Source organism: Cervus canadensis, chromosome 3 (genome assembly GCF_019320065.1).
Source record: "Cervus canadensis isolate Bull #8, Minnesota chromosome 3, ASM1932006v1, whole genome shotgun sequence".
Lineage (NCBI taxonomy): Eukaryota > Metazoa > Chordata > Mammalia > Artiodactyla > Cervidae > Cervus > Cervus canadensis.
In genome coordinates, this window is record NC_057388.1 from 58379773 (window position 1) to 58490674 (window position 110902).

The window sequence follows — 110902 nt, forward strand, 5'->3', positions numbered from 1 at the left end:
AACAGAGGTTTAATGAAGTTTGTAGTCCTTCAGCTGTAGATATAATGCACTCTAGATACAGGATTTAACCTGTCTTCTTCACAAAGCTCCCCAATACTCTTTTTTTTTAATGTAATATCCATTCTACTTTGTTCTAACTATGAAAGTACTGAATCTGTTCGAAGAGATGGGAAATCTTGCTGCTGAGAGTAGAGGTGTATTTGGAAGTAAAATGTAATATATTTATCATGTCAAACTCAAGTGGGGTTTTATTTGGTTGTTTTAATGTTAGGCTTTTCCATATCAAATGCCTTTCTTGGGCATTTCCAGCCTATGAAACAAGGTATAATTGGCACAGCCTGTCTAACTGATGCTATTGTTGGACCTTGCAATTGCCTTTCTCCACTGTATCCCAAGGTTTATTTATGAAGCTGCATTAACTAAACATCTCAAAGTCCTATGGCCGACACCGTAAGCTTGTTTCTAACTTCTTGCATGTTATGCTCTAGTATCCACAGGTAGTTTGCTTTCAAACATAGCTCAGATGTGCATTTCTTTAAAAAGTTAGTTATGCATAATGTTTAAAGTAAATATCCACAGAGCTTAGGATAAGGATTTACTATTTAATAGTTGGCCTGTTTGTCAGTGCTTTTAATATAGAGTACTACTACTTAAAGCAGGAATAACAAAAGTAAATACTATTTTATATGATGCTACTTAATACTCTAATAAATGACTGGTCTACTAAAGTGAACCCATATCTGAATTTTCTTTTCAAGGAGAATGAAAGGATCATTTTAATACTATTTTGACATTTTTGCCCAATTGGTGTGTCTCAAAGTAGGTTTGTATATTTTTGTTAAATATTGTTTTATGATAGTAAGTCCTGAATTCATACTTTATTTTGTAATTAATCAATATAAGACTAAAAATAAGTAGCATACTTAGAAAAAAGCAGAGACAAAGACACCAAAGCATGCTCTTGGAAAATCACACCTGAAATTCTAAATCAGATACTTTTTTAAAAAGTACTTAGCATTGTTTGAACAAGAAAGTAAAAGCACAAGTGAAATGTAGCTTAACCTGATCAGTCACTAGTCATGGGAACTAGAGATAGATGTTTGCCCCACAAGGGTCCTTCTGAGCTATTCTATTTGTTTATTATTTAACTCTTTGGGTATTTAACATTTAAAACTCTATAAAGTCTGTTTTATCAAAAGCAATTGCAAGAACTAGATAATTAGTGAGAAGGGCAATTGAATGATAAAGAGCATGATTTACGGTGTATTTGGAATAAATTCAGGGTTCCCCCAGCTATATTACAGTATCAAAAAGCTTGGGTAATGTGTAGCGCTGCTAAAGAGCAGCTCTGCCTGCATGGCTTTATCTAACCCAAAAGAATTAATTCATAACTTAGTAGATTCTACATATGTAATATGTTTTTAAAACATTTATCAATAATTCTGAGTAAGCTCTTTATTTCTTTTACTTAGTAAATCTACCCCCCGCCCCTTGCCCACCCTTGGCAGTATAAAGGTAAGCCTATCCAGCTTGTGTCTAACATATCGCAAGTTATTAGGTAACAAGGTCTACATTAATGAATTTGTATTACACTGCGGATTTATAGGGATGGTATATTGTCTGAGAGGTCACCCGTCATTTCTAGTAGGCGGGCACAGAGTAGGAGATATTAAGCTTCCTGATGATGATGCATCATCTAGTAAATACCCTGGGCAGGAGTCACACTGACTTGCGAGATATTCCAAAACCGTCTCCCTCCACTATTATCCGTATCTTTGTCATTGCACTTCTCAAGTCACAGTGCCCATCCTGGGGGGTAAAATGGAAACCTCAAAAGCCCAAGAATAAGTATCCTTAGCAGCAAAGCATCTGCCTATTCATACAGACTAAAAATTTTTCACAGAGATATTAGGATATTTATCCCAGTTCTGAATTTCACATTAGCTTTTCAGGCTGTCTGCTTATATTTAAGCTGAATAATATTGAGAAAAATGAACTTCAAATAAAATAAACATTGACTTGACCACCCCATTGAAAACATGGTCAAACTCAAACCGTGACTTAGTAAGTAAAGTTCAAAATGTCAGTTGCATAATGCGCAGAATCAAATATGACAAGAAAAGCAACGTTTTCACTCAATTTTGCATTGACTAAGGAAAACTTTTCATTATTAAATGTGTATGGAATTAATAATTACTACAAACAAAACAATGTCATACTCTACATCTAGACTGGACAGAAATAAAGCACTGGACAGAAAAGAGTTTCTGCTACCTCCCTTAGAGAGCTGGGCTTGGGTGGAGGATGCATTTTTATAAATTTTTATATTATTTTGGAATAAGGATTTTTATGTAAACAAGCAAAGGGAAGGTTAAAACATTTAAAATTTTAGGAAATCATAAGATCCTTTTGTCACTACTATCTCATGTCAGTTATAAAATATTCCAGTACTTAGCTTTCTTCATCATGCTTAAATATGCAAAGGTTCATTTATTAATATTTGATAGACCATTAAGTATTTTTTGGTCTTTATTTCTCTGTCTCTCCCTTAGATAATTCTAATCCCCCCCTCCCCATAATAAGAAAATAAAAACATTTTGGTGAATAGTACATCTGGACAAAAAATACAACTTGTATTTTACTTCTGGTACTTTAAAATACTATATTTAGTTGTTGCTTTTCTTAGTTTCAGAAACCTAAATCTTTCATTTCCTAAAGGATAAAATTTGATCTAGCCTCTTTAGTAGACTCTATCATAGTTCTATTGTTTGCTGTGTTTATTTGCTTAATGAATTGCGTGAGAACAGTCACTGTAATGAAGTGTGTGTGTTGGGGGTGGGGGGAAGGGCATGGGAAATGTTTTATGAAAAAAGAAGTTATAAGCCTAATACTATGAAGTAACATCTAATGAAGTTCTTTTTAAGTGCAATATATTTATTTCTGCTAGAAATGTATTATCAACATTATGTAATATTTGAAGCATTACATGCTATTTGTAAACAGCTTAAAATTATATATTACTCAAAATTGTACAGAAGTACAAATGTGTGAATATTAATTTCTTTCATTAAATGTGTGTTTTTGATATATATGCACACACTTACACCTTTCATTATCTCACACACTTTGCTCTGTGACTTTTGGTACCCTTTCCTCACCTGGAATAAAAAGAGGAAGATTAGGTAAGATTAGGGGTCCCCACTAGTCACTCCCAGAACAGACACAAGGGTTTTTTGGTTTTGTCTTTTTGTACTTGAAAGTCTTTAGAGAAGACACTGCTCTCAAGTTGCCACCAGTTCCCATTTTTCTACACCCAGTTCTTTTCATTCATTCATTCACTCTACCCGATGAGCCACTCTTTGCACTTCTCTGCACTGAATGATACTGAAGACTCCATAAAACTCAAAGAACTCCTACCTCTCATTCCAGTCATGAGCCCTTGGATGTGCTATAATGATATTACACAAAGCATACTGACACAAAATGAGATTAGCCAAATTCAGAGTCTTAATACTTCTTCCATGTAACAGTCCCACAAAATGCCTGACGTTATCAAACCCTGTGCTTTCAGAAGTCTGTTCTATTAACCTTAATATCCTGTGCCTGTCAAACACCAGCCTTTAAAAACAAAATCTTCTATTTGGAATAATTCCAAACCTGCATAAAAGTTACAAGAATAGTACAAAGAAACTCTGTATCCTCTCTACCCAGATTCACCAGTTGTTAGCTTTTTGCTCCATTTATCATTTGCATTCATACTGAGTAGTCAGTGCATATACACATACATACAAGTTGGTTTTCTGGACATCTGACGGTAAGCTTCATGTATCATGCCCCATTATCCTTATAGTAAGCTCATATATCATGCCCCATTATCTCCTAAGTAACCCAAAGTATACTTCCTAAAACTGAGATGATTCCATTAAATATCAATAGCAGAATTAGCAACTTCAGGAGTTTTGACCATGGTATGATACTGTGATCTACCATATTATTCCCGTTTTGTCAAATGACACCAGTGATGTCCTCTGTAGCATATTTTTTCTTTCAGTAAGGATCAGCTGGTTCAGAATCACATTTTGCATTTAGCTATTATCTTTCTTTAGTCTCCTTTAATCTGGTAGCAATAGTTTCTCAGTCTTTAACAGAAAAATAATTCCTATTTTTCGGTGGCTTATAGTTTATTACTACCCTTAGTTATTTTGATGCTCAAAACATCCCAGATTTGGTCATTGGGAGCCCCTCAAATTGGCTCCTGTGTCCTCTTGACCTGTCCTAATTTGCTTTTTTTTAAAGTACTTCTTCAGTTTCTGGCATAACACATTGTTCCAGGTTCATCTTGTATCTTTCCTGCCTTAGGCTTGGAATTAACAATTCCTACTGGAGCCTAGATTCCTTTGTTAGTTGGGGAACTGTATTAGGAACCAATTATCTGGGTGCCAGATGTACTCACTCTGGTATATTTCTAGGCCTTTTCAGCTGACAAAGTTAGGAATACACAAGTGTATGTAAGCATACACATTCAAATATATGTAGTGTGTGAATGTGTGTATTAGAAATGTATTAGAAGTCATGAGTTTATGCTGTTATCGCCAACTCCAATGTACTGCCATAGGGTATTTTTTTCCAGGCTTTGCCCCATTTCACGTCTATATCTGCCTTCTTCCACAGTGAGAATCCTGGCTCTCAACAACACTGTCATATTTATTCACTCAATTCTACTATACACTCCAAATAATTTCATATTACTTATTTCTTACAACTACAATAAATCTTCTAAAAAGTTTAGGATTTGTTTGTAGACATTCCCTCCTCACTCAACTAAGGGTATTCATTCAGTCAAATGACATGTTTAGTAGTTAATTAGATTAGTTTTTCTTCCTATATGGTTATGCTATTTATTTGCAATACAACTGGGTTCATTTTTTCAGTTTGCTTACAGTTTTAAGAATGTTTTTCTCTCATTCTTACTCAATATATATATAATATTAACATGCTACCAACAAAAAACTTAAAGAACAAAGAATAAGCAATTATAACAAGGTCACAGGATGCAAAGTCAATAAAAATAATCAAATACTTTCTAATCTACCAGCAATGAACAATTGTAATTTGAAATTAAAAATACAACACCGTTTATATCAGCAGCAAAATGTAAGAGAAGAAATACTTAGGTATAAATATAATAAAATATGTACAAGATCTATATGAAGAAAATGATGAAACTCTGATGAAAGAAATCAAAGAAAATCTAAATAAATGGAGATATATTCTATGTGTGCATACAGATACTCAAGAGTGAAAACCAGTTGGATTTATAGACTCAACACAATTCCAGTCAAAATTCCAGCAAGTTTTGTGCCCATCACCAGACTGATTCTAAAGTTTATATGCAAAAGACCCAGAACAGCCAACCAAAATATTGAAAAAGAACAAAGCTGGAGGACTGACAGTACTCAACTTAAAAATTTACTATAAAGCTACATGAATAAAGACAGTATGGTATTGGTAAAAGAAGGGACAAGTAGATCCACAAAACACAATGGAGAGCCCAGAAAATAAACCCATATGAATACAGTCAACTGATCCCTGACAATGAAGCAAAGGCAATTCAGTGGAGAAACTATAACTTTAAAAAAAAAATTATGCCATAACAACTGAATATCCACATGTAAAATAATGAACCTAGACAAAGACTTTTCACCCTTAACAAAAATTAACCCCAGATGGATCACAGATCTCAATGTAAAATGCAAAACTATAAAACTCCTAGAACATAACAGGAGAGAATCTAGGTGATCTTGGATTTTTGGATACAACATCAAAAGCATGATCCGTTGAAGACAAAGTTAATATAGTGGACTATATTAAAATTTTAAAAAAATTTGTTCTGTGAAAGACATTACTAGGAGAATGAAAAGATTGGCCACAACTGGGAGAATATATTTGCAAAACATGTATCTGATAATGGGCTTGTATTAATATACAAAGACCTATTCAAACTCACCAATCAGAAAACAATCCATATTTTTAATAGGCAAGAGATCTATCTGAATAGACAACATACCAAGAAAATATATAAGGGTGGCAAATAAACATTAAAATATGCTCAATATCACATGTCACTTGGGAAATACAAATTCAAACAACAATGAGATACCATTACACACCTGTTAGAATGGCTAAAATCCAAAACACCAACAATGCCAAATGCTGACAAGGACAAATAACAGTTATTGCTGGTGAGAATGCAAAACGGTACAACCACTGTGTATGACATTCTGGAAAACGCAAAACTATGGGGATAGTGGACTGCCCTAGTGGCTCAGATGGTAAAGAAACTGCCTGCAATGTGGGAGACCTGGGTTTGATCCCTGGGTTGGGAAGATCCCCTGGAGAAGGGCATAGCAACCCCCTCCAGTATTCTTGTCTGGAGAATTCCCCATGGACAAAGGAGCCTGGCAGACTACAGTCCATGGGGTCTCAAACAGTCGGACATGACTGAGTGACTTAAGCACATGGAGATAGTAAAAAGATCAGTGACTTGCAGAGGTTTGAGAAGAGAGAGGGATGAAAAGGTGAAACATATAGACTTTTTAGGGTGATGAAACAATTCTAATGATATTACAATGGTGGATACATGACATGATGCATTTGTTAAAGCCCAAAGAACCATACAGCTCAAAGAATGAGCCATAATACAAACTATAATTACAAAAGTTAATAAAAATGTATCATTATTAGTTTATCAATTGTAACAAATGTACCAAACTACTGCAAAATGTAATAACAGGAAAAACTGTGTGCAACAGGAAAAACTGTGTGAAGGGCATATGGGGATATATAGGAATTCTGTACTTTCTGCTCAGTTTTTATGTAATTCTAAAACTATTTTAAGAAATAAAGTATATTAATTAAAAAAAATTAGCCCTTTACCACTGAGCTGGTAGCTCAGTGGTAAAGAACCCAGCTGCCAATGCAAGAGATGCAGGTTCAATCCCTGGGTCAGAAAGATCGCCTGGAGAAGGAAACGGCAACCCAAGTTTTCTTGCTGGAAAATCCCATGGACAGGAGGAGCCTGGTAGGCTATAGTTCACAGGGTTGCAAAAGAGTGGAACAGGACTTAATGACTAAACAACAACAATTTAAAAAAGCCAATGAGCTACCACTTCACACCCACTATGATGGCTATAATCAAAAGATTGAGAGTAACCAGTGTTGGCAAGGATGCAAACCAACTGGATCCCTTGTACATTGGTGTTGAGAATATAAAACGATATGGCCACTTTGGAAAACAGTCTGGTGGTTCATTAAAATGTTAAAGGTAAAATTACCACATGACCTAGGAATTCTATGCCTGGTATGTATCTAGGAGAAATGAAAACATATGTTCACATAAAAACTTGTACATGTATATTCATAGTAGTATTATTCATACTATCCATAAAAGTAGAAACAACCCAAATGTCCATCAACCGGTAAACAGATAAATTAAATTTGTTATATTTATGTAACTAAATATTATTTAGCTATAAGAAGAAATGAAGTACTGATAATGTGCTACAACATGGAGGAAACTTGAAAACATTATACTAGGTGAATGAAGCCAGACACAAAAGACAACATACTGTGTGATTCCATTTATATGAATGCCCAGTAGAAAGATATTCAGAGAGACAGAAAGCAGACTGCTAGGGGATAGAAGGAAGGAGAAATGGGAATGACAGCTAACTAGTATGATATATTTTGGGGGTGGGGGGTAGTAAAAATGTGGAATTAGCAGTGATTGTTCCACAACACTGGGAATATACTAAAGTCACTGAATCCTACACATTAAAAGAATATATTTCATGGTATGTGAATTATATATCACTAAAGCTGTTACTTTAAAACATAAAAAAAGCTATCCAGAAAATATTTCATTTCCATTTTTTAGGGCCCAACTTGTCAACTTTGAGGACTTCCAGGGGAGTAAATCATGTGTACTTGTGAGTTAGGAGTGAGCAGTCTAAAATCTTCTCCCTGACTCAAAATTCCTTTTTATCTGTAAAAAGAAGATAATTCTGCCTATTAGATAGCATTGTATGGTTTTAGGCTCTCAATTTAAATTGGGTTATTTTTATCTCCTCTTTATTTTTTTCTTAGGAATAACTGTAGCTGTTTCTTTGGACTCCCTGGAAAAGAAAAAGATATAAATAATTCCATTTTCCATCATAATTCCATTTTCCATCTTAAGCCTTGATATGGTAATAATTATTTCCTTTTATAAAACATTTACTATATCTATATACTTTATATACATTATCTTACTTAATCTTTGCAACAACTCTTTGAGGTATGAGCTATTATTACTCCCCATTTGAGGTATGAGAAAATTGAGGCTTAGAGAAATTAAATGCTCAGAGACCTACAAAGTAAGTGAGATAGCCAGGTTTCAAACCCTGTCTATATTCATAACTAAGACTCTATGCTAAACCCTATAACAAATATTTCTAGATTTTAGAAAGAAAAATTAAGGCCTACATTGCCTTTACTTTCTGTTTCTCTGAATATCCTTCTGCTGGGCATTTCATATACATGGAATTATACAATACATTGTCTTCTGTGTCTCCAGGTACGTAATCTTAATTAGGAAACATAAACACATAACTCAGCAATTTTTCTCTTACCGAATTTTACACTGTTACTGATGAGTCTCAAGAAGAGTTGTCAGACTGTAGCAATGACAAGAAGGAAATTTTAAACTTCCACATTTACCTTTTAAGGACAGGTCAATATTTATGTGAAAGCAGGATATGTCCAAAGCAAGAGCTTGGTAGTCTTCATAAAAATACCTATTATTTAGGGACATTTCCTCTTCCCTTTATACACTAGTTGCCATTTAGGCTTCTAAAGGATGGACGTAATTAGAGAATAGGAACAATGAAGTCAACTGTATTTAAGAGACGGGACAGCATATAGAATCAGGAAAGAACCAGAACAGAGATTAGGGATGCAGTGGAGGCCAGGTTGGGGCTGGGCTGAATAGGTAGAGTGAGATAGGCTTAGTTCTTCTGAGTTGGCAGTGAGAGGTGTAGCAACTGAAGGACAGGATAGGGAACAAATTGTGGGGAAGATTGCAGAGAGTAAGACCATCAAGGTGGAATCTGAACACATAGCTAGAGGCAGGTAAGGAGAGAAGAGAAGCACGGTTGACAAGGGAGTTTGGTACTACGTAACTCACTACAGGGCACTATATAACTCACCATGTATATTTTTCCAGCTACCTAAACATATGGTCAAATACTAACTGGAATCAAGCTTAAAAGACTTAAATAAGGCTGTGTGTGCATGCTAAGTGGCTTCAGTCATATCTGACTCTTTGCAACCCCATGAACTCTAGCCTGCCAGGCTTCTTTGTCCATGGGATTCTCCAGGCAAGAATACTGGAGTGGGTTGCCATGCCCTCTTCCAGGGGATCTTCCCAACCCAGGGATTGAACCTGTGTCTCTTAATGTCTCCTGCATTGGCAGGTGGGTTCTTTACCACTCGGGCCACCTAGGAAGTCCTTTAATAAGGCTATGTAGTCCAAAGTCTTTATTTCATAGTTGAAGAAACCAGAGCTGGTGAAGTAAATTGCCAAGACATTCTGGCTAATATCCTACTGTGATATTTCTTTACCACTATGTCATAATCAAAGTTAAATCTTCAGTTCAGGTCAGTCACTCAGTCGTGTCTGACTCTTTGCGACCCCATGAATCGCAGCACCCGAGGCCTCCCTGTCCATCACCAAATCCCGGAGTCTACCCAAACCCAAGTCTACTGAGTCGGTGATGCCGTCCAGCCATCTCATCCTCTGTCGTCCCCTTCTCCTCCTGCCCTCAATCTTTCCCAGCATCAGGGTCTTTTCCAATGAGTCAACTCTTCCCATCAGGTGGCCAAAGTATTGGAGTTTCAGCTTCAGCATCAGTCCTTCCAATGAACACTCAGGACTGATCTCCTTTAGGATAGACTGGTTGCATCTCCTTGCAGTCCAAGGGACTCTCAAGAGTCTTCTGCAACACCATAGTTCAAAAGCATCAATTCTTTGGCGCTCAGCTTTCTTCACAGTCCAACTCTCATCCATGCATGACCACTGGAAAAACCATAGCCTTGACTAGACAGACCTTTGTTGGCAAAGTAATGTCTCTGCTTTTTAATATGCTATCTAGGTTGGTCATCACTTTCCTTCCAAGGAGTAAGCATCTTTTAATTTCATGGCTGCAGTCACCATCTGCAGTGATTTTGGAGTTCAAAAAATAAAGTCTGGCGCTGTTTCCACTGTTTCCCCATCTATTTCCCATGAAGTGATGGGACCAGATGCCATAATCTTAGTTTTCTAAATATTGAGCTTTAAGCCAACTTTTTCACTCTCCTCTTTCACTTTCATCAAGAGGCTTTTTAGTTCCCCTTCACTTTCTCCCATAAGGGTGGTGTCACCTGCATATCTGAGCTTATTGATATTTCTCCCAGCAATCTTGATTCCAGCTTGTGCTTCATCTAGCCCAGTGTTTCTCATTATGTACTCTGCATATAAGTTAAATAAGCAGGGTGACAATATACAGCCTTGACGTACTCCTTTTCCTATTTGGAACCAGTTTTGTTCCATGTCCAGTTTTAACTGTTGCTTCCTGACCTGCATACAGGTTTCTCAAGAGGCAGGTCAGATGGTCTGGTATGCCCATCTCTTTCAGAATTTTCCACAGTTTATTGTGATCCACACAGTCAACTCTTAAGTCAATCTAAAATGAGATATAAAACACAGCACACGTGCGTCTTATGTTTCACTTCTTTTTTTGCTGTATTTTGCATCTAACCTGCTCGTACATAAACAACAGTCCATTCTTTAATGTGGTCTCAGACTTTTTCTTATTTGTAGTAGTTCCTGTATTAGTCACTTTGGTTGTAAATTTTTTTAAATCCATCTGTTGGAAATTATTCAAGGAACTATCACCATTGGGTTCATGGACTTTGGACTTTGGGGGTATGACATAAATACATGCCCGTGGTTGTGTATGTTATGGTTAAGTCATTTAAAAATGATTACCGAGTATCCTTCTGCTCAAATCAGTGTGCACATATTATGCGATCAGGTGGTCTCTCTGTGGGGGAGGTGAAGGAATTCTCCCAGTTAATTAATGGATTATCTTCCTTCCTCTGAATGAAATATTTCTATGTAAGACTGTTTAAGGTCAAGCAGATCTCATTTCATCTGATATAGGCCTGGGGAACTAACCAGTATGGGTGGTTGAGAGAAACAGTTTTAAAAGGAGAATAGGACCCTCATAGACACAGAAGGACTAGAACTTCCAGAAATTTCAACTTATTACAAGATACCTTTTCTCCTGTGGATGAAAAGGCAGTGTTTACACCAAGTGTCACATACAGATGTATTTACATTCAAGCTGTATGCTTCACTGCAATTTGATGACTTTCCATTTTCTTCTATGAACAAGCACCTGCATAAAACTAGAATTAAACAGGCTCTATAAAGTAATTCATAGCAGCAAATGCACTATGTAAAAATGAATCAATGCAAGATATGTAACGTTTTTAGACTGAAGCAGTTGTTTTATAAAACATACATGTGCAAAGACATTTCTTTTAGTGGAAGTAACTTGCTGCAGATGAATTTGAAAGGACCTTTTAACATATATAAAACAGACCAATCAGAAAATAAACAGCCACCAAGAAAACTGAGTCTATGGTTATTCTATTTTTGAAACAAATACAGAGATACATGAATAAACAGAAATTTTTTCATCTTTGTGAATTTATAGGAAGTCTTGCAAAAGTATAGAAAATGACTCCCATTAGTTTATCTTTTAAAAACTTAATTGAAATGAATAAAATCACTAAATCAAAATGCTCTGAAAAAATCTTGGATATGTGGCTCAATAATAGCATAATCATGAGATCCTAAGAATTTTGCTGTCATCTTTGGGACTAGTTAATGATGACAGGCTAGAGGTAAACACTTTGATGCCAATTGCAACTACAATATTATAAAGTAATTAGCCTCCAACTAATAAAAATAAATGAAAAAAAAAAAGAGGAAAAAAGTAATGTATATATAAGAAACTGACATAGCACAAACAAAACCCTATTTTGTATGCATATTATTAAAGTGAAATTAGTATTTTAAATTATCAACTTGTATATGGAAAATTTAACATTTTCAAAACAATATTCACTTAATTATCTCAATCTTTCCAGATCCATATAACTAAGCTAGATATAGATGTAACTCATCTATCCACTTAAATTTATATCTATGTATCTGTGCAAAGTTAAAACACTTAAACTTGATTAAAAATATCTGACTCATTGAAAGCAAAATCATTATCATTGTGAAAACTGAACACTGGCCATGATGAATATCTTAATTATTTTGATATATGAAATATACAATGTAATATTTTTATGCTGGATTAATTTTGAAGTTCCCTACATTTCCTATTTAGTTAACTGATGTATTACAATAACAGTGATTTTTTCATATTAAAAAAAAAATGAACTTAAAAACTTGTTAATTTTTAAAATCCTGATTTACAAGTCATTACTGCCATCTGCTGGTTTTACAGTTTCACTGCATTTTGGCATAAAGAGAAGCAATTGCTTTTCTAAAAGAAAACTGAGACAAGTTTTAGACACAGATGATTTTCCCATCTGTGAGGGAATCTGTTTCCTATGTGAGGGAAACAATTTGCTAAATGACGTATTATCTTCATTTCAAAGAGGAAAAAATAATTTAAGAATATATTGCATTATATAAAATTATAATGCACTATCAGTTCAGCAGAAAATAAGTATCAGGAATTCTGATTTAAGTCATTGTCATTAACAAGCATGTAGCTAAAATATGACTGCAACAACTGTATCCAAAATAACTAGCTCAAAATAAATGAACACTGTTAGAGAAGTTATACAAGATGAAAACATGCCAAGATTCTGTTCAACATAATAAAACTGAGTGTCATGTTTCCCCTCACAGACACAGTCTATCCCTCCCCTTACTGAGAGAATGCAAAATCATTTAGGCAACTGTCTCTCAGTTTTCTCAGTTAAGTAGTGAACACAGAACTCTTATTACTGTTTAACAATAGAACTAACATAAAGCTAATGACAAAAACATACATGAGCAAAACATTAATTGGAGGTAATACTCTAAATATGGAGGTATGGAGGTATTACTCTAAATATGGTCACTCTAGAGTAAGATACAGTAATAACTTTATCTTATTTTTTGGTCATAATGTACAACATGTATGATCTTAGTTCCCTGACCAAGAATCAAAGCCCTGCCCCTTGCAGTGGCAGCTTGGAGTCTTAACCACTGGACTACCAGGTAAGTCTCCAAGATATAGTAACAATTTTAAAAGTAAGCATGTACTCTTTTAGACGCTTTACTATGTTTTAGGTGCTTCAGCATTTTTCAGATCAGGAGATAAATATTAGAGTGACTAAGTTACTAACTAAAGGTCACACACTGGTAATTTTCCATATATGAGTCTTCTATGTAAAAGATTTAGAGCAGAGTATGGGAAGTCACTAATGTCTGACTCTGCAACCCCATGGACTATAGTCTATGGGGTTACTCCTATGTATGGGGTTACTCCTATGTTAAACCTATGTAGGCTCCTCCGTCCATGGGATTTTCCAGGCAAGAGCACTGGAGTGGATTGCCATTTCCTTCTCCAGGGGATCTTCCCCACTCAGGGATCAAAGCCAGGTCTCCTGCATTGCAGGCAGACGCCTTACCATCCGAGCCACCAGGGAAGTCCATGCTGCTGCTGCTAAATCGCTTCAGTCGTGTCCGACCCTGTGCGACCCCATAGATGGCGGCCCACTAGGCTCCTCTGTCCCCTGGGATTCTGCAGGCAAGAGTACTGGAGTGGGTTGCCATTGCCTTCTCTGGGAAGTCCATGGGACACAGTTAATTCTATGTGTTTACTATACACTGAATCATATATACACTGCTTATTTTACCTTTAACACTATAAGCATGCTAAATCACTTCAATTCATCCAACTCTTTATGACCTTATGGACAGTAGTCTGCCAGGCTTCTCTGTCCATGGGATTTTCTAGGTAAGAATACTGGAGTAGTAGCCATGCCCTCCTTCAGAGGATCTTTCTGACTCAGGGATCGACCCACGTCTCCAGCATCTCCTGAACTGGCAGGCAGGTTCTTTACCATTAGCTCCACCCGGTAAGCCCACCTTTAACACTATAAGTATTTTCCTATACTGTTAAATATTCATTTAAAATTACTTTATTCAATTTAGTAATGCTTCACCATCATTGGTATTCTGTAATTCACTGTTTGACATGGGAGTTCTTCTAATTTTCACTTATGTAAATAATAGTACAATGAACATCATAAAAATTATTTTTTAAATGGAGAACATGATCAGATTTGAACCTTTGAGGACTAGACCAAGGGTAAGCATATGCTTTATTCTGTTTGCACAAGGAGTGATCCAAAAGACAACAGGAAACTGGAAGAAACAAATTTGCAAAGAGAGAAACATAAGAAACAGACAAAATAGACTGAAGAGAAGACCAAAATCAGAAATTTCAGTTCAGAGTTATACAAGAAAATGTCACTGAAAATGACATTTGGCCAACATCCCAGTAGCAGCCACTCTTTGCTCCCAGAAAACTACCCACTCCTCACAAAAAACAAAGATGTAAAACATAAAATCACTTTAGATAATCTATCAACAGGGACCCTGAAATTACCTTTGAAAATATTCAACAAGATGTAACTTAAACACATCTAGGAAAAAATCACAGAGTTGACGAATAAACAGATTAATTGGGAAAACACTGATTTTTAGAAAAGGCACAGGTCACCATATTGATTTCAGGTAAAAGAGTGTATAATTCAGTTGACCTGAAATGTCTGTTGGAAAATATAAATTTCCCAAACTGATACCAGAAGTAGTAGCCTGTAAGTACACCAATAATAATGATAGATTAAAGAGAAATAAAAAGGCTCCAGAACCAGATGCTCTAATACATACATAAAGGTGCAAATACACCCCATTCATGTCTTACATAATTCTATAATTTCCTTCTCATTAAATGAAAACATAATCATAGTACTCCAAAATCAATATTAGAATATTCATATGAAAAAATAAGGTATTTTTTGAATTTGCATATTTTTTCAATAATATGTTTTTATCAACCACCCATAAGTGCCTTGTATTTTAAACTCAGAATTGGACGATTTTTCAGTTGTTAAAACTTGGGTAAATCACTAAATCCTTAGTCCACGGTTTCCTAATTCATACAGTTACTGTGTGAATTAAATATGATTAAATACGAAAACATTTGGTTAATTTTTTTAGCCTCGCAGGGGTGGCGGGGTGGGGGGGGTGGAGGTCGGGGTGAGGATTGAATCTGAGCCCTCAGCAGTTAAAGAGTGGGGTCCTAACCACTGGATTGTCAGTGAATTCCCTAAATGCGTGAACATTTTAAGCAGCAAACACAGTGCCAGGAATATAGAAAGGCTCCTTGGGGGGAAAAAAAAATCTTACAAACCAGCAAATTAACAAGAACATTTACTGAATTTAAGTGACAAGATGAATAATGCTGTCAGTAACTGGTTTAGACCTGCAAAATAGGGAAATTAACCTGGGCTGGAGAACCGTGTGGGGCTTGGAACGTAACGGAATTTAAAGAGGCTGGCAAAAACGGATGAAAACGCTACAAGAGGGCTTTAGGGTATGAGTAAAGGGGTAGTTACTAATCATATTGAAGACCTCACTTGGAATGACTGGAGAGGAAGATCTGTGTTCGGGGACGTGGGAAATTGAAGTTGAAAAGGTAGATGAGGCAGGCTACTAAAGGTGCCAATAAACAAGCCAAGGAGTTTAACTTTTATTTATGGGCTAATGGGAGTCCTGAGCATTTCTGAGCGGTGTGGCATCCGGGAAATTAACCGAGCCACAGGGCGTCTAGACCAGATCCGGGGAAAGGGGTTTAGGGAGTTGGATCCGTCGGGAAACAGATGGGACGTGAGGCGGTGTGGGCTCCGGCCTCAGGGCCGGGAGCAGAGGACATGACAAGCGCCAAGGTCCCTGTGCATCTTTGCCAGTCGCTGTGGCGTCGTGTATGGCTCTGCAGAGACTTTGGGTTTCTCCTTTTTAAGTGGCCCCGGGTGGTTTCTGGTTCAGAAAGGTGAGAGTGCTGAGCACAGCTCCGCGCTCACCTGCTGAGGAATTCTGAGCAACCTGGTTTGGGACACAATTTCACTTCAGAATAGATGGATAAACTCTGTCCTCAAAGGGGACAACGCGGAATTCGCATTCAACCTGAGGCTGTGCGGTTAGACTCACCTGGCTCACGCCAGCTCTGCCACCTGCTGCCTGCAGCCTCGGGCCACTGCTTCGGTGTAGGAGATGGACTCTAGGTGTCCCATACCAGCCAAGGGTTCCAAGGAGGCGAGGAGAGACGCTCCTAGTAAGTGCCAGGCGCGTCACAGACTCTGGCTTCCTTCCCTCGCTTCCCCCCCCCCCACCCCCCCACAGTTACTCTTTAACATTGGATCTTTCTTGTTAATAACCTTGAAACAGACAACCTTTTGGCAAAAACAAAGCTAAGGCTAAACTCGAAGAAAGGAATTAAAACGAAGAAAGTTCTTCAGTCTTGTCCGCTAGCAAGATATGACAGCTGAGCCGCGCACGTGAGAGAATGCGCGGGGAAACGCGCGTGGAGACGTGCGTGGGGCGCTGAGCAGCCCGCTCACCACAGAATGGACACGTGGGGGCGCACGTGGGAGGGCCCGCGAGGGGCGGTGCTAAGGACCTGCGCACGTGGGGCTGCACGCGTGGTAGCGCACGCGGGAGGTTGCGCGTGGTGCTCTGGATAAGCGCGCCTGGGACTGAACGCGTGGGCGGCGCACGTGGCAGGGTGCTCGGGATAAGCGCACGTGGGGCTGTTCGCACGAGCCGCGCACGAGCGGCGCCAGGCAGCCTGGGTTTTGTTTCGCGGTCGCCTTGACGACCGGGCAGCCTGCAACGGCGCTGCGGCGAGTCGTTGAGGCTGTGAGCCGAGCCAGGCCCTCTTGCGGACCTCCCTGACTTGGCCGGGCCGGCGCCGGAGAGAGTACCAGCCCCATCCGAACGGGGACTATGAGAAAATGGTCGGGCAAACGAGGAATAAGCTCAGAGGTGCGGCTTCAGAGCCGTCGCACTCTCTCCGCTCCACGCAGTCTAGGCGGCGGCGCCGCGCCACAGGAGCTGGGGAGCCGGAGTTGGAGGAGGAGCCGAAGGAGGAGGTGAAAAGGCCGGAGCCGCCTTTGCCCACACGCAGGGGGAACCTGCCAGGGGGCGCCCGGGAGTATTCGCCGCGGAGGATCCGAAACCTGAAAACCCAGAATTGCGTGCCAGTGGAGATGGTCACAAGGACCGATCTTCTGAATGGCCGCTTTCAGTTTCTCCGCGCTTTTCTGGAACAGCTCTGGGACAAGGCGCAACTATTGCAAAGACGTCAGGTCTCGGGCAAGGGGGCCTTCGGCATAGGTGAGCGGAACCGACCGAGGAAAGCCCCTTGCAGGAGCGCTGACAGCTCCGGGACCAGCACTCCCGCGCGGCCAGCCTCACAATGGAGAGAGCCGTGGACCCTCTTGAGCCTAGGGTTGGAAGTTGTTTCCGTGAATCTTGAATATCAGTTTAACAAGCAAGTCTGGCAGCAATAATGGCGAGTTCCAATATCCGGAAAATCGCTGACAAGAATTCCGAGCCCCCTTAGTTCTTATTTTATTTTATTTTTCTTAGTTCTTATTTTAAAACATTTTCAAGGGTTTGCAGGCACAGTGATAACTTCATGTGTCACCAACAAAATGTCATCTTAAGGCAGCCATTTATCCCTAGTGAAAATGATAGGGTAGCTTAAGGGGAGGGGGATGTCAGACTTTATATTTTTCTGCACCTTGAATGAAGCAAAATAATGTGTTGGTTTTAATGAGTTGAGAATCTTTCACAGGAGAAATAGGATCAAATTAGGCAATACATTTCCCCATGTTGGTATCTATTTACTTTCCTACTGCTGAGGAGCTTGGTGCCTAAATTGCCTTCTTATTTAAGCCCTTGGAAGATTTTTCTTTATTTGCATTTCTAATTTTTGAAGATGTAAATTTTGCTGTTTCATTAAGATCAGTTTTGAGCCTAGTCCTTGCTCAGACTGGCCGCTGTTATACGTTGAAACACAGATAGATGTCTCCTAATGTAAGCTGTGATTTCTTTTCCATCATAAGTTGATTGCTGATATTAAAGTAGAATGGATCTCCACATTTGGAGCATGTAGACAATACTTGAGAAATAATAGATAGGGGTTCATATTTAGATTTTGTCAGATGTCTAGTTACAGAAAGTGTAGGATTTTAATTGTGACCAAAAAAGGGTAATATTTGGATGTGTGGAGCAGAGAACAAGTATTAGAGGCCTATAGAACAGCATAATCAGAGCTATAGAAGTAAGTACATATGAAATAAAAGTAAGGTTACAAAAAGAGAACGTAGAGTGTTCAAAAGATTGGTTGGGACCAGCCGTGGGGAGTCTAATTCAAGTTTACATTTAAGGCATTTGAACTTCATTCAGCAGGGTGGCACTGATGGATTCATTTTTTTAGGAATATAATTTTTTTTTTAACGAGGTGAAATACATATAACATAAAATTAACCATTTTTAAAGTGAACAATTTTGTGATTTAGTACGTTCTTGATGTTGACATTGACATAAATAGAGTGACATGATCAGAAGTGTGCTTCAGAGAGATTAATTTGACAGCAGTGTGTAAAATGGACTGGATGTGGACTGAGGTAGAAAAAAACAGTTGAATGCTAAAATCCAGACAATAGCGGTCTTTTTAATATTTATTTTATTTTTTGGTGGTAATAAGTCTTTGTTGTTGCATGTGGACTTTCTCTAGTTGGGGTGCACTGGCTTCTCTTGTTGGGGATCACAGGCTTTAGGCACCCGGGCTTCGGTAGTTGGTACATGTTGGCTCAGTAGTTACAGCTTCCAAGCTCTAGAGCACAGGCTCAATAGTTATGGTGCTCAGGCTTAGTTGCTCTGCAGTGGCATGTGGGATCCTCTGGGACCAGGGATCAAACTGGTGTCCCTGCATTGCAGAGTGGACTCTTAACCACTGGACCAGGGAAGCCCCAGACAGTAGTGGTCTTAATGAAGGGAAGCGAAAGTAGGAATGGAGAAGAGAAGTCAGAGGTGAAAGTTGATGGAAACATGTTGAGAGCAACTGGGTAGGAGATGAGGCAGAAGAGGAAAGGAATGTGATGAGAGGAAGGGAACATTTGGTCAGGCATGAGGATTGTAGATTTGGGAATTATTCATGTAGAAGTGAGTCGAAACATTAATATTGAGTGAGATTTCCAAGATAGAAAAGAGAGCAAAGTAAAGATACTTGGGAAAACCCCTGCATACTTTAAGAGAGAAGAGAAAAGAGAAAAACCAGATAGAGAAGCATATAAAAACAAAATGGTCAGAAAATGGAAGAACTGGCAGAGTTGGTATGATGGGACTTGATAGAGAAAGAAATCTAAGGATCTGGTGAAATGCTACAGAGAGATTGAAAAGCAGGAGAATTGAAAGAGACTGTTGACGTTGATAACTGAAGGGTCATTAGTCATTTAGAAGAGTTACAGGAACTTTAAAGATGTTGGCTGATTATCTTGTCAGACATGGCAGGGGATGGAGAAGAGAATATTTCGTAGTTGGAAGGTCTACTATATCAAGAGAAGTATTTTAAGGCCTGGGAATATTAAAGGCTGAAGGGGAAGGACCAAGGAGAGAGGGTGAGATTGAGGTTCGAAGAGAGTGAATGCTTGATGGTGCAGTCTTGGAATAATTGGGAAGGATGGAGCTAAAGGCATGAATTTGAGAAGCTATCAGTAGAAAAGAGAAGAGATGCTTCCTCTTCTGAGATGGTAGAGAACAGAGAAGCAAAGATCACTATATAGAGAAATGTTGAAATGAATATAAGAGATGTTGAGAGTGCTTGTGTCAAATGGTCTTTGTGCCAGTAAGGTATAAGGTTGGGTCACTTTCAGAGGTGAAATTGACAGAGGCAGGATACAGGACACAAGCTTTTAATCACAACTTTAGAAGGAGCTGTGATAAGCCCTTCTTTGCATTTACAGTATTGACAAATTACACCTTACAGTTTTGTTGGGTATGGAACGCGGGTTAAGGGGAGGGAGTGGGAGACACTAATATTTTGAAGATTTTGGAAAGCTAGATGGACTTAGTAGGATATTTGATTTTTTTCTTGAATATTATTTTTAAGAGTAATTGCCTTGAGAATAAGAAAGAGGATACAAATATAGTTGAGTAGGACATTGTCTATCTTAGAGTTAATGAAACCTTATCAGAGTTGAGAGGAAAGGTATAGGTTTAATTTTAAAGTGGTTCATAGTATTATGTATGTATTAGATGAAAAGTTAACATATGTAGTGAGTATATACTTTTTCTGTAAAGACCCAAGTAGTAAAAATTTTAAACTTCAGGCCACATATAGTCTGTGTTATTTATTCTTCCTTCCTATTTTTTTTTACAACCCTTAAAAAAATTAACAACCATTTTTAGCTTGCAGACAAAACAGACCAGACAGACCATAGACCATAGTTTGCTGATTGTGACATAAATCTAGACATCTGAGAAATATTGAAGAGTGGTAGGACTGAGCTCAGGATGGTGAGAATATGGAAAAAGAGCTGGAGAAGCATGATTGGGAGCTTCCAACATTGCAGCGTTTGTTTTAAAAGTTATTAAGTAGTCATTTTAAAGGCATATTATAATAAAGCAACTTTTAATGACTTTTTCCTTTTTTTCTTTTTCCAGCTGCCTTTGTGGCAATTTTGCACTGGTAAGATTAGTTTCAATTTGATATAAATAAAAACATTTGGATAATAAAAATTAGTATTACTGTTTGTATATATAAAATAATAACTGCTTGCTATGTGTATAGAATATCTATATGTTTACCAGTTAACATATATGTGTGTGTGTGTGTGTATAAAACTTTTTAAAAACCTCATGTGTGAAATATTTATAAATGAATGCATTATGGGAATAGTAATTTATGAATTAAAATAGTTTTGCTTTACCAAAAAGTTCACCACTGTATTTCCTAAATATCTAGCTTTTGTAGTGTAATTTTCATGTTTATTTCATGTGAAAAATGTCCTCATTTTATAGTAATTGAGAGTTGTTAGTGACATAAGGGAGCAGGAAATGGCAACCCACTCCAGTATTCTTGCCTGGAGAATCCCGTGGACAGAGGAGCCTGGTGGGCTGCTGTCCATGGGGTCGAACAGAGTCAGACACGACTGAAGCGACTTAGCATGTATGCATGCATTGGAGAAGGAAATGGCAACCCACTCCAGTATTCTTGCCTGGAGAATCCCAGGGACAGAGGAGCCTGGTGGGCTGCTGTCCATGGGGTCGAACAGAGTCGAAGCGACTTAGCAGCAGCAGCAGTGGCAGTGACAGAAACTGAGGGTTTCTGTAAAGTTTTAGTAGCACCCGTCAATTGTAAATCAGGTAGAAATGAAGATAAACACCTGTAATGGTAATACAGAATTAAATGAGCCTTTCAGTGTGCATACACATACACATTATTTTACATAAATGATATATTTGTAAAAAATGTATGTAAAATAATTTTCCTCTGACATATCTTCATTCCTACCTGAGCGCAAGGATTTCTGCTCTTGGAAAGAAGGGGATATGCCCCGCATCCTGTTGGGACAGTGCTTTTCTGACCATTATTCTGCACGGAGATCTTGATGTTGTTAATAGAACTAAGACTGTAATGGTAAGAAATATTTTCTACAGCTTGTGATACCCTGGTATATGTCCTAGGTGTAAATGAAGGTGAGTGGAAGACAGGGTTGCTATATGGAATTTTGTTTTATTTTCTACTTCACTGGAAAGCATCTACTATATAATTGAAGGATAGTGAATTGCTGACTACAATTTTACTTGTCACATATGCTCCTATTTCAGTACCTACAGCTGGGTTTTGTTTTTTTTTTTAAGTTGTACTGATGAAACATATTTAGTACAATCCTGTTTTCTTTGGCACTTTATGTAGTGTTCTACTTATTTAAAAACTGATTTAACTTAAAATAATTTTATTTAAAATTATATTCTAAATCTTTTCAGCAGTTAGAGACATTTCCCAAACCTGATACATTAGAAACACTTGTAAAACATAACAGATAAACAGTTCTGATTTAGATACCTGGAGTGGGAAGAATGATGGAGAAATCTACAAGAGTTTTAGATCTACAATTGTTCAGTCTCCCAGTCATGTCCGACTCTTTGCGACCCCATGGACTGCAACTTGCCAGGCCTCCCTGCTCCAGTGGATCATGTTTTGTCAGAACTCTCCACTATGATCCATCCATCTTGGGTGACCGTACACGGCATGGCTTATAGCTTCATTGAGTTATGCAAGCCCTTTCACCATGACAAGGCAGTGATCCATGAAGGGGAGATATACAATTATCTGTGTTATAGTGCTGGATTATAAATGCCTAAAAATATACAAATTGGCAAATTATAAAGTTATCTCAATATTTATTGTAAAAATTTATTCTTTGTTCTTCTTATGGTTTTTATACTTTGTTTATAATAGTTTAGCCCTGTTTTTGAAACATGTTGTTTTTCTTCTAGGGTACATTTGATAACACTTTTTGAAAATGATCGTCATTTTTCTCACCTCTCAGCCTTAGAACGGGAGATGACTTTTCGCACTGAAATGGTTAGGTTCTTTCTTCTAATGAATTCATTTGTAGTTTAAGAATAGTAAGGTGCAAATTTATTAGAATCTGAAATGAATTTTGGTGAATTTCACTGTTTCTCACATTATTGTAGGTTTATTTTATTTTTGCTGTTTTTAAAAAGAATTTTATTGGGATATAGTTGACTTACAATGTTGTGTTAGTTTCAGGTGTATAGCACACTGATTCAGTTATACATATACATATTTTCATTCTTTTTCAGATTCTTTACTTCTGTAGATTATTATAGAATATTGAATAGAGTTCTCTGTGCTGTATAATAGGTCCTTGTTGGTTATCTATTTTATGTACAGTAATGTGTGTATGTTAATCCCAAGCTCCTAATTTATCTCTCCCTGTCCTTCACCCACATTTCCCTTTTGGTAACCGTAGGTTTGTTTTTGAAATCTGGCCTATAAGTTTATTATTTAAATAAAAAATGTTTTAGTCCTCACTTTGTAAGCAATAGTACAATCAAAATGGATTAAAGACCTAAATGTAAGACCTGAAACCGTAAATCTCCCAGAAGAGAACATAGGCAGAACACGGTTTGACATAAATTGTAGCAGTGTTTTTTTGGATCTGTCTCCTAAGGCAAAATAAATGAAAGCAGAAATAAATAAATAGAGCCTAATTAAACCTGAAAGCTTTTGGGGAGCTGAAGAAACCATTCTCAAAACTAAAAGACAACCTACTGAATGGGAGAAAATACTTGTAAATGCTATGACTGATAAGTGGTTAATATCCAAAATACATAAACAGCTCATACAACTCAATATAAAAAAAATTTTGAAAAATTGACAGAAGATGTGAATAAACTTTTTCCAAAGAAGACATACAGATGGCAAACAGGCACATAAAAAGATGCTCAACATCACAAATTGTTAGAGAAGTGCAAGTCAAAACCTCAATGAGATATCACCTCACACTGGTCAGAATGGCTACCATTGCAATGTCTACAAATAACAAATGTTGATGAAATTTTGGAAGAAAGGAAACTCTCCTACCCTGTTGATGGGAATGTAAATCGGTACAGCCACTGTGGAAAACAGTGTACAGGCTTCTCTAAAAACTAAAAATAGAACTACCATATGATCCGACAATTCCCTTCTATTTTGCTACTCATTTTGATATATGGAATCTAAAAAATATATACAACAGAAAAGTGTTTCAGGATTCTATTGTCACATTCTCTTCCTTTTCTAAAGGCAGACTTCTTTATAAGATAGTAAAGATCAATTATAATAGCAGTGAAAAGGAAAACAAAGACAGAGTTTTAAGAAGTGTTACAGACCTATCAGAATTATTGGAAATTGCTTTCTTCTCAGGTTGAGTTGGCCAGTTTTAGCTGGCTCTTTAAATTTTGTTTTTAAGCTCTCTTGATTTCCAGATAATCTCTTTTAGAGAACTTTTGATATCACTTCTTTAATACTTTTTCTGTTCTTTTGACACCGAATCTGTAAAATGGATAATGTAATCTACTGTATTTTACATAATTGTTGTGGGGATTAAATGGGATAAAGAATGCCAGAATTGCAGAAATTTACAATTAAGAGAAGCCAGGACTGTCCAGATGAGCTAATTAGGGGCCAAGAAAAGAGCTGAAATTGGCTCTTTTATTTGCCTTTAATTGTGACTAAATTAGAAATTTTAATTAAAGAATAAAAATTAGCAAAATTTACCATTTCAATTATTTCTAAGTATATCGTTCTGTGGCATTAAACACACTTAATGTTGTGCAACCATTAACCCTCATCCATCTCCAGAACTTTATTATCCCAAACAGACTGTACCTGTTAAGCAGGTAACTCCCCCTCCCACTGCTTTCTCACCTAGCTCCTTAGTCACCTCTATTCTACTCCTGTCTATAAATGTGCCTCGTCTAGGTATCTTAGCCATTGCTTTATAAATCTCTCACCATATGGCCACTTAAAAGCTTTGAAGAGTTGGACATGTTAGCATTTGTATGGCATTTGAATTTTTAATATCTTATAGGTGTTATTTCCAAAGAGAGGATATAAAATATTATTTAATAAAGAGTTGGTGATGGACAGGGAGGCCTGGCGTGCTGCACTTCATGGGGTCGCAAAGAGTCGGACACGACTGAGCGACTGAACTGAACTGACCTGTAGCTCTGTCGGCGTCTGGGCTTCAATGACAGATCACTAGATTCAGATAGCAGTTCTATGCTTTGTTGTATAATGATGAGTAAGGTGTCTGATTCTCAGTCTCATCTGTTAATTAGAAATAATGCCAGCCTTCCAGGATTTTATTGAAAATGAAGAAAGAGGAAGTGAATGAAACACACAGCACAGTACCATACACAAAAATAATAAGTTAATAATAAAAGTGTGTATGTTTTCTGTTAGTACAGACATGCATATTAAACATCTTCTTGTTGTATTGGCTTGTTTCTCTCATAAGCAAAAAGGAAAGATCCTTATATGAACTTGCTCTATTGATACTAATTAAAATTATGAAGAAGTGCCATTTCAGATATTAGCTAAAACAAATCTTTAATTTTAATAGTCACTACTGTTGCTTAATCTGTAAAAAAATAAAGTACCTTATAGTTGTATGAAGCCAGAATGAGTATAGAGTTGAAGGTTACTTTTAATGATTTTGAGAGGAACCTATATTACAAACTATGTGGCCCTTTATTTTTTTAGGGAAGAAAGCAGGAAATTGACGAGCAAGTAATATGAAACAGCATACTTTTGTTAATCTTTGAATTTTAAATAGCAATTTTACTAGCCTAATAAAATAATTTCACATGCTGTACTAATGCACTAGAATAACCCCTCTTTCAGGACACATTTCTGTCACGAACAGTAGCTTACATTTAGTTAGCTTTCACTTTGTGCAGAGCCAGTCAATGGAACCGGAAAGGAAAAGGAAAGCATGAAGTGCCATCTGATGCTCTTGTGACCATCATACATTATTTCTAAAGAGTTGGAGAAATATAAGTAATTATGCAAAGTTGTACACGTACAATGACACAAAGTCATACCTATGCCAGAATTATCAGATCTCAGCCTCTAGGTGTCTCACAATACGGGGGTAAAATCAGGCTTGGTAGAATTAAAAATGTGTTGGTTTCTTATTATAAGGTGCTATTAGAAAAATTCCTTAAAACGTTGAATCATCCCTTTAACTCTTTTTCAAACCTATGGAAAATATGAAAGAATAGTATAGTGATGACCTGAAAAGGTATGCATTTGTTTGCATTCAAGAATGCAATAGTAAGTAGAAATTAGGAAGTATTATTATCGATCTTTTTTTCCTTTTCAGAATCAATTGTCTAAAAAGAGTTAGAAAAATAAGTATTTTAAAAATTAACTTACGTTGACAATTTATACTTTTTAAAAGGGACTTTATTATTCCTACTTCAAGACCATTGTTGAAGCACCTTCATTTTTGCAAGGACTATGGATGATTATGAATGACAGGCTCACTGAATATCCCCTTGTAATTAATACAGTGAAACGCTTCCATCTTTATCCAGAGGTAAGCAATGTTTTGGGACAAATGTTTGTAGTGGGATTTCTTCTTTTATCAGATAGAACTTATAAGCACAATGATGATGTTATAGGAAGGAAGGGATCTATAAAGTTTACTGATTGTTGTGTGTGTCCTTATAGTTGAGCACCGCATCAAAAGTTCCTTTCCTCAATCAAAAAGCCCAGAAATTATTCTCACATGAACTTAAAGAATAGAACCTTCAGTTAAGTTCAGTTCAGTCACTCAGTCGTGCCTGACTCTTTGTGACCCCATGAATTGCTGCATGCCAGGCCTCCCTGTCCATCACAAACTCCCGGAGTTTACTCAAACACATGTCCATCGAGTTGGTGATGCCATCCAGCCATCTCATCCTCTGTCGTCCCCTTCTCCTCCTGCCCCCAATCCTTCCCAGCATCAGGGTCTTTTCCAAAGAGTCAACTCTTCCCATCAGGTGGCCAAAGTATTGGAGTTTCAGCTTCAGCATCAGTCCTTCCAATGAACACCCAGGACTGATCTCCTTTAGGATAGACTGGTTGGATCTCCTTGCAGTCCAAGGGACTCTCAAGAGTCTTCTCCAACACCACAGTTCAAAAGCATCAATTCTTCGGCGCTCAGCTTTCTTCACAGTCCAGCTCTCACATCCATACATGACCACTGGAAAAACCATAGCCTTGACTAGACGGACTTTTGTTGGCAAAGCAATGTCTCTGCTTTTTAATATGCTATCTAGGTTGGTCATCACTTTCCTTCCAAGGAGTAAGCGTCTTTTAATTTCATGGCTGCAGTCACCATCTGCAGTGATTTTGGAGTTCAAAAAAATAAAGTCTGACACTGTTTCCACTGTTTCCCCATCTATTTCCCATGAAGTGATGGGACCAGATGCCATGATCTTAGTTTTCTGAATGTTGAGCTTTAAGTCAACTTTTTCACTCTCCTCTTTCACTTTCATCAAGAGGCTTTTTAGTTCCCCTTCACTTTCTGCCATAAGGGTGGTGTCATCTGCATATCTGAGGTTATTGATATTTCTCCCAGCAATCTTGATTCCAGCTTGTGCTTCATCTAGCCCAGCGTTTCTCATGATGTACTCTGCATATAAGTTAAATAAGCAGGGTGACAATATACAGCCTTGACGTACTCCTTTTCCTATTTGGAACCAGTCTGTTGTTCCATGTCCAGTTCTAACTGTTGGTTCCTGACCTGCATATAGGTTTCTCAAGAGGCAGGTCAGGTGGTCTGGTATTCCCATCTATTTCAGAATTTTCCACAGTTTATTAGTATGGCAATAATAGCCAGTGTAATAGACAAGCCAGATGGGAAGGAGCCACAGATTCACCAATGGAGATGGTTCATAGGTTATCACATTTGTGGGTATAGGGTTGTTCATTATTCCTTTTGTTGTGTTGGTTGTTTAGTTGCTCAGTCAGGTCCAACTCTTTTGAAACCCTGTGGACTATAGCCCGCCAGACTCCTCTGTCCATGAGATTTTCCAGGCCAGAATACCTAAATGGGTTGGCATTTCCTTCTCCAGGGAATCTTCCTGACCCAGGGATCAAACCCATGTCTCCTGTATTGGCAGGTGGATTCTTTACCACTGAGCTACCAGGGAAGCCCCATTATTCCTTTACTATCCTTTTTAATGTCTGAGATCTATAAGGATGACCCCTCTTCCATTTCTGATATTAGTAATTTGTGTTCGTTCTCTTTTTTCTTAGCCTGGCTGTAGGCTTATTGATTTTATTAATGCCCTGTTGTTAGACGCAGGCACATTGAGGATTGCCATGTCTCCTTTTAGAACTGACCCCTTTATCATTATGTAATACCACTTTTTAAGCCCTGATAACTTTTCATGAAGTTTTGTTCTGTCTGAAATTAGTACAGCTACTCTGACTTTCTTTTAATTAGTTTTTGCATAGTATATCTTACTTTATTCATTTGCTCTTTTTAAAACGTATTTATTTTTGGCTGCGCTGGATCTTGTTGCTGTGCAAGGGCTTTCTCCAGTTGGGGCAAGTGGGGCTACTCTTGTTTGTGGTACACAGGCTTCTCATTACGGTGGCTTCTCTTGTTGCCGAGGATGGGCTCTAGGGTGCATGGGCTTTGGTAGTTTTGGCTCACAGGCTTAGTTGCTCCGTAGCACATGGAATCTTACCCAGCCAGGGATGGAACCCATGTTCCCTGCGTTGGCAGGCGGATTCTTCACTACTGGACCACCAGGGAAGTCCTCTTCATTTACTCTTAATCTATATGTGTCTTTATATTTAAAGTTAGTTTAGACAAAGTATGTTTGAGTCTTGATTTTCTGATTTACTCTGATAATCTGTCTCTTGATTGGTGCATTTAGATCATTGATGTTCTAAGTAATTATTGACATAGATTGATATCAACTATGTTTGTTGCTACAATATTTTATATTTGTTGCCCTTGTTTTTTGTTCCTGTTTTGAGTCCACTCTGTTCATGCCTTTTGTGGTTCTAACTGAGCATTTTATATTATTTCATTTTCTCTTTCTTACTATATTAGTTATAATTCTGTTTTTTTAAACTTTTCTTTGTGGTTGACCTAGAGATTGCAGTATACATTTAAAATGAATCCAAGATCACTTTCAGATAACACTAAACCACTTTCAGGGCAGTGTGTGTGTGTGTGTGTGTGTGTGTGTGTGTGTGTGTGTGTGTGTGTGTGTGTGTGTGTGTGTGTGTACCTTATAATAACAAAATAATTCTAATTCCTCCCTTCCAACCCTGAATCATTGCTGTCATTTATGTTTATTATACATAAGTTTAAGTACATGCACAACCATGCATAAATGAATACACTGTTGCTATTATAATTTTGAACAAAGTTATACTTTAGATCAATTAAGAGTAAGAAAAAGAAAAGTTTTTTTTATCTTCACTTATTCTTTCTTTGATGCTTTTTCTGTGGATCCAAGTTTTCTAATCCGTATCTTTCTTATCTCTCTCAAAGATATACAGAGTCTTTCAATTTTTGTTTGTTTGAGAAAGTATTTCTCCTTCACTTTTAAAGGATAATTTCACATGATACAAAATTCTAAGTTGGTTTTTATCCTCTCAACTCTTTAAATATTTCATTTTCTTCTTAAATTGAATAGTTTCTGAGAAGTCAGATGTACTTCCTAACCTTTATTCCTTCTTAAGTAAGGCATGTTTTTCTTCTGACTTCTGTAAGAATTTTTCTTTATCTTTAATTTTTTATAGTTTGAATGTTATATGCATATTCAATATATATGATTTATGAATAGGTATAGTTTTTTGGCATTTATCATGGTTGATGTTCTCTAAGCTTTCTGTACCTATAGTTTGATGTGAGGAAATTCCCAGTCATTGTTTCTATTCATAATATTTCTTCTGTTTCTTTATCTTTTCTCCTATGGCATTCCCATTACATGTATGGTGTACCTTCTGTGGTTGTCCCACAGTTCTTGGATATTCTGTTCTCTTATTTTTATCTTTTATATTTTTGATTTTCAGTTTTGGAGGTTTCTTATTGAAATATACTGAAGCTCAGAGATTCCTCAGCCAGGTCCAGCATACTAATAAGTACATCAAAGGCATTCCTGATTTCTGTTGTGTATTCTGTTATAGTGTATAGAGAATCTCTCTGCTAACCTTGCCAGTCTGTTCTTGCATGCTCTTTTCTTTATCTGTTAGAGCCTTTAGCACATTAATTATTGTTGTCCTGAATTCCTAGTCTTAAAATTTCAACATGCCTGCCATATCTAAGTCTAGTTCTGATGCTTGCTGTTTCTTCAAACTATGTTTTGGTTTTTAGTATGCCTTATGATGCCTTTCTTAATAGCTATCTTGAGGTAGTGGGTACAAAGAGCTGCCATAAATAGGCCTTTAATAGTGTAAGGGAAGCATTCTGTAATTCTGTAGTTAGGTCTCAATCTTTTGTGAATCTCTACCTCTGGACTGTGAACTTTGCAAGTGCTTCTTGGTTTTTTCTTTCCCGTTTAGGTACAGCAGGATGACTAGAGTGGGCTGGAGTTGGGTATTTCCCTTCTCTCACATAGAGGGGTGGAGTTGGGTATTACTCTGCCACCCTGTAGTTTAGGCTCTGATAAAACCCTAGCTGGTTAGGCCTACTGGTAGAATAGTCTCCTTCAAGGGCAGGCCTTGTTAAGAACAGAGTACTCTGGTGTATTTCAAAATGCTCCTCTTTCCACTTCCCCCTCAGAAACAGATTTTTTTCTGATATCACTGTAAGAAACTAGTGATCTCCTAGAGATAAAATTCATAAATATGTTGGCATTGTCCCTATTGCTGGGTCTCCCTGGAGTTTTTGATTCTCACAATTGTTTACACTGTGCCTCTAGCAAGTCATCACTTATAATTTAGGTTTTCTGTTTCTCCATCTGGTTCCCATGGAAGTTTCTACCCCTGGATTTTTGCTCCAATAAGTTGTGATTCTCTGTATTTGCCTGCCAACCTTTACAGTCTGGGAGCAGCAGTTTGCCTAGTGACCTCACTTCTCTTTTGGATCTAAGAAGAGTTGACTTTTCAGCTTGTTTAATTTTTTTCTTATTAGAATGGAGTGGCAAATTATAAGCTTCTTACATGCTGGACTTGGAAACCTTGTACTTTTTAAAAAATTTGATTCAATATATTTTATTTCCCTTGAGGTTTCTTACTTGGTCCATGGACTTTTTTTAGTGGGTTTCTTTTACTTTTCAAGTGTTTGAAGATTTATCTTTGTTATTAATTTGTAGCTTAAATTCATTATGTATAGAGAATTGAAAAACCTCGATAAAATTTTTATCTATATACTCCATTTGACCTCTACCGAAGAGAATGGTACTATATGTGTGTGTGTGTGTGTGTGTGTGTGTGTGTATGTATTGTTTTTTGAGTGTTTGGTTGTTTTTATTGTCTAAAAGTTATCTATTTCTAGGCTGCTGCTTTCCTAGTCCTTTGGCTAGAAAGAGTAGGCCTTTTCTGAATGCCGTGTAAGCCCCCAGTGGTGTTTCTGGTTGCCAGACTCTGACTCCAAATCTGAGAAAATAAGGCAAAAGGAAAGTCCAGGGAACTTGCCACCATGTCATTCCTTGGGTCCTGAGATTCCTAGCTAATGTGCCTTTTTTCTTGTACCTTTCTTCTTATGTTTGATTTATATGATTCGCAGAAGTTCTAGTTGTACTTGTAGGAATAGAGAAAAGTACATCCACTCCATTTCCCAAAAGTGGACATTTACATTATTTAAATATTGCCCTTTTAAAAATCTTCATTTAGTTTAACTGCTTTTCTAATTTTCCATGTGGTTTCTTCTTTGATCCATTGGATATTTAAATATTGTGTTATTGAATTTCAAAGAACTTAGGGGTTTCTCAGATTTCTTTACTTCTTTGATTTCTATAAGTGCTTTTCAATGTAATTTGTGGTAGTAACAATTGTATAGACCTACATAAGATTTAAGATGAAATAAGAGGTTTTCTGCATCAGCTTTCTCCATATCCCATCTTACTTTTCAGAGGCACTTTGACCTTATTTCCTCTAATGATTATCTGGATAATTCTAGTGAAAATAGAAAAATCAAAGAGAAAAAAACCGATTTGTTGAATCTTCAACTTTAGTTACTGTAAATAAGATAAGGATTTAGCTTATTATGGACTAGGCCAAGTTCTTACAGTGTTTGATAATTATTTTTTTTAGTTTTGAGTTATTTTTGGAATTTTATATCATTAAATCTCTGTTTTTTTGTTCTACTAATTTCCATCAGTATGGTCTTTAAAAGATTAGCTAGTTTTTTCTTTTTACTTATCAAAAAATTTATTGAATAATTTGCACAATTTTCAGTTACTTTGATGTTACGAAAAAGTAATCATGACAATGTAGTTGAGTCATTTTTAAAACTTGAAAGCATGTAAATGACAGCCAACAAGGGCTCGTCCAGTCTTATTTTCATATTGCATTAGATACAATATGGAGAAGACTTAGCTTTGCTTGCAGCCTTATGTGGTACTTTAGTGTTGAAGTAAAATGTCCATACTTTGTGTTCACAAGGAGATTAATTTCTCATCTTAAAATATGAGTTTGAAACAATGTGTTTTAAAAAGGCAAAGGCATTTAATGCTTACTCTATACCAGCACTTATATATGTAAGCTCTAATCTCCCATCACTCTTGTAAGGGGGTCATTAATGTCATTTTAGAGAGGAGGTGGCTGAGGTTCAGAGGCTGAAGGATTGCTTCACACCATAGAAACCGTAACTTGTAGAGTCAGAATTTTTTGTTTATTTTGACTTCAAAGTCATGCTTTCTTCCTGTATTAAATGACATCTCATAAAGGAGTATAATTCTAGATTTTGCACATACATTTAATGTGACAAATTTTTGTACATTTATGAAAAATACACAAGAAGTTATAAAGTTTAGCAGAATGTCAGTTTTACAAAATTAAGTGATACAGTAAATCTATGTTATACATGAAAAGTTTTTTATGATATTTACTGATGTGTATTACACTAACTACTTGTATAATATTGTACAATGAAAAACTGCATGTGTGCATGCTAAGTCACTTCAGTCATGTCCAACCCTGTGTGACCCCATGGACTGCAGCCTGTCAGGCTCCTCTGTCCATGGGATTCTCCAGGGAAGATTATTGGAATGGGTTGCTGTGCCCTCTTCCAGGGGATCTTCCCGACCCAGGGATCGAACCTAGGTCTCTTACATCTAACCTCCATTGGCAGGCAGGTTCTTTGTCACTAGCGCCACAAGGGAAGCCGCAATGACACTAGCTACCTGTCTTTTGTGCCTAGGGAGAAACTGGAAGGATGGTCACCAAAACAGTAAAAGTAGTTAGTTCTAGATTATTTTTACTTTCCCTTTGAAGTCTTTATTTTTTAACTTGTCCCCCCACCCCGTACAGTGATCTGCATTATTTTTCTCAAATGTATAAAATTATTTTTTAAAAACAATCTCCCAGGAATCAGCATTTTTTTGTAATTTTTTGTTGCTAATTTCCTTTGTTTTTAAAATTTTTAAAGCAGATTTCAGATTGGGAAGGATTGGTTAATTAAATCTGCTTAATCAAATGTTAATGCTTAATGGGCATAAGGAGCTATTATTCCACGTGCAGTTGTTTTTATAGACTATGAGTTGGTTTTTAGACTATGAAGAGAATAAGTTCAAGGGCCTAAGAGAAATGTTATAGAATACTGTAAAGCTTTGTATATTTGCTATTAATTATCTTCATATTTTAATTATATACTTAATGCTTGATTTTATAGCTACTATTCTGCTTCAGTTGTTTAAAAGAGTGTATTACAGAGATGTCAGTCACAACATAAACTGTGTAGCTGTGCATTACTCAGTAGTACACAACTTGATAGTGTGTGTGTGTATATACAATTTTTAAGTGACTGTTTCCCAAGTGAAATGATTTAAATAAATTCATCAAAGTTTATAATGTTAAAGGCAGCCATTATAAAATGATAAATTTGGAAAAATTTTAATTATGAAGATACTGTATATCTATTATCTTTTTTATCTTTTTTAGGTGATTATAGCCTTCTGCTATCGCACATTTGTGGGAATAATGAATTTATTTGGGTTAGAAACTAAGACCTGCTGGAACGTGACCAGAATTGAACCTCTAAATGAAGTTCAAAGCTGTGAAGGCATGTTTCTTCCTAAAATGCTGCTGTATATTGTCATTAACGTTTACATAAACATTTTATAATATTATGACTTTCTAAGAATTATTATAAACTACTATGATTGATTTTTTTCTTTAAAAACACTATAGAACTGATTCACCTAAATATTTACCTTTACCCTTTAAAGTAATTTTTTGAGAAGGCAGTGTACTTACTAACATGAGTATTAATTTGGAATTGAATTTGAATATTAATATATATCTGTGTAAGGTCATACTGATTATAAGACATTCCTTCATTTCATAAGGTACAAGAAAGGTTCTGAGGTGGCTTGAATATGTAAATTTGGGGGATGTAGATCAAATAGTCACAGTTCTACCTGTAATAGTTAACATAGTTAATGTAAAAATTTAGTCATGCATAAATATTTAAAAATCAGACATATATAATAAAGATTACTTTAGAAGTTCTACTTTTTTGTGCTCTCACAGTCCATGAATAGTTCTAATTAAACTCTTCATATACATCTTCTACATCAATATCTTTGTCAGAGAACCACTTTTAGAATCATTTAACAGTTTTACAGAATCTGTAATTGTCATTACTATTTAAGATATTTGTGATTTAGCACTATTACAATCTAAGTATGATGCTGTACCTTGAAACTTTTATTTGCAATCACATGTATCTACTTGTATAACACTTAGATAGTTGTTTTTTTCTTTTTCATATTCTCTACATTGTTTTATATATATATATTTTTTCTGTTAACTTGTATGCAATAACATTCTGTTCTCAGAATATATCCTAAATCTGTATTTCCATCTTTCCCTTACATTTTTACTGATTCCCTCAGATGGTCTTTGTAATATCTAAAATAGTGGTGGTAGAGGATATTTGAGGACAGTTAAACTTTTTTGTACAAAGGAATTGAGAGAATGCCTCATAAAATGAGAGATTCAGCCAGCATAGAACCTTTTCTGAGAGTTGGAAAAAAATCACCTTATATGTGAATATATATATGGTATTTATTAAGTTACCACTAAGTGATAGGTTAGTATTGGCACTTGAGATCCTGAGATAAACCTGGTAAACACGGGGTCTTACCATCATAGATTTTACAGCATAAGAGGGATGTTAGCAGGTACAACTGTGGTGGATATTACAAACAAGAAAATAAGATTGCTGAGGATAAGTGAAGTGTTTCGAGAATAGGGACCAGCATATTCCAAAGTTCTGAAGCAAGAGAGAATTGAAAGAAAGCTAGACTTCCTTGAGCAGTTAGAGAAGAAAACATGGTGTGAAATGATGTTTGGAATGTAAGCAAGAGGCAGATAATGAAGAACCATTTACTGGCTACAGATATCATATGTATTCATTGAAGAATTTTGACAGATTTTTATTTTTAAAACATGATTTTGGCAATTACATGGAAAAGATAATTAGTAAAGGACAAAAGTGAATTCAGTGAGTCCAGGTAGGAAACTGTTTTGCTCTCAGCAAGTGATTGCAGGAAAGGTAACTGGAAAACGAATGGATTTGAGAGAGAGTCAGAAGCAGAAATGAAAGGATTTGATGGTTGATGGGAAAGAGGAAAGAGAATGAATTTATGTAATATTGTTGGGTTTCTGGTTTAAGTAATTGAGTCCCTCCATTCAGAATGGTAAGAAACATTATAAAAGTAGCAGATTTGAATTGGTTCGTTAATTTGAGGTATCTGAGAGATTCCAAAGTAAAGATGTCAAGTGGCTACTTATGTACATACATACAGGAATAAAGTTCTCATTTGAATGTAGACTTGGCATCTTCTGTATGTAGATGGTAATTGGAACCACGGAAGTGAAAGAATTTCCTTGAGGAGAATATGAAGAAAAGAGGAGGGCATATGACTGATCCTGAAGTAGTTCAGTGTTGAAGGAGGGCATGTATAGGAAGAGGAATTATTAGGTCAGACTGAAAAGGAGTGATCGGAGAAGTGGAAGAGATCAGAAAGGCTAGCCCTCAAATCCTGGCTCCACCAGTTACAGCTAAATAACTTTTGGCAGGTTAAGTTTTCTGTGTTGTTTTCTCAACCACTGAAAAACGTATTTTCATACCAGGTATTTTCAAAGATTTATTCTGAGTGTTATGTGAAATGATAATGGAAAAACACCTAGTAGATTATGTCTGTGTCAATATATCCCATGTACATGGTGTTTATACATGGAATATATTAAATATTATGGTCCTGGCTATACATAGTAATGGATCAGTTTATCTCCTATAGACTAAAGCTGCACCTTAAGGTCAGGGGCCATATCTAAGTCATCCAGGATAAAATTAATGTAATGGATTTTCTCTTGTGATTTATCAAGTAACTCTACAGACAGTTCTAGATACTGAACAATAGGAGCATCACCTAAATAAAATGAAGCACCAACTAATCATGACAGTATGATAATACGTCAGTGGAGAAAAATATAAATGTAACCAATAACACCTCATGTATGGGGAAAGTACTAATGTAACTATTAAATAGAGCAGCAGTCTGAGCCTCAAAGCTTTCATCTAATTCATGAGCTCTTGATTACAAAGCACTGAGATAATTATGCTCAATTGCTATATAGTCATTTCCTCATTAAATACTTAATAATCTGTGTCTTTTTAAAGGATTGGGAGACCCTGCTTGCTTTTATGTTGGTGTGATTTTTATTTTAAATGGAATAATGATGGGATTGTTCTTCATGTATGGTGCTTACCTGAGGTAAGACTACTCTATTAAAAGACATTTCGGTGGGGTGATAAGAACTTTCTGACATTTGTTGATTAAATTAAAAGGATAATTAACAAGATTAGTTGACTAACAGCTAGAAACTTTTAGATTTTATTTTTTTCAAAAGCTTAGCCAAATATGCAGCCTCAAAGTAGAGCTAGTCACTAAAACAAAATCTTTAAGCTATTAAAAGCCCTCCTTTTTATCCTTGTGGGGTAATCCAAAGTTATGGATGTGGTATCCAAACTTATGCTCATTAATTTGACAACTATTAGATGCCTACTGTGACTGGGAGCACTATTCTATAGGAGCTAGGAATACAAAAACAAATAATCCCTGTCCTTTTGGAATTTATATTCTAGGAAGTAGACAAAATAAGACCACCCAATTGAAATTTGGAAAAAATATGAAAATACATTTTCCAGAAGAGTTCCAAATTGCCAAAAACATATATAAAATTGATCACCATATTAATTATCAGGAAAATATTCATTTTAACCACAGTGAGATACTATCTCACATCTACTAGATTGACAAAGGGCTTCTCTGCTGGCTCAGATGGTAAAGAATCTGCCTGCAATGCAGGAGACCTGGGTTCGATCCCTGGGGTGGGGAGATTGACAACAGGAGCTTTTATCCCCAGTTGGTAGACATATTAACTAGTACAACTATTTTGGAAAAACATTGTGCATTATCTAGTAATTTAAATATGTAGATACCTTATAATTCAGCAATTCCAGTTTGAAGTAAATATGCCTAAGAAACTCTTCTACATGTACACCAGAAAATATGAACAATAATATAACATCATTGTCTGTAGTAACTCCAAACTAGAAACAACTTAAATGTCCCTCCCCAGAGAAATGTACACACTGTAAGTTTATTAGTATAGGGAAATATTATACAACAATAAGAATGAATGAACTATAGCTACAAACATCAACATGGAAAAAATGTTACAAATACAATGTTGAATGAGTCAAAGTAGGTACAGAATTTGAAAATATCACAAAATTATATTTGTATAAAGTTTGAACACAGCTAAAAGTAAATGATAGTATGATGCGTATAGAAGCAGTTATGTTGATAATTACAGAACTCGGATAGTGGCTGTCTCAAGGGATGGCATGTGAGGTGTCAGGATGTGATCTCTGTTTTCTATTTCAGCAACATATGGTGGTTAAAAGAATATTCAGTTTATAAGTGTTTTGTAAACTATCTGAAAACCTTAATGCACTTTTCCATATGTATGCTATATAGAAAAATATATAAACTTGTCAGTATTTTGACGGAAAAGAATTACTTTTAGATTATGCTAATAGGCTTTAAGATGTTCTATTTTAAGTTTGTATTTATTATGCTTTTTTTCAAATATGGAAAATTTTACACTAGACCAAGACATTTTAAAAAGTAGTATTTTTCATTGGGAAAACTACCCATGAGCTGACAGTCTTCTTTAAATTGGTTACACAGTTCCAGGATATCAATACTTTATTAAGCTCCAGTCTTTAAGAAGGATAGGTAGATATAACACATGCTGACTATAAAAGTGTTACCAAAATTGTGAGGAGACTAGAAACTATGGCATATGAGGAACAAAAGAAATAGGTGTTTGGGGGGAAATTTTCTGTTTCTTAACCTTCGCTACTCTCCCCTGCGGGCACTAACTTGGGACACGGGTATTGTGTTTCTGTTCTTTTGGTGGCTAATGATAAAACTTTAACATGCATACTTAACTTCACCAAGTCTAAAATTGATTGATATCCTTCCTCTTCTTTTTGATCAATACATGGAATTTAGAACATTGTACTTGAAATCAGTTCCTAGCATATTATAACTATTCTAACTATAATAATTAGAAATTTAGTACTTCTAGTACCCCTCCACAGTAGTCACCACTATTTTTTTTCATGTTGTCAAGTCTTCTTTAGATTTATCTACATGTTCCTAGTTTATATAGGCAGCATTTATTCTTGCTTCTCATACCTTCTTCCTCTCAATTTCTTCTCCAAAGTGTGTCCTTTGTATTTCCCTTAGTGAAAATCTCTTCAAGGTAAATTACTTCCAACTAACTTCCCTCTGCTTGTTTTGTTGAACTCATTCTTCCCTTTTTTCAGTCATTAAACCAGTATTTGTCTTCTGAGTGTGAAGCTATGTATATAATGATGAACAGTACTTTAAAGAAAGGCAACTTTAAGAAATGGTTCTTAATCTTTGATAATTATCAGGCACCCTTGATCTGAGTTTTATATTCTACAGTGTTGCTCGTTGGGACTCAGCAAAACAATATTTGCAGCAGTTTAGATGGTTCAGTTACTGCTACATGAAACTGTTAGACTCTTCATCTCTTAGTCACTGATATCCAATTTGCCTCCACTCAGACAAAAATTTGCCTCCACTCAGAATATTCAAAGAATAGAGTATATACACTCTAAAGTGCTGGCCTGTGTTAAAAAATATTTTATGTTCACATCTAATATTATACTTAGAAAATATTATTAATACAATAAATTGTATTAATATCTACTTTATATCTATACTTTGGATCTTTATACATTCAAGAGTAAAACATCAACTACATGAGTACTTTTGAAATTTTTATTGTTATTTTATATGGTTTAGTACTGTGGCACTTTAAAATCTAAAATAATTTTGTGAAAAAGTCACTATATGTGAATTTTGATTGTATATATATATTTTTTTACAGTGGGACTCAACTTGGAGGTATAATTACAGTTTTATGCTTCTTTTTCAACCATGGAGAGGTTTGTTTTCTAGAAAATAATTTTTAGAAATAGAAAGGGCAGTATATTAAAGCAGTATTTAATTGTATCTTACTTAGGACTTTGCAATATTTTAAAGAATCTTGTAAGTTATTTTAATCATGTTGATACACATTTTTACATAGTAATTAGAATTTATGATATAAAATATCTTGCCTGGTTTTTAGCATGTATATGTGTTACATATATTTTGTGGAAAAAGGAAATATTATACTTGATGAGTTCAGGCACCTTATATACATTATCTCTACTTCTATCAGACTTTTTAGAGAGGTGGTTGATATCTTCACAGTAGAAGATATGAAATTGAAATTTGGAGAGGTTAAATTACATAGTCAAGATTCCACATTGACTCCATGGGTTTCCTCTTATCCTTCTCTCTGAGTCTAAAACCTCACTTCTATTACATCATGATCCCTTTAATAACACAAATTGCTGAATTCAGAACAGAAATTAACTTAGTAACTCACAGGATTCACCAAAACAGGATTCACCTAAAAAGAGCTCATGAAAACTTATTTAGAATATGATAGATTCATTCAACAAAACAAGTACAAAGTGTGTGCCAGGCCCTGTGTTAGATGCTGAGGTTTTGGCAGTGAAAAGTGGAAGAATCTTGACTGCTAGTTTTTGTAAACAAAATATGTAATACCTAATGGCACAGATTATATAGGGTAGAAGTCTCTCTTCATTACTGTTGGGAAAGGTAGATACTTGGTTATTTAAAAAAAATCAATTAGACAAGTGCGTGCTAAGTCTCTTCAGTCATGTCCGACTCTGTGTGACCCTATGGACTATAGTCTGCCAGGCTCCTCTGTCCATGGGATTCTCCAGGCAAGAATACTGGAGTGGGTTGCTGTGCCTTCCTCCAGGGGACCTTCTCGACTCAAGGATGGAACCTGTGTCTCACATCTCCTGCATTGACAGGCAGGTTGTTTCCCACTAGTGCCACCTGGGAAGGGAATCATAAAATTATACATAAGTATCTTAAATATATTAACTTAAATACATTGTCAGTCAACAATGTGTTATACAAAAAAATGTGTCTTGTCTTTATGCAAAGACAAGGCTTTTCTTTTGAGTATGCCAGACAACTGGCATTATGTTTTAATTTTCTTATACATATTGTATGTAATTCATCTTCCAAGGTTTACAATTTGGTTTCCTGTAGGAAGAGCAATGAATTTTAAGACTCTTGCAAGGTTATAAGAGTTTGGATTCTTTTCTAGAATTTCAGAATTCTTGATATAAAATTTTGTAATATTTCCATCCATTTATCTGGGTTTACCTGGTGGCTCAGATGGTAATGAATCTGCCTGCCGTGTAGGAGACCCCAGTTCAATCCCTGGGTTGGGAAGATTTTCTGGAGAAGAGAATGGCTACCCACTCTAGTATTCTTGCCTGCAGAGTTACATGGCCAGAGGAGCCTGACTGGCTCCAGTCCATGAGATCACAGTCCCATTTGTCTTGAAAATAGTTTTAAAGACTGTATGAAATTTATTGATAATTAATACTTACATTATAAACATCATATCGGTGATTCCCGAATACTCCTCATTGTTTTTAGAAGTTTGCAATTAACTCTTCCAAAGGTATATTTCACAAATTCAAAGACAATCTTAATTATTTATAATATATGTCTATACTCATTATACTTGTCATGTACAAACTCTTGGTGTTTGTGAATGCCCTAGGTGACATTTGTTTATTTTTTTCTGATCATGCACAAATCATGCATAAATCCCAAAGCCCTGGGGTGCCACAGTTAGCACCACAGAGCTGGAATGTGGATCTGGTTGGTTGTTCCCAGAATCCTCACTGCTCCTAACCCTATCATCTTCTTTGTCCTTTGGATGTCCTTACATTTGTCCTGATCTATCTTTCACATGTTTCTGGACTTGGTAGTTAATGGCTCTCTACCTAATTACTATGTCCTTTTAAGAGAACTCCAAAAACTGAGAAGCTATACTAGGTATTCAGAAATAAGTAAGCCTAACATGAAAATTACTAAGACCAGCCAGGGCCAACACACCCATGATTATTAAGTTAATGATGTTTATTGCAATGGAACATAGAGTAAAGTAAGCATTTTATTGATTTCAGGCTACTCGGGTGATGTGGACACCACCTCTCCGGGAAAGTTTTTCATATCCATTTCTTGTACTTCAGATGTACATCTTAACTGTGATTCTCAGGTAATTTTAATTTATAAAAAAAATCTAGATAAATTATGAGTTTCTCAAAATCACTTCAACCTATTGTTATAGTTACTAAATTAGGTTCAATTTTTAAATATTATTCAAAATTAAATTGTATCCAGTTTAAACAAGATCTAAAATCACTATGTAAAAAAAATTGCTTTCCACTTAAAATAGTTTAGGCTACAGATTTTAGATAATTACATTGTTTTAATAAACTAATATGTATGTGATGATATATATTTGGTAAAGTTTCAAGTATCACAGTAATCCATTCAGCATCCCAGTAATCCGAGTCTGTGTCCCAACCACTGATGCTGAAGAAGCTGAAGTTGACCAATTCTATGAAGACCTACAAGGCCTTCTAGAACTAACAACATAAAAGATGTCCTTTTCATCATAGAGAATTGGAATGCAAAAGTAGGAAGTCAAGAGATACCTAGGATAGCAGGCAAGTTTGGCCTTGCAGTACAAAATGAAGCAGCAGGGCAAAGCCTAACTGAATTCTGTCAAGAGAATGCACGGTGATAGCAAACACCCTTTTCCAACAACACAAGAGATGACTCTACACATGGACATCACTAAATGGTCAATACCGAAATCAGATTGATTGTATTCTTTGCAGCTGAAGATGGAGAAGTTCTATACAGTCGGCAAAAACAAGACCTGGAGCTGACTATGGCTCAGATCATCAGCTGCTTATAGGAAAATTCAGGCTTTAGCTAAAGAAAATTGGCAAAACTACTAGGCTACTAAGGTATGACCTAACTCCAATCCCTCATGATTATACAGTGGAGATGACAAATAGATTCAAGGGATTAGATCTACTGAACAGAGTGCCTGAAGGACTATGGACAGAGGTTCACAACACTGTATGGGAGGCAGTGACCAAAACCATCCCAAAGAAAAATGCAAGAAGGCAAAGTGGCAGTCTGAGGAGGCTTTACAAATAGCTGAAGGAAGAAGAGAAGCAAAAAGCAAGGGAGATAGGGAAAGTTATCCCCAACTGAATGCAGAGTTCCAGAGAATAGCAGGGAGAGACAAGAAGGCTTCTTCAGTGAACAATGCAAAGAAATAGAAGAAAATAATAGAATGGGAAAGACTGGAGATCTCTTCAAGAAAATTGAAGATATCAAAGGAACGTTTCATCCAAAGATGGGCATGATAAAGGACAGAAATGGTAAAGACCTAACAGAGTCAGAAGAGGTTAAGAAGAGGTGGTGGCAAGAATACACAAAAGAACTGTACAAAAAAGGTCTTAATGACCCAGATACCCATGATGGTGTGGTCATTCTCCTAGAGTCAGACATCCTAGACTGTTGAAGTCAAGTGGGCTTTAGGAAGCATTGCTACCAATAAGGGGTTCCGTGATAGCTCAGTTGGTAAAGAATCCACCTAAAATGCAGGAGACCCCAGTTCTGGGTCAGGAAAATCCCCTGGAGAAGGGAAAGGCTATCCACTCTAGTATTCCGGCCTAGAGAATTCCATGGACTATACAGTTGCCAAGAGTTGGACATGACTGAGTAGTCGGACACTACCAATAAAGCTAGTGGAGGTAATGGAATTCCAGCTGAACTATTTCAAATCCTAAAAGATAAGGCTGTTGAACTACTGCACTTAATATGTTAGCAAATTTGGAAAACCCAGTAGTGGCCATCAGACTGGAAAAGGTAAGTCTTCATCCCAATTCCCAAGAAGGTCTGTGCTGAAAAATGTTTGAACTACCAGACAACTGTTCTCACTTTCCGTGCTAGTAAGGTTATGCTCAAAATCCTTCAAGGTAGGCTTCAGCAGTAAATGAATTGAGAACTTCCAGATGTACAGGCTGGGTCTAGAAAAGGCAGAGGAACCAGAGATCAAATTGCCAACATTCATTGGATCTTGGAGAAAGCAAGGGAATTCCAAAAAACGTGTACTTCTGTTGCATTGACTACACTAAAACTTTTGATTGTGTGGATCTAAACAAACTATGGAAAATTCTTAAACAGACGGAAATACCAGACTGTCTTACTTGTCTCTTGAGAAACCTGTATGCATGTCAAGAAGCAACAGTTAGAACCTTACATAGAACAACTGACTGGTTCAAAATTAGTAAAGGAGTATGACAAGGATGCATATTGTCACCCTGCTTATTTAACTTACGTGCAGAGTACATCATGCAAAATGCTGGGTTGGGTGAGTTACAAGCTGGAATCAAGATTGCCAGGAGAAATACTCACAGCCTCATATAAGCAGATGATACCACTCTAATGACAGAAAGTGAAGAGGAGCTAAAGAGCCTCTTGATGATGGTGAAAGAGGAGAGCAAAAAAACTGGCTTAACACTCAGCATTAAAAAAAAAAATAAGGTCATGGCATCTGGTCCCATCACTTCATGACAGAAGGAGAAAAAGTGGAAGCAGAGGTAAATTTTCCTCTTCTTGGGCTCTGAAATCACTGCAGATGATGACTGCAGCCTTGAATTTAGAAGAAGCTTGCTTCTTAGAAGGAAAGTTATGACAAACCTAGACAGTGTATTAAAAAGCAAAGACATCACTGTGCTAACAAAGGTCCATATAGTCAAAGCTATGTTCTTTCCAATAGTCATGTACAGATATGAGAGGTGGACCATAAGGAAGGCAGAGCACCAAAGATATGATGTTTTTGAACCGTGGTACTAGAGAAGACTCCCGAGAGTCCCTTGGACAGTAAGGAGATCAAGCCAGTCAATCCTAAAGGAAATCAATCCTGAATACTCATTGGTGGGACTGATGCTGAAGTTGAAGCTCCAGTACTTTGGCCACCTCGTGAAAAGAGCAGACTCATTGGAAAAGACCCTGATGCTGGGAAAGATTGAAGGCAAAAGGAGAAGAGGGCAACAAAGGATGAAATGGATGGCAGAACTGATTCATTCAGTGGACATGAACTTGGGCAAACTCCAGGAGATAGTGAGGGTCAGGGAGGGCTGCTGTGCTGCAATCCATGGGGTCACAAAGAGTCAGACATGACTTAGCTGCTGAACAACAAGAAAGATTCAAAGGGTTTTGAGAAGCTAATACTTTTTCCTCTCAATCCTCTTGTACTCTGACTGACTGTTTTCCAATCTGTGGCTCTGATGAAGCATGAAATAAGTTTTTGATGCACAAATGAATTTGGGAAATGCTGAGTTAGATAAGGAGTATCTATGTTCATATGTTTATTAATATTTCTGAACTCCAGATATTTCTAGAGGTTTAACCGAAATTTCATCTCAACTTTTTTTCCTGGACATATGTTTTGGTTGGGATTAACTTTATAAGCATTTCAGAAAATTTGAAATTCTGAGCAACAACATCAAAAACATAAATAGTAGAATGCTATAAATAACTATCATGTAGATAGGTGTCATAGAATGTTATTGAGATCTATCACTGAATGAAATAGTGAAAACTATCCCCTCCAAACTCCCAGGAAAATGGGATAGTGATCATTATTAATGATCACTTATTAGTACCCTTCAAATTTTGCCTATATTAAGATCATTTGTGTATATCTTCTTTCTTAAAACCATAGATTTGTTAATGCAGCACACACACACACACACAAATGTCTAAATATACACTTAATTTAGTAAAATGCCACTGAAAACAGAAACCATGCTACATTTATCTCTTTAATTATGGAGCACTTAGCACACTGTCTTGTAGCCTTTTAAAGCCCTTTATGTGTTCACTTAAAGAAGATATATAAAGGGAAACTGGGGTAGTACCAGCCTCTAAAAAGGTGCAGACTACCTTACCTACATGAAAGGTTTTTTTTGGATTGAATTTGGATTTGGGAATCTAATTTTTATCCATTTATGTTTCCATTTGTTTAAATTTTTTGAAGTGACATTAGTCTGACCAGGCAAAGATTTCATGGAAGGAAACACATTGGTTAGAACACTTAGAACTGTATGCTTGAGTGCATGTGTTATACTCCACACTTTGAGTTCAGTTCAGTTTAGTCGCTGAGTTGTGTCCGACTCTGTGACTTTATGGACTACAGCTTGCCAGGCCTCCCTGTCCATCACCAGCTCCCAGAGTTTACTCAAACTCATGTCCATTGAGTCAGTGATGCTATCCAACCATCTCATCCTCTGTCGTCCCCTTCTCCTCCCACCTTCAATCTTTCCCAGCTTTCAGGGTCTTTTCAGATGAGTCAGATCTTCACATCAGGTGGCCCAAGTATTGGAGTTTCAGCTTCAGCATTAGTCCTTCCAATGAATATTCAGGACTGATTTCCTTTAAGATGGACTTTAGTCAAAAGTAACTTTTATTTTATAACCATAACTGAGTACTTAATATATTTCGTGATATATTACTAAACAGTATGATCATTAAAATTTTTACTTTTGAAAATTTATGTACCATATTATAACAATGTATCACCTTTAGAAAAATAACAGAGTTTTATAATTTACACAAAATGTTTGCATTTCTTTTTTTCATATTCTAAAAGATACTAAAGTCTTATGTGGTAAAAGGTATTGGTTACTGATATATCTCATAATTGAAAAATGGACAGTTTAAATTTCAATATGATTAGTTTAACTGTATTCCAGAATCATTCCTTTGAAGTCATTGTTGAAAATGTCCTTTAAATTTCCCTCTTAGTCATTAGCTTATAATTTCACCAGCACTTAACATTTTTCAAAACTTAAAAGTGGTGGTATATGAAAGCTACTGCTGCTCGTACCATGTAAATATCTCGAGGTATGCAAAGTCAGTTCACATTCTATTTTCTGACCTTCTCGCTGGAGTATTAAATGTCTAGTGTCATGCATCATTAAAGGAAAATAAAGTTTTAGTTGAATATAGTTGTTTTACAGTATTGTATTAGTTTTAGGTATACAGACGTGTGATTCATTATTTTTATGGATTATACTCCGTTAAAAGTTAATTGCAAAATAATGACTGTAATTATTGTGCTATATGTTTAAAATACTTACTGATAAACTAGATACAATATCTTATTTAAAGCTCTAATTTTGATTGTTTTATTATAAGAATTTTTATAATTTGAATATTTTGTTCTTTTTAATGTGCTTTTAAAAGTTAACTGTATTTTGTTATCCTACATCAAAGGTAAGGGGATCATTAGATTTTAACATTTTGCAACCAGTCTTTCAGTTCAATGATAGGCTACTTTTATATATAGTAAAACTTATTGGTGTCAATTTTCTTCATTAAGGACCACGAACAATAGTAGAAGGCACTTTATTGCTCTCTGCCTTTCCAATGTTGCTTTTATGCTTCCCTGGCAATTTGCTCAGTTTATACTTTTTACACAGGTAAGATGATTTTAAACTAATTTAAGTCGAATACAAGATGTGCTTGGTTGTTTCCATATAAAAAATTTTTCTGTTGAGTATAGTTGATTTATAATGCTGTGCTGTCTGCCATACAGCAGAGTGACTCAGTTATGCACATACATACATTCTTTTTTAAATGTTCTTTTTCATTTTGGAGAAATTTTAAATGTGGTTATATTTGTGTCCTAATAGATTTTCAAAATATTGAATGATTATAAAGTTGACATACGTGTTTGATTTTTAAAAAATTACATAATCCTACCTTCTGTTAATGTGTTGGTTAGGCAGATATTAAAGGTCAACCTGTAAAAGAGAACTTTTGCTCTTATTTTAATCCATAATATTTCCTATTGATATTTGAGGTGATCTCTGTAAATCTACCTGTAGATTCTCCTTTTGCCTGACTAATCATTTTAGGTGCCAAGCTGCATAACATGATAAGGGCCACTTTAACTCTTCATGCTAGGGGATTTCTGCTTCTAATCCAGCTAAATGTTGGTTGTTTTGTCTGAAGAGCAGAATCTTACTGGACACCACTTCTCAGAGCTTTAATCTTGATATTATGGAGTAAACTGAGACCATATCCTGTTACCCCAAACAACTAAGTAATTAATGGCAAGAAACCGAGCTGGGGAAGCAGAAAGTGAAAGTGTTCATCACTCAGTTCAGTTTAGTTCAGTTGCTCAGTCGTGTCCGACTCTTTGTGACCCCATGGACCGCAGCACACCAGGCCTCCCTGTCCATCACCAACTCCTGGAGTTTACCTAAACTCATGTCCATTGAGTTGGTGATGCCATCCAGCCATCTCATCCTCTGTCGTCCCCTTCTCCTGTCCCCAATCTTTCCCAGCATCAGTCTTTTCAAATGAGTCAGCTCTTCACATCAGGTGGTCAGTTGCCGACTATTTCCAGCCCCATGGACTATAGCCCACCAGGGTCCTCTGTCTATGGAATTCTCCAGCCAAGCCTACTGGAGTGGGTTGCTATACTGGGGTATCTTCCTGACCCAGGGATCAAACCTGGTTCTTCTGCACTGCGGTCAGATTCTTTACCATCTGAGCCACCAGGAAAGCAGAGTAAAAGGTCAATTTTGATGAAATTTCCTATTATGAATTTTTGTTAGAACTCCTTTCCACTTAACTAACACTGACAATGTGTAATAGTATTCTTTATTGGCAGTGAGAAATTCTGCCAAGAATCTTTTGTATGTGGAATTATCTATAAAAAATGAAGCTACAATCTCAACCTAGTTTATGCCACATGTCTAAAGCATATTTAGAATATTCACTCTGCCTTACTTCCTTATATTTGATCTATAACTATTAATAACACAGAATGTCTGTGGTTTTCATTATTTGCATATGCCAACATAGTAGAATAGATTTCCAATGTACATCATTGCCTTGCAAGCAAATGTATTAATTTAGTGGTGCTGATAAAACTATTTAGTTCCTTGGGTAATTTTGATATTGCCTTAATGATTTTTTATCCATTCAAAAGATATACTAGACTTTTAGTTCTTTTAATTTTTATTGAGATATAATTAACATTTTATAAAGTTAAAGTGTACAGTATATTGATTTGATATGTTATTACACTACAATATGATTATCACCTGATTAGTATCATAGTGTTAGTTAACACCTCTATCAAGTCACATAATATTATTTCATTTTTTGGTGAGAACATTTAAGACCTAGTCTCTTAGCAACTGTGAATTATATAGTATAGTATTGACTGTAATAACTATGTGATACATTAGATCTCCAGCACTTATTCATCTTCTCAGTCTCGCTCAGTTGTGTCCGACTCTTTGCAATTCATCTTCTAGTTGCAAATTTATACCCTTTGTCCAACATCTCCCTCATTCCCCTACCCCCAAGCCCCCAACCAATATTCTGCTCTCTGTTTTGACTCTGAGGTTCTATGGCCTTGCTTGAGCTTGCTCCATGAGGCACTTGATAATGTGTTGAAAAGAGGTTTGCTGAAACATTTGTGCCCTTGCCTTTTATTCCACACCACCAGCAAGTAAGTTTCTTTAGGGTGAAGATAGCATTGGCTCTGGTACCCATTGAATAGATTTGAATTTATAGACTCATTTCCAGAAAATGGTACTTTAAGCTCTAAGCAGTTACGTTATAAGCAAAATTCAGGGAAACTATATTCAGGTAATTTGGTTATTACTTGAATGTCATCAACCGTCTTCAACTGGTACCTCTTGAAATAAAATTCTCTTTGGAATTCTTAAATGAATTATCCATCATTGTATTACTTCTACAACAAATCCATAATCTGGTCACTGCTGAATGTTAAATTGCATGGGACTTTTCAAAGACCCAAACAAAAGAATTCCTGGGCCCAGTCATAATTGTTATTGTGCGTGCAGCCATCTAAAATACAAGAAATGTTAATACTGTAATTCACAGTTGAGCTCTGCAATTTTTAATGAAATAAAATACAACCAGAATAAAATGTCATATGGTTAGAATCATATATCATGTCACTTTTTTAGACTGTCTTCTTTCACTTAGCCATATGTATTTTAGGTTCCTCCATGTCTTTTCATGAAGTGATAGCTTTTTTCTTTTTACTGATGAATAATATTTTGTTGTCTGAATGTACCACAGTTTGTTTATCCATTCATCTCTTGAAAAAATCATGACTAGTCACCAAATAACATGATTTGAAATGCTATAAAAATTCATGTGAAGGGTTTGAGTGGGCAAAAGATTTCAGCTCAGTTGGGTAAGTGCTCAGGATTATGATTGATGGAGTGTATCGTAAGACTGATCTTTTAAGAAATTGCCAGTTGTGTCAAGTTTTTGAATTTCAGCCACTCTAATAGGTGTGTAGCAGTGTCTTGTTTTTCTGATTTACAGTTCCCTAATGTAGTATTGCCTTTCAATCTTTATATGTGCTTATTTGCCCTCTGCGTATCTTCTTTGGTGAGGTATTTGTTCTGATATTTTGCCCATTTTTAAATTGAGTTATTTGTTTTCTTATTTCTGAGTTTTGAAAGTTCTTAGTATTTACATGCTTTATTTATTTACAGACCTTTATTAGATATGAGTTATGTAATGATTTTCTTATAATACCTGGCTTGTCTTTTAGTTTTTTTATAGTGTCCTTTGTGGAGCTGGAATTTTTAATTTTAAGAAAGCTCAGTTTGTCAGTTTTTTCCCCATGTGTCATGCTTATGCTTATCTATCTAAAAACTCATCCTTAAATAAGATCACCTTGATTTTCTCCTACATTATCTTTTAGAAGTTTTTTAGTCTGGGTTCTACATTTAAATCTAAAATAAATTTGAGTTAGTTTTTTGAAAGATGTATAGGTCTAGATTTTTTTTTTTTAATACATGCATGTCCAAGTCTTCCAGCATGTTTAACTGAAAAGACTGTCATTTCTTCATTGAATTACCTTTGCTCTGTTGTCAAAGCTCAGTTGCCTGTGATTGTGTGGATCTGTTTTGGGACCCTCTGTTTTATTCCTTTGGTCAGTTTGTTTATTTTTTCTCCAGTACCATGATGTCTTGATTACAGAAACTTAAGTCTTAAAGTCAGTTTCAGACTGTATTTAAGGATTTACTCTTTGCCTTTGGTTATAAGCAGTTTTTACTACAACATGCCTAAGTGTGGTTGGGTTTTATTTGTTATAATTTATCCTTTGCTGGGGGCTAGTAAGGAAATGGCAACCCACTCCAGTATTCTTGCCTGGAGAATCCCAGGGACAGAGGAGCCTGGTGGGCTACTGTCTGTGGGGTCACACAGAGTTGGACGCGACTGAAGTAACTTAGCAGCAGCAGCAGTAATACTTTATGCATCAGGGCTTGATTTTTTTTCTGTAGAGTTTGGGAACTTCTCGGGTAAAATGTCTTTTAAGTATAAATCCCTCAACCTTTTCTGAGATGTAAAGTATGATCTTTACACCGTATGTTTTACGTCTCTTACATTCTTTCATATGTTGTTCATCCCTTTGTCACTTTATGCTTTCTTCTGATCTCTCTTTCGATTTATCACTTTTTTGTTTGCTTGTGTTTCACCTGCTTTTAAATCCATCTTTGACTTCTTACTATTGATTATTGTAATACTAGTTGTATATCTTTATTTTATTTTTTATGGCTTTGAGTACCTTCCTGGAATTTTCAATCTTATGTATTATTTCTGTGCACATGTGAAACATAAAGTCTGTGTCTGATGATGCCAGACATGTTTTTGAGTGATTTGTGAGCTAAGAGTAGTCTTAATATTTTTATAATGTTGTTTTAAAAATATAGAAGAATATACAGTTGAGTCTGTATGTGGCCTATAAATCATAATACATTTACTATCTGGCTTTTTCCATTAAAAGTTTGCTGACCCCTGAACTAGATTTAGATTCTTTTTAGATCTGTTTCTGTTGTCTTAGTGATAATGCCATATTTCCTCCTATATCTGATTAGTTTTGATATGGTATTAGACATTGTACATGAACAATTGTAGAGTTAATTTGAGACTAAGATGATATTCACTTCTTCCAGAGAAAATTAAATTTTCATCCAGCAGGCAAATACAGGGACTGACAATCTTTAATCATACTCCTGCAATCAGAGAATGAGATAATTCAAAGATGGGCTTCAGTATTTTGGAGGGATGCTTTGATTTCTGGTTGCCTCTCATATAAGGGCTTTCCCAGGTAGCTCAGTGGTAAAGAATCTACCTGCCAATACAGAGACACAGGAGACATGGGTTCAATCCCTGTGTCGGGAAGATCCCCTGGAAGAGGAAATGGCAACCTGCTCCAGTATCCTTGCCTGGAGACTATCTGGACAGAGGAACCTGGTGGAGCGCAGGCCATGCCGTTGCAAAAAGTCAGACACGACTGAGCGACTGAGCACTCACGCTTATAGTATAACTCTTTGAAGTCCCAAACCAAATCTTGGGGACTTAGCAGAGATCTCACTCTTGGGAGTACCTGGCTGCTGAGTATATAGAAACCTCTCAACTGCCTCTCAGCTGGCGGGCATCTGCTGCTGATGGAACTGGCAGATGCCTCTGGAAGAAAAGTGATCCAAAATGTCATGCTCATCTGTGTAGATTTCTATCTTTTCTCTGGTCTTAGCTTCCTAATTCTTTTTCACCTTATTAGTAGTCTGTGGCTTTCATACAGGTTGTTGTTGCTAAGTCGTGTCTGTCTCTTTTGCAACCCAATGGACTGTAGCTCGCCATGGCTCCTCTGTCCATGTGATTTCCCAGGCAAGAATCCTGGAGTGGGTTGCCATTTTCTTCTCCAGGTTATCTTCCCAAGCCAGGAATTGAACCCACGTCTCCTCCTTGGCAAGCGGATTCTTTACCACTGAGTCACTTGGAAGCCCTTTCAAACAGGTAGTTTTAGTATTTTTTCGAGCTGTTCTAGTTACTAGTGAGGAGGTTGGTTCACATTATTCTGACTTCAATTATTAGAAATATGACTGTCCTCTTACAATTACATTGCAAATGAATAGGGAAATGCTTTTCTATATTTTTTTGCTTCTGCTTTTTTATGTTTTTATTTCAGATAGCCTCATTATTTCCTATGTATGTTGTGGGGTACATTGAGCCAAACAAGTTTCAGAAGATAATTCATGCGAACATGGTAATGTTTTAAATACTTATAAGTCATATATTAAAATAAGATTTCAGAGTTTATAAAATAGAACTGACTGTTTTATATACCTCCTCTCAGGTAGTATTTAATACATATGATGTTGATAATATTAGAAGGATAACTGAATGACATATTATAGCAACTTTACTTTCAGCTGGACTGCAGATGTTTTGTACCCAATGAAACTTTAAAATTTTTTTGTTTTATTATTATTGTCGCTACTTTTGAAACTGCCTTTTCTCTCTGAGACCTGAGATTTTTTAATACTTTGCATGACTATGATACTGTATAAATGTTTTTCCATTATTGTTTTTATATTAGTTTCCAAACACATCTCCTTTAAGAAAATAAGAAGTGAAAATTAAATAATGTAAAATAAAACTTCCTTATTGAGAGAAGTCCTCAAGTAGTTTAACGAAACTCAGATTAGAAAACTAATACTTATAACTAAGTCTTTCTTTTTATAGCATTCCATTATTAAATTGGTAGAAATAATAGCTTTTTCTTTGTGCCAAGTTGCAAATGAGAAAAAAATTAAATTCTGTCATATAGTATTTATGGTGTTGAAGATACTTAGAGCCTGTCAGTGTTTTGAAATTCTTGGCCAAGATCTATTTATTAATATTCTATGCAAATAAATTTTATATTAGAAATGACTATATCATTGTAGACAAAGTATGCATTATAATATTTATCTAATAACTATAAAATGTATTTATTTTCTCCAATTTTCAGATTTCAGTTTTCCTTTGTTTTGTATTCATGTTTGGAAATCCAATGTATTTATCTTCTTATTATTCTTCATCTCTGTTAATAACATTGGTGAGTGTTTGTTAAGCTCATAAAGATTTTTTTTTAACCTTCAAATAGCAATTTTAACCATTTAATATAGGTTAGGAAGAATAAATGGGTTTCCCAAGTGGCACTAGTGATAAAGAATCTGCCTGCCAATGCAGGAGAAGCAAAAAATGTGGGTTCAGTCCCTGGGTCGGGAAGATCCCCTGGAGTAGGAAATGGCAACCCACTCCAGTATTCTTGCCTGGAAATTCTATGGACAGAGGAGCCTAATGGGCTATACCATGAAGTCACCAAGAGTCAGACAAGACTGAGCACAACAGCAATTAACAAGAACAAATAGGGCCCTTTCTGGATTATTACTCACTTGCAAAGTTTTTCCAAGATACTGCTTTTCTGTATCTCATCCTTAAAAAATAATATAAGGAAGATTTACCTTTTTAAGCCAATACCCCCAGTAAATATTTTTTAAATAATAAAGTAATGACTTACTTTTTAAAATATGCCATAATTTATGATAAAAATTATTTATTTCCTTCTAAGTCACTTCAGTAGGCTAAATACTTATTGCAGTGACACTGCCATTGCCCAAAGCATTTTTGGAATTCCTCTGAATTGCCTTCACAGACTGTGGCACATTCTTTTGAATATCCTCAATGGTGGCAAATCTTCATCTTTCAAGGGTGGATTTGATTTTTGGAAACGACCAGTCTTGTGACTAAGGTGGGTGATTGGACTGGGTAATACAGATCTTGATCAAAATATGGTGTGACAAAAAAGTAATAAGACCGATTTTCTTGCACCCATAAGGAAATAATCTCTGAATTACAAAGTTTATAAAGAGGAGTTCCAAACTGTTTTGAGCAATGGCAACATAATGAGAGTAAGTGTATAGTCTCCTCATGCAACTTACTTTCATGGACTAACTCTCATTTGCAGTTATATTTGGAATGGTGGTTCAGTAAATCAGTTTTATTACCATAGTCACACTTTTGATGTTCATATGCCAGAACCTGGAATGTTCTCCTTCACTGGAATGTTCCTGGGATATTCCCTTTCCACAATGATCAGAAAATGATAACTTAATACAGAAATACCAAAATATAGCACTTTTCCATGTATGGTGCATTGATTGAATCTTTTCGAGATTTAGGGTCCCCCCCCCGCTTTTCAAAGTTGAAGTATCGTTTTACAGTGTTGTGCCAATTTTTGCTGTAGAGCAAAGTGACTCAGTTACACACACACACACACACACACACACACACACATTATATATATATATATATATATATATTCTTGAAATTTAGGTTTTTAACTTTTTTATCTCCCCATACTTTTTTTTTTTGCCTCACAGTGAGTAAGCTCTCTTCTTTCTATCTCCAAAAGACACAGGTTCTTTTCAGCATTTTGTCAAACCTTTTCAGCATTACAGAGTACAGAACTTGTTATATTCTGCTCATCTGCCTCTTTTTATGAAAACCTTTATTTTGAAATATAGCAGATATATAAAACTTTATAAAACCAATTTTTATATACTGACTAGTACTGATAAGTGTTAATAATACTGTTATTAAGGACTGTTATACATCCTTAAAATACCATCACATCAAAACCAGAACTTGTTTAATCATTAGAGAAGCCCTCCATGTGACCTAGAGGGGCTCTAAAACAGTAGTGCCTCTCTCGGCTATAGTCAAGATCACTTGATCACTCCAAGCTTTTCCTTATAATTTTATCAAGTTTCTGTTTTTAATCTACAGGTTTCTAATATGTCTCCATGTTTTCTTTCTGGAATATTTATTTGTTGAAAACCCTGGGTCACTGAACATGTGAAGGGTTCTGTGATCTAGATTTAACTCTCTGAGTCCTTATGAGGCAGCTTTACATCTTCTTTTGTCTTCTGTATTAATACTTGAGTCTAAAGCTTAGACATGTTCAAGTTTAATACCTTTGGCAAGTCTATAGTATTGTTCTTTAAGCAGAAAGCACTTGTTACTGGTACCTCTTCTTTTATGATCACAGCCTCCAGTGCTTAATACCAGATTCATTAATTCAATAAGGATTGCAAAATGCTGATCTTCTAATACCCCAGTTACAGTTTATGTATGAAAAGTACATGTCTAAATCAGTGGAGTTGGGAAAAGGTAGAAAAATATTTGAAGAAATTATGACCAAAAATTTTCCAAATTGATCTCAGAGATGAAGGATTTCAATGAATCTCAAGTACAAAAATCATAAAGTTCAGTTCAGTCGCTCAGTCATGTCCAACTCTTTGCAAACCCATGAATCACAGCATGCCAGGCCTCCCTGTCCATCACCAACTCCCGGAGTTCACCCAAACTCATGTCCATTGAGTCGGTGATGCCATCCAGCCATCTCATCCTCTGTCGTCCCCTTCTCCTCCTGCCCCCAATCCCTCCCAGCATGAGTCTTTTCCAATGAGTCAACTCTTCGCATGAGGTGGCCAAAGTTTTGGAGTTTCAGCTTCAGCATCAGTCCTTCCAATAAACACCCAGGACTGATCTCCTTTAGGATGGACTGGTTGGTTCTCCTTGCAGTCCAAGGGACTCTCAAGAGTCTTCTCCAACACCACAGTTCAAAAGCATCAATTCTGCGCTCAGCTTTCTTTATAGTCCAACTCTCACATCCATACATGACCACTGGAAAAACCATAGCCTTGACTAGATGGACCTTTAAGGTATATTATCAGTTTGTTCAAGGTCAGTGATAAAATCTTGAGAGCAGCAAGAGAAGTAAGACAAATATAGAAGAACAAAGAATAAGGATGTCAGAAGATTTTTCATAAGAAAAAAATACAAACGATAACAGTCAAGCAACATCTTTAAAATACTTAAATGCTATCTATGACTCTATATTCCACAGACATGTCTTTCAAGAATGAAGGCAGAATAAAGAATTTATGACCAGCAGTTTTACACTAAAAGAAATGTTAAAGAAGGTCCTTCATGAAAAGAATATATTATAATATTAGATATCAGTCTGGCTCTATGAAAAGCACTGGAAGTGGTAGCTAAAGATTTTCCCACCATTTGTGACAACATGAGTAGACCTTGACATAATACTATGTGAAATAAGTCAGACAGAAAGACAGATAGTGTCTTTCCATTTGTGTCTTCTTTAATTATTTTCAGAAGTGTTTGCAGTGTATAAACCTTTCACCTCTTTGGTTATGTTTATCCTTACTATCTTATACATTTTTAGGCTATTGTGAATAGCATTATTTTCTTAATTTCCTTTTTAGATAGTTCATTGTTAATGTATAGAAATGCAACATAGTTTCTTTGTTGAGTTTGTACCCTGATGCTTTGCAGAACTTATTAATTCTAACACTGTGTGTGTGTATGTGTAGAATCTTTAGTGTCTTCTACATTTAAGTTGATGCCATCTGTGAACAGAGATAATTTTACATTTTCCTTGTTCCTGATCTTAGAGGAAACCTTTTAGTTTTTTACTATTGAGTATGATGTTAGCAATGGGATTTTCCAATATGATCTTAATTCTGTTGAGATAATTTCCCTTTAGTTTGTTGAGAGTTTTTATTATGAATGGGTGTCAGATTTTATCAAATGTTTTTCTGCATTGATTGAAATGATTATGTGATTTTTATCCCTTGTTATGTTAAACCATCCTAGCATTGCAAAGATAATTATCACTTGACCATCGTGTGTGATCCTTTAATGTGATGTTAAATTTGGTTTGATAATATTTTGATAAGAACTTTTGCATCTGTGTTCATCTGGGATATTGATCTATTTATAGTTTAGTTTTCTTGTAGTGTCCTTGTCTAACTTTGGTATCTGAAACACACTGGCCTTATGAAATATGTTTGGAATTATTCCTTTCTCTTCAATTTTTTGGAAGAGTTTGAGAAGGATTGATGTTAGTCTTCTTGAAATATTTGGTAGAATTCACCCGTAGGGTCAACTGGTCCCGCTTTTCTTTTTTGAGAGATTTGTGAATATGATTCAGTATCCTTACTAGTTATAGGTGTGATCAGAGTTTTTGTTTCTTCATGATTCTGTCTTGGTAGATTATGTGCTTCGAGGAATGGATCCATTTTTTATAATATAATACATTGACATTTAATTGTTCATAGTAGTCTCTTACCTATTTGCTTGTGTTTAGTTGTTAAAGATGGGAAAGTAAATTTGTTTCCTGTTGTACCAACTTTGACCACAAGCAAAAGTTCCCTCTTGCTTGATTTTAATTAATTTTGTGGTGAAAAGTACCATGTTTCTAGGAATAAGAAATATACATCTTATACTCAGAAAATACCACTCTCTCTCATCCCTCCCACCTCATTCTCTGCAATTTTCTTTTTACCTTGATCCTGCCTATTTCTTTTTTTAAAAAGTATTTATTTATTTGGCTGTGTTGAGTCCTAGGATCTTCATTGCATCATGTGGGATCTTTCATCGTGGCGTGCGGACTCTCCGTTTGTGGCGAGGGAACCAGTTGCTTTGAGGCACGTGTGATCTTAGTTCCCCAACCAGGGATTGAACCTGCATCCCCTGCATTGCAGTGTGGATTCTTAACCACAGGGGCTTCACCAGGGAAGTCCCCTCCCTATTTCTTATAAGTGAGATAGCTCATTGGTTTTCTAGTTTACCCATTTAGTTTTTTTTTTTTTTGAACTAATAAATATTACATATATATTTTATCACAACCCTTCTTACTTACATGAAAGGTAGCATACTACAGTGTTTTGCATTTTTGATTTATCAACCTATCCTGGGTATCACTTAGTAACCTTTCCTGGATAGAGATCTTCAACCTTCCTTATAATTTCATAGTAAGTATTCCCTTCTGCATATTCTATAGATAATTTAACCACTGTCCTGTGTCTGGGCACTTGGTTTATTCTTGTATTTTGCATTTACAAGCAATTTTGCATTGTATAATATGGAACATTTATATTTTTCTATTGTTGGAAGTTCAGGAAATCTGGCTCATCTTGGGCCAATTAGATGATACAAAATTCTCCTCCAGATCTAAATAATACACAGGCCTAAGATTTGTTTCTCATTGGAGCCTTTATTTTTCAATACAAACTTGAGAATAAACAAATACCTTACCAATTTGCAGAGATAGTAGTAGAAGTATTCCTAGTCCCTGTCCATCTTTGTCAGTTTAGACTGCTATAATAAAAATACCAGACTGGGTAGCTTTTGCAGAAATCTATTTCTTACAATTCTAAATGCTGGAATGTGTAAGATCAAGATGTCACCTGATTTAATTCTTGATAAGAGCTTTCTTTTTGATTTATAGACAGATATCTGCTTTGTCCTCCCATAATGGATAAAGGGATTTTCTTTGTTATGTGTCTTCTTAGAAAGGCATTAAGCCCATCTATGAAGTTCCCACTTTCATAATGTTATATAATTACCTTACAAAGTTTCCACATCTAAATATGTTGCATTTGAGGTTATCATTTCAACATATGGATTTGTACAGGGACATAAATATTTAGTTGATAGCACCAAGGATCCCAGGGATTTTGAGGATCCCAACTGTATGCACGAATCTTAATTAACCTTACATAGCCTCAAGTCACTTCTGTTGCCCTCCCTTTTAATATAAGCTCACATTTGTAACCCTGTAACTCTGTTCTACAGACCTCCTTAAAAACTGTCATAGGTTCTCTCCTAATTAATGGTTTAGTTTTTAAAAATCACCTCCTTTTCTTGGCACCTGATAAGTACCTTTTCTTTCATATAAATTCAGTTAGACATATTTTTTAACATTTTAAAATTTGTGGGAGTTTGGAGAGGAAGAATTTTCCTTTTGCTGGGTAACTTATATGTATACTTGCATGGAATGTACCTTCCCCACACCATCTGCCTCCTCAGAGGAGTTTTCCTACATAAAACATCCCAAGTAACTCAGTGAGGAATTAACTTGATTCTAGAGTCAACATTTTGGCACAGAAAGCATTTGGCTCTCACACCCCCCCAAAATTTTCCATTTCCAAATTCAGGAAAATCCAAAATGAAGGAAAATGTCTGGTGATAACCAAGGTAGAAGGGGTTGGCTGCATGATTTTTGAAATGTATCATTCATATAAGATATAAATGTTAATTTTATTTAATTATTTTATTTTATATCATATGCATTTTAGGTGATAATTCTAAAGAGAAATAAAATTCAAAGATTTGGAGTATCTGAACTCCATTTTTGGGTAAGATTCAACATTTTTAACCACAATTTCTTCAAATCCTTCTTTATTTCTACAAACTGAATACAAGTAATATACTTTAAGAATTGAATGATTTATAGTTAATAAATATTATAGCTACTTTCATATGGTGGGAAATAATCCTTAGCAACATCTACAAGTCATTTTCAAGAAGTTAGTTCATTTATTTCAGCACTATTCTCAGGCCTTTCTTCTTTACTTTTCATTTTGCTATACCCCTACTACCTTGCTTTTAATTTTTTTTTCCATTTGCTTTGAGTTTGTTTTTTTTTCTCTAGACTTAGTAACCTTTTCTTCAACATAACTCAATCTGTAGTTCTGTCCCTGCTGTCCCTTTTTGTTTTTTCTGCATTTATTCATCATCAATCTTCATCTTCCATCTTTAGATTCTTATTATCTTTGTCTTTTTAACATTTTCCTTACAAACCTCACAGTCCCTTTATAATTTCAACTCAGCCACTACCTGATCTTTGTTTCACTTGTTCCCAAATGTACACATAAATGGCCCATGTCACCTTTATACTTGTGTGTTATGTTACAAAGTAAAGTAAGTATTTTATTAGGTAGGTGTTGCGATGACTTAATTCTCATATCAGACAGATGACATTCTTTTTCTCTGGGTCTTTAATGTACTCTTTCTAAATAATAAAATCTGCCATATGGGAGAACTGTGTGATTACATATTACATATTGTTATGGTAAAACTGGAAAATATAAGGTAAATATCTACTCAGAACACAAATGAACAAAATGGAATGAGTTGCCAGTTTCTCAATACTGGAGGCATTCTCCCATCCTCATGATGAAAATGCATGTAAGTTATTGAATCACATTACCCTTCTAATGTATGATATATGAGTTTATTTTATTTCAGAAAAATTGGCAATGCCTGTTTTTTAAAAGATTAAACCAAGAAATCAAAGAAAATTTAAAGATTTTTATTTAATAATTGAACTCAAAAGAAAAGCAAAGTATTAATTACAAATTATTGTAAAATGATAGCAAATCAGCAGTGCCTGTGGATATTTAGGGAATTCTGCCAATATTGTGCTCAGAGGAAAGTTTATTGTCTTGTATATTTTTAGTTTTAGATCAGAAACAATAAAAAGCTTTCAACTCAAGAATTTCAAAGAAAAATATCTGAATGAGGGAAAAGTTAAGACATTATGAATATTCAATTTATATGTATGCTTTTAAATTGATATACTTAATACCACCAGTTTCTTGCAAAAGGGAGAAACGAACCATCATGGTCATCTAAACAGCATAAAAGATATTCTCGCTTTATATGGCTATTTTTTTTTTTTAAAGAGTAAAAAAGAAAAGGCAAAACTGTTTTTGAACTGACACTTTTTTTTTTTTTTTTTACAAAAACACCTATTTTATTACTCCAAGTAATTCTTACATGCCTATGGAATAAAGATTATGTTGCATATCTTACTCTGTCATAATTGGGAAATTTGAAAACAAGGAAATCCTTGTGTTTTTGCATTGAATGACAGTAAAATAATGTATAGGAGAATTGTCACTTATGAGTGATCAAACCCTAATTTTAATATTCTTTACCATCATGTGGTACGTTGGAAGAAAGATTCTTTTTCCCCTTGCTAGGTATTAGGTATTCTCTATTTTTAGCTTCTGTGTATCTTTAGCAAAGATAAGTATTTATGACGTAAAGCGTAAACAAGTGCTTTTAGGCCTAAGTGATTCACTTACCGTTTTCCTCAATAGGAGCAAATTCAGTGCTTAATGGAAGACCTCAGTTTTTAGTTGCAAGGTAAATATTGAACTGAGCTTATGCTGAAATTTACTCAAAACCCAAGGGGAACTCTGTGTGTATCATAAGGAATGTAAATCCTTACAAGAAGGAAAACAAAACCACGTTGGTAATCTAAAGCTCAGTACTAAGGTCAGGCATGAACAGTATGATTAAGCCTAGGTTTACTCATGAACATAGATTTTTAAATTCCATCTATACTGAAAAATACTCCATGGATCTAAAATACAAAAGAAAAGATTAGCAGCTCAAAAGTAGCCATATGCATATGTGTGTGTATGATTGTGTGTGTGTGTGTATGTATGTGTATGTATATATGTGTGTGTGTGTATATATATATATATATATATATATATATATGTCATGAAACTGAGTGAATCCAAAGTAGGATAAAGCTAACAAAATCCATGTCAAGGAACAATCATAAACTGTTGCAAACTAAAGGCAAAGAAAAAGTTTTGAAAGGAGATAGGAAGAAATGGGACATTACCTTTAGGCCCAAACAGATTTGAACTATAGCAGACTTCTTGTCTATAACTATGGGAGCCAGAAGGATATGGCACAGCATTTGAAAAATGCTGGAAAGAATTGTGAATGATAATTTATATATACAGTAAAAGTGTCTTTTTGAAATGAAGAGGAAAGTAAAACATATTCTCAGATGAGGGAAAACTAAGAATTTGTTTTTAGCAGAGCAACCCTTAAATGGAAGTCCTCAAAGCAGGAAGTAAATGATGAGAGAAAGAGTCTTAGAACATTCAGAAGAAATAAAGGACAACAAAATGGATATACATAAGTGTAAATATGATTGACTGTTTTTCTCTTGAGTATTTCCTTTCATGTGTTTTCTTTTTATTTTGTTGTTTTTTTATCTAGATATTTGAGTCAGGCTTTTCATTTATTTTTACTCTAATTTTTACAGACTTTTTATTTTGTACTGGGATATCGCTGATTAACAATGTGGTAGATTCAGTTGAACAGCAAAGGGGCTCAGCCATACATATCCATGGATCCATTCTCCCCCATTTTTTTATTGATAAAAGTTTTTGAGGCCATACATTTTCTTCTGATCACTGTGTTACATACATTCCTTAGTTTCTAGTATGTAGTTTTCATTACCTTATTTTTTAAAAAATTCTTCAAGTTTGTGTTTCCCTTTCACTTAAGACTTGTTATTAGAATGTTTGTTATTAATAATTTCCAAGAGAAAGGGCTTTTTAGTCTTCTGACTTCTATTTATTTTGTTTATTTTCTAGGTAATTCAAGGTAGTGCTTGGTTTTGTGGAACAATCGTTGTGAAATTTCTGACATCTAAAATTTTAGGTGTTTCAGACCATGTAAGTACTTTCTAGACCATTCGCTAGACCATTCAGGTATGACCTAAATCAAATCCCTTATGACTATACAGTGGAAATGAGAAATAGATTTAAGGGACTAGATCTGATAGACAGAGAGCCTGACGAACTATGGATGGAGGTTCGTGACATTGTATAGGAGACAGGGATCAAGACCATCCCCATAGAAAAGAAATGCAAAAAGACAAAATGGTTGTCTGATGAGGCCTTACAAATAGCTGTGAAACGAAGAGAAGTGAAAAGCAAAGGAGAAAAGGAAAGATATCCCATTTGAATGCAGAGTTCCAAAGAATAGCCAGGAGAGGTAAGAAAGCCTTCCTCAGTGATCAATGCAAAGAAATACAGGAAAACAATAGAATGGGAAAGGCTAGAGATCTCTTCAGGAAAATTAGAGATACCAAGGGAACATTTCATGCAAAAATGGGCTCAATAAAGGACAGAAATGGTATGGACCTAACAGAAGCAGAAGATATTAAGAAGAGGTGGCAAGAATACACAGAAGAACTTTACAAAAAAGATCTTCAAGACCCAGATAATCACAATGGTGTGATCACTCACCTGGAGCCAGACATCCTGGAATGTGAAGTCAAGTGGGCCTTAGAAAGCATCACTACGAACAAAGCTACTGGATGTGATGGAATTCCAGTTGAGCTATTTCAAATCCTGAAAGATGATGCTGTGAAAGTGCTGCACTCAATATACCAGGAAATTTGGAAAACTCAGCAGTGGCCACAGGACTGGAAAAGGTCCGTTTTCATTCCAGTCCCAAAGGCAATCCCAAAGAATGCTCAAACTACTGCACAGTTGCACTCATCTCACACGCTATTAAAGTAATACTCAAAATTCTCCAAGCCAGGCTTCAGCAATATGTGAACCGAGAACTTCCAGATGTTCAAGCTGGTTTTAGAAAAGGCAGAGGAACCAGAGATAAAATTACCAATATCCGTTGGATCATCGAAAAAGCTAGAGTTCCAGAAAAACATCTATTTCTGCTTTATTGACTATGCCAAAACCTTTGACTGTGTGGATCACAATAAACTGTGGGAAATTCTGAAAGAGATTGGAATACCAGACCACCTGACCTGCCTCTTGAGAAACCTGTATGCAGGTCAGGAAGCAACAGTTAGAACTGGACATGGAACAACAGACTGGTTCCAAATAGCAAAAGGAGTACGTCAAGGCTGTATATTGTCACCCTGCTTATTTAACTTATATGCAGAGGACCTCATGAGAAACACTGGGCTGGAAGAAGCACAAGCTGGAATCAAGATGGCCAGGAGAAATATCAATAACCTCAGATATGCAGATGACACCACCCTTATGGCAGAAAGTGAAGAGGAACTAAAAAGCCTCTTGATGAAAATGAAAGAGGAGAGTGAAAAAGTTGGCTTAAAGCTCAACATTCAGAAAACCAAGATCATGGCATCTGGTCCCATTACCTCATGGGAAATAGATGGGGAAACAGTGGAAACAGTGTCAGACTTTATTTTTTTGGGCTCCAGAATCTCTGCAGATGGTGATTGTAGCCATGAAATTAAAAGACGCTTACTCTTTGGAAAGAAAGTTATGACCAACCTAGATAGCATATTAAAAAGCAGAGACATTGCTTTGCCAACAAAAGTCCGTCTAGTCAAGGCTATGGTTTTTCCAGTGGTCATGTATGGATGTGAGAGCTGGACTGTGAAGAAAGCTGAGCGCCGAAGAATTGATGCTTTTGAATTGTGGTGTTGGAGAAGACTCTTGAGAGTCCCTTGGAGTGCAAGGAGATCCAACCAGTCCATCCTAAAGGAAATCAGTCCTGGGTGCTCATTGGAAGGACTGATGCTGAAGCTGAAACTCCAATACTTTGACCACCTCACGTGAAGAGTTGACTCATTGGAAAAGACCCTGATGCTGGGAGGGATTGGGGGCAGGAGGAGAAGGGGATGACAGAGGATGAGATGGCTGGATGGCATCACCGACTGGATGGGCATGAGTTTGGGTAAACTCCGGGAGTTTGTGATGGACAGGGAGGCCTGGCGTGGTGCAGTTCATGGGGTCGCAAAGAGTCGGACATGACTGAGCGACTGAACTAGCTAACTAAGTACTTTCTAGTTAGAATATTAAAAGCTCTGTAATTGCATAGTTGGAGAAGATTTTGAAATCATCTATTTTAAAATGAAACCTCTATATCTTATGGAGGCTGAGTACCTTCTTCAAAGTCCCAAGCTAGCTATTGGCAGAGTCAGTATTAAAATCCTGTAGATTTTTTTCAGCCCACTAAGAAAAAAGTACATTAATGAATGGTGACTAAACCTTCTAGGAAAAAGTTATGTTAAATAGTTGTTTGTATTTTGGTTAAAATACAAATAATTTGTTTAGCAAGTTATTGATTCATTATAAATGTAAATATGAACAGTCTGTCCTCAACTTTGAAATATAGAACTCAAAGTTTTATTTATAATTAGACACTAAAATTAAGGTGTGATTTGATATCTTTAAAGTTTTTCTTATATAAAGAATATGATAAAAATTCTCTATCTTTTCATCTTCTAGAACATATATGGATCACATCCCTAATGCACAGTGTTTTTGTCTGTTTTAAAGCTAATGCCTCCAATGATGGCTCTTTTCAAAGATAAATTCCTATCAGCTAATATGTTTAGGGAATAGAAAGCAGTGCATGAATTTAACTTTTGATTTTTAGCACTTTCTGTTTGGGTAGAAAATAGATGAGTGTATCATGCAATAATCTACTCTGAAATTTACCATATCTAGTACTCTCCAGTTAGAACCCTGTCTGCTGATGAAATTGCTTCAAACTTAACAAGGGATTATAGTAGATAACTCTCTTAAAATGACAAGAGCTATCACTATCCAGTACAATTGACCCTATATACATAGTCATGATAAATGAAATTTCAAAATATAAGGATTTGTCATTTACTGTTAGCTCTGCATTGTGGTTTATTAGGTTTATTTGTCTTTCTTAAATTTTTATTCTTTAGGGGATGTATATTTTATTGTAAACTTTATTTAGGCATCTTAAGTTATTATTGATCTGTGATTTTCTTTCTTGACTTGCCTACATTGTCACCCAACTCTTTATAAATCCTAAAACACACACATACACCCTTGGTATTCTTCAGTGACTTCTATGACAACTGTGAGAAAGACTTGAAACTAAAGTGGCCTGGTTAAATTATCATTAGTCACCAGCCCTACTCTAAATTAGAAAAATAAAGTTAACTGTAAATTATGCTTGGTACTGATAGATAAGGGCAATGATGAGTAATTGAAAACTATAATCATCGAAGTTGATATAAAATAATTTATGTTCTTGTAAAGTAATTTGAATTACTACTTTGCATACTAGATATTTTTCTTACCTTCTAAGGATGCAGTGTAAAAATAATTGTCTCACCAAACTAAATAATAAATGATCAGTAGAAAATAGTTCTACAGGCCTTCCAGACCAAGTAACTAAATCAGAGTGGTATGCATAATTGTTGTAATTCTCTTGAAGAATAACTTCATTGTCAGTGGCTTCAATGTATGTCTGAAAAATTCAGTTCAGTTCAATCGTTCAGTCATGTCCAACTCTTTGCGACCCCATGAACTGCACCACGCCAGGCCTCCCTGTCCATCACAAACTCCCGGAGTTTACCCAAACCCATGTCCATTGAGTCGGTGATGCCATCCAACCATCTCATCCTCTGTCATCCCCTTCTCCTCCTGCTCTCAATCCTTCCCAGCATCAGGGTCTTTTCAAATGAGTCAGCTCTTCCCATCAGATGGCCAAAGTATTGGAGTTTCAGCTTCAGCATCAGTCCTTCCAATGAACATCCAGGACTGATCTCCTTTAGGATGGACTGGTTGGATCTCCTTGCAGTCCAAGGGACTCTCAAGAGTCTTCTCCAACACCACAGTTCAAAAGCATCAATTCTTCAGCACACAGCTTTCTTTGTAGTCCAACTCTCGCATCCATACATGACCACTGGAAAAACCATTAAGAAGCACCAAAAAATTGTGCTTAATGTATGAGGCTTTGTGAATAACAAAACATGGAAAATTTGTTAATGATTTACAATATGTGGTAAAAGGAGTTAGCATAAAATGTTTTGTTCTTGATAAATGATCTGATCATGAAATTTCATGGTCAGCTGCACGGTGGTTTGTGCCCAGCAAATGTTGATTTTAGCTCATTCTTTGTATTATCATCTTATCTACTTATTTTCCCTGACTTCTTTTTCCTTTTCATTTCTCTTGATATTTTTATTTGTTTTCAATTTTTTTCATAACTCAGCACATAATGGGGTTCACTGTATTTTTTGTTTTCTTGAAGGGGCATCCATGTACCGTGGATATATCTTCTCTGTAGAAGTTATTACTGCTGCAGCAAACCAATTATTATTAACTAAAATTATTTTTGTAATTATAATTTTTCTTCCAGATTCGCCTGAGTGACCTTATTGCCGCCAGAATCTTAAGATATACAGATTTTGATACCTTAATTTACACCTGTGCTCCTGAATTTGACTTCATGGAAAAAGCGGTATGAGTGATTCTTTTATTTTTTTTCCTCTACAGGTATGAAGAGTTCTTTTTCTTCCCTTTAATCTGAAACTCAAAAATTTTATTTGGAAACACCCAATTTATTTATTCTTATCATTTTTTATGATGATTTTTGCTAATAATATGGGCATTCTCATCTAGTTTCTTACATGTAATGTCAGTAAACAATGACCCCTACCAGGGAAAGTGCACAAGATGTGACCTATGGTCAATTACTATTATTGCACTTCAGTTACTTTTAATAATATAGGCCAGTTGGAGGTATGAGAGCATTCAGGAAAAATAAGCCCAAATTATTGTTCTGTTTTTTAAAAATTCAGTTTTATTTTACTTAATATCTCAAATATTACAAAATTTTATAATAAAATGTTGCCAAGTAAATATGCTAATAATCATATGTTATTCTGTTATTGTCAAATCAGTGATACATTCATTCAAAAACAATTATTGATCACTATCTATGAGGCAGTTTGTAATAGGACTACAAAGAGTTAAATAACTTGGTTCCTGCCTTTAAGAAATATATAATTTAGTTAAGTGGTAAATCACTCCCTATCACAACTCATGAGAATTATTTAGCTGCTGCTCTTTTTTCAGTATTTATTTATACTTACAGTAATTACGTAGTCTTTCTCAGTTGTTAGTCCTATAGTTTCACAAATGAAAATAATAGAAAGTTAAAGCCCAGGAGATGATAATCTAGGACCCAGGGATCAATAAACACACATTTTAAATCTTACTATTATATAAATAAAGGAAAGATAAAACCCAAGAAAGGAAAAAATAATATCCATAGCTAATTTTGCTTTAATAGTTTTTATCATTATAATTTTTGATATATTTGTGTAACTCATTATAATTTTGATTCTTATGTTAGAACATGAAACTTGATGATATATATTCTGTTAATGACAAAGATATCTTTTACCTTTAAGAAATCTCATTGTGACAATTTGACATAGATTTTTATTGTATAAAATTTAATAAAAAATATTTTGAATAATTTGCTACATTTCAGACGCCAGTGCGATACTCAAAGACATTGTTGCTTCCAACTGTTGTGGTGATTACTTATTTTATCTTTAAAAAGGTATTTAAAATTTTTTTTTACTTGCTTTTGGGTTTAAGGACTTAGATTAGTGCTAATAGCTCAGAATGCTGTCTTACTTTTAGGATGACTCTTCCCCTCCCTAAAACCTTTTTTTAATTCAGATTTTTCTTTATATCACTTTATATGGAGTTTTTAATCTGCCACATTAGAAAAGATATTTTTATTTATTCTTTCAAAAGAAATGTGTCAGTTACCCACTATATGGTAAGAACTTTGTTAATCACTGGGATAAATAAGACAAGTCCACCCTATCTTGAAACTCACAGTCTGATCCAGTGGGGACATTAAACAAATAATTTCCCAAATGATTAAATAATTGCAATTGTTATTGGTACTAAAAAAGAAAAGTAGAATGACCATTTCAGTATCTTTCAAAATAAGACACTTTCAAAAAGGTCTTGATCCATTTTGAAACATGAATAGAAATTTGTATAGCCATTAAAATATCATTCTCTACTGTTCACTGTTTTCACACACACAAAAAGGAAAGTATTATCACCATAGAAGAACTAATGTTTAAAATATTACTGGAAGATTTTCTTGGTCTGGGAGTAGTTTATCTGAAAGCCTGGTTAAAGACAATGGGTCCTCAGTTTTTAGCAATTTTGAACCATCTTTATTTATATTACTGAAAAATTGTCCTGCCTTTAGTCAGTAGGTGTTTTATGCTTTTAAGCAGATAGCAGTGACATTATTTCTCCACTGTCACAGCAAGTTGTCTCTACTTCAGCTGGTTCTGTTGAAGTCAGTATTCTATATTTAAAGTCAAATTGCTTCTCTCTCTATGTAGTTCCAGTTCCCACATTTCTTATTCTTTTGTTTTCACATTGAAGATGAATAATTTATGAGTGAGGAAGGCATTCCCTCTACATCTGTGCTTCTTCACCCTTGGTCTAGTTCCCTAGGCACCACTTGGAAAGAATCAGGATAGACAGAGGTGAGAGAGGGAGTGAGTAAACCGCACACAAGTTTGCTGCTCTCCCTTGCTTTGACTCTGCCTAGCTCAAGTTGCCGGAGAAGGCAATGGCACCCCACTCTAGTACTCTTGCCTGGAAAATCTCATGGACGGAGGAGCCTGGTAGGCTGCAGTCCATGGGGTCGCACAGAGTCAGACACGACTGAAGCGACTTAGCAGCAGCAGCTCAAGTTGCAGGTTCTCTCTATTAGCCAGTTTCTCTATTCCATCATGTCAGCTTGTGTTACTCTTATGAGGTCCCACTTGGAAGTACTAATGCAAGAATTATCTATTCAGTGGGGAGATATCCAGCACAGGAGAAAAGGATAGCTAGATCTATTATTAACTATTTTAAAAATAAAGATACAAAGCCTCATAAACGTAATATTAGCCCCCAAACATACCACAGCTCAAGCCATGTTTGTGCAGTAGCTGACATGCACACACACGTATCCCGCTCACACACATGCACATACACAGACATAACCATCCCTGCAGCCATTAAAGCTTAACTCCACTTTCACATCCACATAAATGCCTCAGTCTTTATTTGTCCTGTTATGGCTTATTTTCCACATCAGGGATACTTCTGATGTTCATTTAACTTTTCACAAAATCACTTCTGGGAAGGAAAGGAGCAAGGAATGTGTAGTATGATTTTACCATGACCCTACTGAATCTTAGACTCCTATAAATGTGTGTGTTCTGTTGTCTATACCTTTGAATAGGCTTTTGCTTGTCAAAAGGAGTGTAATCTCATTTTTGTTATTTGAAACATTCTTCCATGCAGGATGCTCTTGGATCAATGAGAGAAGTTAAAAATTCTAAACTTAGATTTAACATTTGAGTCCAAATTTTATTATGTATCTTTCCAATGTTTATCTGTGAGTTATAAGCCACATTTCATGCAGAGTACAAAATTTTAAGTTCTTGTAAATTTCTTGTCTATAAATGCTGTTTAAACCTCTTTGGCCAACGTTAGCTTCATACTCATCTTCATTCCTTCCTTTCTCCCTCTCTCATCATTAGCTGATACATCTTAATAAGTGCTCTTAAGCCTTCTGTAGTAGTCACTTCAGGCTGAGGTAGACCAGGGAAGCAGGTATGCCACAGCTAATTTTATAATACTCAAGAGTTTGAGGTAGGAATGTAGTCTTTGTAGACAGAGATGAGAGAGTCCTAATTTCTTGGAAGTTCGAGATAAAATAGCCTCTGAGATACCTAGAGGAACCTGCCTCCTTTGTGGAAACCAATTCCCCAACTACAGCCCACTTGCATCTAGTAAAATATAAACTTAAACTCCAGTCAGAAGTTCAGTTCAGTTCAGTTCAGTAGCTCAGTCGTGTCCAACTCTTTGCGACCCCATGAACCGCAGCACGCCAGGCCTCCCTGTCCATCACAAACTCCCGGAGTTTACCCAAACTCATGCCCATCCAGTCAGTGATGCCATCCAGCGATATCATCCTCTGTTGTCCCCTTCTCCTCCTGCCCCCAATCCCTCTCAGCATCAGGGTCTTTTCCAACGAGTCAACTCTTTGCATGAGGTGGCCAAAGTTTTGGAGTTTCAGCTTCAGCATCAGTCCTTCCAATAAACACCCAGGACTGATTTCCTTTAGGATGGACTGGTTGGATCTCCTTGCACTCCAAGGGACTCTCAAGAGTCTTCTCCAACACCACAGTTCAAAAGCATCAATTCTTCGGCGCTCAGCTTTCTTCACAGTCCAACTCTCACATCCATACATGACCACTGGAAAAACCATAGCCTTGACTAGACGGACCTTTGTTGGCAAAGTAATGTCTCTGCTTTTTAATATGCTATCTAGGTTGGTCATAACTTTCTTTCCAAAGAGTAAGCGTCTTTTAATTTCATGGCTGCAGTCACCATCTGCAGAGATTCTGGAGCTCAAAAAAATAAAGTCTGACACTGTTTCCACTGTTTCCCCATCTATTTACCCATATATAAACCTTAGAATTTTAGACCTGAAAGATTTGCTCTAGTACCTTTTATTTTCATAGAAAAGGAGGTTACAACTTCAAGATACTGCTTTCCTAAGGCAGAGCTGGAACTAAATTATTCCCAAGGACTTGTTTTAATAATAAAAATATTTCTTTCTAGTAGGGATGTCTTTGTTAATGAATCAGGGAATTTTAAATATCACTTAATTCCTTAGACGTTTCATCAATTTGATTCTGTTCACAGGCTTTTCGTGATATTCTGTGTGTCTTATGTGCAAACACTTATCTAAGGTAATTATATCATAGTTATTTTTAATATTTGGTTATTAAATAACTTAGTATAATATCAGTTTTCCAAATGAATGTACATTAAACTTCAGCATTATGATTATGAAAGGAAACATGAACCAAATTTAGATTTCTTCTTCTTGGAAAAAAAGAAAGACTGTATGATGGCTGTGTCTTTTTTATGTATTTGGACTTGTTTTGAAGGATTTATATTTGTGAGTTAACTCAAAGTTTAAATTGGTTTAATTTAATATACCACTACAATTTAAAGTCAGTAACAGAAGTAAGCTGAAGTGGTTTTTTTTGGTGATTTTTTTAACTTTCAGAGAAAGCAACTTGCTTTTCTGAGTATTCATGAAATAGTTTTTCCTACATTTATTGTTAAAACTGTTTTATTACATTTATTTGTGGTTTTAGCAGTCACTAGAATTATGGTATAAACAAATATAAGCAAAATATAACTAAATCACACACTGTTAGAGGACATGAGAAGTAAATTGTGAGGAAAACTTCCTCTGAGGAAAAAAATCTAACTCAAATTGCATTATATTTGTAGATATAGCCATTAGATTTATTGTTTTTTAATAAAGTTTATTTTTTAGGACAATTTAGATTTACAGAAAAATTATAAAATTAGTGCACAGGGTTTCCATGAACCCTGTGCCCTCTGCTTATATTTTCAGTAAACAACTTTGTATGGTAGCCAGAAGAGCTAATTAGAATCTTATAGTTGAAATGGTAAAGTCTTATTTGTTGAAATTGTTTCCAAATCAAGAGAGTTAATAGATCCACTCTACCTTGTTCTGATCAGGTGGAAGCCAGAGAATGTGTCTTGACAATCTAAAAACAATGTTTTTAGAGCTCTGAAAACTATTTACATAAGGAGTGCATTAAGAGACTTGAGATATTTAATTGAATAATAGAAGATGAAGGGGTACATGGCATGTGTGCTAAGCTACTTCAGTCTTGAATGACTCTTTGTGACCCTGTGGACTGTAGCCCTCCAGGGTCCTCTGTCCGTGGGATTCTCCAGACAAGAATATTGGACTGGGTTTCCACACCCCCTCCAGGGTATCTTCCCCACTCAGGTATCAAAACCATGTCTCTTAAGTCTCCTGCCTTGGCCGGTGAGTTCTTTACCACTAGTGCCACCTGGGAAGCCCAGGATACATGGCTGCTGTCTCAAAAAAATGGAGAGGGTCTGGTGGCTCAGTCAGTGGTCGAGAGTCCACTTGTCAATGCAGGATGTGCGGATTCCATCCCTGGGTCAGGAGGAACCCCTGGAGAAGTAAATGTCTCACTCTAATATTCTTGCCTGGAAATCCCATGAACAAGAAGAGGAGCCTCGCGGACTATATAGTCCATGGGGTCACAAAAGAGTTGGACATGACTCAGTGACTGAAACAACAACAACAATGTAGAGGACAGACTTGAGGGGGCAAATTGGTGGAAATAATGAGGTCTTTCTTGGTGATTACATTCCTGAAAGTTCTGGCTCTCTATGAGTATCTGGCAGAAGGGTCCTTTAAACCACAAAATAATACAGTTGACTGTTGAAAAACATGGATTTGAACTGCATGGTTCCACTTATTCCCAGACTTTTTTCAGTACTAAACATTACACTATTACTAGATCTGTGGTTGATTGAATTTCAGGATATAGAGAGACCAAGTATATGGAAAGCTGACTGTAATTTATACTCAGACTTTCAACTGCACCCTTCACCGTCATATAGTTCAAGGGTCAACTATATGCTTATGGTGATACAATCAGAAAAAATAGTATATCAAGAAAAGAAGAAATATTCCCCTCTCTTAGATGTATTCCTCAATTAGTGCTGTTTATAAATGGCTTAGTATGTGTCATTTCAGAAAATACTTCTGAAAGCACAATGTATTTTTTTTACTGGTATTATTCTGTAACTTTACTTTTTTTTTTCTTTCTTTTTTTTTATTAGTTGGAGGCTAATTACTTCACAACATTTCAGTGGGTTTTGTCATACATTGACATGAATCAGCCATGGATTTACATGTATTCCCTGTCCCCATCCCCCCTCCCACCTCCCTCTCCACCCGATTCCTCTGGGTCTTCCCAGTGCACCAGGCCTGAGCACTTGTCTCATGCATCCCACCTGGGCTGGTGATCTGTTTCACCATAGATAATATACATGCTGTTCTTTCGAAACATCCCACCCTCACCTTCTCCCACAGAGTTCAAAAGTCTGTTCTGTACTTCTGTGTCTCTTTTTCTGTTTTGCATATAGGGTTATCATTACCATCTTTCTAAATTCCATATATATGTGTTAGTATGCTGTAATGTTCTTTATCTAACTTTACTTTTATTTCACAGTTTCTCTTGGGCATCTTGCTCATACTTTATAGTAGTCCCCATGTTTTATTTATTCATTATCACGAGTGACTATCACATACTTAGCCATTCTTACATTAGTGAATGTTTAGATTATGTTTCTCTTTTTGTCATAACAACCAATGCTATGAGTAATTACCAACTTTATACACATTCACATGGACACTTATTTCAGTATTTAGAATCTTTAACATATTTGAAATGGGACTATGAATATTTTATAATTTGATGGATACTGAGAGCTTATAATGGTGAGGGTATCCATTTCTCTGCATCTCTATGAATACCAACGTTATTAAGTTTTCTTAATCACATTTTGTTACTGGTAGTTTTTTTAAGAAGTAACTCATTTTAGAAAGTGAAGTGAAGTTTTACATCTTTACCAGTGAAGTACATCTTTCCATATGTCTGTTGGCTATTTGTATTTCTTTTTGCCCATTTGAAAATTAATTTATGGTGTATTTTTATATTATAGACAGTAATATTTTGTCTATTATGTGTATAACATGCTTTATTCTAGAATGTCGGTTTATAACTTATTAATGATCATTGCTCTATAGAAGACTAAAATTTCTATACAATCACAACTGTATGCTCTCTGTTTTCTGTTAATTTCTGTGCTTAGATACACTTCCCCACATCAATATCATTAAAATAGTTCCCCATATTCTGTTTCATAATTTTCATTTTTTGCAAAATAAATATGTGTAAAGTATATAATGCAATGATCTGATATTCATAAATGTTGTGAAGTGATCACCACAACCAAGTTAATTAACACATTCAACACATCTATCACCTCACAGAGTTACTGTGAGTGTTTGTGTGTGTGTAGATACTTAAGGCCTACCTTATGAGTAAATGTCAAGTATACAATGCAGTATTGTCAACTATAGTCAGTATGGTGTACATTGCTTCATCAGAATTTCTTCATCTTATAACTAAATGTTTGTACCCTTTAAGGAACATCATGTCATTATGCCCAGTCCCCAGATCCTGGCAACTACCATTCTGCTATTTCTGAGTTTTATATTTTGGGCGGTCATTTTTAGATTCCACATACGAGTGATACCCTAAAATATTTGTCTTTCCCTGTCTGCCCTGTTTCACATAGCATAATGCCTTCCAGGTTTATCCATGTAGTTGCAAATGACAGGATTTCCTTGTTTTTCTTTTTTTTTTTTAATGGTGGAATAATACTCTATTGTATTAGAGTATTATTGTTTTAGAGTATACACACATACCACATTTCCTTTATTCATTGTTGACCTAAAACAATTGGACTGCCAGATAATTTCTTCAGCACAGTTGGGTTTATTGGGGATCAGCAGAGGATTGCACTTTGAGGTTTACCACCATGGTCAGCCACATGCAAGTCCCTGCACAGCAAGGAGAAGAGAACACTTCTATGGAAGGGAAAACAAAGTTGTGAGAGCTATAGTAAACAAAAAATTCATGGCTTTTCATTGGCTGAATACTTGCCAGGAAAGGAGAGGAATCCTTATTCTTCTTATTGGACTCTGCTATTGTTTCAGGGCACGAAAGTTCCCCCTTCTTGTCTCCCGACTCCTATTTAATTGAGATTTCTATTTTTTTCTTCTTTCTTCCTTTTGATCAAGACCTTTCTCTGAAAGCAGCATTGATCGAGAGTCAGGTTTTCCAGTTTCAGTAGCTTTCTGTCCCTTAATGCTAGGAAGGACTTTTCCTGGGTGTAGTGTCTGCCGAGGATAAGTATACTGATTAGAAACCTATTGAGGACACATGCAAGTAAAAAAGAGAGAGGGGAAGGACACCTCTCAGGGACTTTTTATCTAAAGTTTATATGTTATCAAGATCCTAGATCTTTGTGATCATCTAAAGCGGTATGTCATCATCAAAGATTTGATGATAAATTTCCAACAGGCCTGATCTGGATATCCTGGGATATCCTGTATCTCTTGTTACATTTTTCAACTTAGGCTGTTTCTCCTGATTTTATATATAATATGTATATACACACCCTTGCTTTCTTTTCATTTCCATTTTAGTGGAATACTTGTTGCCATCCGTTCACTTTTACTTCATGTGTATCCTTAAAACTAAAATGAGACTCTCATAGGCAGCATGATTGGGTCTTGTTTTTTATCCGTTTAGCTACTATCTTTAGAGAATTTAATCAATTTATACTTAAAGTAATTATTGGTAGATGGGGATGGCTTATTTTTGCCATCTTGTTTCTGTTTTGTAGTGTCTGTCTTCCTTTCATGCTATCTTTCTTCATCATGTGATGATTTTCATAGTGGTATACTTTGATTCCTTTATCTTTTGTATATCTGTTGTATGTTTTTGTTGTACGTTTTTGCTGTGTGCTTATCATAATACATCTTATAGTTATGAGTCTATTTTAAGATGATAACAGCTTAACTTCATTTATATATAAAAATTCTGCTTAAAAAAAAAAATTCTGCTTTTTTACTTCCCTCGTCCCCATTTTATGCTTTTGATGTCACAATCTGTATCTTCTTATATTGTGTGTCCGTTAGCAAATTATTGTAGCTATATTTATTTTTTAATGCTTTGGTCTTTTTATACTAGAGTTAAGTGATTTACACACCACTATTACAGTATTACAGTACTCTGAGGTTGACTATATAGTTAGTTTTACTAGCAAATTTTATACTTTCATGTATGTTTATGTTACTGATTAGCATGTTTTCATTTCAGCTTGAAGGACTCTCTTTAGCATTTCTTATAAGGCAGGTCTAGTGATGATGACTCCCTCAACTCTATTTGTCAGGGAAATATTTGTCTTTCTCACCTTCATCTGAAAGACAGCTTTGCTAAGTGAAGTATTCTTAGATGGCAGATTCTTTTATTTGAGCACTTTTAGGTATCCCAGTCTCTCCTGGCTTGCAAGGTTTCTGTTGAGAAATCTGTTGATAGCCTTAAAGGGGTTCCCTTATATGAGATGATTTTTTGTTTTCAAAGTTCATTTTTTGCTTTTGATGGATTTATTATATTTAGTGAATTTGCAGTGTGTTTGTGGAGTTACCTATGAGCTTCATGTACTTGAATGTCCATATCTCTCTCCAGAGTTTGCAGGTTTTCAGCTGGTATTTCTTAAATAAAATTTCTGCTCTACTTATATAATTATTCATGGAAATTTTCATCTGAACACTCAGATTTTTCTTTAGCTCAAGGGATATTCTCTCTCCCTCTCTTTTTTGCTTTAGCCTCTCTTTTTTAAACATCTATTATTACATTTATCATATTTTTAATTTCTTTTTTCTCTTCTCAGAATTTCATGAATGCATCTTCAACACAACTTTCGGTTGTGTATACTGCTATTTGACCTTCTTTTGAGGTTTTAAATTTGGCAAATACATTTTTTTCATTATCTCTGAAAGCTCTATTTTATTACAGATTGTTTTATTTGTATGGATGCAGTGTTCTCTTAAGCATCTGTGAAGATAATTGGAACTTTCATTTAATACACTTATTACTTATATTAACACTTTCTTGAGAGTTCAGTTCATTTGCTCATTTATCTTGGTGTTTTTCTTTCATCCTGTTTGTTTCTCATGATTTGGTTGTACACTGATATTCTAAGTTAGTTACTAGATTTATTTGTATCCATAGTTATTGTTGGGATCTTTGGTGATTATAATACTTACCTACCAGGCCTCTCCCTTACATGCAATTGCTCACTACAGAATTCTGTTGTGACTGACAGGTTTCTGGACATATGGGAACCCATCCATACACCCCCACTTCCACTCTTGACTGCGAAAGTCAGGAAGGAGCTGCAGTGGTGGAAAAATAATTTAGTGATTTCACTACTCTTCTAAGAGGCCTTCCCCTCACTACTCTTTTTTTTTTTTTTTTTAATCTCTGGATTTGTGTGTGCCCCTGAACTTCCTTATACTTCTAACTTTCATATTTATACTGCCTTACTTCTCTTGCCAAACCCAAAATCCATATGAGAAGGCCTTTTATACTACAAAGCTTTGTTAAGAAGTGAAATATTGTCTTTACAATGGGCAATAAAACAAGCAGTCTTGTACCTCTTGTCAATCTAACACAAACTGTGGAGAATAAGAACAGGATCTATGCTGTCCACACTGTGTTCACTGCAGTGTCTGGAACACAGTAGGTGTGCCATAAAAGTTTAGTAAATTTTTAGGCACAAATATTTAGAAAATTTGTAAAACAACTTTTGTGGAACTAAAAATATTTATATGCTTTACCCAAAAACTTTTATTCTAGAAATTTATCCTAAGGAACTACTCAGAAATGCTTAGAGTTTTAAGTACAAGGATGTTCATGTTATTTATAATTGTGAAAAATAAAAATAACTCAAAAGTTACAGTCATGCTTATCTAAAGCATAATATATGTATGTGATTGAATATTTAATAAATATTCTTTTTATTATTTATTTCTCCAGAGGTCATATTTAGCAGTCAGTAAAACCCATTTTATCTTAACCAAAGAAGAGCATTTTGATATACGTTAAATAGAATGACTATAAATCATACCTTTTAAATTTCCATCATTTTTAGTAATTTTTATCTAATTTAGTAATTTTTTGGTAGAACTTAGTAATTTTTATCTAACAGCTTTATTTATATATTAATTTATTTAAAATATAAGAACAAATAAGTGGAGGTTCATTCTGATATAATTATAGTATAATGAACAGTCAGTTAATAGAGAATATTTTTGTTTTATTCCAGAAAACAGCTTCTTGAACATGGTGAGGTAAAGCTTTCATCTTAATCTCTGCTAGTTTTGTGTATTATATTTAAGTTCAAGGATATTCACAAAGGTATAACCTTGTTGCAGGTACACCATCAGCAGTGCTAAAATGGTTCAGTACTGGTAGTAAATTTCTGATGATCCTTCCCACTTTTTATGCTGCTCTCAATTTTGAAGAGTGGTAAGGACTTGACAACCAGAAAGTTGATTTATGACCACCCAGTATGATTAAATTACTTTCATTCGTTCATTCATTCAACAATAATAAATATTAATTTCTAGCCTGCTGAGCCAATCAGCTATGGGCTATCAGGGTAGGTACTGTGACTGGTGACTTTGCCACATACAGACTTGATGGTCAATCAGTTATAATCTTAGCAGTGTTATAGGATACAACAGATGGTATAGCAGTGTTTCTGCTCTCAGATACATCTAATTTTTCAATGGAAAACAAAACAGGATAGTCTTTTTTTATGGTGCCAAATTGTTTTGTGATAAGAGAAAGATCAGCATGGGCTAGAAATATGATTTCCTAAGTCATAGAAGTTTGAGTCTTAAGGGACAGGTCAAATTTACATGAAAGGACAACTGATTGTGAACTTAATAGGAATAACTTATGATGATAAACAATATGTTTTGAATAGTTACTATGTGCCATGTACTGTGCTGTTTGAGTCTCATAATATTATTCCTACTTTGCGAATAAGAAAATTATGTTAATTATATGATATTAGCTTTTAAAGATAAATGATAACATCAAAATGACTTAACTCAGTGGAAGTTTAATTCTTTGCTCACATAAAGTTAAAACCAGAGTTTCGGATTAGCAGGTGGTTCTCCAGCAAGCAGTGTTTCAGGGACCCAGATTCCTTCCCTCTATGGTTCTGCCATCTTTAACATGTGGTTTTCAGGCTTGATTTGTACAAGACAGCAAAGAAAAAAGAACACTGCACACTGGAGGCTTTGTAAGAGCTAGCCCTGGAAAAGATAGATAAATATCGCTTCCTGCTCATAGCCAGAACTCAGACGTGTGGCCACACCTGACTGCCAGTGAGGCTGGGAAGTGGGATCTTGCTGTGTTTCTAGGAATAAGAGCAAAGAGTCTCTGCTAAGAACTGGAGACCTAAGGTCTCACAGCGAATTTGCAGTAGATCTTGAATTTATCCACTACCAGTCCATTTCCAGTGCTCTCAGAGGAGCAGTCAGCACTTTACTGCTTCCTGTGTGCCAGGTATTTTGGTTGGGGGGGTAGTTAATTACGTACTTTAATACTTTCATTCTCACAACAACCCACTGATGTAAATACTATTACTTTTTATTTCACAGGTTAAAATAAGTGTGGCAAAGAGATGATCAGTAACTTGCCTAAAGTCAGAAAGCTAGAGTGACCTGAGCTTTGTAGAGCCAAGTACTATGAATCCAGGCAGTGTAGCAACAAAAATCTATGCTGTTTGTCATTCACTCTGCAACCACCTAATTCCATACAGTATTCCTTAAGTTTCTGCCTCCCTTTTTCACGTTAGTTTGCTACCTTCTCATTGTCTTTCATTTCTCCATTTATTCTTATTTTGCCCACTTTTCTCTTTTGTGTTAATTCTGTATATTTATCCATTCAATCTTTATTATGTGCCTACTATACACCAGGTTTCTATTTCTATGGAAATGAAGGTATATGGTAGAAGGAAAAAATGAGAACATATAAGTATATGTGCAATGACAAAGGGAGACATAAAAGTAGTACAGAAGAAGTGATTAAATCTGTGTGGAGGGGATGTGGTAGTTGGAAAAAGGTTTTTAAAATGTATATAGAGGAACAGCTAGCTGAAGACAAAGGATGCATGTGTGCAAGAAAGACAGAAGGTAATAAATTTATCTGGTTTAGCTCAGTTCAGTCACTCAGTTGTGTCTGACTCTGTGACTCCATGGACTGCAGCAGGCCAGCCTTCCCTATCCATCACCAACTCCCAGAGCTTGCTCAAACTCATGTCCACTGAGTCAGTGATGCCATCAAACCATCCCATCCTCTGTTGTTCCCTTCTCCTCCTGCCTTCAATCTTTCCCAGCATCAGGGCCTTTTCCAGTGAGTCAATTCTTCGCATCAGGTGGCAAAAGTATTGAAGCTTCAGCTTCAGCATCAGTCCTTCCAATGAATATTCAGGATTGATTTCCTTTAGGATTGTCTGGCTTGATCTCCTGGCCAACTCTCAAGAGTCTTCTCCAACATCACAGTTTAAAAGTATCAGTTCTTTGGCACTCAGCTTTCTTTATGGTCTAGCTCTCACATCCATATATGACTACTGGAAAAACCATAGCTTTGACTAGACAGACCTTTGTCCGCAAAGTAATGTCTCTGCTTTTTAATATGCTCTCTATGTTTGTCATAGCTTTTCTTCCAAGGACCTTTAATTTCATGGCTGCAGTCACCATCTGCAGTGATTTTAGAGCCCAAGAAAATAAAGTCTGTCATTGTTTCCATTTTTTCCTTATCTAGTTGCCATGAAGTGATGGGACTGCATGCCCTGATCTTAGTTTTCTGAATGTTGAGTTTTAAACCAGCTTTTTCACTCTCCTCTTTCACTTTCATCAAGAGGCTCTTTAGTTCTTCTTTGTTTTCTGCCCTAAGGGTGGTGTCATCTGCATATCTGAGGTTATTGATATTTCTCCCTGCAGTCTTGATTCCAGCTTGTGCTTCATCCAGCATGGCATTTTGCATGATGTACTCTGCATATAAGTTAAATAAACAGGGTGACAATATACAGCTTTGACATACTCCTTTCCCAATTTGGAACCAGTCTGTTGTTCCATGTCCTATTCTAACTGTTGCTTCTTGACTTGCATGCATGTTTCTCAGGAGGCAGGTTAGATGGTCTGGTATTCCCATCTCTTTCAGAATTTTCCACAGTTTATTGTGATCCACACAGTCAAAGGCTTTGGCATAGTCAGTAAAGCAGAAATAGATGTTTTTCTGGATTTCTGTTTTTTCAGTGATCCAACAGATATTGGCAATTTGATCTCTTGTTCCTCTGCCTTTGGTAAATCCAGCTTGAACATCTGGAAGTTCTCATTCACATACTGTTGAGGCCTAGTGCTAGTGTGTGAGATGAACGCAATTGTGCAGTAGTTTGAACATTTGTTGGCATTGCCTTTCTCTGGGACTGGAATGAAAACTGACCTTTTCTAATCCTGTGGCTACTGTTGAGTTTTCCAAATTTACCTATAGATATAAGGCAAATCAGTGTTGCTGATGGATAAAAAGACAAGAAGGTCAGAAACGTAAGCAGCATTAGACTGTGGGAGCTTTGTATGCACAGAAGCTGGACTTTATTAGGACCTTGTTGTTAAGTTGGTGATGGTATGGTCAGTTCTGAGTTTTAAATACTTTAGTCTGTTGGCAGTAAAGAAGATATATATATATTTTTTTGAAAGGCAATTAGAAATCAAGCTGACCAAAAAGAGGACAGTGATAGAAAATCTCTAATTTTTTAAACCGAAGTGGGTATGTTAAACTCCTGATACATAAGCAGATAAGAGATGTAAATTTCTAAAAATAGTAGATCTCATAGAAGGAGATGATAGCTTTCTGGGCAGTACCAATGTGAAGTCTTTTGTCTTCCTGGAACCTAATCCTACTTCCACTTGTAATCCACACTTGATAAATCTCTTTGGTTTGGGATGGAACTGTTTTCACCTTAGAGATGACAGGGTATGAGAGGCACAAACCTTGACAAACTCTGAATGTGATATGATAACAAAAGGTTGTACATTCCAGCTTGTTTCAAAATTAGGTGAGAATTCCTTAGGATAATTTTTTCACCAGGGAGTAAGTTCTAAGTTCCTTGCTTTGTGCCAACCCTCTGAAACAGGGACAGTCTGCAAATCTCAACTCACTAAATGAACCCCTGGGTTACCTCCCTACTGTCATGATATTATTAAAGTTTGTTAGATTAATGGAGTCTATTGTGATTTTTTTACTCATAATTTAATGTACTTGTGTTTTATTTATTCCATCAAATTAGTTTCTTTTAGCCAACTTTTCTATGTTACGAGCTTAGAAATTAGTGAAGGAATACATAGTAATTCACAGGAAAGAAAAAGAAAGAGATTTAGAAACTATTTGATTCCAGAATATAATAATACTGTGAAGAACTTGTGAAAAGATAGGCTAGGGAGAGATAACATTTAGAATTAACTCCTGAATATTCTTTTGACCTACTCATACCTCATTTTGAGCATGACAGTCAGTATTGCATCAGCCTTCATTTTTGTCTAGTCCCTAGTTTATTATATTATGTGATTACTTTATATTAGATGCTTCATATTTGTCCATTTTATTTTGTGTTTTATATTATAAACAAAGTTTTTCTGTTATAACCAAAGGGCTTTATATGGCATACAGCCGAAGGCATATGTCATAACATACAACTTATTTGGAACTATTCAGTTGAAAAAGTGAAGTGATACAGAATTTGGGGGAGGAATTACTTCTTTTGAGAAACTGGTATTAAGTAATATATTTTGGGAATCTGTACACTTCTGTATTCACAGATTATTAGAACTATATTGTTGAATAGTTTGGAGACAAAGTATAAGTTAATAATGCAAAATCATAATTACAGTGTTTAGATAATCGAGAACTGAGATGCACCAATAGGTGTGGAAGTTACAGGAAAACATTAGTTCAGTTTTAGAAAAGATTTTCTCACATATATACAGCATATATCTTTGTAATAGGTACTCCTATGGCATATTTCTATTCTGGAAATGGTGAATATTCTGTTCATAGATTTATAGAAGTGATCCCTGTTTTGGGTAGTTGATTAAAGTAGATAGCTCACATAATCTACCAATCTGTGATTTAGTGGCCCTCCAAAAAAGGACCTATTCAGGTGTGAAATGTGTAGGTTTCTTTTTTTTCTCCAAAACATGATTCAGATTTTGTCCAAGGGTGATTCTGACTAAAGGAAAATGAAGGGTTGATTTTGAAATAAATGTTCCATATTCCAAACTTGGGTTCAAGAATTATTTTTAAAAATTAAAGATTGCATTTTAAACATCATTTTAAAAATGGAAAAAATAGCTTTAAGTACAATTTTTGTGATTCTGTTTATTTTTATTTTAATTGGAGGCTAATTACTTTACAACATTGTGGTCCTTTTTGCCATACATTCACATGAATCAGCCATGGGTGTACATGTGTTCCCCATCCTGACCCTCCTTCCCCCCTCCCTCCCCATCTCATCCCTCATGGTCGTCCCAGTGCACCAGCCCTGAGCATCCTGCCTCATGCATCGAACCTGGACTAGTGATCTGTTTCACATATGACATGTTTCAATGCTATTCTCTCAAATCGTACCACCCTTGCCTTCTCCCACAGAGTCCAACAGTCTGTTCTTTACACCTATGTCTCTTTTGCTGTCTCGCATATAGGGTCATCATTACCGTCTTTCTAAATTCCATATATATGCATTAATATACTATATTGGCATTTTTCTTTCTGCCTTACTTCGCTCTGTATAATAGGCTCCAGTTTCATCCACCTCATTAGAACTGATTCAAATGTATTCTTTTTAATAGCTGAGTAATATTCCATTGTTATATATACCACAGTTTTCTTATCCATTCATCTGCCAATGGACATCTCAGTTCAGTTCAGTCGCTCAGTCTGTCCGACTCTTTTTAACCCCATGAACCGCAGCATGGCAGGCCTCCCTGTCCATCACCAACTGCCAGAGTCTACCCAAACCCATGTCCATTGAGTCGATAATGCCATTCAACCATCTCATCCTCTGTCATCCCCTTCTCCTCCTGCCCTCAATCTTTCCCAGCATCAGGGTCTTTTCCAATGAGTCAGCTCTTCGTACCAGGTGGCCAAAGTATTGGAGTTTCAGCATCAGCATCAGTCTTTCCAATAAACACCCAGGACTGATCTGCTTTAGGATGGACTTGTTGGATCTCCTTGCAGTCCAAGGGACTCTCAAGAGTCTTCTGCAACACCATAGTTCAAAAACAACAATTCTTCAGTGCTCAGCTTTCTTTATAGTCCAACTCTCACATCCATGCGTGACTACTGGAAAAACCATAGCCTTGACCAGATGGACCCTTGTGGACAAAGTAATGTCTCTGCTTTTTAATATGCTATCTAAGTTGGTCATAACTTTCCTTCCAAGGAGTAAGCGTCTTAGTTTCATGGCTACAATCACCATCTGCAGTGATTTTAGAGCCCAGAAAAATAGTCAGCCACTGTTTCCACTGTTTCCCCATCTATTTCCCATGAAGTGATGGGACCGGATGCCATGATTTTAGTTTTCTGAATGTTAAGCTTTAAGCCAACTTTTTCACTCTCCTCTTCCACTTTCATCAAGAGGCTCTTTAGTTCTTCTTCACGTTCTGCCATAAGGGTGGTGTCATCTTCATATCTGAGGTTATTGATATTACTACCGGCAGTCTTGATTCCAGCTTGTGCTTCCTCCAGCCCAGCATTTCTCATGATGTACTCTGCCTATAAGTTAAATAAGCAGGGTGACAATATACAGCCTTGACGTACTCCTTTTCCTGTTTGGAACCAGTCTGTTGTTCCATGTCCAGTTATAACTGTTGCTTCCTGACCTGTATACTGATTTCTCAAGAGGCAGGTCAGGTGGTCTGGTATTCCCATCTTTCAGAATTTTCCACAGTTTATTGTGATCCACACAGTCAAAGGCTTTGGCATAGTCAATAAAGCAGAAATAAATGTTTTTCTGGAACTCTCTTGCTTTTTCGATGACCCAGTGGATGCTGGCAATTTGATCTCTGGTTCCTCTGCCTTTTCCAAAACCAGCTCGAACATCTGGAAGTTAACGGTTCACGTATTGCTGAAGGCTGGCTTGGGGAATTTTGAACATTACCTTACTAGCATGTGAGATGAGTGCAATTGTGTGGTACTTTGAGCATTCTTTGGCATTGCCTCTCTTTGGGATTGGAATGAAAACTGACCTTTTCCAGTCCTGTGGCCACTGCTGAGTTTTCCAAATTTGCTGACATATTGAGTGCAGCACTTTCTTTTAGGATTTGAAATAGCCCAACTGGAATTCCACCACCTCCACTAGCTTTGTTCGTAGTGATGCTTCCTAAGGCCCACTTGACTTCACATTCCAGGATGTCTGGCTCTGGGTGAGTGTGAGTGATCACACCATCATGATTATCTGGGTCGTGAAGATCTTTTTTGTATAGTTCTTCTGTGTATTCTTGCCACCTCTTCTTAATAGCTTCTGCCCTCTGTTTGGTCCATACCATTTCTGTCCTTTATTGAGCCCATCTTTGCATGAAATGTTCCCTTGGTATCTCAAATTTTCTCGAAGAGATCTCCAGTCTTTCCCATTCTATCGTTTTCTTCTATTTCTTTGCACTGATCATTGAGGAAGGCTTTCTCATCTCTCCTTGCTATTCTCTTGAACTCTGCATTCAAATGGGAATATCTTTCCTTTTCTCCTTTGCTTTTTGCTTCTCTTCATTTCACAACTATTTGTAAGGCCTCCTCAGACAGCTGTTTTACTTTTTTGCATTTTTTTTTCTGGGGATGGTCTTGATTGCTATCTCCTGTACAATGTCACGAACCTCCGTCCATGGACATCTAGGTTGCTTCCATGTCCTGGCTATTGTAAACAGGCTGTGATGAGCGTTGACGTGCATGTGTCTCTTTCATTTCTGTGTATGCCCAGCAGTGGGATTGTTGAGTCATATGCCATTCTGTTTGAAATATCAAGTATATGTTTCTGATTATAAGAATAGCACGTTTTTAAAATTTGAAAAATCAGAAAAATTACCATTTAGAAATAATCTCTGTAAACTTTTTAGGTATACTCTCTTATAGCCTTTCCCCCTGTGCATATATATTATATACACACATAAATGGTTTTCACACAATTAATATTATTTTGTAAATATAGAATTTTATATTCTGAACACTTTTGTTCAGTTGCTAAATCGTGTCAGACTCTGCAATCCCGTGGACTGCAGTATGCCAGATTTCCCTATCCTTCACCATCTTCCAGAGTTTGCTCCACTCATGTCCCATCATGTTGGTGATGCCATCCAACCATCTCATACTCTTGTTATCCTCTTGTCCTCCTGCCTTCAATCTTTCCTAGTATCAGTATCTTTTCCAGTGAGTCGGCTCTTCATGTCAGGTGGTCACTGAAGCTTCAGCATCAGTCCTTCCAAGGAATATTCAGGATTGATTTCCTTTAGGATTGACTGGTTTGATCTCCTTGCTGTCCAAGGGACTCTCAGCATCTTCTTCAGCACCACAGTTGAAAAACATCAATTCTTCAGCATTTGACCTTCTTTATGGTCCAACTGTCACATCTGTACATGATTACTGGAAAAACCATAGCTTTAACTATATGGACCTTTATGGCTATGCTTTTGAATATGCTGTCCAAGTTTGCCATGGCTTTTTTTTTGCAAGGAGCAAGCGTCTTTTAATTTCATGGCTGCAGTCACCATCTGCAGTGATTTTTGGAGCCCCCAAAAATAAAGTCTGTGACTGTTGCCATTTTTTCCCCATATATTTGCTATGAAGTAATGGGACCATATGACATGATCTTTGTTTTTGAAAACTGTTCCACACCATTAAATAGTCTTCCAATATATTAATGTCTATATACATGTGATAACGGAGCTTCTCTGGTAGCTCAGATGATAAAGAATCCGCCTACAATGCAGGAAATGCAGGAGACCTGGCTTTGATTATTGCCTTGGGAAGATCCCCTGGAGAAGAGAATGGAAACCCACTGCAGTTTTCTTGCCTGGAGAATCCCATGGACAGAGGAGCCTGGGGGGCTACAGTACATGGGGTCGCAAAGAGTCAGACACAGCTGAGGAACTAACACTAATTTTCACATGTGAAAATGCTATAATTTACTTAGTCTTCTACATTGTTTATTTAGTTTGTTTCTATTTCTGGTGTGAAAAATTCACTTCAGTTACCATCTTTGTACAAGTATTTTTATGTTTTGATTATTCCCTTAAATACCTAGAACCAAAATTTAGGTTGGTTTGGTTCTAGGATCATGGCTAGACCCTATCCAAGTTTGACTCTTTTCTAGGATCTTGATAAATATTGCTAAATTACAGAAATATACTGATTATTACAGTGTGTGGTTTCATGGCATATTCTCTAATACTCAATTTAATATTTGTCAATTTTATAGATGAAAACATTATTTTTACTGTTTCCCTTGTTTTAATATTAGTGGTTTAGAATATGAATATTTAGTTACTTTTACTTGTATTAATTCTTTGTCCATTTATGTACTGAGGAGTTTGATATTTTATGAATATGTCTATTAGAAAAGTTTTGTTGGAAAACTTAGCTCAGTGAAACTCCATCTTAATCAAAATGGGGTGTCCTACTGATGGTACAAATATTTATACAATTCCACTACTTCTAAAATAATCTAAATTGTGTTATGATTTTTGTTGCTGACTGAATATCACATATTTGTGAAGCATCCCACATTTTTAAGTCTCTGTGACTCCCTTTCTCACCTGGTATAGGTCCTTGCTCAAATACCACCTTTTTGAGGAGTTCCGCTCTGATGATCCTAAGTACACTTGCAGCTTCTGCCTGTGACCTCACCCCACACCCTGCACTTCAGTCTTCTTTTCAGCTCTTCTTCCTTTTCCATTATATTTACCACTTTCTGAAAGACTGTTTAATAGGTTTTGTTATTTGATACGTCTATTCAATTTTCTGTCTCTCCTTACTAAATGTACTAAGATGTGAGTCTCATGAGGACAGGAATTGCTCAGTGTAGTTTTAGCACCCTACTGTATCCAAAGCACTCAGAACAGTACCTGGCATATAGCAGGCATTTGATAAATCTTTGTTGAGTGAATGAATGAATATTAATAGATGTATTACTGAGGTAAAAGATCCTTGTCCTAGTGAATAACAATAGTTTTAATATACTTTGTTGTACATATACTAATTTTAAAATATAAAGTGAAAATTAATTTTGTTTTGTGTTTTTATAGCTAATTTTTCACACATTGCAGTTGCTTGCATTTACTTCCCTTGCCATTTTAATTATGAGGCTGAAACTCTTTTTGACACCTCACATGTGTGTTATGGCTTCCCTGATATGTTCTCGGCGGGTAAGGTTTCATTCTTTTATAACTACTCTATAACACTATAGCAACTACAATGTAGTTAATCATGGTTTTGCTCACTAATTTAAAACGTAAAAGCACTCAGTGTTTTTTATCTTAAGTGATTTAAAGTACTAGTTTGTGATTCATTATAGCATAGTGAAAGTGAAGTTGCTCAGTCGTGTCTGACTCTTTGCGACCCCATGGACTGTAGCCTACCAGGTTCCTCCGTCCATGGGATTTTCCAGGCAAGAGTACTGGAGTGGGGTGCCATTATAGCATAAGAAAAGCAAATTCAAGTAGCTTTGAAATTTATTCCTAGATTTTAGCTGATAATTCTGTGACTTTCCCCTCTATTAGTATTCTCACTAATATAGTTTTTGAAATTGAGGTCAGTGTAACAGCTTCACAGCCCATCAGAACTATCCTCAAGTGCTCTTGTGGTACTAGAGAAGATGCAGTGCAATTGCTGTAGTATTGTCCTGTTGGGCTTGGATAATTGGTGGAAAAATTATCAATTTCTAGGGTTCTGTTACTGTAGCTCATATGCAAGACAGCTAGATAAAGTAGCTAGAATTTTGGGACCAAGTTACTTCTGGAGACCCCTTACTTGGTTTTGATTAAAAATGTTTTGCCTTAGAATATCATAATACTTAAATTCCTGAGAGGATAAAAATTGTCAGTACTAATGGTGTTTCCCTAGATATTCAAGATGTCCATAAAAGACATCCAGATATTACAGGATTTTAGTTCGGGGATATGTCAGAATTATGATTTGCTAACCTTAACTCCTGATGCTGAAGCTGAAACTACAGTACTTTGGCCATCTTATGCGAAGAGTTGACTTATTAGAAAAGACCCTGATGCTGGGAGGGATTGGGGGCAGGAGGAGAAGGGGACGACAGAGGATGAGATGGCTGGATGGCATCACTGACTCAATGGACATGGGTTTGAGTAGACTCTGGGAGTTGGTGATGGACTGGGAGGCCTGGCATGCTGCGATTCATGGGGTGGCAAAGAGTCGGACATGACTGAGCGATTAAACTGAGCTGAACTGAACTGAACCTTAACTCCTGGTTGTAAATCTGTACTGGAAGGATCAGGTATTTCTTGTTTAATTCTTTCAAGAGGAAAGTAAACTCCATTTTAACTGGATTATATAATTCTAAAATGTTTGCTGGTTTTAAATAATAGATAATTATTATATTCTGTATATTATTAGTATCAAATGGTAATCCATCTTGGTTTTGGTAGAAAGGTGAGAATATATTATTGACCCAATAGCACTGTTCATATAAGAATTATAAATAAATGGTTTCTTTCATTTCAGCTCTTTGGCTGGCTTTTTTGCAGAGTTCGTTTTATGCCTCTTATCCTCAGTCTTGTAACAGTAATGTCAATACAAGGTTATGCAAACCTCCATAATCAATGGAGCATAATAGGAGAATTTAATAATTTGCCCCAGGAAGAATTGATACAGTGGATCAAATACAATACCAGGCCAGGTATGTAGCTGTTTTGATTATATGTATAGCTAGCACACACACATACACTCACACACATTATATGTTGTTATACGTTTGTATATGTTGTACAGTTGTCATTTCACATATATATGTTTGTATATATACAATTATGACTATGCCAAAGCCTTCAACTGTGTGGATCACAATAAACTGTGGAAAATTCTGAAAGAGATGGGAATACCAGACCACCTGACCTGCCTCTTGAGAAACCTGTATGCAGGTCAGGAAGCAACAGTTAAAACTGGACATGGAACAACAGACTGGTTCCAAATAGGGAAAGGAGTACTTCAAGGCTGTATATTGTCACCCTGCTTATTTATATGCAGAGTACATCATGAGAAACGCTGGGCTGGAAGAAGCACAAGCTGGAATCAAGATGGCCAGGAGAAATATCAATAACCTCAGATATGCAGATGACACCACCCTTATGGCAGAAAGTGAAGAGGAACTAAAAAGCCTCTTGATGAAAGTGAAAGAGGAGAGTGAAGAAGTTGGCTTAAAGCTTAACATTCAGAAAACTAAGATCATGGCATCTGGTCCCATCACCTCATGGGAAATAGATGGGAAGACAGTGGAAACAGTGTCAGACTTTATTTTTTTGAACTCCAAAATCACTGCAGATGGTGATTGCAGCCATGAAATTAAAAGACGCTTACTCCTTGGAAGGAAAGTTATGACCAACCTAGATAGCATATTAAAAAGCAGAGACATTACTTTGCCAACAACAGTCCATCTGGTCAAGGCTATGGTTTTTCCAGTGGTCATGTATGGATGTGAGAGTTGGACTGTGAAGAAAGCTGAGCGCCGAAAAATTGATGCTTTTGAACTGTGGTGTTGGAGAAGACTCTTGAGAGTCCCTTGGACTGCAAGGAGATCCAACCAGTCTATCCTAAAGGAGATCAGTCCTGGGTGTTTATTGGAAGGACTGATGCTGAAGCTGAAACTCCAGTACTTTGGCCACCTCATGCGAAGGGTTGACTCATTGGAAAAGACCCTGATGCTGAGAGGGATTGGGGGCAGGAGGAAAAGGGGACAACAGAGGATGAGATCGCTGGATGGTATCACCAACTGGATGGGAATGGGTTTGGGTAGACTCCGGGAGTTTGTGATGGACAGGGAGGCCTGGCGTGCTGTGATTCATGGGGTCGCAAAGAGTTGGAGACGACTAAGCGACTGAACTGAACTGATATATACAATTTAAAAAAACATGCATTCATACCTTCACACATTTTTAGTGTGTTAACTGCAGTGTTCACCAAGTCAAATTTCCAAAAAGAAATGTTGTGTCCTCTTTAAACCCCTCCTGGGTACCTGTCAAAAAGAATGTTAATTCTATTTAGAGTTAATGATTGTTCACAAATTATATGCTATAACTCTGAGATTATTATTGTATTTTAATCATAACAGTGACAGCTCAAAGTAAAAAACCTTTAATGACAAACTTTCACACCATGTAACAGGCCACTGGAGAAACCAGTGTTGACTGTGGGGAGGTTAAGAACACCCCTCCCATTACTTCCGTCAGTGCATACCCTCTGCTCCATGTCTAGAAAACCAATCACATACAGAAGGGTTAAAATCTTAGACTTTTGGGTTTTTTCACTAACTCATCTCAAAAAGATGATTATACATGCTACTTTTAAATAGTATAAAAAATTCTTTTACTTTTTCTTACAGTCTTTTATCTAAGACCACCTCAAGCAGATTGATATTTACTTCATTTTTAAATACCTTTTCAGAGAATGAACATATTCTATGCTATTTTCTGCAACTACTCTATAGTCCTGTTCAAGACAGTTTTTTTTCTGGGTTAATTTCTTCACTACGATTTATTTAAATTTATCCTGTGACTCTTTGAGCCACTTTCCTCTTATTTGGTAGTCATCATTTTACTAATTAGCTATCGTTAAGGTAAACTCTTATAAACTTCAACTCAGATGTTTGGTCTGTGGCTTTCAAAGGGTGTAGATGACAGTGCCTCATCACTTAGACTCTGAGTCTTAGAGCTTCCAGGCTAGTTTAATCAGAATTTTTGAATTAATATTTTATTTTTTCCCTATAAGGTACAAGGTAGTTACTGCCTTTACTCTCTCTCACCCCTCACCACTTACACCTGTTTTTCCAAAGCTTTAAAAAGTATCTGTTCTTTTCATGTTTGCTTGCATCTTTTATCCAGTGTTTGTCTTGGGTTTTTGGCAAAAAAAGCCTATGTTTAGCAGCTTATCCTTCTAAGACAATTCCCACAAACTCCTACCTCATTTTTGCCTCTTCTTTGATCCTGCCAGTTTTTCTCATCTCTGTATTATGAGTTCTCTCATGGTTACCACCTGTTTTATTAAAAGAAGCTTGAGATACTATAGAAGGTGAGACTAAAACTTACATTCAGGTCTACCATGTGGCTTTGCGTAGTTTGTACAGAGCACAGAGGTGCTCAGTTGAGAGGACAAGTGGGAACTGTAATCCAGCTTGTGGGCCACTCACAAGTCATGTATTAGTGAGGTTCTGTCAGATCAGAGGGGATACTTTTTTCTAATACATGCGGTAGGCTAATTGGAGATTTAAATATATTATAGAAAAGATCCTGTGGTTTCCCTGTCATGCTCAAATTTGATGCCTTACTCCCAAGAGGAAAGAAGCAGCTAAGGAGTATTTCTCCCTTTCCTTCTGTTTCATAGACGGTTTCTTCTCCAGGGTTCCAGTTCTTGCTGGACAGGCTTCCCTAGTTTCTTCTGGATGACCCTGGTCCTAAACTTGGGTCGCTCTAGCCCAGAGTTTCTCAACTTTGATATTCGGGGCTACCCTTTACACTGGCAGAACAATATTTAGCAGCATTAGCAGCATTCCTTTCTTCTACCAATCAGTTATCAGTATTACCTCTCCCTTAATAGGGTGGTAACCAAAAATGTCTCCAGAAGTTGCCAGGAACAAAATTACTCCTGACAGAACTACTACTCTTGCCTAAGAGCTTTTCATCATTAATTATTAAATCTTACAGTAATAAAAATATGTTTACTTCAGTTTATTTATATATTTTTTAAATTTAAGGCATATGAAGAGATATAAATCCCTTAGAAGAAATGTAATAGCCCCCATAGTCAACAAAAGAGTCCAAAATGCAGTAGTTTGGTGTAGTCTCAAAAACAACAGAATGATCTCTGTTTGTTTCCAAAGCAAACCATTCAGTATCACAGTAATCTAAGTCTATGCACCAACCACTAATGCCAAGTAAGCTGAAGTTGAATGATCTGTGAAGACCTACAAGACCTTCTAGAACTAAAACCAAAAAAGATATCCTTTTCATCATAGGAGACTGGAATGCAAAAGCAGAAAGTCAAGAGATACCTGGAATAACAGGCAAATTTGGCCTTGGAGAACAAAATAAAGCAGGGCAAAGGCTAATAGAGTTTTGCCAAGAGAATGCATACACCATCTTCCAACATAGCAAACACCCTCTTGCAACACAAAAGAGACAACTCTACACATGGATATCACCAGATGGCCGGTACTGAAATCAGATTGATTATAGTCTTTGCAGCTGAAGATGGAGAAGCTCTGTACATTCAGAAAAACAAGACCAAGAGCTGACTGTGGCTCAGATCATGAACTCCTTATTGCCAAATTCAGACTTAAATTGAAGAAAGCAGGGAAAACCACTAGGCCATTCAGGTATGACCTAAATCAAATCCCTACAATTATGCAGTGGATGTGACAAATGGATTCGAGGGATTAGATCTGATAGAGTTCCTGAAGCACTATGGACAGAGTTTCATAACATTGTACAGGAGGTGGTGATCAAAACCATGCCCAAGAAAAAGAAATGCAAAAAGACAAAATGGTTCGCTGAGGAGGCCTTACAAATAGCTGAGAAAAAAAGAGAAGTGAAAGGCAAAGGAAAAAAGGAAAGATACACCCATTTGAATGCAGAGTTCCAAAGAATAGCAAGGATAGATAAGAAAGCCTTCCTAAGTGAACAATGCAAAGAAACAGAGGAAAACAATAGAATGGAAAAGACTAGAGATCTCTTCAAGAAAATTAGAGATACCAAGGGAACATTTAATGCAAAGATGCAGACAGTAAAGGACAGAAATGGTATGGACCTAACAGAAGCAGAAGATATTGAGAGGAGGTGGCAAGAATACACAGAAGAACTCTACAAAAAAGATTTAATGACCCAGATAACCATGATGGTGTGATCACTCACCTAGAGCCAGACATCCTGGAATGCAAAGTCAAGTAGGTCTTAGGAAGCATGACTATAAACAAAGCTTGTGGAGGTGATGGAATTCCAGTTGAGCTATTTCAAATCCTAAAAGCTGATGCTGTGAAAGTGCTGCACTCAATATGCCAGCAAATTTGAAAAACTCAGCAGTGGCTACAGCACTGGAAAAGGTCAGTTTTCATTCCAGTCCCAAAGAAAGCCAATGCCGTAGAATGCTCAAAGTACTACACAATTGCATGCATCTCACCTGCTAGCAAAGTAATGTTCAAAATTCTCCAGACCAGGCTTCATGAACCGAGAACTTCCAGATGTTAAAGCTGGATTTAGAAAAGACAGAGGAACCAGAGATCAAATTGCCAACATCCGTTGGATCATAGAAAAAGCAGAAGTCCAGAAAGGCATCTACTTCTGCTTCATTGACCATGCTAAATAAAGCCTATGGCTGTGTGGACCACAACAAAATATGGAAAATTCTTCAAGAGATGAGAATACTAAACCACCTAACCTGCCTCCTGAGAAACCTGTATGCAGGTCAAGAAGCAACAGTTAGAACTGCACATGGAACAATGGACTGGTTCCAAATTGGGAAAGGAGGACGTCAAAGCTGTATATTGTCACCCTGCTTATTTAACTTATGTGTAGAGCACATCATGCAAAATGCCGGGCCGGATGAAGTGCTAGCTGGAATCAAGATTGCTGGAAGAAATATCAATAACCTCAGATATGCAGATGACACCACCCTTAGGGCAGAAAGCAAAGAGGAACTAACAATCCTCTTGATGAAGGTGAAAGAGGAGAGTGAAAAAGTTGGCTTAAAACTCAGTGTTGGAAAAATGAAGATCATGGTATCCAATCAGGTCAAATACATGGGGAAAAAATGGAAACAATGAGAGACTTTATTTTGTTGGGCTCCAAAATCACTACAGATGGTGACTGCAGCCATGAAATTAAAAGACGCTTGCTCCTTGGAAGAAAAGCTATGATAGACCTAGACAGCATATTAAAAAGCAGAGACATTACTTTGCGGACAAAGGTCTGTCTAGTCAAAGCTATGGTTTTTCCAGTAGTCATATATGGATGTGAGAGCTAGACCTTAAATAAAGCTGAGTGCCGAAGAACTGATACTTTTGAACTGTGATGTTGGAGAAGACTCTTGAGTCTTGGCCAGAAGATCAAACCAGTCAATCCTGAGGGAAATCAATCCTGAATATTCATTGGAAGGACTGATGCTAAAGCTTCAATATGAAGCGTCAATACTTTTGCCACCTGATGCGAACAACTGACTCATTGGAAAAGACCCTGATGCTGGGAAAGATTGAAGGCAGGAGGAGAAGGGAATGACAGAGGATGAGATGGTTTGATGGCATCACTGACTCAATGGACATGAGTTTGAGCAAGCTCCGGGAGATGGTGAAGGACAGGGAAGCTGGTGTGCTGCAGTCCATGGGGTTGCAAAGAGTTGGACATGACTGAGTGACTGAACAGCAACAACAAATTCATTCAAAGTTACATTTAGAATGGTTAATTATATTTGAAAATAAATATTCAATTATTTCCAGTAGATCTGAGTAATATGCCTAGTTCTTATTGGTGGTTTTACTTTGCTAATTAAAAGTGATAATGATGTTCCTAATTATATAATCATTTATTATATGATTATAATAAATCATATTTATTTCTTTCCATTTGGTCTTTTTGTCTCTCAAGAAATACAACTAAAACTGAAGCCACACAGTAGATTTTGGTGTATCACTAGTTATAACCAGAAAGCAATGGATTTATACTGGTATTACTCCAGAAAGTACTACTAACATGTAATGAAATGGTTTGATGAAATGTATATATTTATAAAGTCAAACAAAAACTAAGAAGACTTAGTTATGAATATTTAAAAGTGATCTGAGGGAAGAAAACAATGCCTTCATCTGGCAAGTTCTCAGAATTACAGTTCATAACCCATGAAACTCACTTTAAAACATGTACCGTGAGACTTGCCCTTTATAAGTCTTCTAGTTCCTAGAACTTTAGACTATTGGAACAAGATATGAAATTTTACAGTTCTTCCCAGTCCTGTCTTTGTAGTGCTGTTAGTATAGCGCTTGAACAGGGCAGTGTGCTGTAGTGAAGTGGCTAAGAGGGTGGGCCCTGATAGTTCCTAGCTGTGCTATCTTGGGCTCATTGCTTTGCTGTCTCTTAGCTTCCTAATCTACAAAACAGGAATAACATAGAACCCACCCCCAAAGCTGTGCAAGTTAAATTGTATAATCACCAAGTGTATGGTACCAAGATAACATTTTAAAAAAGTTGGCTATTATTTTGTAGACCATCAGTAAATATTAAGTGAAAAAAAAAGAATGCTGTCAATGATTATTATTTTAACTGTACTTCATCTTTCTTGGGCTTCCCTTGGTAGCTCTTCTGGTAAAGAATCCGCCTGCAATGCAGGAAAGCCTGGTTTGATTCCTGGGTCAGGAAGATCCCCTGGAGAAGGGATAGGCTACCCACTCCAGTATTCCTGGGCTTCCCTGGCGGCTCAGACGGTGAAGAATCTCCCTGCGATGTAGGAGACCCGAGTTTGACTCCTGGGTTGGGAAGATCCCTTGGAGGAGGAAATGGCAATCTACTCTGGTATTCTTGCCAGAAAAATCCCGTGGACAGAGGAGGCTAGTATCTACAGTCCATGGGGTCGGAAAGAGTTGGACATGACTGAGCAACTAAGCACAGTACATCTTTCTTAATTGGGTTCAAATATTACAGATGATTAACCTTTGGTTTTCTTTAAAACATGTTGTTAAGAAATATAATCTTGTTTTCCAGATGCTGTTTTTGCTGGTGCCATGCCTACAATGGCAAGTGTCAAGCTTTCCACTCTTCACCCCATTGTGAATCACCCACATTATGAGGATGCAGACTTGAGGTGGGCAACTGATAGAACACTACAACCCGACACACCAATGACTTCTACTGACTTATAGGAATAGGGAAAATTTTTATATACACATACACATTCTTTCATCCTCATGTTCATTTTAAAGTTAAAAAGTAATAACAATTCAGAAATTACAACATATACCTGTTAAAGCAACCTTAATAAATTGCTGAAAACTGAAAAAAGCAAAACTGAATTTTGCTCAAAGTAAAAATAGATCACATTTATGACTAGCCTCTGTGTGTTTCTGTGGGTGTGTGTGTTCCAGTGACACTCCTAAGTAGTAGTAACAAGAAGGGAATAGACTTGGCTCATGGCCATCATTTGCCAACCCCCGTTCTAGATTCCACAGCCCCTCTGCCCGGTTTAAGAAACCACTCTTGATCTTACTGGTGGCCAATGATTAGCCTTTCTTCACAGGTAAAAAGAGTTTACGAAGTGCACTATGTTAAATGCTTTTATGAAAATATGGGTTGCTCTTTTGCTAGTTGATTATGGGAACTCTAGTTTCCACTGAAATCTGAAAGTTTTGTTTTCCTTAAGTGACTTTTAAAAATTATTTTAATCATCCTAGTAATTGGATAATCTTTTCCTTTTAATGTGACTTTGGTTTATTGTTAAAGGTAATATTTTAAATTATTTAAAGTTTTATGTTTGGTTTTGAAGATTGGGCATTCTGTATGCTTGAGTTCCTAAGAAAAGTCTAATGTATAATTGATCATTTATTTAGGATTTTATAAAAATTCCCATTTAGAACTAAATCATCTGTCTACCATATTTTGCTAAGCTTTCTGTCTCTCAAGCTTCTGTTAGGGTACTTTCTCTACCTGACCACTACTGTAGATGCCCACTGTCTGATTATTCTATTTACTATATTCAGCTTCAACTCATATGTCTTTCAGACCTTCTCTAAATGAAATTATCTACTGAAATCTGTATTTTCACTATATTTAGCCTCTATCTGAATTTCTCCCAGATTAGTTATTTTTTGAATTATGCAGAGCTAATTTTATATTCTGAACTATTATACTGCTACCTGTCTCTAGACTCTAAACTGGCTTATACACTGATAATCACTACCTGCAAAATTCAAATTTCTGTAAGTTTTAGAACATGTAAAATGTAAGTAAAATGTGGAAATTTCTATCCCCAAATAATTCATGCTGTTTGGGGTCATGTTAATCAGTGCTCCATCCAGTAAGCATTGGGGTTTTAATTTGGTAACAAAATTTCTCTAGTCAACTCTATTATCACTTATTTAGAAACTTTTTTTTAACTTGTTTGAATTTAAAGAGCTCGGACAAAAATAGTTTACTCCGCATATAGTCGAAAATCTGCAAAAGAAGTGAGAGATAAGTTGGTGGAGTTACATGTAAATTACTACATTTTAGAAGAGGCATGGTGTGTTGTGAGAACTAAGTGAGTATGACCCCTGTGCTCTATGATATATGGTATATTTTAAAGCAGTGAGTGTTTTACTTCATTACAGCAGTCCTGATGCTTTAAATTTTTTTATTTTAAATTAATTCCATTAAATTGTTATCTTGGCATTTTATTTAAAATTCTTGCATGGAATTATACTATTTAAGCATAATGTAATTTCAGAAATGATAGTATATTTTGCTATCCTAATTCTTTCATTTTAACATCTGAATGTAGCTTTTTTCCATAATTTTCAAGTTTTTTAAACTTTTATTAGATATCTAAAATACAGATCTGAATTTATAGCAAAGTGAGATACTAGCATTCTGCTACTACAGCTGATTTACATTGGCTTTATAAGACACATAAGAAAAGTTTCACATAACTCAGAAGGACATAATAAGAAAATGTTTCTAATTAACAGTTTTAAATTTCTGAATTTTGAATACCTAAAAATACATCTAATTCTGAGATGTGTAATGAATATCTTCAGGCCTTTGTTTAGTCTCCTCGATTTAAAAAGTCCTTAGTTGTATTAATCTTAACATTAAGAATTTTCATTTCTCCTATGAATAATTAGGAATTGGCTATATGGGACTTTTGAAGAGCTAATTTTGGAGATTTTAGTAGCTAATTTTTGTACCTAATTTTAAAATCTAATAAATAATGTATAGGAAGAAGTATTTGAGTACTTGCAAATGTGAGTGGGGACTAAACACTCCAATCAAATGCCAGAGATTGAGACTGAATACAAAAGCAAATCCCATTTATGTCCTTCCTTACAGGAAGATGCATTTTAAGTACAAATGCATGAAAGAAAGGTTGAAGTAGAAAGGATAAAAATGTTACCACTTGAGTAACCATGTGTGTAGCATATGCTAAATATGTATTTTCTAGCATATTCTAAAAAGGCAACACTATAGTGTGGAAGGAAGATAAGTACTTACCTAGGCTGATGTTTCAGGGAGAGGATTGACTATAAAACAGTACCGGGGAACTTGTGGAGGTGATGGAAATTTTCCGTGTTATGATTATGATGGTGCTCACACACCTATACACATTTACCCATGCTTATGAAAATTTACACATAAACTGAGTGAATTTTATTGTGCATAAATTATGCCTCAATATAGACTGATATTGTCTGACTTCTTCCCTGTAATGATTCCCGTGCAGGGTTATTCTCTAGTGAGAAATATCTCATTCAGTCCACTCAGAAAGGGAAGAGTTGAGGAGAGTAACACTGGCAGAAGAGCTTCTTTTTCCTGCTTTGGACTTTATATGTTTTCATGCTAATTTAATTCAAAATTTAAGTTCAAGAATATGAAGTAGGTAATTCATCAGGAATTAGATTAACTATTAACTTTGCTTTAATTTCTCTCATTCTACTGTAAATGGGTATTATGTTTGGATGGCAGTACTGCTTAGAATATATATTCATTTATATTTCACTTTGAAGGTGGATTTTTAAATATATGTTTCTGAATTACATTGAGCTCTTATTATTTGATTCAATAATATATTGGTTATTTGGTTAACTGGAATATAAAGTATAGCATAATTTCATTTTATTATTAATATCTCTAAATTTTAAACATGTTTTTTGAAATGCACTAAGATTTTTAATTTATTAAATGTTAGTCTCTAAAAATCTGAGATATTTTATAATTATAGTTCTTCTAGATATGAATGCATTTTTAATATATATATGTGTGTCTATTTTTTCAGGCCTGGTTGCAGTATGCTTGAAATTTGGGATGTGGAAGACCCTTCTAACTCAGCTAACCCCCCCTTATGTAGCGTCTTGCTCAAGGATGCGAGGCCGTACTTCACCACAGTGTTTCAGAATAGTATGTACAGAGTGTTAAAGGTTAATTGAGAAAAGACTGCCCTTTACACTAAGGTGCAAAGAGGTGTACAAAAACAATCAATTTAGTTTATTTACATTAATAAAAATCACAAGCTTTAATAAGGGACCCTTAAAAACAAGATAGGAAAAATGATTTAAAGTTTTTCTAATTTCTAAAAGGTAAATTATTTCATTGTTTTCCATTGAATGTCAGCCTTATTAAACTTGTCATATAAATGAATAAATCATTTCATGTTCCATAAATAAATGTTCATCTTAAAGTTTTAAAGAAGAAAAGTATATGTAAAAGAACAATGAAATTGAATAAATCAAGAATATATAAGTCCTTTTGTATCCAGCTAGGCAAATTGCTTTGAATTTTCGCTAGTTCTAGGATGTACCAACTCAAACTCTTTAAAACACTTAGAAGAGATGAATGCAGTTTCTGAAATGACACTTCCCTAAGATCCTGCTACTGATCACAACCTCTACTTTTGTGAGGAAATTTGTTTGTAACCATGTGTCTATTAAGGTTGTTTTTGCCTTTAGTAACCCTCAGGAAAGATCTTTAATAGCTTTTAACAACTTTTTTTTTATCATTTCAAGTTAAGTATTTTTCAAAACAGCTTATTTTGCAATGTTTTCAGTCTTTTAAAATTTATTTATCCAGCCAGATATTTTCCACTGATCAGTTCTCAATTTAAGTTCAACAGATCATTAATCTGTCTTTTAGAATCCAGTGGGTTTTTTTTTTCTTTTACTAGCCAAGTAAATTAAAATTGTTATAGTACACAGCCAAATTTAGGGCTTAAGCATAATCAGAAAAGAAAACCCAGTTAAATTTATCAAATAAAATTTGAAGAAGCAAAGGCATTTTCATCTTGAAGTCCTGTAGCTCATTGGTCATGGTCATTTTTACCCCAGTCACCATCTTTTTTAATAATATGTTTTAAGTCCTTGTTTAGTTTTGGCTTTGGATGAGGACAGTAATGTTTTATAGATCTCTTCCAGTATAAAACCTACCCAACAGTAATGCTTTGAAAAGTGGTAGTTATCTGGAAAATATAGTTGCCAAGTGGAAAGTTAAACACTCTCTCTGATTGACAGATGTTGCCTATGCCTTATCTGTAGTATTTTAACGTGCATCTACTTTAATAATCTTGGAATGTTTGTAATTCCCTTGTTTTTGGCCTTCTCTGTGTTTGAGATAGCAAAATGACTTAATTCCATAGATTAGTTCATTTATAGTAGGTAGAAAATTACATATACAGGAAAACCAATAAATTACTTTTCAACTTTTATTATAGTTGTAAAATATTTTAATACAAGATACAGAACAGCTAAGAATACAACATTGTAGTTATATTCACAATTTTCAGATACTTTGTTTTGATCTAAGTAGGGGGCAAAGAAGTAAAGGAGATAGAACAACACAAAAATTGAAATATATTTTGGATGATGCTTTCATAGGAACTATTCTAAAGAAGTTGGTAGAATTTTTAAAGAACTTTATCAGTTAATAAAATATGCAGTACAAGTATATTTACATGGATTTATATATAGGGAATCAATAAAATTATTTTCACCTTTTATAGTTATAAAATATTTTAATACAGGATGCAAAGCCACTAAGAAAGCATTATTTTAGCATTTTCAAATATTTCATTTGGTGTAAATGTGGGATAAAGAAAAGAGCTACAACACCTAAGATTAATGAAATTAAAGCAGCACATTTTGGATGGTATTTTCATAAGCAACATTTAAAAGAAATTGCTAGAATTTAGCAACAAAAATGGATGAGTTGGATTAACTAAAACATATTTCATATAAATATAATGTATTAATATGAATTTATGTTATTTTCACATGCTATATATGTTTTAAATTAAAAAAGCCCTTGAAGATCCTGGCATGTGTTTTCTGTCTTTCTTCATTCTTTACTAAAACACATTTGGATATTGAAATCACTCTGATATGAAGGTAGAAATTACGGTTTCCTGACCATGTTTACACTGATAGTTAACCATTTTAAAACAATTCTGTGTAGTCTCACACAAAAGGCAATGTACTATGGAGGAAATAGTGTGGCTTTGTAACCAGGTGAATCTCAGTGTGAATCCTGATAACTTTCATTTACTAGGTATATTACCTGCCATCCATCGAAAAGGCATTTACTGAACACTTACTGTATGTCAGGCACTGTTCTTGGCCATGTGGCTTGACTCTGAAAACTTCAGTTTCTTAACACATAAAGGAGACTCACACTACCTACTTGGCAGAGTCATTTTGAGGATTAGTGAGATGATATGTTACAGCACATACAGGCCCTCGACAGTTGTTAGCCCGTTTACTCTTTCTCCCTTACCCACCAATAACCAGTTCTGTAATTCCATGTTACCTGGTGTGTTGTCTCATTTCAGAATTCAAAATAGTCCTACTTTTTAAAAAAATGTATTCTTTAATTGGAGGGAAATAGCTTTACAGTATTATGATAGTTTCTGCCATACAGCAATGCAAGTCAGCCACAACTGTACATATATCACCTCCCTCTTGAGCCTCCTTCCTGAGCCTCCCTCCCATCCCCAGCTCTCACCCCGCCAGGTCATTACAGAGTGCCTGGCTGGGCTTCCTGTGTTATACAGGAGCTCAGCACCAGCTATCCATGTTACACATGGCTGTGCACATATGTCGATGCTACTTCCCCCATTCATCCCACTCTCTCCTCCCCCCACTGTGGCCACAAGTCTGTTCTTTACGTCTGTGTCTCCATCCCTTCCCAGTAAATAGGTTCATATACTAATGCAAATAGTCCTACTTTTCTTTAGTGTCAATAAGTAAGAATACTGGACTACTGCTTGCTTTTTTAATATAAATTAAGTTATTAGATTCTTATCTGTGTACATTTTATTATTTATTCTTGGAAATCTGAAAAAAAAAATGCATGAATGCTGTTTGTTGAGTAATGGGTAGGAAGCATTTTCCTTAGTTTTCTATGGTCATATTTTTGCACACTTATTTGAAACCATGATAAAAGTGAGTTGTGCACAAGTTTAGCAATTCCCTCCACCATCAAGTTGTCAGAAGCTGATATACAGCTTCAGTGAATAATACGTGTGTTATATGCTAGTCTTGCTGCTAATAACACTACATAAAAAATCATTGAATATGGGGAGGGAGGTAGGAGGGGGGTTCAGAATGGGGAACACATGTAAATCCATGGCTGATTCATGTCAATGTATGGCAAAAACCACTACAATATTGTAAAGTAATTAGCCTCCAACTAATAAAAATAAATGGAAAAAAAAGAAAAAAAAAGTAGGATCAAAAAGGAAAGCACAAGTTTGTTAGAAATAGAACAGTCTATGTTGGGGCTGATTTTCATCTAAGAGAAAGGAATACAGAATGGCAGGGAAACTTTAAGCTCACTATTTTTTTTTTTTAATAGATACTGATTATTGTTGACAAAAAGCTATGTTCCTGAAGGAGAAATCTTTATAGCATAGAAAATGTCAAACGGATTTGACAGTTAAATCAGTCTTGAAAGTTTTGCTACAGATGGAATTCTGTTAGAAAGTAGAACTAAGACCAGCAGAAACCAACACAAGATTGTAAAGCGATTATCCTCCAATTAACAATAAATTTTTAAAAATTGACCACTGGGGAGAAAAACTTGGAAAGACACATATTCTCAATTGACCAGAGACCTTTTTATATTTATGGAGTTGGCTATCAAGAGCCTAAAACAGCAATGGAACTAGGCATCGTGTCACTGTCCTTCACTCTGTACTTACGTCATCTCGTAAACAAGCAGATAAAATTGGATAGAGTGTATTATAAGGTCTTATTAAACCTTGCATGCATAGAAAAAAAAATCATTGAATACTTTTCATGGTGGAGTCCCTGGTAGCTCAGCTGGTAAAGAATCCGCCTGCAATGCAGGAGACCTGGGTTCAATCCCTGGGTTGGGAAGATCTCCTGGAGAAGGGAATGGCTACCCACTCCAGTATTCTGGCCTGGGAAATTCCATGGACTATATATCAAAAAGAGTTGGACATGACTGAGTGATTTTCACTTCACTTTTCATGTTAATTTTAATAATAAAACTATGCTTATATTTTATATGTTTGTATTATACAAGCCATACAAACTCATTATGGAAAATTAGTTTTGAAAAAAACAGAAAATTTAAAAGGCAAAAATGTTCACCAAGACCTTATTAATATCTCATTGTTTTCTTCCAACCTTTAGGCATAAGTTTTTGTTGTTTTAATGTAAACAGTTTTATGTTTTGTTCTTCATGTAATAAATATGGAAGTATTACATACCAACTATTTTTAATGGCTCCATAATACCCTATTTTGTATATAAATATATGCACGGATATTTGTATCTTAACCATTGTTTAGCTGTTTCCACTTTTGCAACTATGTGGATATCGTAGTATGATATATAAGATATGTATAGAACACTGCCATGAATTCCTTTTTAAATTTTCAAATTATTTCTTTAGGGTACATTCCCATAAATTCCTTTCAATAAAACACTATGGATACTGTCAATGCAGTTTGCCTCAAATTACCTCTGCAAAAGTATTGTATGCATCACCAAAAATCAGCGAATGATAATGCTCATCTCACAATACTCATAGCATTGGGTTTTTAATTAATATTTTTCACTAATTTGTGACACTCAAAATGGTATTCATTATCATTTTAATTTGCGTTTATCCTATGGTTTGTGTGATTGGGCCACCTATTCATGTTTGTAAATGGTGCATTTCCTTTTGTACATTGTCTGTTTACATTTGTCTGCATATATTTTATGAAAGCCCAGCCTGGCACTGAGACCAGCTGGGTTACAGATCCTCACTGTTGGTGAGTCTGTCTTGTCATTAAGTACTCCATAAAGTTGATAAAAATGCCATATTAGTTTACCTACTCCTCAATAAGCTGGGCATGATGCTTCAGCCTGTCTAAAATAGTTTATAATTTATACCATATACTTTATACTATATAATATACTTTGTAGTATATCCAGTATGTCATATTTAATATTAAATGCCACATTAAAAAATCTCAGTGCTTCCACTGCTTTTAAATAAGGATTCAATGATCATAATTTCATGCTTGGACACCATTGACTTTATAAATTGTGTTTTATGTATGAAATTTCTTAGACCATTATTATTGATCTCATCTGGGCTGCTTTTTATAGGTTATAGAAGGCAGAATTATTAAATTTTCAAACCCAAGAATGTTCATGGAAGCATTATTTGTACCTGGTGGAGGGAGCTGGAAACAACATAAAGACACCAATAGAGTGAGTGAGTAAAGCAAAATAGTTCCATATGATGGAATATTATACAGGGGTAAACCATCTATTCACATGTCAATAGGAATGAATCTCAAACATAAAGTTAAGAATAAAAAACTTGGAATTTTCCCGGTGGCCCAGTGATTAAGAATCTGCCTGCCAATGCAGGGAACATGGGTTCAATCCCTGGTCTGGAAAGATCCCGCATGCCACAACTACTGAAACCTGCCTAGAGCCTGTGCTCTGTAGCTAGAGAAGCCACCACAGTAAGAAGCCCGCTCACCACACAGAGTAGCCCCTGCTCACAGCAACTAGAGAAAGCCCACACTGCAATGAACACCCATAGCAGCCAAAAATAGATACATACATTTTTGAAAAAAGAATAAAAAAGTTATCAATGGTTGTATGTGTATACATGTATAAGTATATATGGTATTTGTATATAGCCTAAAAGCAAAACAAGAATATTAGGAGATACATGTGTAGCAGAACAATAAAAGCATATGCATAATTCATACAAGAGTTAGGCTGGCAGTCACTTCTAAGAGAGAGTGCAATCCAGAGGAACCCTGGGTGCTTTAATGTCCCTGTTCTTAACTGAGTGTGAAGTATGTAAGTTTTCATATTGTAATTAAGATGTGTTTATACTTGATAATGTTTGATATATTTTATACCCTTCAAAGTAAGGCCTTGATACCATATCAGTGGTTCTTAACCCTCAGATTCTCTTTTAGTGGTTCTCGGGTGCTTAAACAAGCATCATCAGACTGGAGTACAACTTGTCAAATTCTCAAATTGTAGATGAGCGTATATTTGTGCAGTGTATTACTTAGTTTCTTTAAATGGCAGATGATATGACAGTGCCTGTATTGAACAACCAAGCTGGATAGAAAGTGATTATTATTTTTTATTCTTATTTTAAAATTTTTTTCTATAAAAGTAATTCGTGTTCATAAAGGGAAAGTTGGAAAATCCATAATAGTAGTGGAGAGAAAGTACATGATATATGGTACTTTATATGGTGGTATAGCTTTTTAAAAATTACATTATAGACTGAAGAAAGACATCATTCATAGAAATTTTGTTACAATTAAGAATATTTTTTTAAAATGTGCAATATAATGTGGCTTCTTCATGTCCTTAACATAGCCTCCATGTGATGAGAATTCTGTTTTTGTAACCCATCAGAGTAGTTAGTTGACAGCCTCTGCATATCAAATATTCATGTTGTTTAATAGTTAAGATAAATGCAAATTTGTTATTTTTTCAAAGGTCAAGATTTTTATTACTCAGCAGTACCTTGTTTAGAACTTCAAATTAGCCTCCCTGTTTCTCTTGTATCATGCTAAATTACCTCCTTTTCTCCCCCTGTTGTTAACTACAAGATTAGAAAAAATACAAAATGTACACAGTTAATAGAATACTGTATATATCCATTAGATGTTTTTTCAAAAGCAAAATTTCTAGCACGTTTCACTAATATTAATAGGGTACACTGCTTTTCTTTGAAATAAGATCTAATCAAGTATTAATATTTACTATCTAATACTCTTCGTGTGCTCTGTAGCTCTTAGAGTTGTGTCTTTGATCTTTTCAAAGTTCCTTGTTTGCCAACTGTATAGATACAATATACAAGAGTCTGTTCAGATAGCAAGTGATTAATCATCGCACTGTGATCAGTGCTGGAGCACAATGGAAGGAAAGACGACTGGGTCCTTTCATAAAAGATGTCCTAGCAGAGGTGCTGCTTGATCTGATCTTATAGGGAAAACAGCAAGTAACCAAGTAAAGGGGGCCACAGTGGTATCGGGGGTCTTTCCAGGTAAAGGAGGCAGCATGTGCCACAGCATGGGATCATCAGGGGACATGGCTCAATCCAGGAACTGCAGTTTGGTTCAGTGAGAGCACCTGGCTGTGGAGGTATTTACCGTAAGTTGGAGAGACGGGCAGATCCTGAAAGCAGCAGGGTCTAAAGGAAAGCTAGGCCTCTGGAGTGTAAAGACACGCATGCCTTACTCTTAAATCTGTTACCTCTCAGGCTCTGTTCCTTCATCTGTAAATTGAGTATAACACCTTTCTCACCTTGAATACCTTGAATCGTGTGCATAAATAAGATGTTCCATGTGGAAGTGTGTTGGACAGCATCACCCTTGCGATCCAGACACTGAGTCAACATTGACCGAGGTGTTAATAAGAAAGATCTAAGAATTATTAATCCAAAAGAGCAAATATGTAACAAAATCACTTATATTGACTTTGTCTTATGTTAGAGGAGCCTTTGCAGATACTGACTTCCTTATTATGCTTGCTTGATATTAAAATTCATCTGTAACTTTTAAACTCAGACAGCAGTCTTTATTTTTTTAAATTCCATAAAAGAAGTACATATGATTCATGTATAGACATCGAGATTTTTCAAATGAAGCTGAAGGGCCCTTCATGGAATATTCTGGATTGAATCATGACCCAAGAATCTAGGAGTTAACATCTGTACAGAAATAGCACCTCAACTACTGGAAAAGAAACAGTCTGTTCACACACCTTCATCCGAGAGAAACCTAAGGAATACAAAGGGGATCTTAACATGAATAGAGTTTGTTTTAACTAGGCTAGTGTGGCAGCCACAAAGGTACACCAGCCCTCAGACCTCCTTCTGGGAAAAAAAAAACTAACCGTCCACCTACAGTTTACTGATGGCCTCCTCCTCCTGCAACCCCTTCTGCATCTTCCACTAGTGTTCAAGCGAAGGTCACACTCTTCCAGGAAGTCCCCAACCAGTGACGGGGCATAGCAGGGTACCAGGGCCTGGCCATCTCTGCCCAGTGCTGGACTTTGGAACTCCCTACTGAGGAAGCCAAGACCTGGTTGGATCCCCCTGGCTCTCCTTTCTTGCTCCTCCTGTTGTAGGTATCCACCTCATTCCTAAAATCTAACAGGTGATTCCCCTTCCAATAAGCCTCTTGCCCTCTCTCAGCGTCTGTTTTCTGGAGAATCCGAACTAACCTAGGTGGATTGCCAGCTCGAATCCCAAGCAGAGAAAGTTCAGGGTTATGTCTCAGTCTGCCAGGGATTCTGGAGAGTTGTGCCATTCTGTGTGTGTGCAGGGCTTATAAATACAAAACAACCCTGACTGTAGGAAAATCTAGTTGCACCCATGCTAGTTTTCCATGAATTTTCCTGACTACTCAGAGATGGTGCCACCAGTGAAATTTCTTTTTAGAAGCTCACTGAGGCACTGAAGGTAATCCCTTTTGGGGCTATGTCATGGTAGCTGTTGTCAGGAGAGGGTGACTGCATGACTATGAGATGCCCATGCTTCTCACACCTTGGACCTTAGTCAAACCTCAGAGTTCCCAGAATAAAGTGCTATGTGAACCATAGAAGCCAGGCATTCAAACCATCAAAGCTTAGTAAATACACATGCACGCTTCTTTGAGGATTTAGACACTGAAATTTGATCATAAAATTACTCTAGCCAAGTCCAGTTATCTTAAATGAACAGCTGGGCTTTATTAGACACTCTCTACTATACTGAAAAGCAAAGCTATCATAATCTGAAACATAGTTTGTGTTTATTCCCCATACTTACCAAAATGATTTGTTGTATTATAAAAGCAATTTTTTGGGGTAATAACTAGGAGGGAATGGCCACTGGAAAGTTACAGTGCCCAAAATGTTTATTTTATATATGCCTAGTGCCATCTGCTGGCTATGACGTATTATAACATTTGTCATGAAATAGTGTCCCACTCTTTGTGACTCCAAGGGCTGTATTCCCCCAGGCTCCTCTATCCATGGGGTTCTCCAGTCAAGAATACAGGAGTGAGTTGCCATGCAAACTAGTTCCTTAACGCTTTCTATAGGTATGTTATTTCAGCAAAATTATTCCTTAACACTTTTTGTAGGTATGTTATTTCATGAATGAAATGTGTTTCATGTTTACATGTGTTTTAATAGAAAATAGGGGGCGTCCCTGATTAAAGAGTAAGAGTCTGCCTGCAATGCAGGAGACTTGGGTTTGATCCCTGGGTTGAGAAGATTCCCTGGAGAAGAGAATGGCAACCCACTCCAGTATTCTTGCCTGGAGAATTCCATGGAGGAGTCCGGCAGGCTACAGTCCGTGGGGGTCTCAAAGAGTCCGACATGATTGAGTGACTAACACTTTCACTTTCACTTTAATAGAAAATAGGAAAACTCCAAAGGAGAAATGAAGAGAACTCGACATGAATCACACTTTTTTTTTTAACATTGTGATTTACTCACAGATAGTGATAGAAGCATAATTCCTGCTTTTCTCCCTTGCCCCCACACCTCTGCTATTTCATCCATCCAACTCCCACCTCCCATGCCTTAGAAGGTTCTGTTTGATTTCGTCCCTCCCTCCCTGTCCAGGACCACGGATACACTGATACTACCACACAGCACTCTCACTGCAGCAACAATGAACTGCTTGAAATCGCCACGTCCCTTTCTCTTGTCTGTGCTCACACTCTCCACCCAGTCTATCAAGGCCTTAACTGTTCTTCTCTTGCTCATCTTTCACGTCTCTGCTCAGAAGCCCCCGCCTCCTGGAAGCTGGGGTCCTGCCAGCTTCTCCATAGTCTGTAACATCACTCCCTTTGCCATGTTATTTGACCATTTAAGTTGTCTGATTATCCTTGGGAATCTCTCATGGAGCTGTGAGCTACTAAAATACAAGATTCATATCTTATTTATTTCTGTTTTCCACCCACTACAGTACCTGGCATTGTACTGGGCACACTAGTACACTAGGTAGGTA

The 110902-nt window shown here is 36.1% G+C and overlaps 1 protein-coding gene across 1 annotated transcript; it reads left to right on the forward strand.

Moving 5' to 3' along the window:
• The first annotated feature begins 17024 nt into the window (after positions 1 to 17024).
• On the forward strand, positions 17025 to 101071 carry DPY19L2 (dpy-19 like 2). The gene is made up of 22 exons (XM_043463223.1): positions 17025 to 17551; positions 20888 to 20912; positions 22727 to 22814; positions 26203 to 26340; positions 33855 to 33975; positions 36604 to 36697; positions 39414 to 39471; positions 41593 to 41684; positions 46878 to 46977; positions 52533 to 52610; positions 53358 to 53444; positions 59557 to 59616; positions 62668 to 62748; positions 67199 to 67300; positions 68339 to 68410; positions 71587 to 71633; positions 78712 to 78736; positions 88751 to 88870; positions 90195 to 90369; positions 97427 to 97526; positions 98832 to 98957; positions 100689 to 101071. Exons 1-22 carry the CDS (start codon positions 17170 to 17172, stop codon positions 100837 to 100839), a joined length of 2322 nt encoding a protein of 773 aa, XP_043319158.1. The 5' UTR covers positions 17025 to 17169; the 3' UTR covers positions 100840 to 101071.
• The last annotated feature ends 9831 nt before the right edge of the window (positions 101072 to 110902 follow it).

Coding starts and splice junctions, on each gene's coding strand:
- DPY19L2 (XM_043463223.1), top strand. CDS start 17,170: ATGGTCGGGCAAACGAGGAATAAGCTCAGAGGTGCGGCTTCAGAGCCG. Junction 17,552..20,887: donor CAAGGGGGCCTTCGGCATAG/GTGAGCGGAACC, acceptor TTCTTTTTCCAG/CTGCCTTTGTGGCAATTTTG. Junction 53,445..59,556: donor CATCTCTGTTAATAACATTG/GTGAGTGTTTGT, acceptor TATGCATTTTAG/GTGATAATTCTAAAGAGAAA.